At 48.9% G+C, this 124404-nt stretch overlaps 3 protein-coding genes across 3 annotated transcripts; 1 reads left to right on the top strand and 2 right to left on the bottom strand.

Moving 5' to 3' along the window:
- Window positions 1-5030: 5030 nt before the first annotated feature.
- Window positions 5031-122693, bottom strand: LOC122371145 (CAD protein-like). Its single transcript, XM_043347276.1, has 42 exons — window positions 122313-122693; window positions 119276-119414; window positions 118773-118902; window positions 118098-118241; window positions 117406-117580; window positions 116937-117087; window positions 83941-84126; window positions 82157-82334; window positions 80723-80923; window positions 80144-80264; window positions 79718-79830; window positions 79193-79343; window positions 78598-78668; window positions 76893-77096; window positions 76463-76586; window positions 76087-76181; window positions 75737-75874; window positions 75402-75534; window positions 74879-75022; window positions 74411-74542; window positions 73860-74035; window positions 73231-73430; window positions 72699-72906; window positions 71411-71527; window positions 68991-69092; window positions 67939-68140; window positions 67526-67677; window positions 62016-62120; window positions 45401-45646; window positions 22519-22639; window positions 21917-22047; window positions 21306-21488; window positions 20661-20804; window positions 19889-20057; window positions 12844-12959; window positions 10343-10464; window positions 9723-9997; window positions 9163-9437; window positions 8501-8642; window positions 8014-8219; window positions 6502-6612; window positions 5031-5792 (listed from the first exon to the last, which is right to left on the bottom strand). The coding sequence occupies exons 1-42, from the start codon at window positions 122395-122397 to the stop codon at window positions 5457-5459; spliced, it is 6654 nt and encodes a 2217-aa protein (XP_043203211.1). The 5' UTR covers window positions 122398-122693; the 3' UTR covers window positions 5031-5456.
- LOC122371146 lies at window positions 46979-59228 on the top strand. Its single transcript, XM_043347277.1, has 7 exons — window positions 46979-47205; window positions 50940-51184; window positions 51990-52095; window positions 53466-53643; window positions 53985-54412; window positions 54710-56785; window positions 57190-59228. The coding sequence occupies exons 2-7, from the start codon at window positions 50949-50951 to the stop codon at window positions 58264-58266; spliced, it is 4101 nt and encodes a 1366-aa protein (XP_043203212.1). The 5' UTR covers window positions 46979-47205; window positions 50940-50948; the 3' UTR covers window positions 58267-59228.
- LOC122371147 (flocculation protein FLO11-like) lies at window positions 107197-109330 on the bottom strand. The gene has a single exon (XM_043347279.1). It carries the CDS (start codon window positions 109328-109330, stop codon window positions 107492-107494), a length of 1839 nt encoding a protein of 612 aa, XP_043203214.1. The 3' UTR covers window positions 107197-107491.
- Window positions 122694-124404: the final 1711 nt, after the last annotated feature.

The raw sequence follows: 124404 nt of genomic DNA, 5'->3' as shown, positions 1-124404 counted from the left end.
TGAACCACCACTAATGGTGCACGGTGTCTATGAACATGAAGCTTTATGTAGGCCACATTGTAACGTCAGTTACCAGCTGTGCAATAAAACATCATCCCATAATGCTGCAAATAGGACGGAAATAAAACGTTTAAAATAGCCCTGAGTCGCTTCAAAATATTAGCGATAGACAGATAAGAGCATAAATTGAAGTCAAGCAAATAAAAAAGCGTCGCATAAAAAGAAATGTAAAATAATGACGCGTCTGACCACCACAGTGCCGGTAAAGCAGACGGACTGTGGGCGGACTGTGCCAAAATCATGACAGCTCTCAGTCAGACAACATTGCCCGAGAGTCCGACCCCGGTGAAACCATGCCGGACATTGCATTAAAGTGAGAGGGAGAGCCGAGAGACGGTTTAGCACAGGAACAAACCGACACGGACCAAACTCGTCGCCTTAGCGAGTCGTCGCAGCACGTCGCTATAACAGTCCGACCGGGCTCACCTGAAACCTAATATCCGCACCAACACTTTCTATTAGCTATGACTTATCGCAGACCGCATATTTGACTCGGTGTTGTAACGAGATCTAGGCAGAGTTTGGCACCAGCGACGGCGACGACGGAAGACGGGGGAGGGGGAGGGACAGACGACGGCTATATGTATGTGCCCAGCGCACCGCGCGGCCTACTCTTGGAGTGTGGCGCGCCTGTATGCAGGGGCGCCGCCACGGATTTTTTACTGGGGGGGGGGGGACGGACTGACCGACTGAAAACCCATGAAAGTAGGCATTCTTACCGTGGCTTTTTTGGTCCGATGCATTCAAAGTTTAAAGCAAATATGCCACTTTTACCATTGGGTTTTGAACTGAAGTAACAGTTTTGTAGCCTGAGCTGAGACGAGAACAAATCAGGAGCTTTTATGGCTCAACGATCACCCTAGCCAAATATATCTGTATCGATTTTAGGTTTGAAGACTGAAGTCATTCCCATAATTACACTTTGTCATTCCCTTACCGAGGAATCCATTCCCTTACTGAAAAATGCCAGCCAATCAGCATTCAGCTGGTTTGAACTACGTAATCTGATTGGTCAACGCGTAATCAGCTTCCGCTGCAATATAGGTAAGGCCGCTACGAAAGACGGAAATTGGTTCTTATGTAAAAATAAAAAAAAACATTTTGCAAATATTCATTATGTTATTTCCTGACCATTTTAAGCATAAAAACTCATAAACCTGTGGCAAAACAACTGGTTTGAGGAAAGTAGTTTAGGCATTTCCTTTCGGTAATGGCTGTAGACCGAATTCCCACCGAGTACCTACCTATATACACATCTGTTGTCCGATTCAATTTTTGACATGGCAAAGCCTCTAGTGCCTCATCATCAGGGTATAATTGCTGATGTATACCACTAATCTGATCGGTAATGCATATTGCATAGGTAATGCATATTGCATACCCTCGTGGGGGAGGAAGCGTTGTATAGTTACAATCTCTCTGTCTGGCTTGTGCATGAATCGGCGCGAAGCGCCGCGAAAATTGGCAAAAAACATCGGGGAATATTTGTTTCTGGTCCCTAAAAAGCTGTTTCTGGCACCTAACTGCTGATCAGCCCCAAAATGCTTATTCGACCCTAATATCTGAATCTGGCACCTAATTGCTTCCACACAGCCTAAAGTTGCCAGATCGTCTAGTTGAACTCCGTATTTGCTGTTTGCTGATTCAGCACCAAAACCAAAACATCCAGCACCTATTTTATTCCACGTTTGCCTACCACGTTCGCGTAATCTTCCTGATTTTATGTATCCTAACAACATGAACGTTGCATTCGGTGATGTCAAGTGCCATTTTCGCCAGTGGAGATAATGATTAATGCCATTTCTAGCCAAAAGAAAATCACTAGCCAGCTATGGTGCAGCATAGCAAGACGCTCCTATACCAGCCCGCTATGTAGAGACTAGAGATTTCAGATTATTGCACCTTCAGCCATTTTAACGTGAAAAGTTTGGATCCGTCACTTCCAGCCAGGCTCTCAGGTCATAAACTGGAGTAAAGCAAAATGTCAACTCTGAACAGACATGCCACGCAACCGGCCCTCTTTTCAATATTATTAGCTTTCTGCAGTCATCGTCTGACTCCATCTCGATCAAACGCAGCGGCAGCATCCGGTTTCTACAGGGGCGTTTGACTGACCGGCCACACAATAACCAAAAACAAAATCAAAGCTTCATGCACACATATGACATAAGTAAGAAACGGATGAAAAAGGCACAACCACGGCACAACTCTGCGCGGCAAACAACGGACAATGTCCCACGCAAGATCCCGCGTTTCTTCAGCGGCCTTGAACGGAATGAAAACATTACCTACATTTCTTTTTTGGAGCTATTTGATGACGTCAAAAAATACAATACCCGTTTTAATGGTCAAAATCGAGACAATTACTCACAAAAATGTTTCCCTTTAAGCATTACAAATAAATACTTTTAAATATTTAAATGACATTGTTTTTTTTCAAACAAATCAATATTATTTGCTTACTTAAACGTCATATACAATGCTGAGATCACTACGGGGCTGTCTTAGAGTGTAGCTGCACTGGCAACCTTTAGGCTAGACTCCAGGGGTCATTATACCAGAACAAGATGATTCTACCAGCCAGTAGTTCATTTTTCTACTAGATTGGTGCTACGCTCAGCATTTAGGTGCCAGATTCAGAAAAAAGAGTAAGGCGTACCGATGAATAGGTGCCAGAAACAGCTAATTAAGGTCATTTTCCATGATTGGTGCTGGTATCCACCAAATAGGTGCTGAGGACCAATTTTGGGGCGAGTCAGCTTTTAGGTGCCAGAAATAGCTTTTCTGGGACGCAATTAAATGGCGTCCAAAAACATCAGGCAAAACTGCTCTAAAATACGAATTTTGCAGCCGTTTAACAAGCTTGATACCAGAAAACCTTAGGTCAGGTCACCAAGTCAAGTAGTCAAGTCGCCTCAAAGTTTTGTGGCCCTGTCAACGGTATAGCTTATTTCCTAGAAGCTGAAAATTTAGTGTAGTGTGACTGCAGAACTGTGGGGTCTGAGCCGGAATCAGTCGGAGTTGACAGTTTTGGCCAGAGTCGGAGTCTTGAGTCGGAGTCTTCGAAATTGTTCGGATTTTGACTCCGAGGTCGGATTGGTTTAAAGTCATGCTCTTGGCTGGTTAGACGAAATATACTATGCCCGTTTTCGGCCAGTCGTGTTATACGACACACGTTGATCACGATATCAAAAATCGGCAGTTCCGCGATGACAGGTCGGATAAGAGCTGGAGATTTTGTTGGGCGAGGTGGCAGGGGTCAGACCAATGCATGCAGGCCCATACCCCACATACTGAGTGTCTAAACCTCCTGGACCCTCTCAGATTCGGCACCGTTCCATCGCTTCCATCCTCAGGACAGTCAAATCCTTCTCCTCCACGCTGCGATCCCCTGCTCCGGGCTGGACGGGCAACTCTATCCCATGCGGGAATGACTCCACTGGAGCTATAGTCCGTTGCCGGGTACAGTGAGTGCCAGTGGGCAGGGCTGCCTGTTCAATTGGTCGAGTTCAGCCCAAGTGGCTCACTGGGGTGGCTGCCCAGACCAATTTCTCCCACTAATTCTCTCATCCTTCCGGCTCTGAAATGGTCTCATTGGACCGAAGGGCCTAATCAAATTTCGAGTAGGAAAACAACCAGTAAAACGCCTTTTGGGGCGACCAACGGAGCGAGCGAGGGGGTGGGCCTTTCACGTGCGAAATTGCGAGGGGGTACCTCCGCACAACTTGTGCACTGCACCCTACTAACCGGTTTCTAACGATGTGCCAAATTTGAGCGCAATCGGCCTAGCCGTTCTCGAGATCTGTAAGCGGCACCCTGCACGTGCGCACTTGCAAAATGGGTCCCAACTGACTTGCACGGCACCCTAATAACCGGTCCCTAACCATGTGTCAACATTCAGCACAATCGGTTCAGCCGTTCTCGAGATCTGGAATCGACCCCTGCACGTGCGCACGTGCAGCAGCACCCCAACTGTGGCACATGGTCATGGATATGCATTGCCTGGTGGGTGCCTAGTGCCTACCTACCTACCTGCCAACTTTCAGCGCAATCGGCCCAGTATTGTTACCGAGATACCTATTGCAATTGTTACAAAACTGACACCTCTTCGTTTTTCAAGTGGCGGGTGCATAATGGGTCACCCACATGCATCGATAATAGTTTAATACTTGTTAGAAGGAATGAAGCTACCCTACAAAAATTACCGCATGTAAATCAGTCAAGTGGTTCCTGAGACATAAGTCTCGCAAAAGCGTGACCACGGCCGGCCGGCCGCTCGTACTCAGGAATTTCCCGAAAGACTACGCTCGCTTCGCTCGCTCCGTAATGAGTTTGGGGGGGACGTCTCCCTTCCATTCTGAGAGTGGGGGGGACGCGTCCCCCCCCCGTCCCCCCCGGTGGCGGCGCCCATGCCTGTATGTTCGCCTCGACGCAGTGCTGCGCGGAAGGAAACCGACACGTGACCGGAAGTACAGTCCTGGGGCGGAACGGCGATACCAAATGCCGATGTGAACAATATGGATTAGCGAGCCGCTCACCTAGTGTGTCTTAGTTCGAATTGATCATGGAACGCGCATATGTGTGGAACGGAGATGGTCATTGGATGATATTGAAGCTCCAAGGCCCGTGTGCTTTGGTAGTAATAAGGCATGATCCAATATCAATTAACGAAATGCGGTCGCCTTGATAGACAATGAAATATGATTCGTATATGTGCATTGTGCGTTGCATCTGTGAGCCATGGCTCATTCTCGAGGAAGGACCGAGTTGTTTGGCTGCATCTAGTAGTTCATGTGAACTGGCAATATTGATGACTTATCGCAATGACTATTACAATTATTTGGCCGCGTAAAACCGTTTAAGTTATAGTCTTATCGAAGCATAACACCACAATTACTACAAAATGTTTGAGAAAAATTATTGGTTGTATGGGCATTAATATCGCGGAAGCGAAAAGCGAAAACAAAGTAATCTTTTTAGCGTATATTTATAAACCCCAATGCCGACACCATTGTAACAAATATCGTATTAGGTATCCACCCCAGTAACTTTACGGAGTTAGTTCACTCGGTAAATGCCAACGGAATGTGTACGCCACCTTATCCCTACAGGTTGGTATAGGTAGTGGAAACAAAATGCCCTCAGTGGTTACTAAGTCATCCAAGTAAGGCACAATTCATTCAACACTTTTCAGAATACAATTCGACTCCACGTCTAGCCACGAAAAATCTTCAAAAAACACTGGCATCTCCATAATTATTGGTGTCGCCCCTTGATTTATCTTAGCTTCTACCAAGACGAGCAAACACTACACAGCTCTCACACGCTCACATCATTCTCACACCCAGATCTCTGTTCTATCCACACTACCGCTATATATGTCGCTCTAACCACTGTTAAGCCCGGCCGAGTACCGTGGTGAGTAGCGCCATGCGCACATACATACCATACTCGGCCTGTCGGAAGTACGCGGCGCGCGGATCACCGTCCAGCTCAGTGCTCACCTCATCCACACGAGGTAGAGGGTGCAGCACCACCGTACGCGGGCCAGCCAGTGTCATCAGTTGAGGGGTGAGCACCAGACGCCCGGCGCACCGCTCGTACTCGGCCGTGTCGGCGAAACGCTCCCGCTGCACGCGCGTCATGTAGATGACGTCGGAGTCGGGCAGCGCCTCCTCCAGGGAGGTACAGTGGGTCTGTTTCACCGCCTGGGCGGCCACAAAGTCAACCACCTGGAGAAACAGACGGGAGGCATGTCAGTGAGGAGAACAGCGGTGACTACATAGATCTAACATTCATCCCGTGCGTCACCTTCTCGAGCTATGTTTTTTAAAGTAACATCTACTGTCATTTCACATGCCTATCATCTCGCTATGGGTTTTCAGCAGTGGCGGATCCAGGGGGGGGGGGCTGCGGGGGCTGGCAGCCCCCACCCAAGGAAAACTGGCGCCACTGCGCCGAAGGCGCAGTGGCGCCAATTTTCAATTCGCAACTCATCGGAGTGCCGCATACTAGGACTAGGATGCAAAAATCAGTCGAATAACGTCGTTTCAGTACGCTCCGCACCGATATTTCCAATCGTGTGGTGTCACTGTACATACTGATCCTGGGCGCCTCTTGTCAGGGCCACTGGGCGCCAATATTTCAGCGCCAATACGATGCGACTATGGCGCCCATCCGGGGCGTGGCGCCCAATTATGACCTGCAGCCCCTCCCCAGTGAAAATCCTGGATCCGCCACTGGTTTTCAGATAAGGATCAGCTGCCCAAACTACTCCTTATTAACTATAACTAACGACACATTGTTTCCCAATCATGCTAATAACACATTTAACTGGTAACAAGCACCGCGCCTCTATATCTGAGCACATATTTTCCTTTTCCGAACATACCATATATGAATCGTCACACGATTTTCCACTCTAACGAGCGCCTCTCTCACCTCCTGAGGCATCTCCAGTCCCGGAGGACAGACGTACTTCAGGTGCACCTTATAGAGGGTCAGCAGGCGCGCCAGCGAGTGCACGGTGCGCCCGTTCTTCAGGTCACCCACCTGTGACACGAGGTCAGCGGTCAGAGGTTATAGACGGTCAGGTCAGTGAGAGGTTAAAGGGAGAAGGGATTTGGTGATCGAATGATCACATATGGTAGAGTCAATGACGGTTCGGCACGAAGTATGGCTGGGGAAAGGGATTTGTAGGGCATCAGTCGGTGTTGTTTCAGATGTTGGGCTGAAGGATTAAATAGTTTCTGGTTGTTTGGCTCGATGGTGAGGGCTAACAAAAGTCAGACGGAACTTAGGAATATTCTTTACTGACAAGTGACACCGGCATATTCAACGTGTTGCGAGTCGGAAATTCGATTGGCCTCCCTGAGCCCGGCCATCGCATTTGAACAATATTCCAACAGTGACAACCTTATCACCATTCATGAAGGAAATGCCGCTCAGAAAACCTAATACCACCGCAGGTCGGCACAGCATTGGCACGTGGGAAATCCCAGAGTTATATACTGGATAAACCTGCAAGCAAAGTCATCCCTCCCGAGTTGAGGCCATAAACCGTTATCGGAGAGCACTGTGCCGTTTAATCAAGACATGACGTCAAAATTCTTACATGACGTCATTATGGTTTACAATGGGGTGCCGTGGAATAGGTATAGCGATGGCTTCACTTGTCAATTTCTCTTCATTGCTGCGTTGAGTGTAGATTGCGCGACCAAAGATTCAGGGGTGCGGCTACATATCTCCCGCTGAAATTTCGATAGTGCAAAGGTCCTTACCTTAGCTACCGTTCACTATTGATTGAGTGGCTACCTGAGTGGCTGACCTAATGGCATCACGCGATCTTTTCAATGTGACTGATAGCTGTCCTGATGTCTGTTCCAAGTGCCTTAATGCACCTTATCATTGATAAAGACGTCTAGCCGGACTCAGGTAGCATTACTGCATGTCGGACGGCATACAGCCATGTCAGCTCAGGTTCTCGGAGAGGGAGCAACTTTTCCTATAATGCTCTGAAGAAACGCCTAATCAGATATGAGTAACTTTCTCTAAAGTACTGTGTGACAGCGTTACGGTAGCTGTGTGAAATCGTTAAACACATCAAATGTCGGCATGCAATAGGTACTGCGATTCGTCAGTCGGGTCTGTTGCACATAAGAGAGGAGAAGTATCATTATTGACAGATTATTTTTAAGAGGGCTTTTCATGCCATGCTATAAACTAAGGGTGCCATTATAGCACCACGTCTAACTTCTCAAGAGCAAATACCCAAAGCCTAGCATGCACAACTGGGCCCATCTCTCATTTCTTTTCCAGACATCGCATGAACCCGTAAACGATTTAGCTCAAATTTAGTAAGCCCTTATTATTTTTTTTTCACAACTCGTGACTTGGATGGTCATCGTGCTCGGTTACCATGGTGATAATTTGCGTCGCCCCGTGTCCAGTTACCATGGTGATGGTGAGTCCGTTGACGGTGCCGATCTCCTCTCGGATGGTGAACAGGTCCAGCAGTGCCTGGGTCGGGTGCTCGCCCGTGCCGCTGCCGGCGTTGATGACTGGCCGAGGGCTGACCTCCGCCGCCCGGCCGGCCGCCGTCGGCGACGGGTGACGTAACACGATGACGTCACTGTAGCCGGCCATAGTGCGCACAGAATCTGCACGAGTGACGTCAGACAGTGACGTCATACGGACAGGGAACTCGAGATCCGCGCGGTGATTCTGTGCCGGAAGATCGCGGGTTGACCTCGAGTTCATAGGACGAGTAGTTTTCACAGTCATAATGACACTTAAGGCACAACAGAGAAAGAGCAGCCCACCGAATCCCACCCACACAAACTTCTACCACAATTCCTCATATAATAAACCCGAAGCTTTTATCGTTAGCATTCTACCCCATAAAAGCGTTGACACTCGCTAGTATAAAACAATCACCCACCTTCCAGAGTCTCGCCCTTTTTGACGGAGGAGGTGCTCTCGTTGAAGTGTAGCACGCGCCCTCCGAGACGCTGCATGGCGCTGTCGAAGCTGCAGGAGGTGCGGGTGGACGCCTCATAGAACATGAGCGCCATCACCTTACCCTGAGGGAAGGAGCGGGAGGGCTCAGGGCTTATCACATAACATGCAGGGTATGAGCGCCATCACCTTACCCTGAGGGAGAAGCGGGGGCCAGGAGTTTATCACTCATCTAGAAAATCAATGCTCAAGGGTCTAGCCCTAAGGGAGAAGGAAGGGATTTAGGGCAGTCAGGGTGAGTCGCAGTCTGTTGAATTTTCAGGCAAGAAGATTCAAATCGAAGATATAATAGCATATAGGGAATATCGCACTCACATCATCGCTCACATCACTCAAATCGCTCACATCACATTCGATTTCCCGCCGTCCGTTCTTCCTAGCTTCTTCCTTCCCTCCGTCCGTCTAGAGAACCATCCAACCCTCATCCGTTCCTTCCCCGTCCGTCTGTCCGTCTGTCCGTCTGTCCGTCTGTCCGCCCGTCCGTCCGTCCGTCCGTCCGTCCGTCTGTCCGTCTTTCCGTCCGTCCGTCCGTCCGTCCGTCCGTCCATCCGTCTATCCGTCCGTCCGTCCGTCCGTCCGACCCACCTTGAGCACATGATCGAGCGGCCTGTCTTTGGCCACACTGGTACGGTACGTCCCAGCCAGGTAGAAGATCCGGTAGAGCGCGTCTCGACTGAAGTTCTCCGCTGTCAGTACGTGGCTCAGCTGTGCTGCTGAGGGCGCGGCGTGGCTGGTCGGCGGGGGACGCGGCGACGGCGCGCGCTGCCTCGAGCCGCCGGCCGTACCGGCCCGCGGACGACTGGGAGGGGTGGACGCCAGCGCGGGACGCTCCAGAGCGTGGATACCCAGACTCTCGGCGGCTGCAGGGCGGGCAGCAATGAAGCGTTGGTTAGTGGTTAGCGACTCATTGATTATCTGCTATAATTTGATGTCGTCTGAATATCATCTTATACTTTTGCTACTAATGATACAGTCCTGCTATATTATTCAATATTCCAGGCATAAAAACAATCAGTTACAGTTTTGGTATGCAAAATGCAAATCTGTCGTAAATTTCCTTTCGAATACCGTACAATTCAGTCGTATACACAGCTCGCCAGCACACATCTCTCCCATCCTGTTCCCCTTCCCTCCCCTGATCGCACCTGCAGTAAGTCGATCGTCTGTCCTGCCGGCGGTGGCGGTGGCGGCGGCGGCGGCCGGCACGTGCCAATCGCGCTCCTCCGTCCACGGCATCACCACGGTCTCCGGCTGGACGGCCGGCGGCGGCGGCAGCAGCGGCTGCAGCTCCCGCACGTCTCGTCCTGAGCCCGGCGTGGCCAGCACACGTCCATCCACCATGGCCACCTCACCTCGGAGCACCACCCGCTTGACGGCACCGGCCACCGCGCGGCCGGCGAACGGAGTCCACATGGCCTTACTGCGGGGCGGGGTGGGGAGGGGAGGTTAGCTACTGCATGGAAAAGCAGCCAGCACCGCTCGTGGAAATTATCTACCAACGACGTAGTTTGTTTGTTTGTTTGTTTGTTTGTTTGTTTGTTTACGTACGTGATAATAAATGATAGGAGCATTAAGCGTAAGCGTTTATGCAGCTGCTGTACTCTGGTCACATTTGAAGAATATCGTAAAAGATCAACGCGACCAACTTGAATTTGACGCATTATTTTCTCTGGGGAAAACTCGCATCGACTTCAAACGCACACAAATATTGAACGTTTGACAATCTAAGCATTAACCACACTTTTACTGGTATACTTCTCGGCACCTGTGCGCGGGAGCTTCTGGAATCGAGTAGGTCTCGTCCATGTCTACTTCGATGTAGGTGTTGGGCTGCTCTGGCAGCTTGAAGATGCGCCGAGGGTTGTGGTGCAGCTTGTCCTCTAGGTCCTGGAAGAGACAGAATGCCGAGGTCACGCGTCTAAAGGAGTGATACATGTTAGACACTAAACGAGGAGTATGCGTTGAAGTGGCCACTTCTTTGAATTCAAAGACATCGTATAAGAATGTATCCGTTTAAGAACTTAAGCTGCACTTGAGTTTAAGTCAAGTATAAGTGACAAATAAATGCCTATTTAAATAGAAAATAATGAAGAAGTACTGGTGCATAGTTATAAAATTGCATTATTGTACTTTAAAAATGCTTGCGCCGTGAACATCACAAATAACGCTGTGAGTTAACCCTGACTGAATCACATAGCAAACATACATGTTCAATTGTTCGCTTTATCCACTTTATTACTTCCTGTCATTCCGGAAAAAGATAGCCGGCAGGCTATAAGGCAATCAGTCAGCAACGAGAAACAACTCCACGTCTACCCACCCAGACGTTATTTCAATCGTTGGACAAACAGAGCAGAACCCACGCTCACTCAGTCGTGACCTTCCGTTTGCGTCACCCCGAGCTTCCGCGAGCCAATCAGCGTGCAATCAGTGCCTGGTGATCGGCAGGTGACATATCACGGATCAGTGAAACTGAGCCCCCCCCCCCCGCCCCTATCACCGTAGACCGGGGATAGGGGGAGGGGTGGGATGTCCCGACAGCTCGCCTCTCGAGGGACCCCACTCAACCCCACGGAGCTTGCCGAGGTGGTAGCTGTGCGTCATATGGATTACTGCGGATTACGGTGAAGGATTTCGGGTGCAGCAGAACGGCTACCGACCACGCGAGCAAGGCGTGATCTGTATACTCGGCTAGAGAGACTGGGGGTGTGATAGGGGCTCTCACTGAGGAAGCACAAACAAATCTCGGCGTTCCATCGTCGGAAGGATATATGGCGGGTCATAAAGGGTTAGTCGAGTGGGTGTTCAGCATGCCAGTTGATGCGAAGTATGTTAGTGACAGGGCATAATGACTTAACCCACGCCCGGCTGGGGGTCCTGGATTTCCACACCCTGCTGGGGGGGGGGGGGTGTTTGAACACCCCCCTTCTAACTCGGCTCCTGGGCCACGTAGCGATACGCCGAAGGCGGCGTTCGAAAGAGCGTCAAAAATAATGAGGAAATCACTTTGGTCAATTTTTTGGTCAGGTCAAAGGTCAGGTCACCAGAGGTCATTGAAGGCAAAATTTCGCCGACTTCCAGGTCGAATGTCGACAATTTCCAAGAAGCCAACGCATAACTCGGGAACCAATAGAGCTACAGCGCCGCGGAAAAGCGCATTCGATAGCCCTATTAACGCCCTTTCTGAGTAATTCTCTCAGATGTGACCTAACGTCAACGGTTTTGCCTGCAGGGGGCAAAAACTGCAAAAATAGCCGATTTTTTCGGAAACAGTTTTTCTGCAATAACTTTTGACCCAAGCCTTGTACGAGCTTACTTTTACCGGCATCGTGTTCCTCTCGTCAAGACGCATCGAATGAACTATAACTTGACCTTGAAAGGTCAACTTGACAATTTGACCTCAGGTCAAGGTCATGACCTGACCGGAAAGGGTAATGTTGCATATCAGTCGATCCGTGTCGTCGAGCTGAACACATCTGAGGCGTTTTCATCGCTCTAGCATGCCTCTATCAAAAGTTATTTGCGAAAAACTGCTAGATACCATTCGTGACCTAAGATGACCTCAGGGCATAAACAGGGGTCACGGACACCATTTTTTTCATGTTCAGTGTGTCTATACCACTTGTAATTCAGTGTTTGGGAGTGTTTATAATGTCTTTCGTCCAAAATAGGCGCATTTCAATTTTCTCCCATTGACTTATAATGGGGAGGTCGCAAAATTGACCTGACCTTAGGTCATCGATATCAAAATTCTGAGATATACATTTTGTACATGCTATTGCTCTTAGCAATCGCTAAAAGTTTCAAAGCGATCGGTCACTCGGTGTAGCTATGACAGACATTGAAACTTTTTATGAGGTGAGGTCACTTCAAGTGACCTGGTGACCTGACCTTGAACGACCTTGGTCTGAAATTTTCACAACATGTGTAGAATTGATGTATGATAAGGTGTACCAAAAACGGCGGCGCTACGCGCCGCCGTTTTTGAGATTTTCGCGAAAAACCACAAGGGGGGTGTTCAAACACCCCCCAGCAGGGCGCGGGTTAAGTTAGTGCAGCTAAGAGAAAACACGAAACTCAAACCTCCAGGTCAATATTTGTTGACCGACAAAAAAGCGTTGAGTGGACACAGACTGGATCCTCCAGTGTAAGACAGTGCAGTCTGTGCCGGTGGCGTTCACATTACACGGACAGACCACCCCAGCGGCTGGTCCGCGCCGGCTCCCTGGCGGTTCTGTCGGCCGCGTGTGTGACGATCACGGTTACCTGCATTGTGAGTCGTCCCTGGTTGACTGCAGTAAGCAGCAGCGGCAACATCGTCTCCAGGCCCGGGAAGCCCGGCGGCGGCTTCTCCGACCGCTTTTCGGCCACCGTGTGGGGCGCTGTCAAAGGAGGAAAGACACAGCTGAACATGCTACTGCTGAAATCAACCATCTCGATAGACTGCATCGTAGTGGACACTACAGTACGTACATGCAGCTCTTGTAAGACTCTACAACATACCACAGCTCTTGACAGACTGCACAGTAAACAGCGATACACTACACCTACAGCTCTCGATAGACTGCACCGTAATGGACACCGCCTACAGCCCTTCATAGTTGATTCCGTATCGCAATACACCACAGCTCTAGGTAGACTGTACCGCAGTACACAACAGCTCTAGGTAGGCTGCACCACATTACACCACAGCTCTTTGTAGGCTGTACCGCAATACACCACAGCTCTAGGTAGACTGTACCGCAATACACAAAAGCTCTAGGTAGGCTGTACCGCATTACACCACATGTCTATGTAGGCTGTACCGCAATACACCACAGCTCTAGGCAGACTGTACCGCAATACACAACAGCTCTAGGTATGCTGTACCGCATTACACTACAGCTCTTGATAGGCTGTACCGCAATACACTACAGCTCTTGATATACTGTACCGCAATACACTACAGCTCTTGATATACTGTACCGCAATACACCACAACTGACAGCTCTGAGTAGGCTGTACCGCATTACACTACAGCTCTATGTAGGCTGAAACGCAATACACTGTAGCTCTAGGTAGACTGTACCGCAATGCACTACAGCTCTAGGTAGACTGTACCCATGGGCGTCGAAACCGGGGGGGGACGGGGGGGACGCGTCCCCCCCAGTCGAGGAATCCGGGGGGGACGTCCCCCGCAAAAATATCCTCATGAATGATTTAAAAAGTGACCCACGACATTGGTGTATTGTCGTTTTGGGATGAAATTGCGGATACCTACTCGTATACAAATTGAATCTGCGAATTGCTGACACTGTACCCTTGCTTACAGGGCTGCGGAGTAGATGATTTTGGTAATTCCGACTCCGGCTTAAAAAAAAAAAACGCTCGGAGTCCCCGCTCCATCTCCGACCACGGCATCCCTCGGCCCGCATCGGAGTGAAAAAACATGTGATGTGATGCTTTTGTCTCTTTGAACGTTTCCTGGCACATAAAAGATAACATTGCCTACGAGGTGCAGCTCTGGACTGTCCGTCCCAGGTCGTCGATAGGGAGCCAAAGCTCCAGTTGTAGGGGCGACCATATCCAACAAGGGCTGAAGATCTGTCCCAAAGTCTCAGAGTGCAGTAGGACAACAGCTTGCAGAGACCACACATTTTACATAGGATATTCGTAATAGTCAAGACCTTCAGCTCACTCTCAAACGGCCCTCTTCCCGTTCGAGGCCATCCGACAGCAGAAGGTCTCACCATGGCCTTTGAACGCTTGATGCTTGAGGGTGAGAGGACCTCGTCCTGGTCTGAGAGAGCCCAGGAGGACGTAATGCTCAGTATGCCCCTATATTGGTCTTACCATGACCCCTACAATCACCACAGCCAACAGAATCTCCAGCTCTTATTCGACCCATCCTCGGGGATGACGTTGACTCTGACTTCAGAGTTGAAGTCTGTTACGATTTTGGTGACTCCAACTCCGTATCCGACCAAAACCGTCGACTACGACCGAAGTCGACTCCGACCCCGCAGTCCTGCAGCTACACTGCACAGAAGTTGGAAAAAACTGTACCTATGGTTGACAGCGGTTTACAGAGGACCACACGATTTTTTAGAGGCAGGGCTGCTGGACTTGGTGACCAGACCCTAACTGTCCTGGTATCAAACTTATTACGCGGGATGCAAAATTTATGCGTTTTGGGACTGTTTTGCCAAGAGTTTTTGCCAATTTTCGCGGCGCTTCGCGCCGCCAATTCATGCACAGGTAGAAAAGAGTGTGACTAATAACGCCTCCACGCGAGAACATGAGAACATGTGTATTGCGTATGCGTTACAAGTAGTGCATAGGCCTGAAATTGTACGCTAAACTAACTAACTTTTGGGTTTTTAGTCAGCCAATCCGTCCCCCCCCCCCCAGTCAAAAATCCGTGGCGACGCCCCTGACTGTACCGCAATGCACTACAACTCTAGGTAGACTATACCCCAATACGCAACAGCTCTATGTAGCCTGTGCCGCATTACACCACAGCTCTAGGTGTAGCGTGATGCTAATCTGTATTTCTCGCTCACTATCACACACAACACAAATAACACAGAACGTGACATATTCACGTGACACTTATCCGGCTGCCTACATCTAAGCAGCCGGCACATCCTCCGTTTTTCATTTCTGATGTGACCTACTCCTCAGCATATACGGTGACCGAGATCTCTGGTTCCCAGTGATCTGAGGTTCCGGTCCTCTCCGGGAAACCTGAGGTGGTGCTGCTGCCTCTTGGCGTGGTGGCACTCTTAGGTACAAGCTTCCGTCGCTGGTTTCTCTTCTCTTTGTCGAGTCCGTTGTGTCCTGACAGGGGCTGTACTTCCGCAGATGACGTCGATTTCTTCGGTACACTCGTCCATCCTCTGTTTTGACTGCATAGGATCGGTTGCTGTCTCGACTTACAACTACGGCGGGTCTCCATTTTTGCTGGCCGGGTCTCGGTGCCATCAGCACCGGCGTGCTGGTCTGCAGGGGAGGGAGATCTTTTGCAGTTCTGTTATAATATTTCTGCTGCTTTTCTTTTCTTTCCTGAAGGCGCCTTTCTGCAACAAGCGGTACTTCGGGATTGAGCAGTTTTCCATGGATGGGTAGCATAGTTCGAGTACGCCGTCCCATGAGTCGTTGCGCCGGGGAACTGCCGACATTTTCTGACGGTAGGTTTCGCATTTCTAGTAATGCTAGATATGGATCTGATTTTGTCTCGCATGTTCTTGTCATCATTCTCTTCATTTGCTTCACCGCGTTTTCAGCCTTTCCGTTAGACTGCGGGTGTCCGGGAGAACTCGTCGTGTGTTTGAATTCGTACATCTCAGCGAAGTCCCTGAAATCCCTTGAGTTGAAGGGAGGGCCATTGTCGCTGACGAGCTCCATTGGAATACCATAGCGTGCCATATGTCCTTTTAGCAGTCTGATGATTTCTTTCGTGGTCTTGTTGTGCACTCTGTCGCATTCTATGAAGTCGGAATAGTAATCTACAGTGACTAGATATGACCAGCCTGCAAACTCCATGAGGTCACAGCCGATCCTCTCCCATGGTCTTGCTGGTACTTTGTAGGATATGAGTGTCTCTTTCTGTTGGGCTGGCTGATAAGCCGCACATGCTGTACATTTGGAGACATAGTCTTGTATGTCTTCGTTCATGTTTGGCCAGTACAGGGCTTCTCTTGCTCTACGCATGCACGTTTGCACTCCAGCATGCGACAAGTGCACGCGTTCCAGCATGTAGCGCCTTGCGCTGACAGGTACGAAAATTCGATCACCTTTAAATATTACTCCCTTGTTGACAGATAACATGCTCCTGAGATCGAAATACCTGCGTGCTTCCATCGGTACATCACTTTTATGTTTTGGCCATCCTTTTCTGATGAGTTCTGCGAGTGTGCATGCTTCCATGTCGTTTTCTGACTCTGTTCTCAGGAAAATAGCCGTTTTGTCAGATATCGGCAGGTAGTCTTCTATCTCCAGTTGTTCTATGTTAGCTTCTTCTTGGCATCTTCCAAGTGAAGCATAGTATATTTCATCCAGACGTTCCGTGTTCGTTTCCGGGAGCTGAGCTCTGCTAAGTGTATCGGCTAGATGCATGTCAACTCCCCTCTTGTACTCTATATGGAAGTCGAATTTCTGCACCGCTAGCATCATCCGTTGCAAGCGTTTCGGTGTTTCAGCGAGGCTTTTGAGCTGTATCTGTTCCAATGGCTTGTGGTCCGACTGTATTGTCACCTCTCTTCCCAAGGTGTACCGTTCGAACTTGTTCAGTCCGTAGACAATCGCGAGCATTTCTTTTTCGATTTGGGCATGTCTCTCAGCGTTGGTGAGCGTTCGAGAGGCATAGGCGACTGGCTGACCGCATTGCATTAGACACGCACCAAGCCCCTCTTGAGAGGCGTCCACCTGGAGACTAGTCTCGTCTTTGGTACTGAAGTATTTCAGAACAGGTGCCTCGACGATCAGCTTCTTTATGGCTCGTAGAGCCTCGCCGTGGATGCAGTCGTCAAAAAGGAAAGGTGCATCATCCTTCAGAAGCTGACGGAGTGGTGCTGCTACTGTCGACAGGTTTGGGGAAAACTTTTGAAGATAGTTGACCATTCCCAGCAGCCTCTGCACACCTTTCTTATCTTTTGGGGCTGGCATGGATTGGATAGCACGCGTCTTCTCTGGGTCAACTTGTAGACCTCGATCCGTGAATAGGTGACCCATGTAGGCTACTTGTTTTTGTTTCAGCTTCATCTTGTTCATGTTCAATCTTATACCTCTTTCTCTACATCTTTCTAGCAGAGCTTTCAGTTTCCTGTCATGATCTGCGACAGCCTCTTCGTATGTGTCGCCTTCCCCGTAGATCAGAATGTCGTCGGCAATAGCCTTTATGCCATCTAGACCTTCTAGCTCTTGGTTTAGCCTTCTTTGAAATTCTTCTGATGCCACGGCTATACCAAATGGTAGGCGGTTCCATCTATACCGTCCCCAGGGTGTTCCAAATGTAGTCAAGAAGCTACTTTCTTCTTCGAGTTCGACATGCCAATATCCGTTTTTTGCGTCGCAAACAGTGAACACCTTTGCCTTCTCCAGTCGGCACGTCAGGTCATCAACTGTCGGAATCGGATACTTGTTTCTTTTCAGCTCTTTGTTCAGCGGTTTGGGATCCAAGCAGAGTCGAAGGCTGCCATTCGGCTTCTTCACTACGACTAAGGCAGACACCCAGTCAGTGGGCACTTCCACAGGTGTGATGATGCCTTCACTGGTAAGACGATCCAGCTCCTGTTTGAGGCTGTCTTCCAGTGCCACTGGAACTGACCTCGTCGCCGCCTGATGCTGTTTAGCCTCTGGAACTACTTCAAGCTTCAGTTTCTCTCGGAATCGGCCTGTCCCGGTGAAAACATCCTTGTATTCGGCGACGAGTGCCTCTTTTTCTCCGGCGGCTCCTCCCGTGGTCACGTTATTGGCTTGATGCACGGTCATGATGTTGGCGTGGTTGACATTGATGAGTTCCAAGTCCTGTACAGCACTGACCCCTAATAATGGAGTATAGTCTTGTGGTATTACAAAGAATTCCACCTGATACTCCTTCATCGTCATGGGGTTCGTCACCGTCAGTTTGCATCGCCCTTTCACCGCACTGGTCGATCCATTGTACATGACAAGCGACATCTGACATGGCTGAAGCTTCTTTAGGAGGGGGTCATCGCATGCCTTCTTGTAGACGTGCTGGGGTATCACATTGACACCGGCTCCAGTGTCGAGCTGAAACCGCTCAATATGATTGTTGCCTATCATCAAGTGAGCATGTATCTTGCCGCTCCGTGGCTGTGACATTGCACCGGTGCTCACATGCAGAATGTGACTCGTCTCTTCTAACAGATTAGTTTGCTCTCCCTGTTGAGTTGGTGTTTGAATCTCGACACCAAATGAGTTAAGGTGTGTTTCTTGTGCAGAGCTTGGTTCATCGCACTCCATACCATTCGGTACGTATGAGTCAGCCATGTCCAACATCTGTACACGGGCTCGTCTACACTTTGCGGCGACATGGTTCAGGCGACCACAGATCTGACAGGTCTTTCCCCAGGCTGGGCACTGTTCTTTTTTGAACGTGTGTTTTGTGCCACAGTATTTGCACCATCCAATGGTTGGAGTTATTCTCCGTTGTTGACCTCTTCCTCTACCATGTACTGCATGAAGGTCGGCACTTGGTGTGAAGCAAGGTTGTGTCTCTTGCTGAGTCTTCTGAGTCATCGCCTTCATCTGATCAGATGCTGTCTCATGAGCTCTTATGGTCTGCATCGCTTGGTTCAATGTCAACTCATTTTCTTGTAGAAGCCTTCGTCTGACGTTGTCGTCTTGTATACCGATAATCACCCGGTCTCGGATTAGACTTTCCTCCAGGGATCCAAAGTTGCATGTTTTTGCTAGTTGTCTCAAGCTTGTAACGTATTCGTCCACCTTCTCCTGGTTTTCTTGCTTACGTATGTTAAACTTGTACCGTTCGTAAGTTTCGTTTGGTTTGACCACGCAGTAGGCTTGGAACTTTGCTACGACCGAAGACACGGTTGCCTGTTCTTCTTCACTTGTGCACAGACCATCCAATATCAGCAGAGCCTCCGGACCGATGCACGTCAGGAATGTGGCAACCTGTACCTCATCTGGCTTCTCTTGTAAACCTGTGGCAATGGAGTAGTTTTTCCATTGTCGATACCACAGCTTCCATGTTGTGTCTAAATTATCGTGGTTTTGTCTCAGTTTTAACGGACCTGGCAGAGGCAAGTTGGCCATGACAGTGATTGCATGAAAGTATATCAGATATTTTGTTCCAATCGAAAGTTAATCATTTCAGGTCTATATGAAAAAATACAAAATATTTACAAATAAGATACCCCACTTCTGACACCATGTAGCGTGATGCTAATCTGTATTTCTCGCTCACTATCACACACAACACAAATAACACAGAACGTGACATATTCACGTGACACGTATCCGGCTGCCTACATCTAAGCAGCCGGCACACTAGGTATGCTGTACCGCAATAGTTACATGACAGCTCTAGGTAGACTGTACCGCAATACGCAACAGCTCTATTTAGCCTGTGCCGCATTGCACCATAGTTCTAGGTAGGCTTTACCGCAATACACCACAGCTCTAGGTAGACTGTACCGTAATACACTACAGCTCTTGGTAGACTGCACCGCTATACACTACAGCTCTAGGTAGACTGTACCGCAAAACACCACATTAACTGATATTCGGCCGTAGTCTCTTCCGGCCCAAACCACCTCTGCGAGGGTTGGAGACTGAAAACACTCACCATGGTCTGTAGCGAAGCAGTCGATGACGGCCATATTGTCCCAGAGTGCTCGCTGGTCGTCCTCGACCATCAGAGGCGGTTTGACCTGACCCATGGCGCCCAGCCGGTCCAGCTCGCTGGACGTGAGGAACAGATGGTGCGGCGACACCTCGCATGTCACTGGGAAACCCTGGATGAAAGAGGGGTGCGTAAAGCGAGACGCGTCGGCGATGGTTTGCACATTCCACGTTATCGAGAGACGCAGGACAGGGAGGATGTTAAGGACAGGAAGGGGCAGGACGAGAGACAGGACAGGAGAGACGGCAAAAGACGGAAAGGAAAGGACAAAAAAAAAAAACGGCCCAGACGGCTGGTGAAGAATAACCACTGGGCATGACAAATTGGGCAGATTATAATTATATGCGTCGGGTTCAAAAAGAAGCTGCTGGGTTGCTACTTGGAAGATGTGAATAGCCAATCTACAAGGTAGGCATTTTAAGCGATTAAAGAGGTGCACCAAATAAAGCAAAACGAAGACGATTAAATAGGAAAGAAACAACGGAAAGATATATAATATATAAAAGCACATATATAACCTACCCTTAATCGAAAACAACTCGTGATACATTTCAGTGTGATTTTGAACCACTCAAAAAGCAGTTAAAACATACTGTTATAACGAGTCAAACGGAAGATGCCTAGCAATTCGTAACGCTGAACGATGGGTATACTCGGCAAATGATTAGGGCCAGTAGAAAGCACATATTTCCGAACAAATTGATGTCTACATTACCTTCTGTTTGGCGGCCTTGATGAGCAGAATCTCCTCCTTTTTGGCCACGTGGCAGATGTGGATTGGTCGGTTGGCGAGCGCCGCGACCATCATGGCGGCTGCCATTGTCTGGCCTTCTGCGTGGACGCACAGTGGTAGATGTCGCTGCCCAGGGGAGCAAAGAAGACGCTGTCAGATGGAATACGGCTACTGGATTATTGTACAGTTTAATAATAAGACCACCTGTGTCGGGAGTGATAAGCAAAGTGCATTGACCAATTAAAAGAAGTGGTTCAAATTACTTGTGGAGAAAAGAACCAAGCAATAGTGGTTATAAACAAAAACGTAGAACTCTAACCAAGCTCATCGGACAGAGCTAAATCCTCCCAAATCCCGTTCTAAGGCCTCCTAAATCCCATTCTAAGGCCTCCTAATTCACACGCAAAAGCCAATTAATGAGCACACCTTTTCTTCAAATCGTCAAATCTTCCACTCATGCAAAACAAAATAGAGAAAACTCTTGAGAAGGCACCGAGCCGACGGAAACAGATCCAAGAATAATTAAGACGTTCTACTCATATTCCCTCACGCAGACATTTGAGATACCAGAAAGGGACCGATCACTCCTTCACAGCCCAGCAGCCGCGATTAAAAGGTGTCCCTCACCGGCCAATGTTCCATGTGCTGGGTCCACACGGTCAGATCGTCCAGCCTCAGGTCAGAGAACGTGTCGTTCAGGTACATCTTGAGCGCGGCGGCACGCGGTCCCAGCTCAGCCAGCTGTCTGTAGTTGTCCAGAGAGGCGCCCACGAACAGGGCGTAGTCGCAGCGGGCGCCGCGCGCCGCGCACTGAGGAGACACGCGAGTGTGAAGAGATAGGGGAGTGCAGTGACGCCGTGAACGACCGAGGAAGGTGATGATAGATGAATTGATGATAGATTGCGTTGATTGCGTTGATGATAGATGAATTCGGAATGCGTGGACAATGCCGGGTGTCGGACAGTGACATACAGTACCAAAAACTGTAAAAGCTGTGCTAAACCATAGAACTCTGTACACCATAGACCTCTGGTGTACAGAGATCTATGTTTAAACTTATTCATTTTGCCTTCAAAAGGCAATGTTTCATGTGAAACAGACTACCAATAATAAATATCAGTCGCAGAGACACGATCGCAAAGAAACGTGAACCACGCGAACAAATCATGTCCGTCTCGCTAACACCCTATGTTGTCTATGTTTCTCAGAAGTACGGTATGTATCTCTATCTGCCTAACCTCCTTGGCCATCTGGAAGCTGTCCCTGTCGATGATGGCCGGCTTCGTGTTGGGCATAGCCATCACCATGGTGACACCGCCAGCCAGCGCCGCCGCCGTTCCCGACGCAAAGTCCTCCTTGTGCGTCTGACCTGTGGAACAATCACAGCGGTACGATCAGAACGGCGCGTCAGTTCGTCACAGGGCAGCGAATAGTGGGCCCAATTACGGCCATTGAAGCTCGCTTCCCATAGCAATGACCAACACGTCTAAAAATCCGGAGCTCTCTTTCAGTAAAAGAGAGAGAGAGAGAGAGAGAGAGAGAGAGAGAGAGAGAGAGAGAGAGAGAGAGAGAGAGAATGAGAGAGAGAGAGAGAGAGAGAGAGAGAGAGAGAGAGAGAGAGAGAGAGAGAGAGAGAGAGAGAGAGAGAGAGAGAGAGAGAGAGAGAGAGAGAGAGAGAGAGAGAGAGAGAGAGAGAGAGAGAGAAGACAGCGTGTCGGTCTATCGGTCGTGAAGTTTACTCGCAACTTAAAACGCAAAATTACACAAGTACGTTTGAAAAAATAGCTCGCAATAAGATGCCATTCATTGACTGGGCTCAGAATTTTTTTCAGTCACTGACCGGGGTCCCGCAGATGCACGTGAACGTCGATCATGCCCGGCAGCCGAACGATGCGACGCGACGAGATACAGTCGATACCCGTGTTGATCACCGGGGCCTTGCCACCCAGTCGGTGTAGAGCCTGTGAGCGGTGGGCGGGTAAGGGGAAGGTTAGACCCACAGGGTAAGGGTTAGACCCACAGGGGAAGGAGAAAGGCGCGAGAGGCACAGACACTGACAGACAACACAGGAAACCGTCGGATAAACATAGGGATAGGAACGGGTCAGACCGATAGATACAAATGGCAAAAGAAATGTTTTGAGGCGAGGAGCATGCAGATAGACAGAATAGGGATGAAAAGAGGAAAAGAGAACGATGGGTGGCGGGGAAATAATACAAAATTACACATGGTTAGAATGGTAGGGACTAGGAGAAGAGGTAGACATTGGACAAAACTGATAGGGGGAGACAGCATCTTACAGTCCTACAGACGTTTAAAACGCGGGTTACTGTTGCTCTTATCAATCGCTGCACGTTTTAAACCGATTGTTCATTCTCAAAATTTTGTACTACCCAGAAAGAGAAACATGTCCGTGCGTGAAGTTAGCGTCAGCAACAGCAACGAATACAGCGTCGGATTCAGAATCGCTTAAAAAACTCATATTAGGTCAATTGGGGGACGGGGAGCAAGAATATGACCTTTATTTGGCCCTAGCTCTTACCCATTACCCCTTAATCGGCCCTTAAAGGAAGGGGCGCGTCAAAAGTGCCTCAAGGGTTCGTCTGATCGCCAAAACAAGGGTCGCAATCGATTCCTCGGGTCAATATCTAGCCGCAGCCTCGGGTTCCAGATGTGTGCAACTTACCCCTTACCCCTTAATCGGCCCTTCCCAGCCAGCAATTCGCTTGGGCTGAACTGTGGCAAGCGTCGGGCAGCTTGGGCTTAGCTTGGGTTTGCCCACTTTGATCAAAACCAATGTATTTTTTACTAGGGCTGAGCTGGGGCATGCCGCAGCTATGCCCACGTGCGGATAGCAGTAGCTCAGCCCGACATCTGCCCGCGCATCCAAAACAGGCTTAACTTGGGCGGAGCGCGGGCTGATCAAGCTGGCTGTGTCCTTCGGCTAACTGCAGTAAAGCCGGAGCTTAGCCATACTTGTTCGGCTGTTCGCGCATGCGCAGTTCTGCGCCAATCATGTGCAGCGTTTGTGACAGTCTGCGCGCTGTGCGACGAAACGACACACCGGTGTTGGGGCATTTGGTGGTTGATGTTTGGGCGCGTGTGACAGCGCGAAGAAGGGATAAGTGCTCACTGCTCTTATCAAGTGGACTGGCATGGAGTTTTACGGTAGGTAAGTGTATTGAATGGTGCGCTTGATCGTATGTAAACGTCATGATTTAGACTGAGTTTGACGCCATCAAACATGACCGGAGCAAAATTGTTGGCTGGGTTAAAGGAAGGGGCGCGTCAAAAGTGCCTCAAGGGTTCGTCTGATCGCCAAAATAAGGGTCGCAATCGATTCCTCGGGTCAATATCTAGCCGCAGCCTCGGGTTCCAGATGTGTGCAACTTACCCCTTACCCCTAAATCGGCCCTTAAAGGAAGGGGCGCGTCAAAAGTGCCTCAAGGGTTCGTCTGATCGCCAAAATAAGGGTCGCAATCGATTCCTCGGGTCAATATCTAGCCGCAGCCTCGGGTTCCAGTTGTGTGCAACTTACCCCTTACCCCTTAATCGGCCCTTAAAGGAAGGAGCGCGTCAAAAGTGCCTCAAGGGTTCGTCTGATCGCCAAAATAAGGGTCGCAATCGATTCCTCGGGTCAATATCTAGCCGCAGCCTCGGGTTCCAGATGTGTGCAACTTACCCCTTACCCCTTAATCGGCCCTTAAAGGAAGGGGCGCGTCAAAAGTGCCTCAAGGGTTCGTCTGATCGCCAAAATAAGGGTCGCAATCGATTCCTCGGGTCAATATCTAGCCGCAGCCTCGGGTTCCAAATGTGCGCAACTTACCCCTTACCCCTTAATCGGCCCTTAAAGGAAGGGGCGCGTCAAAAGTGCCTCAAGGGTTCGTCTGATCGCCAAAATAAGGGTCGTAATCGATTCTTCGGGTCAATATCTAGCCGCAGCCTCGGGTTCCAGATGTGTGCAACTTACCCATTACCCCTTAATCGGCCCTTAAAGGAAGCGGCGCGTCAAAAATGCCTCAAGGGTTCGTCTGATCGCCAAAATAAGGATCGCAATCGATTTCTCGGGTCAATATGTACGTCTGTATACTTAGCGAATTATTGACATTGACGTTCAGCGACAGATTCGCGGACCCCTAGGAATCCGCTGAAAATCCCTATATAGGGGTAAATTGGGGCGTAGAGTCGCGTGGTGCAATCCGTTAAACCCTACACCTAATACTTTTCCCGCTAGAGGGCAGCAAAGTTCCAGCGACAGGTTCACCGGACCCCTAGGATTCCGCTGAAAATCCCTACATAGGGGTAACCTGGGGCGTAGAGTCGCATGGTGCAATCCGTTAAACCCTACACCTAATACTTTTCCCGCTAGAGGGCAGCAAAGTTGAAGCGACAGATTCGTCGGACCCCTAGGATTCCGCTGAAAATCCCTAAATAGGGGTAAATTGGGGCGTAGAGTCGCGTGGTGCAATCCGTTAAACCCTACACCTAATACTTTTCCCGCTAGAGGGCAGCAAAGTTCCAGCGACAGATTCGCCGGACCCCTAGGAATCCGCTGAAAATCCCTACATAGGGGTAACTTGGGGCGTAGAGTCGCGTGGTGTAATCCCTTAAACCCTACACCTAATACTTTTCCCGCTAGAGGGCAGCAAAGTTCCAGCGACACATTCGCCGGACCCCTAGGATTCCGCTGAAAATCCCTATATAGGGGTAACTTGGGGCGTAGAGTCGCGTGGTGCAATCCGTTAAACCCCACACCTAATACTTTTCCCGCTAGAGGGCAGCAAAGTTCCAGCGACAGATTCGCCGGACCCCTAGGAATCCGCTGAAAATTCCTACATAGGGGTAACTTGGGGCGTAGAGTCGCGTGGTGTAATCCGTTAAACCCTACACCTAATACTTTTCCCGCTAGAGGGCAGCAAAGTTCCAGCGACAGATTCGCCGGACCCCTAGGATTCCGCTGAAAATCACTACACACTACACAGGGGTAACTTGGGGCGTAGAGTCGCGTGGTGCAATTTGATAAACCCTACACCTAATACTTTTCCCGCTAGAGGGCAGCAAAGTTCCAGCGACAGATTCGCCGGACCCCTAGGATTCCGCTGAAAATCCCTACATAGGGGTAACTTGGGGCGTAGAGTTGCGTGGTGCAATCCGTTAAACCCTACACCTTATACTTTTCCCGCTAGAGGGCAGCAAAGTTCCAACGACAGATTCGCCGGACCCCTAGGATTCCGCTGAAATAGGGGTAACTTGGTCGCCAGACCCCTAGGATTCCGCTGAAAATCCCTACATAGGGGTAACTTGGGGCGTAGAGTCGCGTGGTGCAATCCGTTAAACCTTACACCTAATACTTTTCCCGCTAGAGGGCAGCAAAGTTCCAGCGACAGATTCGCCGGACCCCTAGGAATCCGCTGAAAATCCCTACATAGGGGTAACTTAGGGCGTAGAGTCGCGTAGTGTAATCCGTTAAACCCTACACCTAATACTTTCCCCGCTAGAGGGCAGCAAAGTTCCAGCGAAAGATTCGCCGGACCCCTAGGATTCCGCTGAAAATCACTACACAGGGGTAACTTAGGGCGTAGAGTCACGTGGTGCAATCCGTTAAACCCAACAACTAGTACTTTTCCCCCTAGAGGGCAGCAAAGTTCAAGCGACAGATTCGCCGGAACCCTAGGATTCCGCTGAAAATCCCTACATAGGGGTAACATGGGGCGTAGAGTCGCCTGGTGCAATCCGTTAAAACCTACACCTAATACTTTTCCCGCTAGAGGGCAGCAAAGTTCCAGCGACAGATTCGCCGGACCCCTAGGAATCCGCTGAAAATCCCTACATAGGGGTAACTTGGGGCGTAGAGTCGCGTGGTGTAATCCGTTAAACCCTACACCTAATACTATTCCCGCTAGAGGGCAGCAAAGTTCCAGCGACAGATTCGCCGGACCCCTAGGATTCCGCTGAAATAGGGGTAACTTGGTCGCCGGACCCCTGGGATTCCGCTGAAAATCACTACATAGAGGTAACTTTGGGCGTAAAGTCGCTTGGTGCAATCTGTTAAACCCTACACTTAATACTTTTCCCGCTAGAGGGCAGCAAAATTCCAGCGACAGATTCGCCGGACCCCTAGGAATCCGCTGAAAATCCCTACATAGGGGTAACTTGGGGCGTAGAGTCGCGTGGTGTAATCCGTTAAACCCTACACCTAATACTTTTCCCGCTAGAGGGCAGCAAAATTCCAGCGACAGATTCGCCGGACCCCTAGGAATCCGCTGAAAATCCCTATATAGGGGTAACATGGGTCGTTGAGTCGCGTGGTGTAATCCGTTAAACCCTACACCTAATACTTTTCCCGCTAGAGGGCAGCAAAGTTCCAGCGACAGATTCGCCGGACCCCTAGGAATCCGCTGAAAATCCCTACACAGGGGTAACTTGGGGCGTAGAGTCGCGTGGTGCAATCCGTTAAACCCTACACCTAATACTTTTCCCGCTAGAGGGCAGCAAAATTCCAGCGACAGATTCGCCGGACCCCTAGGAATCCGCTGAAAATCCCTTTATAGGGGTAACATGGGTCGTTGAGTCGCGTGGTGTAATCCGTTAAACCCTACACCTAATACTTTTCCCGCTAGAGGGCAGCAAAGTTCCAGCGACAGATTCGCCGGACCCCTAGGATTGCGCTGAAAGAGGGGTAACTTGGTCGTCGGACCCCTGGGATTCCGCTGAAAATCACTACATAGGGGTAACCTGGGGCGTAGAGTCGCATGGTGCAATCCGTTAAACCCTACACCTAATACTTTTCCCGCTAGAGGGCAGCAAAGTTCAAGCGACAGATTCGTCGGACCCCTAGGATTCCGCTGAAAATCCCTAAATAGGGGTAAATTGGGGCGTAGAGTCGCGTGGTGCAATCCGTTAAACCCTACACCTAATACTTTTCCCGCTAGAGGGCAGCAAAGTTCCAGCGACAGATTCGCCGGGCCCCTAGGAATCCGCTGAAAATCCCTACATAGGGGTAACTTGGGGCGTAGAGTCGCGTGGTGTAATCCCTTAAACCCTACACCTAATACTTTTCCCGCTAGAGGGCAGCAAAGTTCCAGCAACACATTCGCCGGACCCCTAAGATTCCGCTGAAAATCACTACACAGGGGTAACTTGGGGCGTAGAGTCGCGTGGTGCAATCCGATAAACCCTACACCTAATACTTTTCCCGCTAGACGGCAGCAAGGTTCCAGCGACAGATTCGCCGGACCCCTAGGATTCCGCTGAAAATCACTACACAGGGGAAACTTCGGGCGTAGAGTCGCGTGGTGCAATCCGTTAAACCCTACACCTAATACTTTTCCCGCTAGAGGGCAGCAAAGTTCCAGCGACAGATTCGCCGGACCCCTAGGATTCCGCTGAAAATCACTACACACTACACAGGGGTAACTTGGGGCGTAGAGTCGCGTGGTGCAATCTGTTAAACCCTACACCTAAAACTTTTCCCGCTAGAGGGCAGCAAAGTTCCAGCGACAGATTCGCCGGACCCCTAGGAATCCGCTGAAAATTCCTACATAGGGGTAACTTGGGGCGTAGAGTCGCGTGGTGTAATCCGTTAAACCCTACACCTAATACTTTTCCCGCTAGAGGGCAGCAAAGTTCCAGCGACAGATTCGCCGGACCCCTAGGATTCCGCTGAAAATCACTACACACTACACAGGGGTAACTTGGGGCGTAGAGTCGCGTGGTGCAATTTGATAAACCCTACACCTAATACTTTTCCCGCTAGCGTATATTCGAATGCAGTATGAGTAGAGCATGGGTCCCGAAAAATTCTTCAGAAACTAGAGAAATTCTCGCGGGGCAGGACGTCTGTCAAACTAGCAGCGAGCTGCGAGCAGCGAGAAACGGGCCATCCCGATTTAGCTGAAAATTTGCTCACAGAGCCTTCTCAGCACGCTGATTCCGAAAATCATGGTCTCTAGGTTGAGAATCTTTACCGTTCTCGAGATAGAACCCTCTAAAGTTTTCGACGCCCATGACCGGGCCATCTCGATTTGGCTGAAAATTGGCTCACAGAGCCTTCTCAGCACGCTGATTCCGAAAATCATGGTCTCTAGGGTGGGAATCTTTACCGTTCTCGAGATAGAACCCTCTAAAGCTCTTACCACCCATGACCGGGCCATCCCGATTTGGCTAAAAATTGGCTCACAGAGCCTTCTCAGCACGCTGATTCCGAAAACCATGGTCTCTAAGGTGGGAATCTTTACCGTTCTCGAGATAGAACCCTCTAAAGTTTTCGGCACCAAAGACCGGGCCATCCCGATTTGGCTGAAATTTGGCTCACAGAGCCTTCTCAGCACGCTGATTCCGAAAATCATGGTCTCTAGGGTGGGAATCTTTACCGTTCTCGAGATAGAACCCTCTAAAGCTCTTACCACCCATGACCGGGCCATCCCGATTTGACTGGGATGGCCCGGTCGATTTGACAGACCATGATTTTCGGAATCAGCCGCAGCGTGCTGAGAAAGCTCTGTGAGAAAATTTTCAACTAAATCAGGATGGCCTGGTCATGAGTGTCGAGAACTTTAGAGGGTTCTATCTCGAGAAGGGTAAAGATTCCCACCCTAGAGACTATTATTTTCGAATCAGCGTGCTTAGAAGGCTCTGTGAGCAATATTTCAGCCAAATCAGGATGGCCCGGTCTTTGGTGTCGAAAACTTTAGAGCGTTCTATCTCGAGAACGGTGAAGATTCCCACCCTAGAAACCATGATTTTCGGAATCAGCGTGCTGAAAAGGCTCTGTGAGCAAATTTTCAGCCACATCGGGATGGCCCGGTCATGGGTGGTAAGAATTTTAGAGGGTTCTATCTCGAGAACGGTAAAGATTCCCACCCTAGAGACCATGATTTTCGGAATCAGAGTGCTGAGAAGGCTCTGTGAGCCAATTTTCAGCCAAATCGGGATGGCCCGGTCATGGGTGTCGAAAATTTTAGAGGTTTCTATCTCAAGAACGGCTAAGATTCCCACCCTAGAGACCATGATTTTCGGAATCAGCGTGCTGAGAACTGAGAAGGATCTGTGAGCAAATTTTCAGCCAAATCGGGATGGCCCGGTCATGGGTGGTAAGAAATTTAGAGGGTTCTATCCAGGGCTGCGGAGTCGGAGTCGGAGTCGGAGTCGGAGTCGGTCGGAGTCGACAGTTCTGACCGGAGTCGGAGTCGGAGTCGGAGTCGATTTTAGAAACCCCAGCCGGAGTCGGAGTCGGAGTCACCGAAAATCTGTCGACTCCGCAGCCTTGCTAGGTCTGCGGAGTCGGAGTCGGGAGTTGGAGTCGGTCGGAGTCGACAATTCTGCCCGGAGTCGGAGTCGGAGTCGGAGCTGGTTTTTGAAAGCCGGAGTCGGAGTCGGAGTCGGAGTCGCCGAAAATCCATCGACTCCGCAGCCCTGGTTCTATCTCGAGAACGGTAAAGTTCTCACCCTAGAGACCATGATTTTCGGAATCAGCTTGCTGAGAAGGCTCTGTGAGCCAATTTTCAGTCTAATCGGGATGGCCCGGTCTTTGGTGCCGAAAACTTTAGAGGGTTCTATCTCGAGAACGGTAAAGATTCCCACCCTAGAGACCACGATTTTCGGAATCAGCGTGCTGAGAAGGCTCTGTGAGCCGATTTTTAGCCAAATCGGGATGGCCCGTTCATGGTTGGTAAGAGCTTTAGAGGGTTCTATCTCGAGAACGGTAAAGATTCCCACCCTAGAGACCATGATTTACGGAATCAGCGTGCTGAGAAGGCTCTGTGAGCAAATTTTCAGCCAAATCGGGATGGCCCGGTCATGGGTGGTAAGAACTATAGAGGGTTCTATCTCGAGAACGGTAAAGATTCCCACTCTAGAGACCATGATTTTCGGAGTCAGCGTGCTGAGAAGGCTCTGTGAGCCAATTTTCAGCCAAATCGGGATGGCCCGGTCATGGGTGGTAAGAACTATAGAGGGTTCTATCTCGAGAACGGTAAAGATTCCCACTCTAGAGACCATGATTTTCGGAGTCAGCGTGCTGAGAAGGCTCTGTGAGCCAATTTTCAGCCAAATCGGGATGGCCCGGTCATGGGTGTCGAAAACTTTAGAGGGTTCTATCTCGAGAACGGTAAAGATTCCCACCCTAGAGACCATGATTTTCGGAATCAGCGTGCTGAGAAAGCTCTGTGAGCAAATTTTCAGCTAAATCGGGATGGCCCGTTTCTCGCTGCTGGGGACTCGCTGCTCGCAGCTCGCTGCTAGTTTGACAGACGTCCTGCCCCGCGAGAATTTCTCTAGTTTCTGAAGAATTTTTCGGGACCCATGCTCTACTCATACTGCATTCGAATATACGCTTCCCGCTAGAGGGCAGCAAAGTTCCAGCGACAGATTCGCCGGACCCCTAGGATTCCGCTGAAAATCCCTACATAGGGGTAACTTGGGGCGTAGAGTCGCGTGGTGCAATCCGTTAAACCCTACACCTAATACTTTTCCCGCTAGAGGGCAGCAAAGTTCCAACGACAGATTCGCCGGACCCCTAGGATTCCGCTGAAATAGGGGTAACTTGGTCGCCAGACCCCTAGGATTCCGCTGAAAATCCCTACATAGGGGTAACTTGGGGCGTAGAGTCGCGTGGTGCAATCCGTTAAACCTTACACCTAATACTTTTCCCGCTAGAGGGCAGCAAAGTTCCAGCGACAGATTCGCCGGACCCCTAGGAATCCGCTGAAAATCCCTACATAGGGGTAACTTAGGGCGTAGAGTCGCGTAGTGTAATCCGTTAAACCCTACACCTAATACTTTTCCCGCTAGAGGGCAGCAAAGTTCCAGCGAAAGATTCGCCGGACCCCTAGGATTCCGCTGAAAATCACTACACAGGGGTAACTTAGGGCGTAGAGTCACGTGGTGCAATCCGTTAAACCCAACAACTAGTACTTTTCCCCCTAGAGGGCAGCAAAGTTCAAGCGACAGATTCGCCGGAACCCTAGGATTCCGCTGAAAATCCCTACATAGGGGTAACATGGGGCGTAGAGTCGCCTGGTGCAATCCGTTAAAACCTACACCTAATACTTTTCCCGCTAGAGGGCAGCAAAGTTCCAGCGACAGATTCGCCGGACCCCTAGGAATCCGCTGAAAATCCCTACATAGGGGAAACTTGGGGCGTAGAGTCGCGTGGTGTAATCCGTTAAACCCTACACCTAATACTATTCCCACTAGAGGGCAGCAAAGTTCCAGCGACAGATTCGCCGGACCCCTAGGATTCCGCTGAAATAGGGGTAACTTGGTCGCCGGACCCCTGGGATTCCGCTGAAAATCACTACATAGAGGTAACTTTGGGCGTAAAGTCGCTTGGTGCAATCTGTTAAACCATACACTTAATACTTTTCCCGCTAGAGGGCAGCAAAGTTCCAGCGACAGATTCGCCGGACCCCTAGGAATCCGCTGAAAATCCCTACATAGGGGTAACTTGGGGCGTAGAGTCGCGTGGTGTAATCCGTTAAACCCTACACCTAATACTTTTCCCGCTAGAGGGCAGCAAAATTCCAGCGACAGATTCGCCGGACCCCTAGGAATCCGCTGAAAATCCCTATATAGGGGTAACATGGGTCGTTGAGTCGCGTGGTGTAATCCGTTAAACCCTACACCTAATACTTTTCCCGCTAGAGGGCAGCAAAGTTCCAGCGACAGATTCGCCGGACCCCTAGGATTGCGCTGAAAGAGGGGTAGCTTGGTCGTCGGACCCCTGGGATTCCGCTGAAAATCACTACATAGGGGTAACTTGGGGCGTTAAGTCGTGTGATGCAATCCGTTAAACCCTACACCTAATACTTTTCCAGCTAGAGGGCAGCAAAGTTCCAGCGACAGATTCGCCGGACCCCTAGGAATCCGCTGAAAATCCCTACATAGGGGTAACCTGGGGCGTAGAGTCGCGTGGTGCAAACCGTTAAACCCTACACCTTATACTTTTCCCGCCCCTATGTAAGGATTTTCAGCGGAATCCTAGGGGTCCGGCGAATCTGTCGCTGGAACTTTGTTGCCCTCTAGCGGGAAAAGTATTAGGTGTAAGGTTTAACGGATTGCACCACGCGACTCTACGCCCCAGGTTACCCCTATTTAGGGATTTTCAGCGGATTCCTAGGGGTCCAGCGAATCTGTCGCTGGAACTTTGCTGCCCTCTAGCGGGAAAAGTATTAGGTGTAGGGTTTAACGGATTGCACCACGAGACTTTACGCCCCAAGTTTCCCCTATATAGGGATTTTCAGCGGATTCCTAGGGGTCCGGCGAATCTGTCGCTGGAATTTTGCTGCCCTCTAGCGGGAAAAGTATTAGGTGTAGAGTTTAATGGATTGCACCACGCGACTTTGCGCCCCAAGTTTCCCCTATATAGGGATTTTCAGCGGAATCCTAGGGGTCCGGCGAATCTGTCGCTGGAACTTTGCTGCCCTCTAGCGGGAAAAGTATTAGGTGTAGGGTTTAACGGATTGCACCACGCGACTCTACGCCCCAAGTAACCTCTATGTATTGATTTTCAGCGGAATCCCAGGGGTCCGGCGACCAAGTTACCCCTATTTCAGCGGAATCCTAGGGGTCCGGCGAATCTGACGCTGCAACTTTGTTGCCCTCTAGTGGGAAAAGTATTTGGTGTAGGGTTTAAGGGATTGCACCATGCGACTCTACGCCCCAAGCTACCCCTATATAGGGATTTTCAGCGGATTCCTAGGGGTCCGGCGAATCTATCGCTGGAACTTTGCTGCCCTCTAGCGGGAAAAGTATTAGGTGTAGGGTTTAACGGATTGCACCACGCGACTCTACGCCCCAAGTTACCCCTATGTAGGGATTTTCAGCGGAATCCTAGGGGTCCGACGAATCTGTCGCTGGAACTTTGCTGCCCTCTAACGGGAAAAGTATTAGGTGTAGGGTTTAACGGATTGCACCACGCGACTCTACGCCCCAAGCTAACCCTATGTAGGGATTGTCAGCGGATTCCTAGGGGTCCGGTGAATCTGTCGCTGGAACTTTGCTGCCCTCTAGCGGGAAAAGTATTAGGTGTAGGGTTTAACGGATTGCACCACGCGACTCTACGCCCCATGTTACCCCTAAGTTGGGATTTTCAGCGGAATCCTAGGGGTCCGGCGAATCTGTCGCTGGAACTTTGCTGCCCTCTAGCGGGAAAAGTATTAGGTGTAGGGTTTAATGGATTGCACCACGCGACTCTACGCCCCAGGTTACCCCTATTTAGGGATTTTCAGCGGAATCCTAGGGGTCCGGCGAATCTGTCGCTGGAACTTTGCTGCCCTCTAGCGGGAAAAGTATTAGGTGTAGGGTTTAACGGATTGCACCACGCGACTCTACGCCCCAAGCTACCCCTATATAGGGATTTTCAGCGGATTCCTACGGGTCCGGCGAATCTGTCGCTGGAACTTTGCTGCCCTCTAGCGGGAAAAGTATTAGGTGTAGGGTTTAACGGATTGCACCACGCGACTCTACGCCCCAGGTTACCCCTATTTAGGGATTTTCAGCGGAATCCTAGGGGTCTGGCGAATCTGTCGCTTGTACTTTGCTGCCCTCTAGCGGGAAAAGTATTAGGTGTATGGTTTAACGGATTGCACCACGCGACTCTACGCCCAAAGCTACCCCTGTATAGGGATTTTCAGCGGATTCCTAGGGGTCCGGCGAATCTGTCGCTGGAACTTTGCTGCCCTCTAGCGGGAAAAGTATTAGGTGTAGGGTTTAACGGATTGCACCACGCGACTCTACGCCCCAAGTTACCCCTATGCATAGGGGTACACATAGCTATGTAGGGATTTTCAGCGGAATCCTAGGGGTCCGACGAATCTGTCGCTGGAACTTTGCTGCCCTCTAACGGGAAAAGTATTAGGTGTAGGGTTTAACGGATTGCACCACGCGACTCTACGCCCCAAGTTACCCCTATATAGGGATTTTCAGCGGATTCCTAGGGGTCCGGCGAATCTGTCGCTGGAACTTTGCTGTCCTCTAGCGGGAAAAGTATTAGGTGTAGGGTTTAACGGATTGCACCACGCGACTTTATGCCCCAAGTTACCCCTATGTAGGGATTTTCAGCGGAATCCTAGGGGTCCGGCGAATCTGTCGCTGGAACTTTGCTGCCCTCTAGCGGGAAAAGTATTAGGTGTAGGGTTTAACGGATTGCACCACGCGACTCTACGCCCCAAGTTACCCCTATGTAGGGATTTTCAGCGGAATCCTAGGGGTCCGGCGAATCTGTCGCTGGAACTTTGCTGCCCTCTGGCGGGATAAGTATTAGGTGTAGGGTTTAACGGATTGCACCACGCGACTCTACGCCCCAAGTTACCCCTATATAGGGATTTTCAGCGGATTCCTAGGGGTCCGCGAATCTGTCGCTGAACGTCAATGTCAATAATTCGCTAAGTATACAGACGTTCAATATGTAGCCGCAGGCTCGGGTTCCAGATGTGTGCAACCACAGTGTACCTATATAAATACAGTGGCGGCAAATGCGCTTGGTCACGTGACCAAATCTGCACGTGCGGTTGTGGCGAGGGCACTTCCCGAAACTCTGGTGCCAACGGCCTCGCGGCGCCCATAGAGAATACATGGGGCCTTTTCTTTTCAGACCTATCGTGTCTAAACCAAGCCATTTAGTGCAAGGATACGACTGGTTTGAGATTCAGTCGTCTTTTGGCTATAAGTCGGCATAAGAAACGTATTTTTATCGGCAAAATTCGCTAAGTACCAGGTGGTTTTCCGATACGCTGCACGCCTCCTAACCCCCGGCGGCCGACCGGAGGAGTCAGTAGCGCTCCACTTACGACTTCTGGCGATAGCTCAAAACACCTTACAGCTAGAGGGCTGCTATTTGGCACACCTTATCTTTGCTTCCATACGCATCTTTGGAAACCAATTGCATTTCCGTCTCAGGTCAGATTACTGACTTATGACGTCACACGTGAACCTCTGCAATAGTCCCAAAATACCGAAACTTCGCAATGCCCTCGGTGCCAGAGGAGCTGTCACAGCGAGATGATACTTACAGGACCTAGTATCCTCTAGAAGTCTCAAAACTTGTATATCTCGGATTTCTCCTAGCGGTCACATGAGGTCAGGCCGATCGCGTGACGTGACCATTACAAGTCAATGGGGAAAATATGGAAACTGTAATTTTGACGCCGAGAATGATCTAAACCTAGCTCAAGCACATAGAATCGCAATGTCATGCACTTCTTGCAATGCCCAATGCTTCACTTTTGCATCTTTAACCTAGCGTGACGTCATAGGTCACAACTCACAAGTTTTTTCGTCAACTCCTGATAAAATTGAACTGGTAAGTCGGAAAAGTCGCCAATGGACTCGGGAAGCCTATCGAATCGAATGATATACGATATAACCTCCTCCGACCAACTTCGTGCCCTGAGTGCCTCTGACCTGGCTTTGACCCGATGTGAACACCTTATGTTGACCCCACCCAAACAAGTGTACCATTTGACGCACCGGAGCATGACAAACATGATGGTACTAAAATCGCGACTCTGCGCCGTTTTTTGCAAAGTTATTTCTCAAAACCCGAAATCGTATTTTGGACCTCGGGACACTTGACCTGACCCTCAGAGGCCACCAGTTGACCTGAGACTTTTAAACTGTGCATCAATCGCTGCGTCCCCGGTCCCGTAACGGCACACATGCTTGTTTTTCCCGCGAAGCTATAGCTCTATTAGGGCGAGGGAGTCGTATCCGCCCACTCTCGCGGCCGGGGCGTAGGCATGTAAAAAAAAAAACTTATAAGTCTGGGGATGATTGATGCAAGATTCTTGCAGATAATGGTTGATGAAGGTAGGGTATAAGTTATTAGAGATAAGTGAAACAAATTTGCAGCCCTCAGTAGCCTTGATTTATGCATTAAGAGTTATAGAAATTAGAACAACTGTAAGCTGCAGGCTCAGCTCTACAGTTTCTACCTATACCTGCAAACACAATAAACTCAATGGAAGAGTAATAATAGTTTAATTGTATTTTATTGATGCTATTCGAGTTTCAATGGTAACTATGTCACCGATGATTCAATATTATTTGCACGGTATCATTTGCTACCACACGTCTAAATATTTAGTATCTAAAATATTGCAGTAAAATAAGCTGCGCCACATCTGTCGACAAAATCTGGTGCCAACTCAAGGTCAAACGGAAAATGTGGTCACGTGACCAATGTCCGGCAGCTGATGTGCAACTTACCCCTTACCCCTTAATCGGCCCTTAAAGGAAGGGGCGAGTCAAAAGTGCCTCAAGGGTTCGTCTGATCGCCAAAATAAGGGTCGCAATCGATTCCTCGGGTCAATATCTAGCCGTAGCCTCGGGTTCCAGATGTGTGCAACTTACCCCTTACCCCTTAATTGGCCCTTAAAGGAAGGGGCGCGTCAAAAGTGCCTCAAGGGTTCGTCTGATCGCCTATAATAAGGGTCGCAATCGATTCCCAGGGTCAATATCTAGCCGCAGCCTCGGGTTCCAGATGTGTGCAACTTACCCCTTACCCCTTAATCGGCCCTTAAAGGAAGGGGCGCGTCAAAAGTGCCTCAAGGGTTCGTCTGATCGCCAAAATAAAGGTCGCAATCGATTCCTCGGGTCAATATCTAGCCGCAGCCTCGGGTTCCAGATGTGTGCAACTTACCCCTTACCCCTTAATCAGCCCTTAAAGGAAGGGGCGCGTCAAAAGTGCCTCAAGGGTTCGTCTGATCGCCAAAATAAGGGTCGCAATCGATTCCTCGGGTCAATATCTAGCCGATTAAGGGGTAAGGGGTAAGTTGCACACATCTGGAACCCGAGGCTGCGGCTAGATATTGACCCGAGGAATCGATTGCGACCCTTATTTTGGCGATCAGACGAACCCTTGAGGCACTTTTGACGCGCCCCTTCCTTTAAGGGCCGATTAAGGGGTAAGGGGTAAGTTGCACACATCTGGAACCCGAGGCTGCGGCTAGATATTGACCAGGGGAATCGATTTCGACCCTTATTATAGGCGATCAGACGAACCCTTGAGGCACTTTTGACGCGCCCCTTCCTTTAAGGGCCGATTAAGGGGTAAGGGGTAAGTTGCACTCATCTGGAACCCGAGGCTGCGGCTAGATATTGACCCGAGGAATCGATTGCGACCCTTATTTTGGCGATCAGACGAACCCTTGAGGCACTTTTGACGCGCCCCTTCCTTTAAGGGCCAATTAAGGGGTAAGGGGTAAGTTGCACACATCTGGAACCCGAGGCTGCGGCTAGATATTGATCCGGGGAATCGATTGCGACCCTTATTTTGGCGATCAGACGAACCCTTGAGGCACTTTTGACGCGCCCCTTCCTTTAAGGGCCGATTAAGGGGTGAGGGGTAAGTTGCACACATCTGGAACCCGAGGCTGCGGCTAGATATTGACCCGAGGAATCGATTGCAACCCTTATTTTGGCGATCAGACGAACCCTTGAGGCATTTTTGACGCGCCCCTTCCTTTAAGGGCCGATTAAGGGGTAAGGGGTAAGTTGCACACATCTGGAACCCGAGGCTGCGGCTAGATATTGACCCGAGGAATCGATTGCGACCCTTATTTTGGCGATCAGACGAACCCTTGAGGCACTTTTGACGCGCCCCTTCCTTTAAGGGCCGATTAAGGGGTAAGGGGTAAGAGCTAGGGCCAAATAAAGGTCATTGTCACGCTCTGTGTAACCTATATTGGTGAAAGATCTCAAGCGGCATGTCACGTGATGTATAACCGTGTCGCGAGAGATTTAGTCCAGAGAAAATCGGGAAGGAGAGGGATGTTGGTTTTGGGGAGTTTTTGGAAGAACAGTGTTAGGTGCTTGATAATTGCCGAGTATTGGTAAAAATACATAGAAAACCCGTGACACTGGGGGCTCAGCCGGGATATGAAAGATGAGTAATTTTGCTGGGTAAGTAACGTAACGCAACCAAACTGAACGATTAGCCGACAAAGATAATTAATATGGATCTTCCTAATTTCGAACGATTGCTGGAAGCAGGACAGAAGCTCGGCTTAGAAGGAGAGAAGTTACAGCAGTTCATTCAAAAGGCGGTAGAAAGAGAAGAGAGGATGCAGGAAAGGGAAGAAGCGAGACGAAGGACAGAGATGGAAGAAGCAAGACGGAGGGAAGAGATGGAGTGGGAACGCGAAAGAGAAGAGCGTGAAAGAGAAGAACGAGAGAGAATGAGAGCACACGAATTGGAGATGAAAAACATCGAGCTGCAGGCTGCACATATAGCGGAAAATCAAAGGCAAGGGGGTGCAGCACCCAAAGTAGTGTCCGTTCCGAAACTACCGACATATGTGGACGGAAAAGACGACATCGATTGCTACCTACAGCGCTTCGAGCGATTCGCCAAGAGCTCATGTTGGCCAACAGAAAGCTGGGCCACACGGTTGAGCGCACTGCTGACTGGAAGAGCGCTGGAAGTGTATTCCAGGATATCCGATGAGGACGCTGAGGACTACGGTGCCCTGAAACAAGCGCTGTTGACACGCTATGCTATGACCGAAAATGGATTCCGGGAGAAATTCCGCTCATCAAAGCCTGAGACGGGCGAATGCCCAAAACAGTTCATCTCGAGACTGACTGGATACCTTAACAGATGGATAGAACTGTCAGACACAGCAAAGACTTTTGCTGGCATTCGAGACTTGATGATAAGAGAACAGTACTTGAACAGCTGTCCCCGTGACCTTGCCGTGCATCTCAGAGAGCGAACGCCGACGGATCTTCCCCAAGTGGTAGAAATATCGGACAAATATCTCGCTGCTCACGACCGGTCACTCGCATCTTCGCAGCCAAGGGGGGACGAGTCTACCACTCAAGCAGGAAGTGCAGGACGTAGCGGCGGACCATACGGTACCGTGTATAATCGGCGGGACCAGAGCCGTATACGATGTTACAACTGCAACCGGTTGGGGCACCGCGCTGTAGAGTGCCGCCAGCGTGATTCTCAAATGGCTCAGCGGTACAATAATGGGACCGTCCCGAGAGGTACCAATGGACCGGGCAACACAGATTCCGATCGCAGGGGCTGGGTGCCAAGGGGAGCTGCAGCTGAAGCTCTGCCGTCAGAAACAGAGAACAATGAAGGCAATCGGGGCGACGGAGCGCTCGAAGGTGGTCCGCACGAGGCGGCCGCCGCCTTAACATCATCCCCACGGTCACCCACGCCGGTCATTGCCCGTGGAAATAAGGCGACAGAAGAAGACATACTTGAGTGTTTGAGCGATAATGAGCTCAAATTAGCCAATGGAAGGTCGATTCCCATCGTGAATGGCGCAAGTTTGAGTCGTCGAACGGACGCACGTACCAATATGCCCGTTGTGAAGGGTCAGGTTGGCGACGTCATGGTGAACACCCTGCGAGACACCGGGTGTAGTACCGTAGTGGTGAAACGGGAGTTCGTCAAGGACGAGGAGCTGACGGGAGAAACATCGCTTATGCTCCTGATTGACAACACCGTGCGCCGCGTACCAGTGGCCATGATATGCGTAAACACGCCATTCCTGATAGGAAAAGTCAAGGCTCTGTGCTTGCCCGACGCCGTATACGACCTCATCATCGGCCAAGTTCCTGGAGCTCGCGCTCCGAACGACCCGGATCCCGAGTGGCGCGCGACAGAGCCGGCAAGCCAGACGGGAGGCGCCGCGATCATCCGGGCTCAGTCACAAAAGGGACGCGGGGTGCTCAGACAAAGTGACCTCATCGGCGGTACCACTGTGACCCGAGACGAGCTCATTAAACTCCAACAAGAGGACGAAACTCTGAAGAAACTCACTGATGGGTGGGAGGCAAGGAAAAGAGAGGGAAAGATGGTGAGGTACGAAAAAAGTCGGGGCATTCTCTACCGTGTCTTCGATGATTCGGGGTGCAGCGCCAAGAAAAGTACCCGACAGGTAGTTTTACCAACAGGGCTACGCGAGCACGTCATGAAAGTCGCCCATGAATCACTGCTAGCCGGCCACGTCGGCGCTAAGAAGACGGCTGAGAGAATTCTATCCAGCTTCTACTGGCCAGGTCTTGGAGCAGACGTGCGCCGATTCTGCCATTCGTGCGATGTGTGCCAGCGGACTGTACCAAAGGGATCAGTTGGTAAGGCGCCGTTGGGTAAGATGCCGCTGATCGACCGCCCGTTTCAGAGAGTGGCCCTGGACCTGATCGGACCGATTCACCCGCCCAGCGAAAAGGGACATCGGTACATCCTGACCCTCGTTGACTACGCAACTCGGTATCCAGAAGCAGTCCCTCTGAAGACCTGCACTGCCGAAGCTGTAGCTGAAGCTCTGATCGACTTGTATAGCAGGCTCGGTGTTCCCGATGAAATCCTCACCGATCTGGGACGACAGTTCGTATCCAACTGCATGGAAGAGGTCTCTGAGCTACTCAATATACGCCATTTAACAACCATTCCATACCACCCCATGTGTAATGGCTTAGTGGAAAAGTTCAACGGCACGCTACAGATGATGCTGAAACGTCTCAGTAGCGAGCAGCCAAGACTGTGGCACCGCTACATCAATGCACTGCTGTTCGCGTACAGAGAGGTCCCACAAGAATCCACTGGGTTCTCGCCTTTCGAGCTGTTGTACGGCAGAACGGTGCGCGGACCGATGAGGATATTACGAGAGCTCTGGACCAGCGAAAGCGAGACGGCTGAGGTGAAGACGAGCTACCAGTATGTATTTGAGCTCCGTGAGCGGCTAGAGGATACGATGGCACTGGCGCAAAAGGAGTTGGGGAAGGCCCAGTCACGATACAAGTACAACTACGACCGCAAAGCGAGGAACAGAAAGCTGGAAGCCGGTGATAAAGTCCTAATTCTTCTCCCATCAACCAGCAACAAGCTTCTCATGCAATGGCAAGGTCCGTACAGCGTGCAGGAAAAAACAAATGAGTGTGACTACGGAATCATTGTCAACGGAAAGGTGAAAACCTACCACATCAACATGTTGAAACGCTACATGGACCGCACCGTTCAGGAGAACAGGTCAGACGTCAGTGCCAGTGTCAGCGGGGCACTCATGGAAGTGGTGGCAGTGGCTGTGATCGAGAGAAGCGAGGCAGCCCCAGAAGAAGCCATCGAGGATGACGACCTACTGGAATTTGTGGTTCCAGGAGGCAACGAATCTTTGGCAGACGTACAAATCGGGGAGGGATTGTCAAGGAAGGAGCGACTGCAAGCGCAAGAGGTGATCAAAACCTACCATGCAGTGTTCTCAGACAAACCCGGACGCACCAAACTCATTGAGCACAGGATCGAGGTGACGTCCCCACAGCCGATCCGATGCAAGCCCTACCCCTTGCCATATAGCATGAGGGAGTCCCTCCGCGAGGACATCAGGAACATGCTCGATATGGGAGTGATACGCCAGTCTCGGTCACCTTACGCGGCCCCCGTGGTACTGGTGAGGAAAAAGGATGGCAGTAACCGCGTGTGTGTCGACTATCGTAAGCTAAATCAAGTAACGATAGTAGACCCTGAGCCGATGATCAAGATCGAAGACGTGTTCCAGGACCTAGGCAAAGATCGATACTTCAGCAAGATCGATCTCAGCCGGGGGTACTGGCAGTTCCCTGTCAGGGAAGAAGACGTGCAGAAGACAGGATTCGTCACACCTGATGGAGAATATGAGTTTCTCCGCATGCCATTTGGAATGGTCAACTCGGGAGCAACACTAGTCAGGGGGGTCAGGAAGCTGTTGGAAGGTCTACCCAACATAACTGCGTACATCGATGACATACTGGTGCATACCAAGACCTGGGAGGAACACGTGTCCACTCTGAATGTCCTACTTCACCGCATGCAAGAAGCAGAACTGACGGCGAGACCGTCAAAGTGTGTCATAGGAATGGCGTGCGTGGAGTTCGTCGGACATCGTATCGGGCGGGGGGTCGTCACTGCCATTGAAGACAACGTCTCCAGGATCCTGGAAGCGCCGAAGCCGAGGACTAAGACTGAGCTGAGGTCTTTCCTCGGGCTGGCCAACTTCTACCGCAACTACATCCCCGACTTCGCTGCAGTGGCGGTGCCATTAACAGACCTGACGCGGAAGGGGTCACCAAGGGTGCTGCAGTGGGGAGCGGCTCAGGACAAGGCCTTCGATGGTCTAAAGGGACTGCTAGCATCGAGGCCGATCCTAAGACTGCCAGAAATGGACAAGCAGTTCGTCTTACGGACGGACGCCTCTGATAAGGGCATCGGCGCCGTTCTGCTACAGAGTCATGACGGTGATCTCTTCCCGGTGTCTTACGCAAGTAAGAAGTTATCAGATCGTGAGAGGAAGTACTCTACGATGGAGCGAGAGTGTTTGGCGGTGGTCTGGGGCGTGAGGAAGTTCCAGTTATATTTGTACGGGAGGCCATTTGTCTTACAGACTGATCACCAGCCGTTGGTCTTCCTCAACAAGGCAAAACTGCTGAGCGATCGGATTATGCGGTGGGCCCTGTTCCTGCAGAGCTACCGCATGCATATCATGGCCATCAAGGGAGCGGACAACGTGGAGGCCGACTACATGAGTCGCGCCGTCTGAAGTATGGTCGAGTCGGGTAGATGAAGAAATGAAGAACGCACCGTCTTATCTCCGCGTTACGGGTCATGGCGGTGGTGGTTATGAGCATGTCGACAAAGATTGGTGATGATGGGTATAAAAAAACAAGTTTTTTTTCTGGAAAGGGGGAGTGATGTCACGCTCTGTGTAACCTATATTGGTGAAAGATCTCAAGCGGCATGTCATACTGGTGCATACCAAGACCTGGGAGGAACACGTGTCCACTCTGAATGTCCTACTTCACCGCATGCAAGAAGCAGAACTGACGGCGAGACCGTCAAAGTGTGTCATAGGAATGGCGTGCGTGGAGTTCGTCGGACATCGTATCGGGCGGGGGGTCGTCACTGCCATTGAAGACAACGTCTCCAGGATCCTGGAAGCGCCGAAGCCGAGGACTAAGACTGAGCTGAGGTCTTTCCTCGGGCTGGCCAACTTCTACCGCAACTACATCCCCGACTTCGCTGCAGTGGCGGTGCCATTAACAGACCTGACGCGGAAGGGGTCACCAAGGGTGCTGCAGTGGGGAGCGGCTCAGGACAAGGCCTTCGATGGTCTAAAGGGACTGCTAGCATCGAGGCCGATCCTAAGACTGCCAGAAATGGACAAGCAGTTCGTCTTACGGACGGACGCCTCTGATAAGGGCATCGGCGCCGTTCTGCTACAGAGTCATGACGGTGATCTCTTCCCGGTGTCTTACGCAAGTAAGAAGTTATCAGATCGTGAGAGGAAGTACTCTACGATGGAGCGAGAGTGTTTGGCGGTGGTCTGGGGCGTGAGGAAGTTCCAGTTATATTTGTACGGGAGGCCATTTGTCTTACAGACTGATCACCAGCCGTTGGTCTTCCTCAACAAGGCAAAACTGCTGAGCGATCGGATTATGCGGTGGGCCCTGTTCCTGCAGAGCTACCGCATGCATATCATGGCCATCAAGGGAGCGGACAACGTGGAGGCCGACTACATGAGTCGCGCCGTCTGAAGTATGGTCGAGTCGGGTAGATGAAGAAATGAAGAACGCACCGTCTTATCTCCGCGTTACGGGTCATGGCGGTGGTGGTTATGAGCATGTCGACAAAGATTGGTGATGATGGGTATAAAAAAACAAGTTTTTTTTCTGGAAAGGGGGAGTGATGTCACGCTCTGTGTAACCTATATTGGTGAAAGATCTCAAGCGGCATGTCACGTGATGTATAACTGTGTCGCGAGAGATTTAGTCCAGAGAAAATCGGGAAGGAGAGGGATGTTGGTTTTGGGGAGTTTTTGGAAGAACAGTGTTAGGTGCTTGATAATTGCCGAGTATTGGTAAAAATACATAGAAAACCCGTGACAGTCATATTCTTGCTCCCCGTCCCCCAATTGACCTAAAATAAGTTTTTTAAGCGATTCTGAATCCGACGCTGTATTCGTTGCTGTTGCTGACGCTAACTTCACGGACATAAGAGAAACGGCCAAGAGTATGATTGATACTGAAAACAGACACACTAAAAGAAATTTTAAAAAAATCAGAGGGACGGAAAACAGGTAACCGGCCAAGAATAGGGTGGAATGAATGGGGAGTTATGTAAGCAAACAGATGATCATTATGGCAGAACGGCAAACTGGCATGAACAATCGCGCAGAGCCGTATCTGCCAGGCCTGCACCGGTCTGCAGCCGTCAGTCCGCGGATCACCGACACGTCAGTCAGTTCCGTATGACTCAGTCCGTTATCCGACTCAGATATTATCGGCGCGGGGTGCGCACTAGGTAGATAACGGTCACAGATAGCGACCTAACGGCTGGGCAGAAGGGCACCAACACCCGGTAACAGAGAACACAGTGCGACCGCACGCTGAGCTATGTAGGAATGAAGAAAAAACATTTTAACCTAGCATGTGCGAATAACATTAGACACAAAGAGACCAGTACCCGACAAGAGAAGCCGATGTTTTTTGTTTTGTCTTTTTGCTAAGAAATATCAGGCCATTTGGTTATTCTATTCGCTTTAAAGACATTTTATCATGTAAAATTTCCTCATGTGAATTAATCATGTGCACTTAAAATTAGCATGCTCATGTAGACCTTTGCCGTCTTATGATCAGTTAACTAACTAGCTAGTAACACCTGAGACCTACACAAATACCGACGGAGAGCCCTTCACTAAGGCAGCATTACCCATCTCCCCTCCACCCAGCCTCACCTCGACCAGCAGTTTGGCGCACTTGACATCGGTGACCAGGCAGACGCCGTAGTCGACCGCCATGCGCCGGGTGCGGTAGCCCTGCGTCTGGAACGAGCTGACGCGCCGCGCCCCGCCGCTGCGCATCGGAAGGTTGATGACCAGATCGAGCTGCTGGCGGGACAGGTAGTCGGCCATGCTGTTGAGCTCCTTGTCGGTGGCACCCTGCTCGGCGATGTTTTCGTACGCCCATTCCACCGTCTCGACCTGGGAGACAAGGGGTTGCATGGTTAGAGTGAGGTCGAATTGAGGGTCATACAGGAGCCAAAACAGGGCCAGATAGAGGGCAAGATGAGAGTCCTTTGGAACTAGGGAGGTGGTGAAGCGAAGAACGAATAGAGCTCAAACTGGAATTAAACGGACACAAAATACGCGTTATTTCTCCGTTGGGAGCTACAACTTCGTCAGGCTGACCGCCATTCAGCGGGACAATTGATCGAATTCAATACCAGATGGCGTTGAGGACACGCGGCGGCGGGAGTCTGACAAACAGTTAATCGGACTGAGTCAAACTGAGACAGCTGGCAGCCGTAGGTATGTACTGAGACAAGGCCGAATCCCTCACTATAATGGCAGACTAGCGGACGAACACCACACTAGCGTATGATACATATGTAATCAGTGTTTCCGTGGGCATAACCGATATCGATTTGTTGTGTGATAAGCCCACCTATGAAATATCTAACAAATATCGAGGGCCTTGGTCAAATATCGATGACCTTGATCACAAAGTACAGTTGTTCTTAGGTCCACTTAAGTATCTTCGTTCGCTGGCGTAACCTGTTAGGGTTAGGTAGAAAGTCTGCTGTTAGGTATTTACTGATGATTGATGAATCTGTTCCACTGATAACTGAAACAAAAATGGTAACAAAAAGCGGCAAGTTGAGGTGCACAGGTCACAATATTCAAGTGTGGTACAATACGAGTCCTCCCAAGATTACTTTGAGTCCGCCCACGTGGACAGAAATTACCTAGAGGAATGTGCCAGACCTCACGAGAGACGTTATCAGAAGGAGCATTGACCATAAAACTGCTAGATAGTTCGGCATCATAAAGACGCCGTGACAGCAAGAGGGGCGTTAAAAGCAAAAAAGGTTTAACTTAATAGGTCATATATGTAATGTCAACTAGGTGCATGAAAAGCGCTCGATGATGTCAAAATGCCTTCCCTAATTGGATAATATATATTGACCTGCCAATCTGACATACTACAAACATCAGTTTCTGGCGAGGGACACTATCATCATAGTGTTTCAAGAGAAAAGCGTATCGCAAAAAAGCGTTCATGAAGGCAGCCATGGCAGTAAGAGCCATTTGCTCGGTAGTGCGCACTCTACCCTCTCCAACTCTACCACGCTCTCGGCTCCGACGCAGCGCCCACCCTACCCACGCTGTGCCCCTACCCTGCCTGGGCGACCTACCCGCGCCACTTCTAACCAACGCTCAGTATCCGAGCACCGTCAGACAGCGATATCAGCTGCAGATAGCGAGCCACCGCGCCGAGGTCGACGGCGGTAGCTGAGGGTGTCCCCGACCCACGGCAGTGCCGCGCCGACCCGGTCACCGACAGCACGTGTTTTGGCGAGGGAGCGACTCTTGCGCCGTCGACCACGCGGCGACCGGCAGTCCGCGCGAGCGGCGAGACTGGGACACGAGGTAGAGGAGAAGCCTGTTGGGAGTGACGAAGAACTGGAGAGGAGGGTGCGGCGAGGCGAGAGCACGCCAGGTTCGGATGGAGTAGTGAGGACTGGTCTGCAGTCAAACAGGTGAGAAGGCCCCCACGACGCCGGCGCACTGAGTGGCGTGGTCGTATGGAGCTGATACCTATTGGGCCATGGAGGACAAGGTTCACATTACTCAAGTTTTCACCAGAGTAAACACCTGATAGGCATTGGTCAATGCGGACAGAGCCATCATTCAGTGGATATTAGCTCGGACCTATTGTTCGTTCTATTTTCTGGCATCCACTGTTCCTGGCAACACGCACATGATAATCATAACACGAGATTTATCCCGAAATGGCTGTAGGTAATCCACTTCAGACAGTCTCACATAGTGGTGACGTCCAATGATCAGCAGAGCGAAATTGGAACTTTGGCGCACCGGTATACTTTTAATTTGCATCTCTTTTATTTGAAGCACATGGTTCATGACCGCGTTTTATAAGTAACGTACCCATAAGAAGTAAAACAGAACGCGTAAGAATCATACAAGAGTGAGACCCGACAGGTACCAGTAAATGGAGGTCAGGTGTAGACACTAGACACATAAGGCAAAAAAAGTATCCGATGGTATCGTATCGCCATTTTGTACTCTAGGTGTAATAAATAAATACACAAGAAATGAATGATGTTCTTTAACACTGAATTGCAAGTTGCAACCATCGACAAATACACAATAGATAGTTTAAAAGCTATTTTGTGAGCTGCAAAACCACCCAATGCTGGATTTTTAAAAACTATGGGCTCGGCTAGGCATCAAAATTTAGCGAATAGCCCGAAACTTTTAAATCGCCGACCTTTTCTCTTATGATGGGCAGCACGTTTAACCATGAAGCTCTGGCTCCAACAACTCGAAAGTAAGCGCAAAGGGGCAAAAAGAATGAAGCATTTGTTAATGATAACAGAATGACTGGGTCCTGAGTGTTTAGATAAAAAGTAAGTAATTAAAGAGAGTTTAACCTTCCAGGCGGTGGGGGGGGGCATTTTTTGCCCCCCCCCCTTTAGTTTTTTCGATATATCTCGAGAACCGCCGCGCCGATCGTCACCAAACTTTCAGTACCCTCCCGGAAGTAGCTAGCGCACATGGTGACCAAAAATTTTTCCAAAGGCTATGATAGGTTGGCCGCTAATGACGTCAAAGTGACGTCATTTCTGCCATTTTCGACCCAAAAAAAGGTTTCGCGGGAAGAGCTGTCAGACCTACAGCTTTAGAGATACAGAAAAATGTTTCAACATAAAAGGTGTGGAATCAAGAGGGCTACAAAACTGCTATTTCGGTTTTTCGGTTTTTTGGATTTTGACCCCCCCCCCCCAAAAAAATAGATTTTTTGAATATAATAGCCAAAAAATCCAAAAAGTTTTTAAATTTCGAAAAAACGGAATTTATGTGATAGTCCCTACCGCCTTCTATCTACATACCAAATTTGAGATCGATACCTCTTTTTTTGGCCAAGTTATAGCGAAAAAACTGTTCAAAATTGATGACGTCAAATTTTTAAACTCAATTTTTAGCAAATGTAGACCTCGCAGCGCAAAACAAAGGCCACCATTAGACTCCCCGCGACGAGCGGCATCGAATCAATACCCATTTTATGCAAAAATATCAACTTTGAAATTTGACCTTTTTTGACCTGACCTTTTTTTTAATTTGTTTTTTTTTTTAATTTAGCTCGAATGTTTGAATGGACGGATTGACAGAGCCGGAGCCCACGCTAAGCAGAGCTTGTTGCGTAGACCCTGACCCCTACCGTCCGATCGCGCAATTCCGGGACGGGAGAATTTAGATGCCAAAGTTTAACGTGCCCTTCAAAGCCGGACACGGCCTGTCCCACTCAACTGACTTCAACTGGCTGCGGCTGCTCCCACCAACCGCAGACCATCCCCGTCAGGAGTCTCAAATATCGAGCGCCGGAGCGTCTCGAACCCGGGCTGTCACTACCGGGAGTCCAATGCTCTACCAACTGAGCTACGGGACAAGCATACTTGACGGGACAAGACCTTGACCTGACCTCCACCAGAAAGTGACCTAAACCGTACCTGATGGTCCTATAACCAACACCATTGAGTTGGAAATGAAAAACTGGCCATAAAACATGCATCGCACAACCTTAGTAAAGTTGGGTTCATGTGGTGACCCTTGGTGACCTTTGGTGACCTGACCTGTGACCTGACCTGGTATGACCAGTGACCTCTAATAGCAACATATGTACTATACAACTGACGCCTTATCGCTGGTTTTCGACAAAATGCGTTTGACTCGGTGTTTTAGCGCTTTCCCTAGAAGCCCCGTGAACGGTGAAACATTTTATCTTTGACCTGACCTGTGACGTCATCGGTGACCCCGAGGTCAATGAAATTTGGTTTCCCTCGACAAATTTGACAGGGCTATCGAACGCCGTTTGAATTTTCCGGATCCGTCCAGTAGTTTCGGAGATACGGGGGGGGGGCAAAAAAATGCCCCCCCCCACCGCGCGGAAGGTGGCCGGGAGGCCCACCGCCTGCCGGGTTAACAAAGATGCTAGGCACAAGATATTTTGTTACTTACAATAGTTCGTCAGAGGTCGAGGTCAGAGAAATAGAAGTGGACTACTTCATCGGTATCATAACGTTTATTGACGCGAAAGTAATGCATTGATTTGCATGCCAATTACAAAAATTGATTTTGGGCTTATTAGCTGGTGACCGTTAGATGGTATAGTTATTCAAACATCGAACAATATGCAACAACAAAAATGGTCATCTTTAGCAGGAAACATAGCTGAACAGCGATGGGACTGAAAGCGACCAGTGTGCAATCCCTTGCACCTATGTAGATGTCACTAGTGGTAAACGCCTGAGCGTATGCTTTGCCGCAAGGGTTACCTAGATGGCACAAAACACGGGACCAAACGGAATGGGCCTGGCCAATGACGGTCCTAAAAAGTAGAAATAATTGTTATAAGAGTAGCTTCAATCAAGCGCGAGGGAGATCATATTGAACCCTTTCGCTCCTACCAACACATTTCACACGGCACAAGCAGCCGCTGTTAAAACTGTGCGCGCGTAAAGCATAGCTCTTTAGAGGACCACCTCATCAGTACAAAAGTTCGCCTGCAGGGGAAGGTTCAAGTACCAAGCGTCGAGAAGCTACTTGATGTAACGACTTGTCATCCTCACACGCGCCTTTTTTACGCAAACGGAGCAAACTGATTAGCCCTTTAGCTGCGAGACAAAACAACGGTAGGCATACCTAAGTACGAAAATAGATACAACTGGCCGTTTATGATGATAATAATAATAACGTTGAATTTATTATCATCGGACCGCAAAGGGTGAGTGCGAAATTCGCAGAACACTTGATCAACTAATGGACCACACACTCCTGGTGACTGGTTCGCCGCTGATGCAACCCCTTATCTTGAAATTATCAACCGACCATGCCTCGATCGGTGACGACCACGATATCATGAATTGCGAACGGAAAACAAGCTTTGTCCGATCTCTAATGCTACTGTCTAGCTTAAACGAAAATAGAACGTAGCGCGTGCTAGTAATGAATGACATCGAAACAATCATTCGTTATGACAGTCAACCGCATCAGATGACATTCTGAAAAAGGCGAACTGTTCAAACACAATATCTTCCCCGAGTCAGCACCATGGGGGTGGGCTGCAGCCGTTGACCGGTGACCTGACCTGACCTGACCCGCTCCCCTCTGTCCCAGGTCGCCACCATGGGGGTGGGCAGCAGCCGTTGACCGGTGACCTGACCTGACCTGACCCGCTCCCCCACTGTCCCAGGTCGCCACCATGGGGGTGGGCTGTAGCCGGTGCTGTTCCGACAGCCGGCACAGCTCACTGGCGGCGTCCACCATCCCCTCACAGCGGCCGTCGGGCAACGGCTCGGCGGGTAGCGGCGCGTCCTCCTACGAACAGGAGCGAGAGGAGGCGCTCCGGCTGCTGCGAGACGAGTTCAAACGGCGGCCCACCGTGTTCCTCATCAGCCAGATTCTGATGTCGGTGCAGTTCTTCAAGAACTTTAACAGGTGAGAGACACTGCCCGTCCGCAAGAGCGTCGTGGAAATCGGCGGGCGGCTCCTTAGTTCCACAGCGTCGAACACTTCCGAACGGGCAGGCAGCGCTGCTCTCCTCCGATCCATGTCAAACAGTTATCGTTTGCTAATACACGGCTTTTGTTAGTTGATGTCAATGTTGTTAAGTTATCAGGAAGTACTTTTCTACTGGGGAAGTGCACAAACTGCGCCTTATTCTAGATTAACTAGCACCCCTATCGCTAACAATAACAACAGAGAAAAAGTGACGCTTGGTTGGTAGTGATCAGTGGATATACACGCATGCAGAAGCAGAAAAAAGCGGTACAGCAAATATCGAATTCAGAACTGGAAATTAAATAATAACACCGAAACGGGACCAGATGAGGCAGAGATAAGCAATGTTGACCTTCGATCTGATACTTTGAGCAAACAGGTGCGATTCGACATTAAATAAAATAGGTACAGCCCACCGCTAAAGTAATGTGTGGTTTTACCAATCTCAACGGATGGCTTTGACCGACGATTTTTAAATGCGGACTGATTGAAAAGAAGACGTCAATAGATAAAGTTGTAGCTGCAAGGGTGAAGATACATGTAAGCTACATTTAAAGTCTCGTTGCAGTCTGGCTAATCGTTCCTAGGCATCAGAAGCAGAGCATACCCATGACTGAAACCACACATTACTTTTACTGTGGACTGTACGTAAAAATAGAATAAACTGATGCAAGTTCAAGTTAGACGTTTCAAGCTGCCTTCAGGGTATCAGCAATGACGGTACTTGACCATAATGTTGCAGGGACAAGTTGAGGATATTGCAGCTAAAGGAGGAAAAAGAAGAAGAGCTAAACAGGGCTTTGCAGAAAGACAAGAAATCGGCCGCCTACCTAGGATCTCCCTATGAGGTAAGTCAAAAATTAAACAGCTTGAATGCAGCAGAAACAATGCATATTAAAAAAAATCGTTGATGACGGAAAGTGAGCCTCTTCAAACAACTAGGTACATATGAACGTCTTTTACCTGCAATGAATATAAAAAAGAAAAGTCAATTTTAACTCGCATTAACGAAAACAGTAGGAATAGGTACCGCGGAAAACTGAAATAAACGACTGTTAAGACACAGTTATCAGCATTATATTATACCTACTATCGGGCATTTAAAATCATTCTTCTCCTAAAATACATACAGGGTGTTTCACTAAAAGTGTCAAAAAGTAAATGCCTATTAAAGATATATAGAATATGCGAATCACGTGTCTGCGCACGTGGCTTTGTTGCAAATTTTTGGACATTTATTATTTATCCATTTAAGATATATTTTACACTCATACGGAGCGAGGGCAGGAGGCCAAAGTTACTAGTCATTTTTTCCTTATGCAGAATAAGAACAGGTTATTTACACCGCAACAGGAGGGATGAATTACACTTATGTACATTTGGTGCCATCAGAAACATTGAACCCGTATGCCGACTTTTCAGGAAACTTTTTACTCTCTCACCTCGCTACGTTCCAGATTATAAAAGTTTCAAAGGGCTTGTTGAGAGGTTTAAAAGGGTTCCTTCGATGCCGGTTCCAGTCCAAAAAAGGCGGGGTTGCCCCCACCTCTCGGCGGAAACCGTTGAGAAGGTCAGGGTCTTTTTGAGGGCCTTTGAAGATAACAAGAAGCTAATTCCAACATCAGAAATAGCCAGGGCCTTACAAGTTATTAAAATCAACCACTGTAACGGCTGTAGCCACCAGGAACTGACTGGACCAGAAGCTCCTGGGCCGAATAATCAGCTGCCTCGCCGCCCGCCCCTGGCCAGCGCGAAGCCCCGATCTGTCACCGCTAAGCCTCTGGTTTGGTCAGTGACTTAGTAGCTCTCGCAGAGCTGAGGAAGACTCAAGTCGCATCACTTCGGGAGCTGAAGAGCACAATTCAAGGCTTTGCCGACAGTCTGGACGCTGAAGATGAAAACGGGCTGTGAGGCACCTCCGGACACGTGCCGAAACGGTGCATCAAAAGAAGGGGCAGATGTGTGGAATAGGTTTGAGTGACGGTGATATCGTTTTTATATATTCAAATGTCCAACAATTGCGGATGAAATGATATGCAAATTTCCTTAGAAAACATTGTTATTATGTGCATTATGACCTTTTACTTTTTGACACTTTTAGTGAAACACCCTGTAGTAATAACAACAAACTCAGGCAAAGACACTCGTCGCTTCTTGTTTATCAGTCCATTTTCTGTGACGTCACCGACTCTCACCCATGACGTCACTCACCCGCCAGGTGATTGGGGAGGTAATGGCGTACTGTCGCAGGGACGGTGACGAGCCGTGCCTGGGACACGACCTCGAATACCTCATCATGCACGACTCGATCGCCGTGAGAACGCCGTCGGAGGAGCTCAGTCCTGAGGAAGAGACTAGGACATACCAGTTCATCATGCAGCGCTGCAGGAGTGAGGGTGAGATTGAGGGGCAGGGCTGAGTCAATTTGGGGCTAAATATCATAGATAGTATTTAAGGTGATAAATAATTTACGCGTTTTGTTCAAGATTCTAATCCTAAGCACGCGCAGTAGTGCATTTATAGAGCAATGAGTGGGAGAGAGTTATTAATGTTTTCATCATATTTCGCTTAACAACTAAAACGTCATTAGTCTACGTGCCCAAGTGAGAGGCCGAGTTAAGCTGCCTGCTTCTTCCTGTAACCTAACACATCTCACCAGATTCCGGGCCGCTCGTCCCGTCCGCCGTCGCGCCGTGATACCAAAACTGTCAACTGACGAAACCCGGTCCGCCGGCAGGCTACACCCGACTCCGTCAGACAGGTCGGATTCCGGCACCCACCAGCCACCGTTCGCGCCGCTCCGACATAAAGAGCCGCGAGTGGTCGCACCAGTCGCCGCTCAAAGAATCTGAGACGGAGCCGGGCGCCAAGGATCGGACGTCGCCGGCCGCTACCTCCGGCCCGGAGCGCACCCCTGACGCCGAAGCCGCCCCACCAGCGAAAGAACGGCAGGGTGGGGCAGTCGAGAAATCAGGAGCGAAGGCCACCCCTGTAGGGAGCCCCAGCGGCTCCACTGACCGGGAAGGCAAGGCCAAGAGCGCGGCTGGCGCAGCCAAAGAGGCGGCGTTAGGTGACCGACGACGCTCCCGCGGAGCCGACTCGTCTGGTGACGACTCCGAGGGTACCTCATCCAGCAGCTTGGCCAGCGCCGCGGGAAAGAGACAGGTGAGGAGACATTTCAATCATCAGGAACTTCCACACAATAGGTACAGGCTTTTCAAGCATTCAATTATATTTACTAGCATCGTACATTCTGACCAAAGCAACTATTCAATCAAACCTTCTTGCTTATTGCGGAATCAGCAACGGATTGCGAAATAGAGGTAATAAGCATTACACAGGCACAAATGCTTGTTCTTTTTTGGTAGTTTGAATCACATGCGTTGTAGGTGTAACTCGTGGAAATGTGTAGCTGAAATCATATTGTGTTGTAAAATTCATCGTCATTTTTTCTACCCCTAGGTCGTTGCTGAGCCGAGCGCAAACCATCAAGGCGAGGGACAAAAGTTCCTGGAAAACCTGAAGAGAAGAATGAACGGAGATATGAAAGCTCGGGTCAACCTCAGTGACGAAGAGCCGAGTGACGAGGCTGAAAACAGCGCTGCACAAAAACCGACGCTCACTATCACAGACGAAAGTGGCGCAGATCGCAAAATGTCCTCGGAGCCTGAGTTGACATCACCCGCGCCCCAGCAGGGGGACAAGTCCCAAGGAGCCGATGGCCACCCTGCGCAAAACGGACCGGAGCCGGCTGATGGTTCCCTCTCAAACGGCAGTCATATGACCAGTCACACCGCGCCCTATGGCCAGCCCTTCCCGGGTCAGGGAGCACCCATGCCGGGACAAAGGGCTCTTAAAGATCCCAACGCCCACTTCCCGGGCCACGTGCCACCACACGTTCCTTTCGGCCACTACCCTCCACCGATGGGTGGAGCCGTACCGTATCCTATGCACGGAGTCATGCCGGGATACCCTCAGCCAACTCCGGAGAACCCTTTACCATTCATGATGCACCCGGCCGCGCCGCACTTCGCGCAGTTCCAGCCGGGGATGAACCCCTACCAGCAGTTTGTCGGGCCCTACCCGATGGCCTCACCGCCTGTCGGCTGGTCTCCGGAGCAGATGATGCTGGGCAGCCAGCAGCCCTATATGCCAGGAGTACCACTCGCCAACCAAAACCCGGCCGTCGGCTTCGGAATGCCCGGCATGCCAGGCCAGCCGGTGCCTCCAGGCTACCTTGGCGCAGGCCATCCCTACATGCATCCGGCACCTATGTCCGCGGGACATCACCTAAATACTATCTCCGAGGGCCGAGCCAACACCAAACCGCGACGGGGGGCCGCCGAGGCGAAGCGACACACGTCCGATGTCAGTTCTAGCCACTTGATGCCGCCATCACAACACCACGGTAGGCGAAAGTCGCGCTCCAAGTCGAACGCCAGTCTGCTGCCGCCGGTCGACAGCCGTCGCCAGTCTACCTCCAGCAGCACGAGCCGGCTCTCGTTCCTCGACTCCACCACCACCGACGAAGAGGGCGACACACCCGGTCTCGTGCCCCATCACTGCTTCCGGAAGTTGAAGATGCGCGTGGACACTGGCGACGACGATGACGAAGATGTGTGGCACGAGCCCCACATCGTATCGCACCGCTTCCTCTCGTCGGAGCGCTTCCTCGGGGTGTTCGCCGACCGGTTCGGCGAGCTGGTGCAGCTGATGGCACGCGACGCGTGGCTGCAGCACGGCGGCCGCGGCCTCCTCAACGGCGCGGTAGTCCAGTGTCGCGAGGTGCTTCCCTCGGGCCTGCGCACAACGGCGCGCATCACCGCCACACTGCAGGTCTCCAGCTGGCCGTCTGAGCACGCCTTCGAGTGGGCACTGCGCAAGCGAACGGAGCTGATCGACGCACGCAACCAGTGGCGCTTCGTGTGGCCGCCACAGCGCGTGGTGCAGAACGTCCTCCAAGAAGTTGGCTGCAACCTCGTGCCGCTGGCCAGCCAGAAGGGCCGCGCCGCGGAGCTCGAGTGGGAGATCGCCTTCCAGCAGGCAGAGATCAAGCTGATCAGCTCGCTCGGCCTGGTGCACGTGCACTGCTGGGCGGCGGCCAAGCTGTTCTTCACGCACTTTCTATCCGAGTTTGGCTGCCTCCAGGAGCGCCACATCCGCCATCTCATGTTCTGGCAGTTCGAGAACAACTTCCGCGACTGGCGTCTGGAGGGACTGGGCGCCACGTTTGTCGGCCTGCTCAGTGCGCTGAAGGAGAGTGTGCGCGAACGCCGCCTCGAGCACTACTTCATCCGCAAGCGCAACCTTCTGCAGAACGAGAGCACTGGGGACCTGGTGAGTGCTCAGGAGAAGATACAGCGGGTGATGGAGAACCTCCTACCGAACATCATCATCCTGATGAGCCGCCTGCAAATCAGGAACAAGGCGTTCCCGACCCTCGACTGGCAGAACCTCTACGACACGCTTCGCATGTCAACTACAGACATCATGAAGAAATTGATTCCGGAGCTGAGCATCTCACCGGATGGAGAACTGGTGAGCGAATGTCTAGTCTAAATCAATACATCTCCATGTCACTGCAACGTACTGCGATAACAAGATTTCTTTGGCATGCAGCATTGCATGCAAGTGCAATGTAGACATGCATTATTTTGATGGGTGATGTCAGTTTCAAAGTATTGGGAAACTGCAACCCAACTGATAAGACCTACCAATAGTGATGCATCCAACACAAAATTCTAGTTTTGATGTTTTGAAATAAATGCTGAATAACAACGAAATGAATATTAAATCGGGTAAAGGCATATACGTGATTACAAAGTCATACCAACTGAAAACAGCAATCGTTGTCTAGGTGTTCGGCGGTATCGTCAAAATCATGATTTTGACAAACCATCGCATATAAGAAAAGTTGACAATGGCCTTTCGTTGTTTCACAGGGCAATCCCCGCGACTCGCTCGCGTTTAACCCAGCACAGCATGTCGACGATGAGGAGGAGGATGGGTGGATCATCAGCCGCCGCCAGCAGATGGAAGAACGCTACCGCCAATGGCAGCGAGAACAACAAAAGCTCAAGAACAAAAATCGGCGGGAGAGAAGGAACAGGGCACAAGCAGCGCCAGGCAAGCCCTTGCCAGAGTTTGCTGGACCCCGTGACAAGCTCTACACGTTGGGCGATGGCTTCCAGCCTCGTGTCGAGATGGTGCTCAGTCTCTTCATCCGACACTTCAACGCTATGGCCGAGAGACTCATTGAGCACGAGAGCATCTACACGGCACTGGCGTACATCGACCACAGTCTGAACCTGTGCACCTTGCTCAGCGAAGAGGGCGGCGCCACCGAAACTGCCGAAGAGCTCCGCGAGAAGGTGCTGGAGCTCCAGGCGGCGGCGATTGCCAAACTCCCTGCACCCAGCGAGAGTGTCCCACAAATCGACCCTGATCTCCTGCAGATGGCCTCTGGAAGTGGAAGAGCTTCCCAAGATCATAGCAACTGGACCGTCGGTCCAGAGAAGGGTCCCGCCGCGCGGCGCGACTTCAATCGGGAGGCAGCTACGGCCACCGCTGGCGACATAGCCGAGTGGCAGGCGCAGGGCGGCGTGCGGCCAGAGACCGAGGGAGGCGACCAGGCCGAGCGAACCGGCAGCGGAAGCCTCTTCGACGGACCGGCGCTGTTCGGAGAGATGCGCGTCAACCCCGCCTTCGTCGAAGACCAGCCGAAGGCGGACGAGGACGGCGCAGAGTCTGACGATGCTGAGGTATCTAGGAGCGGGCTACGGACATCTCGGGGAGAGGCTGATGGGAGCGAGGACCTGGACGAAAGTCGGCGAGGAGCGGCCGTCGGTAGGAGCAGGAGCGGGTCACGAGGCAGCAGCGGTCAGGCGATCGACGAAGGGGAAGAGGAAGACGAAGACGACGAGGAGGGGGGCGATGAGGATGAGAAAGGCGGAACTGAAAACGACGAATCGACAGATGAGGATGATGATGCCGAGGACAGCGAGGACACAAAAATGTAAGTGGACCAGGCTTGCCACTGTTTTCGGCAGTGAAAGTGATGCATCAGATCCATCTCTAGTGGTTTTGGCTGATTCCCCTGCCTTGCGTTCGGGCCGAAAGCGCGGACACTGAGCTACTGTCGCCGACCTTGCTCAAGTCAGCGTCGCGCTGATAAGCTGTAACAAACCGATCAAAAGAGCTTTCCGCGCCCATGACGGGCAATCGTTATCAGTCACACACGGACAGTAGCATGGCATGCCAAGGATAGTGTGGTCGCGTCGGTGAGATGAAATATCACCCACCTAGGGCCACGGCAGGCTTTCGCCCAGTGGGAAGGCGAAACCCAGTGATACTAACTCTTTATTGGCGGCTAGTGCGACGGTCTGCCGACTTACTGGCTAGTGAAGCGTTCCACGTATATGTTTGTGCGAGTGGGTGGGGGGGGGGGGGGGGTGACGAGGGGTGAGAAGGGGTGGCGATTAGAACCGGTAGAAGGGTGATAGCGCGAACTGTCAGAGCTAGTGACTAGGTGCACTCTCGTTGACCACTCCCCCGCATGACCGGGGCTGGTGAGCAGCGGTGAACCCGGTTGTTCTTGGTGGTCGTTCAGGACGATAGTCCAATACTCATCCCGCTTACAGAGCGCTGTGATACGGTATCTGGGCGAGGATTTGGCCCGGACCGACCATGTCGGCAAGGTTTTCGAGCACGTAGTGTGTGTGTGCACGGGCAGAGCGAATGGCACCGACGGTGCCCCGGGCCACATGCAGACCAGTGTTGCTCAAGGTGAAGCACTATCACAGGATTTGGGGCGGCTGGCCTGCTCCCCAATCACGCCCAAATAGAAGCGGTGCGATATGCTATCCGTATATTTATGTTACAATGTTATGCGTTCTACCAGTTGCGTAGGAACAAACATGCATTTGTATATAACGCAATTATTTAAAGTGATGTTTACAAAATAAATGAACAATGACAAACAGCGTTTTCCGTTAAGCTCCACATTGACTGAAATTCACAATAAAGAACGACAGACCGGTTGCTGTTCACAAACCGCATTGTCGACTGGCAATACCAGTAATTAGGTACTTTGACGACACTTGTAGGTACGAGTATATCTCTAAATTTTGAAAAGGGTCAGAAGCCTTCTGGGATTGGGGTGCAAGCCTGATAAAGACAAGTAGAGGCGATCTGCAGGCCGGGTGAATCATCGCATAAAGCTGCAAGTACCATAGCTTACCCCGAAAATCTACACCAAATCTACTCTGAAAATCAAATATTAACATCCCGAAACTAATCAAATATCGCTTCTCAGTGGAGGATAAGAGGTAATGTGTGATGTAATGGGGCGTTTATGAAAAAAAATTGGGAAGTAAGTACCACTCTTGAGCACTCGCCGCACCTTGCACTGACTCATGCGGTACTGAGCTAAAAATAGCTAAAAGCAACCAAACCCCACTGCCTTTCTCGAAGCATGTCTATCTGCGTCTGAAGCAGTAAGCTATCGAAAGGATGTGATTTGGTGGCCTCGATTCTTTATCATGCTCTCAGGCTGCAAAGTCCTATCGGTCATTGAAAGACAAATCGTAAAGCCACTGAACACTTGAGCTCGAAAGAAGTCGAGGAAGGTCAAACGAGATCAAGAGCAGGGAGAGCTGCAATACGGAAGTTACTTAATTATCTGAAGTGACAGCCAATTCTTAGAAAAGGTAGGACAAGCCCGGTTAAATAGAACCGCGCGATGTCTGCTTTGCAAACAAAAGAGGTTCGTAGGTGAACAAAGTGTGTAATCACCGCAACATCCTTTGTTCCACTGCTTGCACGGTATCTGTGTGCATTTTGATTTGGCCAGAACGCAGATGTGTAGCACCTACCAAGGCCGTTCAGTCTGCGTCAAGCGAAAAATAAACGTAGCAAACATGAGTGAACGTGATTGAAAGATTCCCAATGTACGATTACAGTTGTAAAGTAAAGGTATATTTGAGCAAGTGATAAATTTTTAATGTGTGTGCCTTTGACTTTAAGCACTTCTTATTGAAAAGCATTATCACAAGTGCTCGTCACGAAATTCAAACTTAACCCGCGCCCGGCTGGGGGTCCTGGATTTCCACGCCCTGCTGGGGGGGGGGGGGTGTGTTTGAACACCCCCCCCCTTGTAGCTCGGCTCCTGGGCCACGTAGCGATACGCGGAAGGCGGCGTTCGAAAGGGCGTCAAAAATAATGACGAAATCACTTCAGTCAATTTTTTGGTCAGGTCAAAGGTCAGGTCACCTCTGGTGACCTGGTCAAAGGTCAGGTCACCAGAGGTCATTGAAGGCAAAATATCGCCGATTTCCAGGTCAAATGTCGAAAATTTCCAAGAAGCCAACGCATAACTCGGGAACCAATAGAGCTACAGCGCCGCGGAAAAGTGCATTCGATAGCCCTATAAACGCCCTTTCTGAATAATTCTCTCAGATTTGACCTAACGTCAACGGTTTTGCCTGCAGGGGGCAAAAACTGCAAAAATAGCCGATTTTTTCGGAAACAGTTTTTCTGCAATAACTTTTGACCCAAGCCTTGTACGAGCTTACTTTCACCGGCATCGTGTTCCTCTCGTCAAGACGCATCGAATGAACTATAACTTGACCTTGAAAGGTCAACTTGAAAATTTGACCTCAGGTCAAGGTCATGACCTGACCGGAAAGGGTCATGTTGCATATCAGTCGATCCGTATCGTCGAGCTGAACACATATAAGGCGTTTTCATCGCTCTAGCATGCCTCTATCAAAAGTTATTTGCGAAAAACTGTTAGATACCATTCGTGACCTAAGATGACCTCAGGTCACAAACAAGGGTCACGGACACCATTTTCATGTTCAGTGTGTCTAAACCACTTGTAATTCGGTGTTTGGGAGTGTTTATAATGTCTTTCGTCCAAAAGAGGCGCATTTCAATTTTCTCCCATTGACTTATAATGGGGAGGTCGCAAAATTGACCTGACCTTAGGTCATCGATATCAAAATTCTGAGATATACATTTTATACATGCTATTGCTCTTAGCAATCGCTGAAAGTTTCAAAGCGATCGGTCACTCGGTGTAGCTATGACAGACATTGACACTTTTTATGAGGTGAGGTCACTTCAAGTGACCTGGTGACCTGACCTTGAATGACCTTGGTCTGAAATTTTCACAACATGTGTGGAATTGATGTATGATAAGGTATACCAAAAACGGCGGCGCGGAGGCCGTTTTTGAGATATTCGCGAAAAACCACAAGGGGGGGTGTTCAAACACCCCCCCCCCAGCAGGGCGCGGGTTAAGGAGCAGCAAAATTTCAGCGTAAAATGTAGGAGCAGTTCCGAAGAAAGTAAACGATTTTCACTACCCAGTGAAAAAGAAATAAGAAAAATGCCAGACAACTAGGCGGCAGGGAAGCAACATAAAGCGCTGTTTTCATTCAGCCTTACCATACCTAGGCCTCTAGAACGGTCAGTCCCAGTCGGTCGGCTCCTCAGTTCTCTCCCTTGCGTGTTGAACATTGGTCAGTATCCGGTCATCGGGCATTGCAGAACATTCGGATCACCTGTTGGGACCGACCGTCTTGCGGCTTGGGAATTTTACTTTTAGGATTTACTTTAGCTAGGAAGGCAATACGATCGTCGAATGTTTCCAAATGACCAGATTTTCATTCACATTGTATCGCTGTTAGTGTTAAGGCAATAACATTCTTCAACGCTGAAAGTTGTATACCAAAACTATAAAAATCAAGTAAAGAGTTGTACTTGCCGGGATGCCGTGTTCCGTGTAGAAATCTGCAGTGCCGATGCTGGCAAACAGTTTGTAGTTGAGCTGGTGCAGAATCTTAGCGCTCGACAGGAACTCGCTCTTGTGCTGTAAGAGATCACAAGAAACTGCTGAACACTATGCCGAGCACCGATCACAAATAACACCGGTGTTTCTGCTCATTTCTAATAACCTTTGTTATGGGACATAATTCAGCAGCTTTACGCAGTTCAAGGAAACGTTTGGAAGGGCGCAATAATTAACGGTTTTTGGTTAACCATATACAAATTATACCAGCCGTCAGCTATTAAGAGCATAACGACGATATCTAAGTTGAAGACAAACGAACTGCGATGGTCGGTCACGAGGCCGAAATCCACGAAAAACTAGCTGGCCAAAATGGAACTTAAAGTCGCGCGTACCAACCTTCCTTTTTTATAATCAATAATCATCATATTTATCTATTAATAAATATATTTACACATTTACTTTTACACTTATTCATTCATTCATTTTTCATTCATTCTGATTCATTCATTCATTCATTCATTCATTCGCTCGTTCATTTACTTATTCATTCATTCCGGCAGCCGCTTATTCATCACTACTGCATGTTTAGAGAAGCAAAAAAACAAACCAAACAAAACAAAACAAAACGTCAAGCTATAGGTACCTACTCCAAGCAGCTGCACCCTGTTAGTAGGCTGAAGGACACAGTTAACACAACGCCAAGGATAGATCGTTACAAACGTGCACAGTACGCACACAACAGCACGGCTATTCACACTTGATAACATTACCTATCCTTTGCACCTGAAGAGAAAAGATGAAAAACTAGCACAAAAGATAACAACAAACAAACAGGGAAGAGTGATCACCTATCAGCATGCAAACGGTTCTGTGTCAATCAGAGTATATAGGTGTCAATAGCATCTCGCGGACAACATACTGCACTATAAAAACACTCACAGGCCGTTTTCACGACGGAATAGCAGGCATCTATTTAATCCCCATTTGATCCTTTGGTTCCTCAGGAATTTTAGTAGTTCTTTTTAGTAGGTTCCCCAGCTTTCGAATGAATGGTGCGTTAGTTTGCTATTTTTCTATTAAATATCACATCGATTTACTTTATCTAAGGATTTATCACTATTATCAACATAAAGCGTAAGCACAATTATAAAATTATGAAATTATTAAATACTAGTACAATAGTTAAAAAAAGATACTGAGTTGCCAGGCTACAAAGAATATATTCATTTATGGCGCACGACAGACATTTAGAAAGCAGCGCCCTGCTTTATTGCACGCTGCTAGCCGCTTCCATTGGGTTTTGCAGGCCGTCGTCATTGGTCGTTACACGTATGATGTCACGCGACTTGTGGCCTGTCACGGCTCTTTAATGATCTCCACTAAATGAATGCAACAATGGCCTTTTAAGTTGATCTCTGTGGCCATCTGTCTATGGAGCGACCAATATGAAAGTTGGGTGAATTTACCGGGGTTACATGACTATGAGCAAGCAAATGTGTATCAGGAATGGATTTAGGTGGAGAATTGCGCTGGACCATGAGTGCTCGAACGCTCCCAATTCCACGCCGGTTTGGCTTTGGAGCCGAGACAGACGATGCGGGTCAAGGTCACCGCTGGGGTAACGGTGGATTGGGTGCGCCCGAGCACCCGTAACGCGGCACAATTCTCCATCTATGGATTTTCCTATTCGCTCAGCATTGTGATAGGCGTTCGTAATAGCATTTACTCTGCTCATGTACCTATCCCCGGTTATTTAAAAGAAGTTTTTGTGGGGGAATATCACGGCTTTAGGTACTCGGTGGCCCTATTCACGACTTTCAAAGAATGCTCCGATAACTAAACACCGCACAGACCTACTGCATTAGTGAATCTGACAGAATGTCTGTGGAATTACATCCCCCCTCACCACACCCCTAAAAACTCATCCAGTGTCCAAAACTACTTTTATCGCCTCGCCAAAAAAAAAAACACACACACACACATACACACACAAAGCATGGGGCATGTCAGCTCTCAGTTCATTTATTATTGTCTTTACCATGGTTCAATTGCATTGCGCGATTTAAAGCACGTGAGTGCCTATATAGTATATATGTAGAAAATAATATCTACAGCAAAACATCCAAAATTACAAAGGCTACAATGCTTAAAAAGTAGGTTCATCAAGGAAGCCCATTTTTACTTGCGTTGTGTTCCCAACCATGCGATTCCAACGCGGGCTGTTCGCAACGTCTGTTAAGGCACGTTAACAACTGACAAGCCGCCACCGCTGCCACTTATTCATAGATGGTTGATATCGCAGCTTGGGCGTCAGCAGCGCGGCCCACAACGCGTCGGCGCCAGCGCACGCAGCTGTTGGCACTCGGCAGCCGGTGTTGCGACTTAACGGCCGGCCGGCCCCATGAAGGAGAAGCTCTTGGTGAAGCTTTGTGATCGCCTCATAGCCGCCTTGGATGTCATCTTTCTTGGCAGATCCATCCGATCAGATGGTACGGTGCAGTCTGGATAAAGGACGAAGTCCAACGCCGCTAACCCCGCGACCGCCACCCCACAACGTGGCCGCAGACCGAACGGGCGTGAGGGCCGTAAGGGCCACCCCGCCATCCGGTAGGTGGCTGAGCAGCCGGGCGCAGCGGCGCCTGGGCGGCGGCCGCGCTGAGATGAAGTCCCAAACCGCCATGTCGCCATCACCGCCATCACCATTGCTGCAGCTGTTCCCAACCGCCTCAATCGCCGCCGTTTTGCCAGCAGTCGCGCCGCGGAATGGCAGAAGCTCCAGAGTAGCCTCCAGCGCCCCTCTCCGCACGTGTGCAGGTGCACTGCGGCCGCCGGGTCCAACGTCCAGGCAGAACATGATATTTCCATGCTGCTCCGACGGTGGGCTGGTCTTGTTTGGGCGTTCCTCCACTGTGACGTCGGTCACGCCTGCCCCGGCCAGGGCGCAGAGGCCGACGTGTCACCATCCGGTTGCAGTCCTCAGTCGGGTCGCAACGTGTACCTCTTCCGCAGCGTGGAGCGCGCTCCCGCTGGGCAGCGATACAGCCAAAAGTAGCATAGCATGCGGGCGGCCAGCGCTGCGCCGGACAGCGGACCCATGCCGGGGGTATGCCGGTCTCGGCCATTAGCGGGGTCGTCGGGGCCGAGGCTGTACATACAGCTGGTGACCGCGTGAGCCGCCAATCGAAGCTCACGGCTTATAAGCTCGACGCGGGCATCACACGCCGTCCCGATGGGAGCTCCACGACGCCGCCGCGAACTCCAGCGCGGCTCGCAGCGCGAAGACCAGTACGGACGGCCGGGGCAAACGGCGTGCGGGAGTCGCAGGCGACGTTCTGCGGACAGAAAGGGTTGGGCATAAGCTGGTCGGCAGGACACTCTTGAGCCGAGCCTTTGATGTAATTACAGATGATCCAGAAGCATGCACAAAAATTCATGACACACTATTCTCATTTATGTATTTGCTACATATGATATGATATACCAGCTCATGATCAGTGACGCATTCTGGGCAATATGTTCTAAAGTGAAGTAACTGAAGTTACAGCTTAAAAGCTTAAAAAAAAACAGCTTAAAAAAAACACACACACATTCGATAGCTTATGAGAATAACATGCCTTGTGTGCTTAATGCAGGAAAATATTTTTTCACTTTTTTAGAAACAGCAAAAGAGTTGTCAACAAGCCATGTCAACTATCTAAACAATTTTTATGGAAACTGCTCTAGCTAGCTTAAAGTTCCACAACGTTTCCGGAGCACCGTACCCAAACTCAGTTCATGTTACAAGAAAAAACAGTAATAATGCCTCCTAATTTTGAATGAAATATAGGTATGAGTAATTTGATTTGGAAAGCAACAAATTTCCGCACATCATTTTAGCAAAATTACTATTTTCTTCAGCCATCAGGTTACACAAAACTATAGTAAACTTTATGATCTAGTTTACAAAAACCAAAGCCCCGATTTTAACAAATGTAGATAAAATTTAAACAATTTAAAAAAAATGTATCGTGGAGAAAATGAAAAGTGTAGATTTGTAAAGCCGGGATATTTCAATTTCACGGATTAGGCACTTAAAGAAATATCTTCACCTTTCTTTGAGCCACCAGCCTTCACCCAAGTTTTACACGAATGTAGTGAAGCAGACAATGTGGCAACTCAAAATTGTGATGGTTTGAGATAATTATGACGGTAAAAGAAAAAGCAACACAAGGTTCCTTACCCTCGTTTTTTCACATGGGTTCAGAAGTGAGGCTTCAACTGTTGCCGACCTGAGGAGCTATAGGGACTCCGGACTTGAGCTTTCCAAAACTCAATTTCTAAGGGCACTGAGCAGTGTTTGGCTTTCACACGAATGCGATAGTAAGTTATATGAAGTTGACAAAGCAAGCAAAGCAAAGCATGATGCCCCGCGCGTCCGCCCGCGACCACGCCCCGCGTCCGACTCCCGACCGCCGCGTGACCCGAGGCGCCCGGCGGTCACGTGACCTACCGGCCGGGACTGCAAACGGCTTTCACCACCATTCTTGTATGACGTCATATCCTACTGAGGTGCTGATTGGTCGGAATTAGATACCTGAAGGTAATTATCTGCCGTAGTTATTTTTGTTTCATTGTTTTGCGTGTTTTCTTATATGAAATGTAATTAAAAAATTTGTCATATTTTAATCACCATTAAAACATAACTGAATAGGTATAAAAGAGAACTCGATATATACTTTCCTTGTTTTTAAGAATTCCGGAATTAGATACCCGAGGGAGCAAAGAGGGAGCAAGTTGCCACGCTGATTTAATACCTCATAGTCGAAAGATGGGCTACTAGAACCAAAAATTGCTGTGTTTGTAAATAAATAAGTGATTTGAGGGCAAAAAATGCCCAGATTTAAACTTCTAAAATTATTTTGAACATAAAATATTTCAGTTTGAGGGATGTTAAGGCCTCTAAGGGTAGGTACTTTTTAGGTATCAAATAAGTTCCTCTGCGAAAGTTCCGTCGTGAAAACGGCCACAGTGAATCAAATGACAGCATAATCAAACGACCATAACACAGTGTGCTGTTTCAGCCATAAACATGCACCTGCAGTTGATCACAAATACTGCCGCTATTGGTCAAAGGTAACGTGCCAAAAATCGGGACAGCTCAAGTTAATGTAAATTATGAAAGCATGCAGCCATACCGAATCGATGCGAGGCGTCAGCGAGGGGATGATTTTTACGGCATGTTTAATGTGAAACTATCAACATCCTGCCGATATGCACTTCATTTATCAGCGCGTGCGTTCCACGCAAATAGGCCATTCCACACAACAACTCTTGATCACTTAGCCGGATAGCACTGTCATTAAGTACTCTCTGGAAACTGAGCCTTCCTTTCTATATTCCTTTTTCCTTCCTTACATAACTGTCACCCCTTTTCCCCTCCACGTATCACCCTTCTTTATCATTCCTTTCCTATGCCCGGGTATTCGAAGGACCCACAACCGTACCTTGAAAGTGCCGATGCTGAGCAGGATGCCCTTCCTGGGCATGCGGAAGCCGGTGCTGAGCATGGCCTTGAGGTAGGCCTCGTGCCGGTTCTCGCCGAAGCAGGCTACCTCGCCAGTGGAGGCCATCTCCACACCGAGACGAACGTCAGCTCCTGGAGACACGCAGGGATTCGTTGAGGCCAGCACAGAGAGAATGGGAATATCGTGGAACGAAGTCGAGAATAGGGCAACTTATTCAACTTATCAAACATTTTGTTATGATGGAACACTAAGCGCAGTCGTTGTTCTCGTAAAGTAGAAACACATCTCGCAAAGGTTTTGCAATCCGAGTCAGTCGCTCAAAGAGATAAAAGGAATAAGGCTCGATTCTTGTAAGTCTGAATAACCGTCGATAAGACTCCCCCGTCACCTACCAGCCAGTCTGGAGAAGGAGAACTGGGCCACCTTGACTCCCACTCTGCCTCCGGCGCCGCTGAGGACATCCACCGGCTCGACGGGCGCGCCCACCATCACACGAGTCGCCATGGCGATAAAGTCGTGGTCCAGCGTCTTGGAGACGAACGGGAACGAACGAGACACGCGCACGTTGCACTCGATCACCTTCAGAAGGTTGTCCTAAGGGTAAAAAAGGTTACTGGTTAGCGAGAGAAGTTAAGCTCGTGGACAGCTGTGAGACTCGCTTTCAGCTGAGGCATCAGTGCAATAGCGTATTTCTTGCCGAAACTATGAGACGGCTGCTGACATCGTGCTATTCAATAGAAACCAAATACGAAAATGAAGAAAGCGTTTAAGCTCACTTGCTCCATTCACAGCAAGTAAAGCGTTAGGCAAACATAACTAATTAGAAATAGCGATCAAGGTTACTATCCTCCTTCATCAAGAATCACCAAGTAACGCCTTATCCACAGTACACCCGGCGGTCCAAGCCGCGTTCGCAAACATCAAACGCTCTAAGTCGCTCGGGCGTGTGTCATGTATACGTCACCACATGAACAAGCGCCGTGTTCGCGTGTGCAGCCGTTATCGCTCGCACATCGGCGCACTGCTAATCTACTTTTACGAGCTCGACCCTTATCAAGCAGTCAGGCGGCAGGAGCCTGGATTACCGAATCAGACGTTAAAAACAAGTCATCGCTGGCTTGTAAGCCAGCCTGAAAAGCATGTTTCGATACGGAACCAAGTAGCATGTGCAACGTGACATTTTGGCAAAATAGCAATACTGCAGGCAATGCTTCACTAAATGAATCTTTAACCCGGTTTCATTTCATTGCATTTAGTCCCACCTCACCAGCGGGCATTACCAAAGTGACAGGCGAAGTCGAAACAGCAGGCGAAGTTCCAGTCCAGATAAACAGAACCCGTCCTCACTAACTTGTTAACAGTTCACCAGTTAACCCCATGTTATCAGACTGACGTGAGGTCACGACCCAGCAGGAGTCAGGTCAAGGATCACGAGGTCAGTTACCTTTGCGATGAGTTGCATATTGAACGGACCAGTGACCTCCAGCTCGCGTGCGATCGACGAGAATATCTCCCGGATGGAGGACAGAGTGGCGGCGTTCAGATCCTGGCGAGAGAAAACGATCTGTAGTTATAGTGATTATTGGGGATATTGATTAATACTGACACACAACTAGATGTGAGATTCGGGGCGCCAGTCTATTCTAATCGCGATGTCAAACGGTCTTTAAATGTGTTTTTGGTGGCATACGCAATTATTAGCACACATAAATCGACATTCATACCCTGCTTTGGGCTGTCAAACCTACGATCGCATAACGCAAACATCGCTAATGCACGAACCAAAAGGTGAGAGCATGAGAAGTCTTTAATTTCCTGCGAACAGCACATCTTGAAACGAAGTCAGTCAGACAAGACCAACCGAGTCTTCATTCGCCACATCCGCCATGTGAGCCCTACAGAGCTATGCCTCGCTGTTCGCCTGCGTTCAGATAGGCTCAGGGCACAGCGACAGACCCATAAATTCCCGGTTAATCCGCCCTTCTCGGTGATCAAAGATACGAACGGTGGAGACAGTTTGTGACGTCAGCGCGGCCTTGGTGACGCCCGTAGGGTGGCATGGTGTCAGCGAGGTGTCATAGAGGTGTCATAGAGGTGTCAGCGAGGTGTTATAGAGGTGCAAATCAGGCGCCGACAATGTGCCACCAAGTGACAGCGAGGGTGGGCATTAGGTAAACGTGGATAAGTGGGGAATTTGTGGGTGGGACCTTCGTTCTCAGAACAAGGCAGGTGAATGGGGTTATTCGCAAAATGACATTTCCCATCATCGTTTCGGACGCTTGTTGCAAAGCGCAGACGCAATTAAAGCTAAGGGTTTATTATACACCAGATGGAAAAATATAAGCAAAGTCAGCGTTAAAAGCGTTACTTGCGACATGGCGACCAAGTGTGATATAGTAACAGAAGCCGCTTACCCGAAGCGGGTTTATCAGTGTATCAGGCATAATCACCGCTTAGTGGCATAAAGACACAAGCCGCGGAGCTGTGGCAGAGTGCCCAAAGTGGTAGAGTTGGGCCAGCCGGTTACCTGCGACAGTCTAGAGCACGGGAAAACCTGCTAGTTACCTGCGGCGAGGTGACCAGGGAGATAAAGTGTCACCAGCCGCTTACCTGAGGCGGGCTAATCAGTGTGTAACTGTCAGTTACCTGCGGCAGTCTAGAGCATTGTAAACCTGCTAGTTACCTGCGGCGAGGTGACCAGGGAGATAAAGTGTCACCAGCCGCTTACCTGAGGCGGGCTAATCAGTGTGTAACTGTCAGTTACCTGCGGCAGTCTAGAGCATTGTAAACCTGCTAGTTACCTGCGGCGAGGTGACCAGGGAGATAAAGTGTCACCAGCCGCTTACCTGAGGCGGGCTAATCAGTGTGTAACTGTCAGTTACCTGCGACAGTCTAGAGCACGGGAAAACCTGCTAGTTACCTGCGGCGAGGTGACCAGGGAGATAAAGTGTCACCAGCCGCTTACCTGAGGCGGGCTAATCAGTGTGTAACTGTCAGTTACCTGCGGCAGTCTAGAGCATTGTAAACCTGCTAGTTACCTGCGGCGGGGTGACCAGGGAGATAAAGTGTCACCAGCCGCTTACCTGAGGCGGGCTAATCAGTGTGTAACTGTCAGTTACCTGCGGCAGTCTAGAGCATTGTAAACCTGCTAGTTACCTGCGGCGAGGTGACCAGGGAGATAAAGTGTCACCAGCCGCTTACCTGAGGCGGGCTAATCAGTGTGTAACTGTCAGTTACCTGCGGCAGTCTAGAGCATTGTAAACCTGCTAGTTACCTGCGGCGAGGTGACCAGGGAGATAAAGTGTCACCAGCCGCTTACCTGAGGCGGGCTAATCAGTGTGTAACTGTCAGTTACCTGCGGCAGTCTAGAGCATTGTAAACCTGCTAGTTACCTGCGGCGAGGTGACCAGGGAGATAAAGTGTCACCAGCCGCTTACCTGAGGCGGGCTAATCAGTGTGTAACTGTCAGTTACCTGCGGCAGTCTAGAGCATTGTAAACCTGCTAGTTACCTGCGGCGAGGTGACCAGGGAGATAAAGTGTCACCAGCCGCTTACCTGAGGCGGGCTAATCAGTGTGTAACTGTCAGTTACCTGCGGCAGTCTAGAGCATTGTAAACCTGCTAGTTACCTGCGGCGAGGTGACCAGGGAGATAAAGTGTCACCAGCCGCTTACCTGAGGCGGGCTAATCAGTGTGTAACTGTCAGTTACCTGCGGCAGTCTAGAGCATTGTAAACCTGCTAGTTACCTGCGGCGAGGTGACCAGGGAGATAAAGTGTCACCAGCCGCTTACCTGAGGCGGGCTAATCAGTGTGTAACTGTCAGTTACCTGCGGCAGTCTAGAGCATTGTAAACCTGCTAGTTACCTGCGGTGGGGTGACCAGGGTGGCGTCTCCGGAGTGAACGCCAGCGTTCTCGACGTGCTCGCTGACAGCCAGACAGAGAAGCTCGCCGTCCCGCGCCACGCCGTCCACGTCAATCTCCTGAGGTCACAGGTCACAGGTCACAGGTCATAGGTCACGTCCCGCGCCACGCCGTCCACGTCAATCTCCTGAGGTCACAGGTCACAGGTCACAGGTCACAGGTCACAGGTCACGTCCTGCGCCACGCCGTCCACGTCAATCTCCTGAGGTCACAGGTCACAGGTCACAGGTCACGTCCCGCGCCACACCGTCCACGTCAATCTCCTGAGGTCACAGGTCACAGGTCACAGGTCACGTCCCGCGCCACGCCGTCCACGTCAATCTCCTGAGGTCACAGGTCACAGGTCACAGGTCACGTCCTGCGCCACGCCGTCCACGTCAATCTCCTGAGGTCACAGGTCACAGGTCACAGGTCACGTCCCGCGCCACGCCGTCCACGTCAATCTCCTGAGGTCACAGGTCACAGGTCACAGGTCACAGGTCACGTCCCGCGCCACACCGTCCACGTCAATCTCCTGAGGTCACAGGTCACAGGTCACAGGTCACGTCCCGCGCCACGCCGTCCACGTCAATCTCCTGAGGTCACAGGTCACAGGTCACAGGTCACAGGTCACGTCCCGCGTCACACCGTCCACGTCAATCTCCTGAGGTCACAGGTCACAGGTACGTCAGTAACATCATACGAGCGCGTCAGTTACACCATACTGGAGCGAAAATCCACTGAGGTTACGGACAAACATGTCAGTGACATCATAGGAACGTGTCAATATACTGGCTGTGATGAGCAAATTGACAGCTTCAAAGTCCCACGACTTTAAAACCAATTACAGTTAATGATGATGTGATCGACACTTCACAGCTTGTTAAACCATAGCTATGACGCAAATGTTGTCACAAAAACGCGTTATCATAGACCTGACGACAACGGGCATCAAATTTATGATACACACGTCCGCGTGCATATCAAACGTATGATGAAATAGATAACATTGAAGTATTGCTCCACTTGAACAGCAGCGAAACATGACCATCAAAATGCCACGACTATGACAACTTAAAAGGCAGAAAAGATGTAACCAGCCGTTCTATCCCAGCTAACGCCAGCTTAACAGCGATCTACTGAATTGCCTAATCATTAACACAAAGACACATTTTCTGAGCAGTAACTCTTCAGTATTCATCCTTTCTCACAGCCTCATCTCCACAGTCCACATCTACCCAAAGCCCCCACCTTGGCTTCGAGGATGAACTTTGAGATGACGACTGGGTGCTCCTTGCTGACAGTAGCTGCCTCGCGCAGGTACACCTCCAGATCGGTGTGTGAGTGAGCCACGTTCATGGCCGCTCCGCTCAGCACGTACGAGGGCCGCACCAGGCACGGGTAGCCCACCTCCTCACAGAACCGGCGAGCCGAGTCAATGTCCGTCAGCTCCTTCCATCTGGGGACACGGAAAGGTCACTGACCAAAGATGGAAAGGAAATTAACGAGAAAAGTGAATACGTGTTAGAAACGGACAATAGTGCTAAGCGTCATACAAGTTTGCAATACACATTTACTCATGAGCTCATATATCTCATGTATGAGGTCATGTCTCTCATGTATGTACGCATGTCTCTCATGTAGAACTCATGCATCTACATTCTACAATATATTTCAATTTCTAGCCAGAGCTATTACCACCTATCTCAATGATCCCCCTCCCACTATAAGGCATTTAGCCTACCCCTTCTCTATCATCCAATATCTGCCATCTCCCGCATACCTCGGCTGCTGTATGCCGATGCGGTCCAGCATGCGGGAGAACTTGAAGCGGTTCTCGGCGCCGTCCACCGACTCCGGTGAGCTGCCCAGCACTCGGGCGTTCTGTCGGTGAAGCTGCATCGCCATGTTGTTGGGCAGCTGGCCGCCCATGCTGATAATGATGCCCTCGGGACTCTCCAGGCGGTAAATGTCCATAACGACCTGATGGTAGGAGGGAAACGGCGGTTGTGTGACACGGTCGAAAGGACGGTCGTATCTTGAGGCTTATTTTTGACACGTGCTAATTTATTTTAAACGTATCATTTTGTGAAACTTATTTAAGAAAGTATGTACAGACAATCATTGGTAAGAGCTTAAGACATCAGCTCCATCGAAACGAGGCTAAACAAAAGAAGCAAGGCAAGGGCAACCTTAATGCCAATCGTTGTTGAGGTAAAAAAATGCCAATCTACTGGATTACCTGCTAGTCAAAACTACAATACACGTTTCAATGCATGTTTTCAGGCTTGTGCTTAAGTATATGTAATAAGCACAAACCTGAAAGAATCATTGCTATGTTCGTTCAACCAACACTCACCATACGCCAAACTAACATCCCCGGGCCCCAATTTTCCAGTCCGTTCCACTCACCTCCGCCGACAGTTCGTCAAAGTAGAGTCGGTCGCACATGTCGTAGTCGGTGCTGACCGTCTCTGGGTTGCAGTTGACCATGACGGTCGACCTGCCGAGCTTCCTCAGCTCGCGGAGACAGCCGACGGCGCACCAGTCAAACTCGACGCTGCTGCCGATCCGGTACACACCCGAGCCTGGAGAGGGAGGAGACGGTGGTGAAGGCGGTGGGGTGGATGATGCTAGTCGCGGACAGTGAGAAAATGTCATAGCCAACTATCGCAGAGCTTGTGTCGATTCTCGTAGGAATGGGATGGACATATTTGTATGGCTTGATAAGCAGAAACATATTTCATCACCTTTCTTCAATTAACGGCACAACCAACTAAATTCTAAAACAATAATTTATGTCATTGGTTCGCAATCTTTCCCCACCAATCTTTTTTCGCAATCTTTTCTTATTCGAATCGACAGACAAACGGCTATATCTGCAGTATATTGTAAGGCAGCCCGACTAATAATTTTGGTCATGCCCAGAGTTCCATAACCCGTCCGTAGTCCGTAGTCCGTACCGAGGACGACGGTGGCGCCGCCTGGGAAGTCGACGTCGTGCGAGCCGCCGTTGTAGGTCAGGTAGAGGTAGTTGGTGGTAGCCGGCCACTCGGCTGCCACTGTGTCCACCTGCTTCACGTGCGGGTGCATGCCTGAGGAAAAACACGGGTAAAGACATGGCGAAGTTTTTGAGCAAAAAATGACCGCAAACTAACGGTGGGTAAAAGACTAAATGAGCTGATCTGTTGGTGAAGAAGTAGAACCTTACAAGTGTCCATAATTAAGATCAGCCTGACCTGCTGACAGCGTTACTCACACCGACACCGATGGCTATTTCTTTAACCTTTAATCTAGCAAATTGGTGGCTAGTTCGGCGTTCAGTAATATTATCATAGAATGATGTGTCCCTACCTTATAACACACTCCGTCCCTACCGTTTCCCTACTTTCACGATATAATCAATTCCACACTACACTACTGAGTCTCACCGAGTTTCCTCCTCATCTTGGAGACGACCTGTTCGGTGATGCCCACGTAGTGCGCCACCTGGGCGTCGGAGAAGCCGAGCTGTTTGGCCAGCAGCAGGTTCTCCGCACTGAGCCTCTCGTGGGCAGACAGCCGAGCCGTGTGCTCTGGGGGGGGGGGGGGGGGCGGGGGGTAGGCACAGCGGTAAGGAGCGAGCGCGATGCAGCCATATGGTCACTTGTGACTTGGGTAGTCAAGGTACCTACTGGTGTGCTTCTAGACCCGATCGACTACGGCCGATCGACCAAAGGTTGACTCTGATGGTAACGTTATTCCACCGTTGAGGATTGAAGCAGCATTGGAATAGCAGTGTCGATGAGAATCGATAGGCCCACCGGGTTTGCCTACAGCAATGCACACTGCAGAGCACGGTGAAAAACCTATGAGGCTATTTTGGTAAACCTGACATAAACTTAGCAAGGGACTCAACCGACTAAAAGCAATATAAAGTAACTGAAAATACAAATCAAATATTTATGGACCTACCGATAATGTTTTTCATCTTGTGAAGGAACCACTTGTCGATACGGGTCAGTTCGTAGAGGCGGTCTATGGTGTAACCGACCTTCAGAGCAGCAGCCAGGACAAACATTCGCTTGTCGGTGGGCTGCGCCAGCTCCTAGAAAACGACATACGTGAGTTCGTCAAACGTATGGGGAAACATCCGCCAAAAATGGCACCCAATCTAGATAGTCGCTACATCCCAACTTTTCATTTGAGACATAATCAATCGCATTGTAGATATGTGGGTACAAGTCCTGGTCAGCTGGAATGATTATTGTTTTTTTTTCTTATTAATAACAAAACAATGAAGACGGTACCTCGTCAGAGGGCGGCTGGACGTCCGGATCGAAGCCGCTCACGGCGTTGTCCACCATCCTGAACGCCTTCTGGAAGGCCTCCTCAAAACCGCGGCCGAGGGCCATCACCTCGCCAACCGACTTCATTGAGCTGCCGATCTGTGATCAAAGGTCACGGTCAAGGTCATTGACAGGGTTAGCGGTAGAGAGGACCTTTGCGGATCTGTTTAAAAAAGGTTATAATTTGAGCCCATAATGAGCTGAAACAGAAACAAGTTTTGAATATGGTCGACAATCTAGAGATATGATAGCATAAACATGGAGCATTCGTGGCAATCCTACTGTACTATCTCGCTCGATGTGATCATTACCTTAGTGCTGACTCGGGTAAACTTGCCGAGATCCCAGCGTGGCATCTTGACCACGCAGTAGTCCAGGCTGGGCTCAAAGCAGGCCGTCGTCTTGCCTGAAAAAGACACGAAAGATCAAGAAATAAATCGACAACGGGAGTCGGCCAGTTGTGGTTGCTTAATTATACGTAAAAGCGAAAAAATTGTTGTATCTCTTTCAGGAAACATTACCGGTCAAAGCCACTTCGTCGTCTTTACATCCCGTTCATTTAGCATAGCACTCCATCATTCCTTACTTACTCCTGGCTCTTTCTGGATAAATCGCGAATTCGAACATACCGACAGCAGCGTCATTTGTTCCACCACGCATTATAAAACCAATTTAGCTACAACTGACCAGTGACAGAGTTGTACAGATCGGGCAGCGGTTTGCTGAGCGCCAGCTTGGCGGCGACGTAAGCCAGCGGGTAGCCGGTAGCCTTGGAGGCCAGAGCAGAGGACCGAGAGAGCCGCGCGTTCACCTGAAAACGGCGCACGGTGTCAGAACATCACAACTTTTGCAGATTTCCCAACCATTCCGATAGTTAAATAGACCTGCAAATTGGCAAATCCACATCTCCCTTATCAGTTATAGCTAGCAAAACATTTGTCAGCTGTGCTACCGTTTGCGATATAGAAAAATCGTTGCACATTTACACCCGTAAGAACAACGCAACAAAATGAACAAAAATAGAGTGCAGCAAAATAGAGTGCAAAAGTCACAGCAATGTGTTCGCATTAAATGCTAACGGCATTCTTTCCTTTGGCTTTATCTGGATTATTCTCACCTCAATGATGTAGTACTGTTCCGAGTCCGGACTGAGTGCGTACTGGATGTTACACTCGCCCACCACTCCCAGGTGGCGGATCACTTTCAGAGCCGTGGTGCGCAGCTTGTTGTACTCGCGGTCGGACAGCGTTTGGCTGGGAGCCACCACTATGGATTCGCCCGTGTGGATGCCCAGGGGGTCCACGTTCTCCATGTTGCAGACCTAGGGGGAGAGGGAGAGAGAGAGAGAGAGAGAGAGAGAGAGAGAGAGAGAGAGAGAGAGAGAGAGAGAGGAGAGAGAGGAGAGTGGAGAGTGGAGAGAGGAGAGAGAGAGAGAGAGAGAGAGAGAGAGAGAGAGAGAGAGAGAGAGAGAGAGAGAGAGAGAGAGAGAGACGACCGTGTTAAAGCGTAAACCGTGCGGCTCATGTGCGCAGGTAACTGACGCATAAGCTGCAACGTGAGCTTAGTTACGCAAGACAAACGAAGGCGGTAGTCTTTTTGATAGGAAATGGCTTACAGACAGATCGAAGAGAATTTTGCATATTTTTCCTCCTTCAGCCAATGTATGTTCGCAGTAATCAATGATTCTTTAAATCAGTAGCAACTTAACCCTCGCCCTGGCAGGGCATTTTTCATAACACGGCCTGGCAGGGGGGGGGGTCGATGCGACCCCCCCCCCCTCGCGATTGGCTCCTATGGCACCTAGAAACACCAAATTTGGTAGGTAGGTGGGCCCCCTGGAGTTCTCGCCCCTGTGCAAATTTGGTTGCTCTAGGTCAATATTTAGGGGGGTTTTGGGGGGTATAAATGTAAAAATTTCGCTAAAAACAGGTCAAAAGTTTTTCGCTTATAACTTTTGATCTAATTAAGATAGAGCAAAAAGAAAAGCACCAGTGAACTCAGCACGTCAAGGCGCGTCGAATGATATACTTTTTAGCTTGCTTAAGTGTACTTAAAGTTTTTCTTAAATTTTAAGTAAACTTAAATTAATAAATTAAGTTAAAGTTGACCAAATTGCATCATATTGCATATCATTCGATTCGGCTGATCACCACGAACACAATGATACCATTTTTGAAGCTCTAGCGTCATTATGTGCCAAGTTATTGGCAAAAACGTCATTTGACCTCAGTTGACCTCATTTGACCTGACCCATGGATAAGTACACCAAACAAAGAAGCACCAAGTGACCTGCTGTTAAGTACTGTGGTTTCAAAGCACAAAAGTGATAAAACGAAGCGGATATCTCCAGTATTTTCCGAATTTAGTATTTTCCCATAGGCTTAACATTACGACGTAATGACCTCTAACTGACCTCAGGTCAGTGACCTCAAAAAACCCGAACTATTTGTTATACAACTTGGTGAACTTAGCACATCCTGAAAGTTTGAAGGAAATCAGTGCAAAACTGTGAGTTGGACAGGTGCAAAAAGAAAATTGAAATTTGACCATGACCTTGTACCGGTTTTTCTGACCTGGTGACCTGACCCAAGGTCACCCGGACCTGAAATTTTCAGGTCATATGTAAAAAGGTTGCCCCATAGGCTGTGCCAAATTTGGCGGCGCTGCGCGCCGCCGTTTTTACGCTATCTTCGAAAAACCTTAGGGGGGGTCGCATCGACCCCCCCCCCTGCCAGGGCGAGGGTTAAGCAGCGACTTTCTCCAGACCTGAGCACGTAGGTTTATTAACTCACGCAGGTCAGTGTGGTCATGTCAGTACTTACGGTAACACAGTTGTCGTAGGCATCTCTGACCACCTCATATTCCACCTCCTTCCAGCCCTTCAGCGACTTGTCTGAAAAAATAAATCGCCATTATTTCCACATAAATAAAAGACGGCGCCAGTCATTGTCCAATAATCCATTGTCACACAGTCTATCTAGCGACCAAACTGTTGGGATTCGGTTGACGTCTGGAATGGATTAATAATGTTCAACAAACACCATATTGTCTCTTTGTTTGTTTTGTTGGGTTAGGCCCTTTCGGTCTGACGAGACCATTTCAGGGCCGGAATGATGATAGGAATTAGGGGGAGACATTGGTCTGGGCGAGCACCCTGGTGAGTCGCCGGGACAGGCCGACCAGTCCCCCCCCCCCCCCCCCCCAGCACTCACCGCACCCGGCTACGGGCTTGCTCTTACGGGCATTTCCGCATGGGATAAAGTTGCCCGTCCAGCCCGGAACAGGGAGTTGAGACGTGGAGGATAAGGATTTGTTCTGAGGATGAAAATGACGGAACGGTGACCTTATGATGCCTTGTACTGACCTATGATGACTTGCGATACTGGCCTATGATAGTCCGTCGTGACCTTTACTCACCTATGATGACCTGCGGTGATCTTGCCAGCGCCGTGGTTACCAGGGCTCGCAGTCCCTCCGGGTTGCTGGCGAACCCTGAGCCGAGCCCTCCGAGGGCGAAGGCGGCCCGCGCCATCACGGGGTAGCCGAGAACAGCGGCGGCATCCAGCGCCTGGTGGCGGAGGCCGGAACTATTAGTAATGGTACGCGGCACCAGGTCACGACCAGCAGCCCAAAGGATGAATTGTGAGATGTTGCTTTGTCGTACTCGATGTAAATGATCACCTAAATTGAAAAAAAAAACTTTGAATGGCATGATAACATATTCCTTTGAACCATTGTTCCATTGCATTTTACATTTTACCATCTCCAGACGCATAATTAGCAAGTTACCGAATGGTGAAGGCATCAAACTCTTGCATGAGGGCTCCACCTGGCTACCAGCCGCGACCAGCTATCATTTGCCAGTGCCTATACCTCCATTTACTCTACTCTCATACCTCCCTCATCGGTACACCCTTGTCTCATTCACCACCGACCTCTCACCTGCTGAACGGTCTCGGCGCAGGCAGAGGGCGCCACCCTCTCTCCTATCTGTTCCACTTTGGCTGCGAACGCCTTTCTGTCCTCCGTCTCCATAATGGAGCGGATCGGCGTCCCTGGAAAACACACAGATGATGACTAGGAATCGGAAATAGTGACAGTGACGCATGACACAAATAGCGACTTAAGTTCAGCTTCTTCGTACTCGTTCTCGATAGAGGAAGCTGGAAAGGTCGAAGCGGATATTCACATCAACCGATGACAAATCAGAGTAGCTTACAATGTTTCCAGACATAACCGAGCTCCAAATACATCCTTTACCTGGCATACCTACATTTCTTCAGCTCGGCGACCTGTGCAATGCGCATACAACTAACTGATCGATTCCAACAGGTCCACTACCAGCCCAGGGTTCGGGAAGGGTCTTACCGAGCACTCTGACGCCGTACTTGGTGAGCACTCCGGCCCGATCGAGTGCCACGCCACAGTTCAGGGCTGTCTGTCCGCCGAACGTCAGGAGAATGCCGTCCGGATGTTCGGCGCGGATTACCTGTGGTGAGAAATAGGAAATGTTTAGTTTAACGATGGAGGTGAATGATCACCAACAGCAGCCGAAGGTCATCAATGGCTTATACAAATTCGTCTGCTGGTCATTTGTTTACTTTGGCCACCGAATATGCCGTCAAAGAAAAAAAGCTCATGCTTGAAGCCGATTTTCTAGTTCTAACTTTGCTCACGAGTGCGTTTTATTCACACCCCGCCACACAGCGAAGTCCGTTCGATCTGTCCCCAGCTGAGCATATCAACACCTTAAACCGATTTATGCAACCATAGACCTCTGTATGCCTGTATACCTGTATATCTGTCGGGTAGGTATACAGAGGTCTATGATACAACTCATCAATATATCCATCAGTCGCTACTTGACGCGTGAGGCATGAATTTAGTGGTCACTAGGATCCCCTGCCCCATCCTCCGACCCTCTGCTCGACCCTCCGATTCGCTCACCTGTTCCACATACTCGGGCGTGATCGGCAGCAGGTAGACCTTATCGGCCATGCCGCGGGACGTCTGCACGGTGGCGATGTTGGGGTTGATAAGTACCACCTGTACCTCCTCTTCTTTGAGCGCCTTGATGGCCTGGCTCCCGGAGTAATCAAACTCACCGGCCTGGCCGATCGAGAGGCCGCCCGAGCCCAGCAGCAGCACCTGGGGTGGAGGGGGGGGGGGGGGGGGGTTGAGGTACGAGAAGACGACATCGGTTCTGGCAGTATATTTGATTTGACATGGCTTGTACCATTTGGGATGGTTGGAGACGTCAATATATGGGTACCTAAACATTCTTTTAACACGCACAGTGGAAGGGTTGCGATTACTACGCCCAGTGGAAGGGGGGGGGGGCGGATGTCGCCCCCCCCTAAGATCTCAGCTCCCACTAGAGCTAGAAAGACGAAATTTGGAGGGTATGTGAAGGCCCTGGGGAACTCTGCTGTGTGTGAATTTCATGACCCTAGGTCAATATCTTCAAGGTCAAATGAGGTCAAATGTGGTCAAATCTGCCATATGAGCGACTTTTTTGCGTTTACACGCCGATAACTCAAAAAGTTACCGCCCGATTTTCTTTTTTCTTTCACTGTGCGAAAGGATATATATTTGTGAGTATGTATGGTGAATTTCTAGTCAATACAACAATAAATATGGCAGCTAGAAGCCTGCTAAGGGTAAGATGTCGCCGGCTGAAGCGGGATCGACCGACGCGGGAAACGCGGCAATCACAATTTTGTGTTTACACACTCATAACTCGAGTTGTTACCGGCCAATTTTCGAAATTCTTTGACCGTGAGATTGCCTGTACATTTCTTAGTCTTCTCACAAAATTTGACGCGAATCGAATATAATCAGCGGTAAGGAGCTCAGCGCGATGTAAAGACGAAACCGTCCCGCCCCGGCACAGTCTACAATTCAGGCGGCGCGCAACGGCTAGCTCCGGCCGCCGCGCCGCCGCGCCACCGCGGCGGCAGGATGTTTGACTTTACTCCGCTATTACAAGAAAAGTTGTGACCTGATTTTCTTATTTCTTACACAAGAAGATCCGCAGTTCAATTTTGTACAGGTAGCCAAAATTTCACATTAATATCATGTTTGCGGCGCGAGTTATTGGCGAAAAATAGGAGGGTGGGTGGAATCCGCCCTCCCCCTTCTACTGCTACTCGCAAAACATTACTGATACTTTTCCGTTAAGACTTTCGGCGATAGCATGTTGATCAATATTATGTTTGCAGTTTGCTTATCATGGTCAATTATGCTAGTTAAAAATGCTTACTCCTACCCAGGCGATGACGTACTCAAGATGAGATGAGAACGCCACGACAGACATCACTACACATTACACAAACGCAAGCCCTTTTCAATTATAATCCCCCTCACTCTCTCGCTCCCCACCTTCCTGGGACGCAGTTCGGTGACGGGCGTCTCTGGTGTAAAGGTCAGAGCACTGGAGATGAGGTCGGGCAGGTCGGCACGTTTCCCGGCCGCCGAGCGACGGACCGCCTCCAGAAACACGTCAAAGAGGCCCTCCAGGTCCTCCGGCCCGGCACTGTGCTCCGGGTGGAACTGGACGCTGCCGGTGGCGCACAGACGTGAGCAGGAATGAACGGGGGAGAACAATGGCGAAAAAACGAACATGGGAAAACAAGGTGGAATATATGAACAGCTTCATATATAAAAAGCATGGGAAAACAAGGTGGAATAAATGAAAAAAACTTCATATATAAAAAGCATGGGAAAAGAATCATAGAGTAGTGCTTACGAAGAACGCGTGAGATAAAAAAAAAACATCAGCAGAAGCGCCGATATCATGTGAGCACTGAACAGCCAGTACGGAGAGCAGGGTATTTAAAGACCACAATCAGCTGACAGGAACATTCTTACGAGCCTCTGGCACAAACAATTGTCAAACAAAGTAGACTGCTCCAGAAAAGATACACGATACATTCGAGGCATGTTTAATGTAGTTAAAAGGGACGCATAAATCCGTTGCACAGACCGTGGGAAAACTGACTAATGATGCCTTTAGCATACAGAAAATTGAACATGCAGCTTAATTACGAACATTGTTAGTCCAATCAGACAAAAATGAGTTTTCAAGCCTCTAATTGAATAGTTAAGAAGCCATTTTATCGGGAAAGCCATTACTATAATAACACTAATTTCAAATCGAGACGGGATCATAATCGGAACTTGACGCACTTCCTGAAGTATAAGTCAAAAAACGACAAAGTAAGTAATATTCCCTGCATTGTTTGAAATAAACGCGCGAGCGCTAATGTGCTACCTCACGCTATTGGCACAGAAGGAAATACTCATTAAATGGCAATGGCGCAGCAAAGCTATTCTGCACATGTCTTCACCGGAAACTTGAGTTGTTCATGTTTAAAAGCTGCAAAAAAAGAATACTGAACAAACTTTTAGAAATAACATCAAACAAAACGAGCATAATTTTTAGAGAAGGAATAATAAGTGTAAAAATCAAACATCATTTTGTACCGTTTAAGATTGCAGAAAACTATATACATATAGCAGTGCTACCTGATGTTATAGTGCGTTGTCACCCTTCCACATGGAAAGTGGTGCAGGTATCGAGTGACTTAATTAAGCTGAACTGGGCCACCGTTATACGGACGTTCTAATCTTTCACCATCAGTGACAGCGTACCCACATGCCTCGAGCCCACATCATGGGAGTGACATTGGAGCAGACTGCCTGCATATGCATTTTAGACCGAGTGAAAGTGTTGAGCGATTTGAATCGGGATCGCATAGGAAATAAGTATCGTGCTATCCCATGGAGACAGTGGATTCTGCTGCAATGTTAAAAATGGGAATTCTGAAGAGCGGTGTAAGCATTTACAGTCAACGTAAAAAGCAAAGGCGGTTATGAATAATTCAATTATTTGTGATCTTAGATAAGCGTTCACGGAAAGTTCTATGAACGACCGAAATCGAAAGCATTCCTCTCCTCCCATTCATCCACCGCTGTTTTCCTCATTACACAGACGTGCTATCACTGGCTCGCCGTCAACACGCCTGCGTCCCCCCCCCCCCCCCGCTGCCCCCTCCCCCACCCATACCGCACGGTGACGCACACTTCAAACAACAAGCCCCGTCTGAAAGTCGGCCGACGTTTCCGCCTCGGTGACCACGCAAGCAAACAAACAGCCAACCTACCTGAAGAACGGCTGCGACTTGTGCAGCAGTCCCTCGTTGGTTTTGTCGTTTGTGTTGGTGAAGAGGGGTTCCCAGTCGGCCGGTACCGAGCTGGCGTCCACAGCGTAACCATGGTTCTGCGAGGTGATGAAGCAGCGACCCGTGCCGTGGTGCGTGCACGGCTGGTTGTGACCGCGGTTGCCGTAGCTGAAAAAAAGAAAGAGTTAAAAAGAAAGAGGAATACAATATTCTAAATGGAAAATATTGACTTTATTCTACGTCTTTTACGTGACGGGAGTCTATGCACTGCTTTGAACGTTAACCCGCGCCCCGCTGGGGGGGGGGGGGCAGAATCTGCCCCCCCTCCCGTTTTTCGCCAATAACTTCTAAACGCGTTACGCCAGCGACGTCAAACTTTCAGTACCTTATTATACATCAATTTGACACGTTCCCTGAAAATTTGAGCGAAATCCGTCGGAAAATTTTTGAGAAATTGACGTTTTAGTGACGTCATGTTCGCCATTTTCGCCAAAAAAACGGCAAAATTTCAAACGCCGCTAACTTCTTCATTTTTAAAGGAATCAAGACGTAACAAAAAAGGTTATACGTGATTCTACTTTGTCTATCAAATGGCTATCTCGGTTTTTTGAAAATTTTGGATTTTGGCCAAAATTTTTCCAAAAAACTGACTTTTTTGGGAAAATATTTATAAAATCCAGAATTTTGAGTTTATCGAAAAAACCGGAATATATGTCAAAGAAGTGGTCTATGTGCACCTACATATCAATTTTTAGAAGAATCGGTTCAAAAATGTGGGAGTTATTCAAAATTTTATGACGTCACGACACACAAAAATTTTGAAAAATGAATTTTTTGGAAGTTCTAGACCTCGTACGGAAATAAAAATAGCACCTTTCGATTCGCCGTGAAAAACTGCATCGGATAGACACCTTTTTAGGCCTTAACAACCAACTTCAAAATTTGACCTCACTTGACCTGACCTTGACCTGACCTCGACCTGAAATTCATCCAGAGGTGGTCCATATCACTTATTGAGTGTGCCTATTGAATTCCATGAGTAAAATGACCCATAAAACATGTGTCGCACATGCCCTTTTCTATATTTTGTTTTTGGTGACCTGACCTGACCTGACCTGACCTTGACCTTGACCTTTGAATGACATTGTGTGCAACGAATATTGTCTTGGTAGTCTAAGAACACGTTTTGGGCAATCAGTCTCAGTCCATTCTTCGGCAACTACGGTGCAAGGCCAATACTGTAGAAACTTGCATTTTGTACCTTTGACCTGACCTTGACCTGACCTCTGACCTACTTAAGCAAAAAAAATTTGGGCTCTTAAGATCCGCCTTGTTGAGAGCTTTCGATTGCCGTTTTCCCCGTCTTTCTACGACCATCGCACAGTGGGGATTTTTCCGATCTAGCGCCTATTAATTCAAAAAATATTTTTTGGATTTTTGTTTATTTTTTGTGTCAGTAGGGCTAAGAAATGTCTGAATTTTTCATATATGGCATTGTTTTATCTGTATGTCCACAGCAAAACTAGGAAAAATGCGCCCAAAGTTCACACTCATGCGTGATTACTCAATGGGCTCAGCAAGGCCCGAAAGTATAGCTCAATTTCATTGTCCTGTCCTGTTGGTTTTAATCTTGCGAGGTCTTAAAGTTGCATATCGTCTGAAAGGCACCTTTATTAGGAATGGAATGGCAAACAGAAAGTATGCCACAACCTTACTAAGGTCACAAAAATGCCCTTTACAAAAAACCCTTACAGACACCATATTGAAGGAATTGTATTCTAAATAAATGTAGGAAATCAACAATGTTCTCCACACTTTTCCACTCCGAAATATATCCTATCGAATTCGCCACTTTCTTCTGCACAAGACAACGCCTAGTTTGGCTGCCGAAACTTGCCTGAACACGGAATATTCACATTAGAGTATCTTAACACCCCACTCGAGGAGCGCTAGGGCAAACAGCACGATATAGGTATGTTCCGGACATAGGCGAATAATTTTACTTCGTGATTTATATGATGCATATTTTCTGAGACACATTCATTAGGAATAGGATGACAAGCGTAAATTATACATACCCTAACCTTATTAACCATCGCACTTGTGGGGAGGGGGAGGGGGAAGGGGTCGGATAAAACCCCATGGTTTTCCGCAAATTACTCGCGCAAAAAGCGGCCGATCGCGCCGAAACTTTCGGTACCCTCGAGATCATCAATTTTACATCTAACCTAAAAATTTCATGACTCTGACCCAACTGACCTTTGACCTGTGGCATATTTCTCGAGACCATGTTTGGCCGGAATCGCGATTCGGCGTATGCCAGCTCACATTATCCGCGGTTTCCAGTCTTTTTGTGGTTTTAAACGTTCAAATATGTGAAATGATGTTGGTGCCATGCATAATGGTGGGAGTCAAGGTCACGTGAAGGTCAAGTCAAGGTCATTGACCTTTTGATGACCTTGGTTCACTTTTTCGAGTTTTACTTGTTTCTAGGGTAGTTTTTGGTGCTGATTTCGATTTTAGCAGCCATTGGAATATTTACGAAGTAGTTCTAGTGCCTTCGTTCCATGTTACGAAGCTATCAGTAGTAGGTGACACTTCTATGGATGGCCGGCAGGACGCCTACTAATTGATCTAACGTGACCTGACCTGACCTGGCCTAAATGCATAAAGACATCGTCTGTGATCAAAACTAACATGAAATTCGTGATCAGCACCCCAAAATACCCCGTAACACCCTAACTTTGCGAAGTTTCAAGAGGTCTCGATTTCCCAACTTTAGTTGGGTCATTAAACTGACTTGGAAAGTCAGCTTATGACCTTGGACTTTGAAATTGGATATATTCGGCCTAATTTCGTCATAGGCAGCACGCTTGACTTTTCCGCGAAGCTCTAGCTTGATCAGGGGCCAAACGGCTGAGCGGGGGGTACAATTGAACCCCCTATACTATGTTGATTATGCACATTTACAGGTAAAATTCTCACCAGGACACACCAGCCAACATCTGTGCACAATCTGGCTACAATTCTACCTATGGTTTGCCCTCTACGAATAAATAGGTGCTAGATCGGAAAAATCCCCACTGTGCATCGGTTCGGAAGTTAGACAGGGGGGGCAGAATCTGCCCCCCCCCCAGCAGGGCGCGTATGGCTGAATAGCCCAGCGGGGCGCGGGTTAACAAAAATAGATAAAAGTGGGGCGAATAAAAAGATAAACTAAAAAATAGACGAGAGCCAAGGCACTTCCTGGAACATTCCTCTTTGTCCAGCGGAAGAGATGAGATCAAGTAAACATTTGACCATATGGCAGCACACCTGCGTTTGTCAGATGAAACAGAAAGCGCCGAGGGAAAGTATTCTGCTCGAGCTCGTTTATCAGAGCCTCGGCCAGCAGTGTCACTGTGTGGGGAAAACTGTCGGTATGTCTGGCAGCGATTCACCGGCGGGAAAACGAGCACTCGGGATGGCTCACCAGATGGTGAGTTTCGGCGGATGGACAGCCAGGTGTAGAATGTGAGGAGATGAGGCGTGAGATAGCAGACAGCCGGGAAAATCGACAATGGAACAGCAGAGATAAAGGTGGCCAACGGGGAGAAACTGGGCGTGAGAGGAGATTGTGTACTTACATATTTATGCAAGGCACTGGATGACATAAAATGTATGAAATACATAATTTTCACAAAATATGGTACTGATGATGTGGAATACATCATAGGGGCATTCCATGTCAACCGGGACAGCCAAAATCGGCCACCTCTGCGATTTTGTTCAAACTTGGTATACTTATTGGCTATTGGGTGAAACCTCTGAGAGTGAAAGGATTTTGTCATATGCCCTCGGGCTACGGAGATATAAGTCTCTAAACTTCTGCTTTTTTAGCAGAATTGGACGTGTATTGCAATCTTGAAAGATCTATAGCTTCAACATTTTTGAAGTTATTAATTTCAAACAAACTGAAACGTGTACATAAGGAGTTATGCTAGTAAAATATTTGACAACTTTTACATTTTTCGGTGGTTTTGAATTTATTTTATTTTGAATTTATTTCTGAAAATGTAATTTGTGAAAAATGGGTACCCTTCGATTTTGCTCAAATTTAGATATTGTCTTCCACTACACGTAAGGCACAGGTGCTGAGAAAATTAGAGTGGGCCAACGATAACTTTGGATGATATAGCAACAAGTAGTGCAACGTAGCACGGGCGGTGGAAGGGGCCGATTTCGCTAACCCCACCAGTTTATCGCCAATAACTCACGACATAATTATTGTATTAATGTTAAACTTTCAGTATCTGTCCAGAATCGAATTGCAAATCCTCCCGTGCAAGAAATAGGTAAATCGGTCCACAACTTTTCTAGTAATAGCGGTGTAAAGTCAAACATTCCTGTCGGAGCGGCTCGGCGGCCGGCGCCGGCCGTTGCCGCCTGAATGGTAGACTGTGCCGGCGCGGGACGGTTCCATCTTTGCACCGCGCTTCTTACCGCTGATTATGATCGATTCGTGTCAAATTTTGTGTGAAGGCTTAAAAATGTACAGGCAATCTAATGTTCAAATAAATACGAAAATCAACTGGTAAAATTAAATTATTAGGGTGCAAACAGAATATGTGACTATGACGTTTCCCGCGTCGGCCGATCCCCGCCTCTGCCGGCGACATCTTACTCTTAGCAAGCCACTAACTGCCAAATTTATGGTAAGATTAACTAGAGATTCTCATAACACTACAAATGTCGTATAAAGGAAGAAATAGGAAAATCGGCCAGTATCTCTTAGAGCTATGGGCGTATAAACGCAAAATAGTCACTATAGCAAATTTGATCACGTTTAACCTCATTTGATCTTGAATATATTGATCTAGGACCATGAAATTGGCACACGATAAAGTTCCCCGCCTACAATTCAAATTCCTTTTTTTAAATACCTTTTTTGGCTAAACCGGGCTTTTCTCCCCTAGCGCTGGCCGCTGGGAGAGTCAGGCGTATTTTCTTTTTGCAACCAAAGAGAGGCGCTGCCCGGAGAATGCCCAATTTCATCATTAAAAACTGGCTTACGATGACCAGCTATCTTCGTGGCTTAGTAGTAAGTGTGCCGAGTGTACCCACCTCGAAATCTAAAGGTCGCCGGCTCGCAGCGGGTCAGCCTGAAGTGTTAAACACGGATTGTAGCATCTGGCCAGCCGGCAACTGTCGTGAGGGCTAATGTTCGTATCTCGGTAGCATTTGGCCAGTCGACAACTGCCGTGAGGGCTGTACATGTTTACGCGTGTTAGATTAGGTCAGGCTGGTCACGTCAGGTCAGGTTGGGTTTGCTTTGGTTTGGGGTAGAAAGAAGCATCTCCGGGTAGCGCCTCTCCTTGGTTGCTAAAACGAAACACGCGAGTGCCAGACATTCCGAAGTCGAAAAGGCAGTTACGTAGACGTCGGCCCATTCTGAATTTTTTATATGATGCAGCTAATGTATAGGAGAATAAAATATGTAAAAATCAGCAAAATCGAAGGGTACCCATTTTTCAGAAAATCAAAATTTATTTTTTGAATTTTAATTAAGTTCACTAATTAGTTAATAACGTCAATATTGTTATCCTCAAATTAAAGCCTGACCTATTCCCTCCATTTCACACTTTGTCTCGTGGTGATATGTCTAAAACTTCAGTGGTCATGACGCTCTAAAGATGATAATGTGCCTTGCCTAAGTCAATGTTTGATGACGTGTATCTCGGAAACGTGACGTCATATCTTGACAAAAATATGTCTCCATTCTTTTCACATATAGATGAGTAGTTTCACAAAGTTTCGCAAAAATCGGAGGAGGTGACGTTCAAAATGATCATTTTTTGTCCCACTTGACGTGGAATGCCCCCATATCCCCTTTCGACCGAGTTCTTTTTTAAGATCTAAGTCCGCTCCATCACCATGCTCGGACGAAGCTGCTCACACGGAGAGCTCATGGTGCTCATGGTACAAGTGAAGCTCATGGTGCAAGTCATCACGACTCATCGGTACAGACAACCGCAACAGAGCGAGACGGCCCTCTGTCGTACCCGGTTGAAAGGAGTCCGCAGGAAAAGAGGAGAGGAGAGGAGAGGAGAGGAGAGGAGAGGAGAGGAGAGGAGAGGAGAGGAGAGGAGAGGAAAAAACGATCAAAGGCGTTGCTAGTGATCGTCGAGCTGTGCACAATGTGCATTGAACTGATAATATTGCACAGGAAATCAGTATAATTTCAACCGTTTAACCACGACTTTTATTTGTCATTCATTTGTATTTTATGTCCATACATTGACTTCATAAAAAACCGTTTAATCGCTTGTTTGACATAGTTTTTTTTAATAGATGATTATAAAAACTATGTTGTTAACATAGTTTTCTATATAGATGATTATTATATATATATTTCTATATAGATAGTATCTAGCTGATAATACGGTTTATGCCGGCACCACCCTGCGAATCAAAGCAGAAACGCACATCTCCGATCTCCGAGATACGTAGCCACTTTCACCTTACTTGAACTTATCTAATCGTTTTATTCGCTCAGCCTAGCATACTTCCTGTGCATTTTCACCACGACACGAAGAGCTCCGATATCGTTTGACAGACAATATCCCACCACACAGCGCAATAGCTCGCCCTGCCGTGCCATTTCCCACCAAAACTGCACGCGTGTGCTCGTGCTGTGGGGTAATTCAACGACCGACACACCACCACTACAGTGCGGGCCTGTGCATGGTTTCCAGCCATTAGCGAGCGACACAATAGGCGGCAATGTCACGGTCATCGCGGTCGGTACGGGCTGAGGTGGGCTGACGAGTCCTCTGTGAAACGCCGGGCAGCCCAGCGACGCAGCCGGGCGACGGGACAGAGAGGCAGGCAGTGGTGGAAGACGTCAATAATTGGGGTATCGAGAAACATGTGTAATGGCGGGGCCTGAAACTGGGAGACCAAACTGGAAAGGCGGTAAGAGGGAGACTGACAGCGTGCAGTAGTGGGGAGATGAAGAGAAGAGAGCAGGGTTGTATACCAATCAAGTCGATTGAATTGATTGATTTGATTCAACGCGTATTTTGAGTTGATTGGATTGAGTCGATTGACTTTTCGAGATGACTGGTTGACTGACTCGTTTGACTTTAGCGACTGGTTGACTGATTTGATTCCCGAAAATTAGAGTGACTCGTATGATTGAGTCGATTGAATGGAAAGTTCAAATAAGTTTTAGTTGACGAAAAATAATGACACCAACTGATGACATCAAAGATCACAAAACTACACTGAAAACTGCTTGTCATCACAACTGCAATATGGGGTAGATGGCCAAATAAAGAACAGAGCCTAAACATTAACAGCCAACTTTGATTTTCAACTGCAATAACTGCTCCAATCCTGTGAAAGAACCTGGCGATGCACCTACCTACCTTTCTGCACTCAGCAGGAAACTTTGTTTTAATCCAGATGATGAACTCACTGAACTCTATAAATATCTGAAACCCTTATAACCATTATGAAACCAGTATAGAGTTCAGTGCTGAAACTCCTACAAAAAATAACTGAAACAAAAGCGCCGTTTTCGTCTCGCTAATTACGTTTACGTAAATTAATAGCTAATTTGCTGCATTGTTTAATTTGCAGCAGAACGTTTGTTGATCCTTTTCTCCTGAGAGCCTAAGCATAACATATTTAATATATTTCATTTTCCTTAAAATATTTTACCGAATATTATTAAGTGGTTTTATTTCAAATGAAATAATAATTAAAACGAAATTGGTGCTGTACAACCGATTTATTTTATGATGATCTACCATACTTCATGATAATCAATGACGTCATCTTACCAAAAAATCAAAAGACGTAGAATAAGGATTTATAAAAGCTTAGCATACTTATCGGCAAAACGTTTTCTTTGTTTTTTCGCAGTCGCACCGTGCCGTTTTAGCGTTTTAATTTTCCTCGTTCCTGCTTCCTTTGTCCTTAACTTATCCTGTGGTTCCAGAGTCCCTGTCCTTTCCATTTCCTTTTAAATATATTTTCAATGCTCATCCCTATCCCCCAGTCCTAACAGTTTCAAATTGTATTGCAATAAAATGTTATGAATTCTTCACATATAACGTACTAGTATCTACCTTCGTTGGCACTGTTGGTAGCCAGTGACACATCTAGGCAGGTAAGTAGGTACCTACCTGCTTTCCTGCTGTCTTCATAAAGCATACCTAATGAAGTTGTCAAATTTGTAGCACATTTTCAACACTTTCATATGGTGTCAGTGTGGCATGAAACCTAGCTAGGTTCATTATGTTCAGGGTTCAATTCAGAAGAGCTCCGCATAACTCACATAAGAGACAGACGGGGGCTTTACATGGGGTAGATGGCCTGATGACTTAGCTGGAATATGGCCAAAATTAAATTGACAACTTTTAGGTGAAAGGTGGTGATTTGGGTTAAGGGGCGTTTGTTGAAGTCAACTACTGGGTTATTTTGCACCCATTAAATGAAACTTCTGCTCCAATTCTACCCATTGAACCTCAATATCATGATCCACCTGTCCATCACTAGGTATCCTTCCTTATTACATAGAAACTTTGAATGGCATGGCAATTTATAATTTTAAATGACAATATTTTTGTTTCTTCTGTAGGTAGGTAGGTAGGTAGGTAGGTAGGTAGGTACACCAGACTGCTATGGACACTTTCCAAGTTGGTGGGGCAAAAAACCTAATGTATATCTTGGTTTGAGTCGTTTGATTGAGTTGATTGATTCCTTTCATTGTCGCGTTTGAGTCGATTGAATCAATTCCCGAAAACTGATCTGACTTGATTGATTTGATTGGTTTCCCAAATTTGTCGTGATTGAATTGATTGCTATTGATTGAGTCGTATACAACCCTGGAAGAGAGATTGCAAAAGAGCAAATGTTGGATGTTGGAAATAGAAACGGAGCTGATGAGGCAAATACAAACATAGTTGGCCGATGTTGGGATGTCGGTACACATTGCACGCACGCTGCAAGGCAGGTCTTCTGTCGGGAAGCGCTTAGATCACATCACGCTGGAAGTTTGCCAATTAAACACATTTTGCCTAGTCACGCTCATGGGTTATTCATGAGATTGCAGGGCCTATTTTAACATGTTAACTGGGGGGGGGGGGCAAATGCCCCCGCACTCAACAGAATTGCCCCCCCCCCCAGTCGTCGAGATGTGCCCACTATAAAAATGGGCATAAAGGAACACGGTGATAAACATACAACTGTGACTTGTTTTGCAATGGATGTCAAATGAGTCAGTCTGCAAGTAATGACCAGTGGCGGATCCAATGGTGGGTCATATGGGTTATGACCCCCGCCCCCTTTGGCCCGGGGACACCACAGGCCTGCCTGGGGCACCACCGGCCTGTCAGGGGCACCACAGACCTGTTGGGAGCACCATCGACCTAGGAAGAGCACCATAGGTCTGCCAGGGGCACCACAGATCTGCCAGAGGCCCCACCGGCCTTGCAGGGGCGCCACCTTGGGCCTGTCAGGGATACCACCACAGGCCCGCCAGGGGCACCACAGGCCTGCCAGAGGCACCACAGGCCTAGCAAGGGCACCACGGACCTGTCAGCGACACCACGGGCCTGTCGGGGGCACCTCAAGCTTGTCAGGGCCAAGGGACACCACAGGCCTGTCAGGGGAACCAGAGGCCTAGCAGGGACACCACATGCCTGGCAGGGGCACCACCGGCCTCGCAGGGACATCTTGGGCCTGTAAGTGGCACCACGTGCCTGTCGGGGACACTCCAGGCTTGTCAGGAGCACCACAGTCCTCTCAGGGCCCAGGGGCACCAGCGGCCTAGCAGAGGCACCACCGGCCTAGCAGGGACACCAACGGCCTCGCAAGGGCATCATGGGCCTGTCAGGGGCACCACGGGCCTGTCGTTGGAACTTCAGGCTTGTCAGGGGCACCCACAGTTCTTTCAGATGCACCGGCGGCCTAGCACCATGGCACCATGTTTGGCCGGGATTGCGATTCGGCGCATGTCGCCTCGCATTAGCCGCTCGTTTGCAGTCTTTTCGTGGTTTCAAACGTTCAAACATGGGATATGATGTTGCTCCCATGCATTAGGGTGGGTGTCAAGGTCACCGGAAGGTCAGGTCAGGTCATTTACCTTTGATGACCTCGGTTCACATTTTCGAGTTCTATAAGATTCTAGGCTAGTTTTTGGAGCTAAATTCGAATTTAGCAACCATTTGACCGTTTGCGAAGTAGTTTTGGTGCCTTCGTAACATGTTACGAGGCTGTCAGAGGCGGTTGCCACCTACTACGAACACCCGGCAAAACCCTTACTGGTTGACCTGACCTGACCTGACCCGACCTGGCCTAAATGCATGAAGACATCATCTATAATCATAACTAACATGATATTCGTGATCATCACCCCGAAAAAACATAGCAGCCACCCTTTACGATGCTCTAACAGGTCTCGATTTTCCCGACTTTTGGGTCATTGACCTGACCTGGAAGGTCAAGTGATGACGACCTAGGACCTTAACACTCGCCGGCACAGGCCATTTTGCGTCCTTCGACGGCACAAGGGGGGTTGGTACGACCCCCCCTCGCGTTTGGCCCCTGATCGAGCTAGAGCTTCGCGGAAAAAACGAGCGTGCTGCCCGTCACGAGAGGAAGCCGATGATATCCAATTATAATGTCCTAGGTCATCGGGTGACCTTCCAGGTCAGGTCAATGACCCGAAAATCGGGAAAATCGGGACCTGTTAGAACGTCGTAAAGTGTGGCTGCTATGGGGTTTTTCGGGGTGCTGATCCGAATGATATCATGTGAGTTTTGATCACAGATGATGTCTTCATGCATTTAGTCCAGGTCGGGTCAGGTCAGGTCAACCAGTAGGGGTCCTGCCGGGTATTCCTAGTAGGTGTCAACCGCCTCTGACAGCTTCGTAACATGTTACAAAGGCACTAAAACTAGGCTTCGTAAATGTTCATCGGGTTGCTAAATTCGAATTCAGCTCCAAAAACTGGCCTAGAAACATGTAAAACTCGAAAAAGTGAACCGAGGTCATCAAAGGTCACTGACCTGACCTGACCTTCAGGTGACCTTGACATCCACCCTAATGCATGGGAGCAACATCAAATCACATGTTTGAACGTTTGAAAGCACGAAAAGCTTGCAAAAGCGCGGCTAATGCGAGTCGACATACGCCGAATCGTGATTCCGGCCAAACATGGTCTCGGAAAGTAGGTCACAGGTCAAAGGTCATTTCGGTCAGGGTCATGAAATTTTCAGGGTAGGTGTAAAATTGATAAATGCGAGGGTACTGAAAGTTTCGTTGCAATCGGCAGCTTTTTACGCGAGTTATTCGCGAAAAAACCTTAGGGGGGTTGACAACCCCCCCCCCCTGTGTCGGCGAGGGTCGGCGAGGGTTAAAATTGGGTATCATCGGCTTCCTTTCATCACGGGCAGCACGGTCGTTTTTCCACGAAGCTCTAGCTCGAGCAGGGTCGAAACGGCAAGGGGGAAGGTCCAACGGACCCCCCCCCCCCATATACGTGTACGTTCGCAGCTGGAAAATACCAATACGGGCGAGGGTTGATGGATTATTAGAGACAATTTTCCAGGTTGCCCCCCCCCCAGTCAAATTCCCTTAAAATAGGCTTTGTGAGATTGTCCGATGCAAACAGCCCGCGACCTCTCAGCAGATCCTTGCGGTGAAAGATGAAAGAAAACAGTCCGCAATGGGTTAAAGGGACACTCCCACCTTAACCCTCGCCCGTAAACGGCGATCTGCCACCTTCGCCCATGCAGGGGGGGGGGGTTGGTGCGACCCCCCCCTTGGCGTTTGAAAACGGAGCGTCGTAGAGCTTAGCGGAAAAGACCAACGGATTGCTCTCGCCGAGATCTCGCGATTGGTGGTATATTTTTTGGTCCTAGGTCAACATTTGACCTACTTTTGACCGGTCAAAGGTCAAATTTTCGGAAAAATAGACTTTTTTCAACCTTCCGCGGCGATTGCGGCAAAACGGTGGGAGATATCGACTTGAAACCTTCACTATCGTGTTCCTTGATCAATTCTCTATCGTTTGGTATGTATTTCGTTTCCCTAGCTCTAAAAATGGCGCGTTGGGAGCGCCGGAAGTCGGCAAGGTCACAGTCGGCGGCAGAAATTCGAAAAATCAAAATTTGAATTTTTGAAATCTGATTGTATTTTTGGATTTGGGAGGTCCATTTGCTCCCTATAGAAGCTAATATTGCTGCATATTCCCATTGAGGTGACAAGAATTAGCAAAATAGTGGTTCGGGCGCTTTTCAAAAATAGTACCGGACGCTGTTCCTCTTGTGACGTCATAGCTCCGTGACCTGACCTGACCCGGTCAAGTTTCTTATACCATATGATAGCCAATACTTGCCCCAACATGCATGGGAAGTTTCATCACGATCCATCAACCGATGTCCGTACCACCGGCAGGAAACCTCGGGCGTTGGCACTCAGTTTGTGAAAATCCGGCCGGAGGCTGTTCCCTTTGTGACGTCATAACTCCGTGACCTGACATGACCCGGTCAAATTTTTTTTATCAAAAGATGCGCAAGGTTTGCCCCATAAGGTACCCAAAATTTGGCGGCGCGCACGTTTTTGCACTATTTCCGAAAAACCTCAGGGGGGGGGTTGCACCAACCCCCCCCCCTACATGGGCGAGGGTTAACATTAGTTTTGAGTTGAGATAGCCAAATTGGTGGCCATGGCCTGCAAATACCGGTTTGGGCACTCACAACATCGAAAAATGCTTTAATTCGAAGATATGGAATTTCAAACTTGCAGTTTTCGGATTCTAAGGGGCTAATGCATTGGAATGCCCCCTTAGAATTTGTGACGTCAGCGGAGATCTAACGATTTTTAAATCTTAGACTAAAACCATCGTTAACACGTGGTGGTATACGCTGCTTTGCGCGCAACGTCTGCCGCACTTTAAGGCTGCCAAATTATTGCTTCCAAATAAAGTCGCTAGTAACAGGGGAGATCCCAAAAAGTAAACAAAAGTAAAAGCCTAATATCTTGAAAACCAGTGAATATTTTTCGGTGAAATTTGGTAGATATTCGTTTTCGCTCTTTCTGAACCAAGGGACATCACTTTCATGCCAATTCATTAACTTTTTTGAAGGTGGGAGGGTCCCTTTAAGCCCTCAGTTATCGCGTAGTTTAATGCCTGCGGTGCCTGAATTGCTGCGGCCGCTCAATAGCCCATTGCTGAACCGCGAATGTTTGCCGCTAATAGAGGCTAAATAAATCACCCTCTTTGGATTCGATGAAGTAATGAAGTGATACAAACATTAACGGTCATATCATTAATTTCAATAATTTTAATTTACTCTTAAATCAATATTAAATTTCTGAAAAAAATCAAAAAAGTTAATTTTGTGACGGTGTATTTAATTCGAGTCGTTCTAACCCAAATAATATTATTTGCCAGCATTCACAAAACGCGCTATGCAGATAGACGGTCATGCGCCTGACGCTTCATCAAGTTCACCATAACTGAACAGTATAACTATATACCTATATTATAGTACTAACTACCAACATTTATCTGACCTCTCCTCATTTTCCCATCTTTCACGACAGGCCCCCTGGCCCGTCCTGCCCTTTACCTACCACGGGTGACCAGTGACCCCAAATCCCCACGGTCCCCATCAGCCCCTATTGAGGTCAGCGAAACTGCCCTTCCGATTGGCAGTTCCGATGTAGCGCGCCGAGTGCGACCGTCCATCCGCCGTGACCCGTTACGTGACAGAGACGTGTAGCTCAGCTACCTGCACTGAAAGCCCCACGGTACGGCGCGGTCACGGTGTCTTGGATTACCCCGTGCCAGAGCTGCCGGTTTTGGTTTGGTCTGGTTCCGGTGAGGCAGTGGGAATGACAGGCAGCCGATAATTCACCAGATAGAGTGGCATTTGGCGGTTGTACTGCACTAATCGGGGGAGGAATGCTGGCGATGATACAAAAGAAGACAAAAACATTCACCAAATGAGAGATGAACGAAAAGAGAATCCAAGACATCCGGACGATAAAAACACCGTCAATGTTCACTTGTCCAACATTGCATGCATTCTGAGCTGTCTTTCTGCTAACGTTGCCACGAGGCGAGTGCGTTGCTACTCCGTTCCCTGACACCCACTGCCTGCCACTCTGCTGTCACAGTCGACAGCTAACGCGTTGACCTCTTACAGTACCTAATCCAACACCGGAAAGGTCACGAGCCGGGCTTCACGTGTCTGAAATCCGGCCGCTCTAGAGCGCGCAGTCGGTGATAGCTACTCGCGGTCCCACGACGGAGCTGGCAGCACAGGCGACTTTCACTGCGTTCCGACTGGGCCGGCCGCGCGGAGAGGTCGGTAGGCCGCCGGCGGCGCCGGTTGTGCCCGTTCCTGACCGCTGGGTCCGCGGCCCGGCGAGGGCCAGTGAAACTTTCCGGCCTGGTCAGCCCACCGAGTACCACTACCGACCCATCCCGGTCCCGGCAGCGCGGCTCAGCCTGGCTCAGCTACAGCGCACACTGGGCCGGGGGTCCGGAAAAGTGCTAGAAATTATTTGTGATTGAGTCGTTGATCTCAGTGACAAGCAAACATGCTAAAAACGAAGTGGGGCTGCTTAACCCTCGCCGGACCTATTGTCGGACCCCCCACCCCCTCGGCCGGCCGAGGGGGGAGGGTTCGTACGACCCCTTTTTGCCGTTTCGCCCCTAATGGAGCTAGAGCCTCGCGGAAAAAACAAGCGTGTGCGCCGTGTCAAGGCGGAACGATTGATACCCGATTTTAAGGTCCCAGGTCAACCGGTAACCTCTGAGGTGAAGTCAAAAAGCCCAAGGTAGGGTTTGGTTTTTGGCAAATAATTTCGCAAAAAAAATGGCCGCAGAGCAGCGATTTTGGCACCATCGCGTTCGCCTGGCTCAGGCGCGTCGAATGGTATGCTTTTTGTTCGGGTGAGGTCAACTTAAGGTATTGACCTCGAGTCAAGGTCAGTTCAGAGCCCATCAGGCCACGAACTTAATCGAAGGAGGTCGTATCGCATATCATTCGATTCGGGAGGTCTTCCCGAGTCCATTGGTGGCTTTCCCGAGTCGCTGGCTCAATTTGATCGTGAGTTATTGAAAAGAAACTCCTATGACCGGTGTGACGTCATAAATGACGTCACGGAAGGTCAACAATGCAAAAGTAAAGCATTGGATCTTGCAAGGACTGCACAAAATCACGATTCCGTGTGCTTGAGATAGTTTGAAATCATTCCATGCGCAAAAACAACAGTTTCCTTATTTCCCCATTCACTTTTAAGGGTGAGGTCACGTGACCTCGAAGAGTAGCAGGCATTAGCAAAAATTGCGAGTAGGGCATGACAGAAAGATGATTGGTGGTTTGTATGGCATGGCCATTTTTAGCGGCTCGAAATAACATTTCGCAAAAAGTCTAACTAAAGAGCAAGTTGTTGTTGATTATCACTGACTTGTGTTTAGGGGTTAATAATGACTGAATTTTTGAGTTTGGCCCAGAAATGTTGACAGCATTGTGTGCGTTGATCAATTCGGAGCTCAGGGACATATATTTTATTTAGATTATAAGCGTTTGTTTTTCACAACTTCCAGCGTTTTAAAGAGCGCCGGGCCTTCAGTAGAGCGGCGAGGTGACAATTGCCCCTACATCATGTGGTTTACTGGCGCATACCTCGAAAAGTAGCAGGGAAAAGCAGCAAAGCACCTATATGGAACAAAAGATGAGTAATCAGAGGCTAGTATAAAATGTTCATTTTTAGCCGCTCGAAATAACGTTTTTATAAAAGTCTAATTAAAAAATTGGATATGATTTTAAATTACGTCTTGCAGCTGCTTGCAAACGGCTAGCTTATCTTGCAGAAAAGCGATGCAATATGTCAGAATGATGTTGGCACAGTGAACAACAGTGCCCTGAACTAGTCTGACAGGAAATTTCGTTCAAAACGACGATTGGTCAACTAATAAATTACCACTAAAGTTCATCATTAAAATCGGTAAATGTAGTGGCCTATAGAGAGTCTAAATTGTCTTGTGTTTGGTGACAATTGACGACCTCAATTTTGACCTTAGGGCAAAACTAGCATCGGAATCGTATTCTTCGATCAATTTGGGATTAAATGATATCTATTTTGTTCATATTGCGGACAGTCAGTTTGGGGGAATTTCTAGCGCTTTTTCAGGCTGCCGGCCTACAGTGCAGCGGGGGCCGGGCGAGACCGAACCAGGCCAGACCTGCACGGCCACGCTGCACTGTGTGGGCAGCATAAACCTGTACCGGTCCCGCCCACCCGGCCACACCCAGCTCAAACACACCAGACCGACTCTGAGAGAGCTGAGCTCGGTAACATCAGCTGACGTGTCTGATCGAGTTCACCTCTTCTTGACAACCCAACAGAACGTAATCCGCGTTCACCTTCACCTGACCCACACCATCAAAACATCAAGCCCTTCTAAACCCACCCAACTGGGCTCCAGCTCTCGATAATCAAAACTTTCACAAACTTTAAAGCCTGGCTCGTCTTATCTACCTCGAGCAAACCAGCCTGACCACCCCTTCCCCACGCACCGTCCTGATCCACGGCCACTTCTGCCCATCGTCTCGGCGTTTTCAGCAAACGCCAGGAAGCAGTGCTGAGAGTAGCGGCAGGATCCACAGCGGTGGATGCCGGGAGCGTTCTGTCGGATACCAAGACCCATCAGATGCGGAGGAGCTCGTCTGCCTCGGCAACAAAGACAGATGCGTGGTGCGAATTTGCGTTTATCCATGTTTTGTTTTATTTTTATTTCTTTTTTAATTTTTTGTCAAAAAGATCATATGATAGATTGAGTGGATTCAGTTCTTCAAGCATTCAGTGGAATGGCTCAAATGTGGCATAAATTGGAGCTGGCTTTTGATTGATCTATTTTACTGTAATCGATCAATACCGACCAATTGGGACAGGTAATAAATAGACAGCATGGACTAAACATTCGTAAGGGATAAGGGCACGTGATTTATACGGCGCCGCGCAAGACCTCCTTCAGCACACGGGAGAACTGAGGCAATGCAGCAAAAGCGCTTGCCTGCTTTTCACTAACCGTAACCACTTATGTCAGTGTCACCAGCGCAACTGATTGCGGTGAGAGTGTCCTGCGCATTTCTTACAGAAGGGAAACCATCTCTTCTTACTCCTATCTCACATCTTCCATTCAACTACGTGATAACAATGGCAGTCCTCGTAATTAGTTCCAATGTGCCGCAAACAATGGCGAAGCCGACGAAGCGAGTTTTGTAATGACTGGGCAGGGGCATGCAACGCACTTAATTAGCATGGAAGGCGGCGACACAGATCCCATGACCTCTATAACTTAAAAGTGTAGCAGGCTGGAAAAACTTTTCAGTTATGCCTCTTAGTCATTTATTTTCAATGCTTAGAGATATTATGGCAGCAGTCAGCACAAATAAGCTAGTGCGAAAATTGTAGAAGGTGATACCCTTTCCTGTGTAGAGCTGTAGAGATATCGCAACTCTTTTCGAAAGTGTAAATATGCGTGTTGCAAAACAAGTCTTAGCTGAAAGCACCATGCCGTTACTTCTAGTCAAGTCGGGTTGTTGCGTATATCGGGACAAAAACTGGAGTGTTCGTACGGCCCGGGGCACCTTTTTCAGACTCGAGCATCCACTGTTGCAAAAGCTATTAGCTCGGCTCTTGGACCGCTCACCTTGACAAAACAGACGGTCGCTAAATGTGATTGCTTTGCCATTTGAAAGAACCAACAGGAAGGCACACATGGGTGCATGTTTTGCCATGTTTACCAATGCCTAGTTAAGTTGAAACAATGGCGACAAAGACCTTAGACAAAGCTTCTGAAAGACGTAGCTCTCAAATAACACAAAAAAGACGAGTACAACCCCATTCGCATGTAAGCGAAGCGGATGAAACCAGCAGGCGGCATAACTCTGAAAGTGCTGATAAAAAGAGAGCAAGAAAGTGCTAAGCTCATGTGATTAAGCATAACCGGTCAGGCATTCAGTGTGATCCCCTAGTCACAAGTCAGGAGCGAAACTAGGCGCTAGCAGAGCTTCTTTTGAATCACACAGTTGCGGATTCATAAGACCCTCTTAACCTTTCGCACTTAAACCTCTTGAATGAGTCAAAATACGAACGGAAAACCATCCTTTTCATTGAATGAGTGCCTAGCAATTATGTCGTTAACAAATTTACAAAAAGTAGGGTCAAAGCACACGTAGTTACCAATAAAAGTTGCAAAGAGTACGACTTCAAAACGCTCGTCCTATATCTTTATAACAAAGTTGCACGTTATATGGTGCAAATTTGCAAGTGCCGGCAGTGAACCATAAAGATAGGAATTATGCTGAACTGTTTATGACAAGAGAGGACAGGAATTATGCAATAGCAATTCTGCCCTAAACAAAAAAAAAAACAGCAACGAAAATAAAGAAGTTTAACCCTCGCCGGACCTATTGGTTTTCTACATACGCGCCGGCCGAGGGGGGGGGGGGGCGGGTACGACCCCCCCCCCTCGCCGTTTCGCCCCTGGTGGAGCTAGCGCGTCGCGGAAAAAACGAGCGTGTGCGCCGTTACGAGACGCAGAGATTGGTACCCGATTTTAAGGTCCTAGGTCAACCGGTGACCTCTGAGGTCAGGTCAAGTGCCCCAGGGTACGGTTCAGTTTTTGGTGAATAACTTCGCCAAAAACGGCCGCAGAGCCGCGATTTTGGCAGCATCGTGTTCGCCTTGATCAGGCGCGTCGAATGATATACTTTTTGTCCGGGTCAGGTCAACTTGGGGTGTTGACCTCAGGTCAAGGTCAGGTCAGCACCCCCAGGTCACGAAGTTGGTCGAAAGAGGTCATGTCGCATATCATTCGATTCGGCAGGTCTTCCTGAGTCCATTGGTGGCTTTCCCGACTCGCTAGCTCAATTTGATCGGGATTTATTGACGAAAAACTAATATGACCTTGATGACGTCATAAATGACGTCACGGAAGGTCAACATTGCAAAAGTGACGCATCTAACCTTGCAAGGAGTGCATCAAATCACGATTCTGTGTGCTTGAGATAGTTGGAGATCGTTCCCGGCGCCAGAATAGCAGTTTGAATTTTTCCCCATTGACTTATAATGGTGAGGTCACGAAAATGACCTGACCTCATATGACCTTTAGGAAAAATCCGAGATATACAAGTTGTGAGACACATAATGGATACGAGATCCTGCAAGTTTCATTTCCCTGTGACATCTCCTCTGGCAGTGAGGGCGTTGCGAAGTTGCGACATCTGAAGACCGTGCAGAGGTTCACTTATGACGTCATAGGTCAGTGACCTGACCTGACCCAAAAATGCGGTTGGTGTCAAAAGATGCGGCTTGGATCAAAGGTCAGGTATGCCAAGTTTCAGCTCTCTATCGCCAGCGTGTTCGGAGCTATCGCGAAAAAACCCTATGGGGGGGGGGCGGCACCCGCCCCCCCCCCCCTCGGCCGGCGAGGGTTAAGTGTTTTGCATGATAACTACTTCCTACACAGCACATGTCTATTGTCCATGCACTTCTGACTCAAGGGGTGGCTCAGCCTCAGAGTACCAATTGACCTGATGACTTGGGTAGGGAAACGATTTTTTCATGCTCATTTAAGCCATCTTGCAAGGAAAAATAATACTTGCATCGGCCGACGTCACAAAACAATTAGTGCTTAATAAGGAAAACAAGAAAGAAAGCTGTAAAACTGAAATAAACGTCCAATATGATGTGTCGCATCTCTGGACTGAGGTAGATAATGGCATGCTACCGCACAACAGAACAGTATGATAACGGGTAAACATGGCAGAATGGCACCGGTACCAACGGCCGTGGCCTTATTAGGTATTGACATAAAGGGTAATGATTGACGTATACCTAATTACGTGCAAATAAATACTTCCATGACTGATGAGTGAACTTGTGCAGCTTCTTATTTACCTGGGTATACGTTCCGACAAGAATGTTATCAGAACAAGTCGACATTTGCCCATGGAATTAAATGTACACGGCACAGCGCACAGGTAATTGGGACCAAAGCAGCCCATTTATGATAGATATTTGGCCATAATTATAAACATTTCATCCATGTGATGTTTTGTTCACCCATGTGAAAAATAAAATGTGATGTTTACTTTTTATTTTTCAATCACCGAAGTATACATATTCCAGCCTGGCAAACAAACATATGCTTGGGTTGACGTGTCACAATAGAGCACACTTATTTACATCACAATCACCTTTTATATACCTACAAACGGCTAAGTGTATCAACTGGTTGAAATAGCGATCGCCCTCAATCTTTGCGACATTGTCCAGTTTATAGGCACCACAGCTATTCACCGTCTGATAAGCATACAAGATAAAAAACGCACAGTCACTTCCAGAGTTTGACACCGTTTGGTAAGTTTGTAGGACAGCCCTTCTGATGTCTGTCATACCTTATCTTACCTTAGGCAATGCTACTTAGGCACCTTTCAGGCTTTCTACCATAATATGAAGGTGCCAGCATGGAACAGCCATGGATTTAGAGCGGAATCAGGAACGGCAAATGCACGCATTTAAGTCAATAACTACGGTGTCGAAACGGCTCAAGTGTAAACGGAAAAATGTATAGAAATAGTGTGTCCTAAATCGCCCAACTGTGTGACACGCAACTACAGATGCCACATATCACGTCCATGGGAACAAGTTTTATATCAAGTCATCGACCTATTTCACGAGAGTTTGCGTAAGACATTTTCTTTGGATCCCAAATGCGGTAAAAACAGTGCAATTCTGAGACTTGTGTTATCGCTACAAAGAGTCAGAGTGATACCTCAGAATGCAGAACTAATAATGCATGGGAGCCTCAGGTAAAATGCACAACTGTGGTATGCTCTTAATGATATAGGACACCCTGGTGTGCGTCTGTTCTCACAGGTTCACTCAGTGAGAATACACCCTGATTTGCTCCTGGCTTGCTACTGACAAAGCAGGTACTTCCAAAAACGCATGGTCATAATTTAGTCATGCAATTGACAATAGCAAAACCATCAATCTCCCCATGGAAAAAAAAATCGGACCACAGAACGGTGACAAAATTTACCGTGTCGATTGAACGAGGAACATTGCATTTCAAAGGCTATTCACAATCGTAACATGTGCACAGTGCATGAAAAAGTAGCGTCCAGGCACGATGATTCGACGATCTTGTGCAAATACAAATGTCCCTGCTCATGGATACAATGCTAGCAATTATTGGAATAATATGCCCGGTCCATGATTCACACATTCAGACAGAACGCCTTTCGTGACCAGCCGACCACAGCAACACTTCCAGGTAGTAAGGAGCACGGAAAAGTTCCCGGCCTTTCAGGCATCGACGCCTCCATCAGTTGGTAAATCACTTCCGAACAACCCATCCTCGGCACGCACAATCGTTATGTCGTGTCCGAAGAAACGCTTGGTCCAGCCAAGAGCGCTTCATTTCCACTGTGGCTTCAGAGTTCAGTCGCGCCCAACAACTCTGTTCCAGTATACCCTATTCCCTGAGTTTCTGTTCATCTCTCAGCTCCTCCGGAGCACCCCCACCACTGCAGTGGTGACCGCCGCCAGAGCTGCTGTGACACCGGGCACGACAGCCGCCGCCGCGCCTCTGGCAGAGCCGTAGTAGTTGAGCCTGCCGAACTCATCCACGGCTTCCAGCACGGCCGGCTGCTGCATGCTGTCTACACAGAGGCCGCGGAACACCACCTCGCGCAGCGCGTCCGTGGCAACGTCCCGCATCACGGGCGAGCAATGCGCCAGCGCCGGAGGCAGGCACTGCGCCAGCCGCACCAGCGCCGGGCAGCTCTCGGTTACATTCTCGACAGCGCTGAGAGAGTCGGCCAGCAGCGCCGACTGCTGCGGCCCGACCAGCTGGCGCACCTGCTGCTCCTCCATCAGCTGCTGGAAGTGCTGCATGCAGTCGGCCATGGCGCCGCTGTAGCGCTGGAACGGCTCGGCGGCGCACGTCTGCAGCTGCCGCAGGCCGCGGCCGAACAGCTCGCCAGAGTCGCGGCAGAGGTGACGCGCCGCGCGCGCCGCCGCCGCGATCGTGCGCGCCTCGTTGGCGATGATGTTGTCGTGCGTGCAGGCGAGTTTGCCGCTGTTCTGCAGCTCCTCGGCGCAGCTGACCACGCCGTCCAGGTGGACGAGCTGGCAGATCAGCGTGGCCGGGTTACCGCTCTGCAGAGCCTGGAGCTGACCAGTACCCAGAGAGGCGATCCTCTCCAGGTCTAGCTGCTCCTTCACACACCGGATCGTGTTCCGCATCGTCAGTAGCACACGCTTCGAGCAATCGGGACCGTACTTTTTGTACATCACCGCCTCGAACGTGCTTCCCGCCCGGTCGAAGCTGATGCCGAGCTTGTCGAGTGTTTGTACGACGATATACTCCTGCATGGGCACCTTGCCCGGCTTGGCGTGTCCTCCTTCCACCAGCTGGTAGTGGACGTTGCTCCAGTCGGTCTGAGGCAGCGGATCGGCCGCCGCTGCCGCCAGAGTCACCGCAATCATAGCGTACCACAGCATCGCTACCACGACAAACACACCTTTGCACACTCCTCAGGTACTCGACCACGCTGCGCGGCGTCTCAACTCCCACCGATCTATCCTCCTCTCACCCTGCCAGTGCCCAGCCCACTGCGGCCGCCTCCTCCCGACCGCTGAGCTCCAGCGTTCCAGCGCCACCAGATGTCGCGCAGGCTCTGCCGCTACTGCGCATGCGCGATGGCAGCCCACCGAGCCGCAACTGTCCCAGATGCACCGAAATCGTCGGCTGGCGGGCGCCTCTGAGCACAGCCGGGCGTCACATGCCACACAAAAGTGAAATCTCACTGACGGCCTGACGCGAGCGTAGGACCTGCTTCTTGTGCCGTGGTCAGGACCGCAGCACAGTACTGGGTCACAAATCCGAGCAGCTTTGAGTTACGACATGTCACGCAGCGCAGGCCGCACAGCGACCGTTTGTGGTTTGGGCTTCGAATTCCATCTCAGAATCTGTCACTGTGGGGGGGGGGGGCAGCGCGACTGTATTTCCTCTGGAAACATGTTGTGAGGTGAGGCCATGACCTTACCCGAGATCACATCATGATTCATGTGTCAAACCCATCATTGAGAAGAAAAATACTCAATACGCAAATGCCTGATAATTATACCTCGGATAACAAATTTTTGTCAATCTTTGTCAAGTGTCAATCTGTTTTCTTTATTGCAGCATATCCTAGGAAACAAGTCTGAAATCCATCAAAAGAGAGACACAATAAAACGTATCTTATAGAAACAAAGAATTAAACTGCATTGTTTCGATAACACATGGCTGTGATTCGTGCGCACTCGTCAAGCATACCTAAACAATTTATCGGACTGGTATCACACTAGACCGAACTTTGCAGTCAGGAGAACCGATCAAAGAAATATTTCGCTCAATAACTAGAAGTGAAATAAGACAGAGACAACCTCTAAGGGTGCGCGCCATTTATAGCAACCCTCTATAGTTCACTCTACCCTCCGGTTTGAAGGCAATTGGTCCATCCGGGATCTTGTTAAATATGTCAAAGTAGTCTTCAGCTAGATCGCTTTCGTTATCTTCGTCGATGTATTTACTGCAAAACCTCAAACACTCTTTCTTGCTGTCAAACCTGTTGAAGTTACCGCCACAGCCACCGTAAATAAATTTTACACACTTCTGATCCTTGTAGCTGAAGTACCAGTTGCGGGCAGAGGCGTCACAGGTGTAATTATGCCTGGGGTTTCCCGGCTGCAGGCAGGCGGGGCACTCGACAAAACCGGGCTCCTGACAGTTCTCTGGATGGGGACTATCGGTCACCTCTTCAGCAGATGTCGTTAAGTTATCCTCAGTTGAAGTGAACTCGTCTAGGTGAAGTGCACCTTCGGCATCCTCATCTTCAGTGTTTTCCGCTTCACTGTCTTCATGTTCTACATTCTCGGTACCGCTGTCCTCGGCTCCTGTGCCAGGCTCCGTGCTATCATTGGCGCTTATGTAGTCGTTCTCATCCTCACCCTCGGCCTTGGTGCTAACATCAGAGCTGGCTGTGGTACTGAACTCGACGTGACCATCCTCACCTCCAGTCTCAGTGTCGTCTTCAACACTCAGCGTAATGTTCTCAAACTCGTTTTCAGTCTCAAGGTCACGCCCGATATCCTCTATGGTAACCTCGCCCTCTGTACTGGCTTCGTCGCTAGGCTTGGTGCTAGCCTCGGTGCTGATCTCTAAACTGATCTCAGCGCTCTCAGCCTCCGTGCTACTGCTGACTTCGGTGCCAGCTTCTGTGCTGAGCTCAGTGACAGCCTCAGCACTCTCAGCCTCACTCTCGGCCTCTGTGCTCCTGCTGACCTCGGTGTTGGCTCCAATACTGAGCTCGGCGATAGTATCAGCGCTCTCAGCTTCATTCTCGGCCTCTGCGCTCACATGGCTGCTAGTTTCTGTGATGACATGTGTGCTAGTTTCTATGCCAGGCTGGCTGCTAGTCTCTGTGCTTATCTTCAAACTATCCTTGCCGCTAGCTTCGGAAATCTCATCTACATACTCAGCCTCTGTGCTGACCTCAAAACTAGCATCTGTGCTAGCCTCGGTGGTCTCAGCCTCACTCACCGCTTCTGTGGTGACCTGGATGCTGGATTCTGTGCCGGTCGCGGCTCCCTCATCCTTACTCTCAGTTTCGATTCTGGCTTCAGCCTCAGCACTCTCATCCTCTGCCTCAGTACTCTCATCCTCTGCCTCAGTCTCTGTACTGTGCTCGAAGGTAGCACTGGTGCTGGTTTCAGCAAACTCAACCTCATTTCTAGCCGCTAAGTTGGCCTCTTCGCTAGCATTGTTGCTAGTTTCCGTGTCGGTCTTGAAGCTAGTCTCGTCGTTCTCAGCTTGACTTTTGGTTGTCTCAGGGCTGCCTTCGTCGCTGGGTTTGGTGCCTGCTTCTGCACTATCATCAAAGCTATCACCAGTGTTAGTGTCAGAGCCCTCAGCCTGACTCTTAGCCTCCATGCTGATGTGGATGCTAGAATCGGTGCTGGCTTCGGTGCTAACCCCGTCGTTGATAGCCTCACCCTCGGCTTCTGTGCTGATCTCAGGGCTAGGTTCAATGCTGGCCTCGGTACTCTCCGTCTCACTGACAGCTTTGATGTCCTCCGGGCCAGTGATTGTCTCGTTGTGGATGACAGTACTGTTTGAAGACCGGGAGAGGTCCTCGAGAGTGACAGTGATCTGGCCATGTCCAACTAGACTTCTTCCCTGAACAAGAGAAGGCCCTAGCGTGCACAGAGCAAGGGCAACTGTGAAAGTGAGTCTGGCCGTCATTATTTCTACAGAAAATTCATTGAGAAGTAATGCTTGAAATTAATTGATATGCTTCTCAAAACAAGGTAGAAAATGACAAAACTAACAAAGAACACACAATTTTATAAAAAAGGGAAAAAAGAAAATTAGCGCCGGTGTATATCAGGAATTGGCGCCCTGGCTCGAAAGAAAAATTATGGGGATTTGAAATAAAATAGTGATCCACTTTCCACCACGTGGCGAAGTTTGTGAAATGAATCCCAGGAAATAATCACGGTCTCAAAAGCAATGCCCCTTTCGAAGGTAAATAAGACACGAATATGTCAATGCCGACGGGTTGTAGGTATTGTTCGAAAACGTATTGTGACTGCTCGACTTTCCGAGTTTTACATTGCGTAAAACATTTTGTTCGTGACTTCGACACTTTTTAAGATGAGAAGCAAAACGATGGCGAAATAAGCATGTCTGTTATCTACCTATAATCACTACATTAATTCAACAAAAATGTTTACCTCCGACGACGTCCGGTGACCTAACCTTTGAGAAGTGACTTGTCTTAAAAATACTAGAACATCCTGAAATTGACCTGTCATGCCCATGCCACCTGATGCATGCTTGCAGTCTCTGGTACCAATTATTTCTTGTGCCAAAGGATGTGAAAGCTTGTCCAAGATTATTGTCTTGTCCGTATACGAGAGTCGCCTGAAGTGACAAAGGATTATTAAATGAAATGGTTCATGGCCAACGATGAAATTGTTACGTTAACGTTCCGATTTTTTAGCTTACCGTTTATTTCACGAACAATGAATAATAAAATAAGTGTATCGCACGTCATAAAGCAGATGTCCGGTGTCCACTTAATTAATTGCACGTTGAAACATCTTTTAACTATACCACTGCGGCAGCAGTGCGGTGACGATTCGGCCCTCATAGATGACACTGAAGCCCGGGCTGTGAAATGCCCCTGAACTTTAAGCGTGACGGAGCTTTCGATAAGCAGCGTTCTTCGAAAGTCGCAGTCAGTTTGATAATGAAATTTCTGTTAAATAAATGACGGAGCATATAATGATGAAAAGTTAGGTGGAAACGGACATTTCTATACTTCGATTTAGGCTCAAACAAAGTTCGCTTGGCATCAATTGCCACTACGACGATATAAACGATTACTATGCATTTCAGACCCTATGAGACCCTGTTTTTCGGCGATAATTTCTTCAATCTTTGTCCAATTAGCTTGAAATTTTGGCAGATGATGTTTCAGCTCAAGCGCCAATTTTTGTCAATATGGTCTTTTAACAAAATATAAAAATTTAGAGCACTTGTCGTTGCCTCGTAATGTTAAAATCGGCTCCGTAAATCCGGCAGTGGAGTAGAGGCTATCCGTACGTAGGCGTGACGTCACAAACACGTGACCATTAAGCTCCGCCCTCCCGGCGGACGGGGTGGTGACCTTGGCCGGTCAGTCGGCTGCGTGGAGCGGGCGGGGCAGTAGCTGTCGCACCGGGGCGGCTCGCATGGAACGTGGCTGCCGTGCAGTTGTCGTTGCAGCCGCAACTTCATCGAAGGAGCTAAATAGCGCGCATAAGTAACGCACTAGCTGAAGCCCTCGACTTTGTATTTATCACAAATGTACGTACACCTTGTTCAGCCACAAAAAAATATCTATTTCCACACAAGATTCGGGCTTGTGAAAAAAAAAACGCTAATAAAAGACGCTGTTGATTTCAAATGCTTGCATAAAATTACGTATCGCGTCAGACTACGTCGGACGTCCTAATTGCAAAATATAATCACCATTAACAGGATGCAGTTATGTGTTTGATATATGAAATTTGATTAGGAATGTATGCCGGCGTGATCGATTTATATCATCCCGGTGCAGCATAAGCATTGAACAATGAACACCTTCAGGACTAATTCATTTTATCATCGACTTAGGTTGAGGAGGTCGCCGGACTAACTTGACCCCCAGATCTTGTGTGTTGAAATGCAAACATGAAAAGTAAAAGCCTAGAGATAGTTACCTCACCACTGAGGACATACCTACTGTTACATAAGTTTTACAAAAAGATACGTGTTTCTTGATGATCGTTCTCATGTAGTGCACAACGTCCGCCTGCCACAATTCTATTTATTTCTGTGCACGTCTTAACCCGCGAGTTGCTGGGGGGGGGGGGCGTTAAACGCCCCCATTTTTTTGCCGGGCCATAGCACAAAAACCGCGCGCCGCAGGCGCGCCAAATTTTGGGAACCTGTAGGAAATTGATTGAAGTTTATTGTGACAAAGTTTCAAAAAAATCGGTCGGAATTTTTTTTTTAGATATCGAGGTTTTAGTGATGTCATGATTTCTGAGTTTTCGACCAAAAATGGCACATGTTCAAAAAATCATATAAAATCACAAAATAGACATACAGACATGCCGTAAACGCCATTAGACTGCCAATACCTTGAGCAATCAAATGGTTATCTTCGATTATTGATTATCGTTCCGCATTTTTCAAAATCTTGAACTGAATCTTGGCAATTTCTCGTGACTACTTCACGACCATGATACAGGCATTTCTTAAATGAAATTTTTTGAGCCAACACGTACACATATGAAAAAATGAATGTCACCATCGTGTTCTACGCCCCAAATTGCCCATAAAACATGTGTCACAGGTTGTGAATATCAGTTTTGATTTTCGGGGATATGTGCCTACCCGGTTGACCTGACCTTGACCCTGACCTATGCTTGACTGACCCCTACATGGAGCTGACACTCTTGTAGACCTCATATGATGGATTGTGCACCGTTTTGACAGAGTTTATGACGAGAGGCGCCCATTGCGAAGTCCTGAAGTCCATGCTACTGAAAGCCCGATGTCAGGTGTTTGAACTGACCTTGACCCGACCTGTGACCTCAAAATTCAACTTTGAAGTACTCATCTGATGCGTCTCGTCGCGTTTTTTTCGTTTGCCGCCTCGTGCGTTTCGCTGCGCTTATTGGTTCTCGAGTTATCGGCTGGGGGCGTTTAACGCCCCCCCCCCCCCCCCAGCAAACGGTGGTTGGCGAAATACCCTAGCAACTGCCGGGTTAACAATATTACTCACACATGACATTCTACCATATGACACATTACGCTTCTGCCCCACCCGGCGCCCCGCACCGCTTCACGAATTACGAATACGGTCGTCTCGCTGGAGCGATGCCCCAGGCAATCGGCCGTGCCCGAGACTCTTCATCCTACTTTGTTGCTTTCTGCGCCTTCCTCAGAAACATTTATTGACACTGCCCAATATATCAATATTTTTGGGTCATGCAGAGGCTTACGCATGATCTTATAGGTAATCGCGTAGTGACCTGACCCAACCTGACGATGAGATAGGTGCAACTCCGGCTTAAATAAATGTTCAGAGTCCAAGAGTTCATCATCATCCATCTTTCCTTCTACGGCCGGTTCCGTTCCAATAGATCCTACCTTGATTCTGATCATTCTGAATATTCTGAGCTGGTTCGACGTTTAAATACCAAAATAAGGAAAAGAGGACATCAAATGCCCTCGAACGGATAATCTTTTGGCTTTCGTCCCGAAACAACTTTGCCAGCTTCACTTGTCTCCAGTACGTGGTCCCGCTGCGACCTCTCCGCGGTGCTGACACCGACTGAAGCGGCATAGACCCATCACGGTCACGGCCAGTGGGCGGAGTCAAGCTGAGCTCGGCGTAACGTGATTGGCCAGCGCTCCTATCCAATCTGGTGCGGTAGCGAGCGAGCCTCTATCCGGGTGCAAAAACTGATTAACATTACGAGCCAACGACAAGTGCTCTAAATTTTGATATTTTGTTAAGAGACCAAATTGACAAAAATTGGCGCTTGAGCTGAAACATCGTCTGCCAAAATTTCGAGCTAATTGGACAAAAATTGAAGAAATTATCGCCGAAAAACGGGGTCTCATGGGGTCTGAAATGCATAGTAGGTACCTACAAGGGTTACCCGCGTGCTCCGCAACGCGAAGGGGGGATTTTTTGACCCGTGGGTATTGGGTTGGTCTGTGTCGATTTGGTTGGTAGATATCCATTTCGTTCGATTGCTTTTTGACGGCCAAGCATTTTATCGCATCGAGGTGCCCGTGTCGTATTATCATGCGTTCTACTTTAGAATGATTCGAAAACTGGCGTGAAGTCTTTTGAGGGCAATCGATGAATTTCGCTAAAAATGACAATGTAATGGTTTGGAACATTTACATTTTTAAGGATACTGTTGCTAATCATGCAAAAATGAAGAGTGAATATTGGACAGAATTGAATGCTCTATCCAATGGTACCATATTCAATTGCCAAAGGTATCAGGTTATGCAGCAAACCCCGTGTGATTAATAAAGTGGCACAAAATTGACAAACACCATTTTCTCCTGTGATTTGCACCACCTTGATTTGGATCAATCAGCTTTTCACAATGTTTATATGAGAGGCGGTACCTTTCTCTTGCAAATAGGCGTTGATTCAACTCGCTCCATTTAACGGTCACCTAAAAATAAAATTAATTCCAAAATCCCTCAAAAACCGCAATTTTTCAAATAAAAGTGCCCTCTCCGGTGCACGTGGCGCGTGCTATCCTCTGCATTGCACACCATTCAATAGCCCGTTCAATTCTGTACACTATGCTGTTTTCCCCGTGCCGATCGGGCGCACGGTTACCGAGATATTGCACGGGGATCGGACCCGTGTCGGGCAAATTTAGCCATTTTCGCCCGATTTTGCAAGCCGATTTATACATGTAAAGTCTATGACGCGAATTTGCACTTTTTGAGCACACGTCACGCGCTCCCTACCAATCCGATCGAGCTGAGACCCATCAAAGGCACGTCGCGCATCCTTGATCTATGAGTTGTGCAAATTTCACCGGGCTAGGTGCAACGGTCTGGCCTGTAGTCCACGCAAAGCACGACCAAGTCGGGACCTCGGTAACGGACAGACGCACCCTCCTCAAATAGTAATATAGATAGTCCGTTTTTCTTAAGTTTGCCCCTCACTGTAAACGTCTCTTTGAACACAGCACGAGAATTGCTCGCTGAATTACTGAGAAAACTGGTTAGCGCACATTGTATTGTAGATATGAATAATATTTTCAAAAATAAGTTTTGAACACCGACAATTTAACGTTATGTTAAGCGCCGTGCAATTTATTTATTAGTTCAGACATAATTCCTGAGAAGTCGTCTATCCCTGTGGGGCTGTAGGTATTGACAGATACGATTTACGAGTCTGTGAAATAGTAAATAAATTTGATGAAATTGATCGTCTGTGAAATCTGGTTAAATCAGTGTGCGCCAACCAGTTTTCTCAGTAATTCAGCTAGCAATTCTCGTGCTATGTTCAAAAAGACGTTTACAGTGAGGGGCAAACTTAAAAAAAAACGAACTATAATACATATCAACGATTGCAGCAGAAAAGCTTCGGCATACCAGTTTAGCATTGCCTCGTTGAAAATTCAACTCATAACTCGAAGTCCTGTAAAAATTAAGTCTTGCAGTCATGAGTCAATTGATATGTTTTACTCCCCTAAGTAAAGGGCCACCGCACACACTAAGAAATGTATGTACTGCCTCCCCCCCCCTACCCCCAGCCAGCCCTCTGACTGACCAAAATTACGACTCAGTTGATAAGATTTAAACAAAAGATACACATTCTACGACTGAGTATTACCAATGGTGCTTTAACCAATAGTCAGTGCTGTGTAATGGGTTCAAAATTTCTTAGCACGATGAGCGATAAAAGACTGTTGCAAAGGCCAATGCGTCATCAAAGAATCAGTGTTTTGTTTACTGAAGAGCAAAGAATGTTGCAAAGGGCAAGCGTAATTAAAGAGTCCGTTTTTTTCTGGAGAGCAACATAAAACCCACATGAAATAAAACAACACATACAATTCCCACAAAAAACGGTTACGAAGAAGAGAGCATTTATTTATCTAGTACATTATGCTTATATTTGTGTGTACACTACCTATGCATCTAAAATGTATGTAAAGTATATCCCGGATCAAGGAATCCAAAATGAAGACGGTTAAAATTACATCCAGTCGCGGAACAGCATATCATTTGCTTCTGTATAACGCAGCTCTCAGCGACTGAAGTTAGGTTGCAGAAGTCACGACAGTTTGCATCGTTCACGGCAGATGCTTCCAGTGGTAGTCCCGTCGGCTTGTCGTTCAGTTTATCCCTTGCGCGGGAAAATGAACCTTCTGCAGGCGTTGAGACACTCCTTCTCTGACGAGAATCGGTTGGCGTTGCCTCCGCAGCCGCCGAAGATGAAGCGCACACAGCGCTGCTGGCTGAAGTCAAAGTACCAGCTGGGAAAAAAAGCAGTACAGACGACCGGCTCGAACGGGTTACCGGGCAGCAGGCAGCGCGGGCACCACTTCGTGCAGATCTGGCAAGTGGGCAGCCGCAGGCCCGGGTACGGCTTCAGCGGCAGCTTGGGCTTCACCAGCGGCGGGTTCACCGTCTTTGGCGGCGTGGGGGTGACGCCGGATACGGAGAGAACCGCCAGAGAGACCAGCACGGTCAGGAGCAGACGCGAGGCAGAGGACGCCATCGCTGCGGTGGGCTTCAACGCTGTAGGCCGGACGAGGTTCCAACTCCAACTGAGCTAGTGACGGGGTGGCGTCGAGTCGCTTTATACCGTGCAGGCGTGACGTGACAATTGATAAGTTCACAGCTTTCAAATGTCAAAAATGCACGCTGTGAGAATCATTCGCAATCGCCATTCGAACAGTGAATTCATTTTAATATCGTTTTATGCAGTCTAATCGCTTTTAAGTGTTTTCATATACTTAAGCCACGCCATGGTAGATAGATTAAATCACGTGTATTTGCCGAGAGCTGCAAATTGTCAAAAGGAAGAGTTTTCATAGTCCCATGTAAATTGCGATAAAGATGTATTGTGCACTGTGAAGAGTGCACACCACGCATTTCGTCGTGAACAGTGAACACGCCTTACACAATCAATAGAGTACCGTTCGAGTGTTGGTCAAATGAGATGGAGTCGGCTGTCACAAACCCGTCAGCCTAAACGTTGGCCTGCGTCGCACGTTAGCCTCAGCGAGGTGCCATCTTGCACTACGACGCACTTCCGCTCCGCCGCAGGCATAATGGCATCGATTCCCGCTAGCGCTAAATGACAGAACCAATGACAGTTTGACAGCGAACGAAGGCGGAGTGGATACATGCGGTGCAGCCCGGTCTCAACTAGCTTTGTATAAATCATTTTCCGAAACGCATTATAATCAGCAAGAAACACTATACATATGGGGACGATTGCTATCAGAGTTTCCGAAAACCTTGAGTCGAGCTTGTAGAAAACATGCATTCCACATTTATTGCCCTAAAAAAACGTACACGCAGTTTGAAGAGAATCCATATCTGCCCTTCATAATCACTTTCCGATTATCCACCACCATAGTGGTCCATATATGTATTCACCGTCCACCCCATCGCTATATCACATGAATGCGATGGTTATCGGAGCTGTAGCCTTTGCATCGGCACCTAATCCTGCTCCACTGACATTAGCCGTCCCCCTGTCGAAATGCACTCAGACATATTGGTCTAAAGGTAAACAGCGAGCTGAATCAGCTGAACTGACCTCATTTTGAAGGTGTGCCCGCCAGCAGCGGTGGCCAGTAGCTGGTGGCCCAAGCAGATCCCGAAGATGGGCTTGGCGTGCTTGGAGCCGGCCTGGGACGCCATCAGGTCACGCAGGTTTGACACGGTGGTGGCGCATTTCACGGGGTCGCCTGGAGGTGGGATGTAATGTGTCAAAAACCAACGAACTTTGAGCTGCATGGGACACAATTCCTTCAGAATTCATGTTACGAATTTTAGAAAATGAATCCCGATATCCGTAAAAATGGACCAATGTCCACATTCACATCGGTTATCCATATAAATTCCGAAAAGTGTATTCAATCCAGGAAATAAATGCAAGAAAGACTTAATATATCGTCTGCGAATGTCCGGCCTGATTTAGAAATATCAGTATTTCAGCACCCTCTGCCCTGCCAGCTGGCCACTCATGCGACCAGCAGTTAGTCCGACATCCCTAGCCAACTTGCCTGGTCCGTTGCTGACGAAGAAGCCGTCGTACTTGTTGAGGTCGAGCGGCTGATCCCAAGGCACCAGGTCCACCCTGGCCCCTCGCTTCAGCAGACAGCGCAGTTGGTTGTACTTGAGGCCGCAGTCGACGGCACAGATGTAGGGGGTGCCACCAGCGTTATACGAAACAGGCTCCTGGGGACAGGAGGACCGGGTGAGGTCAGGTGACAGGGTGGTGTATTCACGCTTCTCTAGAGGGCGCCGCAGCTTACAAAATGAATGTCGGGCCCAGTCTTACAGCAAAGAGGAAAGTTGTCGGTTCAGTATAGAATAGAACGTAGCGATTAGTTATGTGCCGCCACATTTGGTCGATATCAAATACAAGTAAATGGCGAAGTACTTGTATGAACAGCATTATAACATATATATGTTTTCAAATATAACCTTATGTTCAATGATTGCGAAATGCAAAAGGTTCCAAAATTAATTACATTTTCGTTTGTAATTAATTTTGGAACCTTTTGCATTTCGCAATCATTGAACATAAGGTTATATTTGAAAACATATAGATATCAAATACAATATTAACAGAATAACTTAAACGTAGGTATTCTTAATCAGCATTTACATCCAAAGTCCCTCTCACTTACAAAAAAGATCCAAGCGGAAACACTAGTTAGCAGACAGACGAACTGCCTGAACTTTTACCAACCTTGACAGAGACTTCGGCCACCAGGTTACGAGTGCTGGGGTCATCCTGGGGCACAGAAGCCGGTTCCGTGCCCTCGGGAACGATCTTTCCCAGCATCGTTCCCTTCTCGCGCAGTTGTTTGGTTAGCTGACGCGTGTCGATTCCCTGTGGAAAGGGACGAGAGATCATGAGAGCGAGAGAATGGCGACATTATGGAAGATCGGTGGTGAAGAGATGTTACACTGGAAACTCACGTAAGGGGATACACTGACAAATTAACGCAGAACTAGGCGTGGAGGTCGCCTCTACACTTCCAGCATCTTCTAATCGTTAGTAACACACATGATACTATATTATTTAGCATACATTTCAGGCGAAATCTTATGGCTCCACTAGCCGTTGCTCCAGTGATCAGCATCCAGTGACCGCAGCCTCCGACTCCAGTTCTCTCACGGATCACTGACCATTTGCAGTGACCCGTGAACACTGAGCTGTGTCATATGTGACCAGCCACCTCGTAATTACGGGAATCGCGACCCGTGATGCTGGGGCACATGTACCCATGATCCCACGACAAACCCTTGATAAAATGACCCACGATCCGTGATCCCGTGACCCATGACCAATGACCCATGACCCACGACTCATGACTAGCGACACTGTGACCCATGACCCTGCCACTCCACGATCCCATACCGTGATTCCGGTGACACCCTGTTCCTTCATCCACTGGTCGAGTGTCTGTCGGCTGTTCCAGTGACTTGGAGAGGTGCACAGTTCACCAACCACCAGACCAGACGGCCAGATCCGGTGCGACTCAAAAAACCTGTCCACGACACATAGACGATTATCAGCTGAGCACAGTTCAACATGAAGGGTTGATAACATAAACAGTTGGAAATGATGTATAGCAAAAAGTTTTTGCCCAATTTTCATTCTGTATGATTGATAGCATTTAAATATGTTACACAAAGATCCATCATACAATTATCACTAAGTTTTCAATGTCAACCTATCAGTTCACTCCCTGCTGATCATTGCTTCACACACTTAATTGATACTTAAAACGTTTATCTGTTTAACGTTTTGTGAGACGGGATGCGCATATTATGTCTAAAATTATGCTATGCACCTGTGAAGATATCGTCTACCACGCAGCCGTGGGTGTGACGAAATGACCACCGCTGCCGAGCTCTCACCTGGGAATGCCATGCTCGTCCGTGTCGCCGCCGGGAACGCCGTAGTTGCCGATCAGGGGGTAGGTGAGCAGCAGAATTTGGGAGCGGTACGACGGGTCGGTCAGCGACTCCGGATAGCCCACCATGCCCGTCTGGAACACTGACAACAACAGATCGCGTTAGATTACTGGCGGTTGATTTACTTCAATGTTCAAAAAAAAAAGCCTGGTGATAGCCGGTCTGATTTAATTCAAACAATCTGTTTCTGTAAGCAAGCCATTTGTTTCCTTTTAAAAAGCGACTGCCATTGTGTACTTGTAGCATACCGAGGGCAGTTAGGAGTTCAGCTTGGTTCTGAACCTTGATCCTCAACGTAACACAAGCGGGACAAAAAAAAAAACGACCTCGCGCTTTATGAGGGTTAATGTCACATAAACCTGATAAACGGAGGGTCCAGATAAATGACCTTCACAATTCCCGGATACAGGACCAGTTGTTCCGTAAAAGGGACGATGTCTCCTGATTAGTGAACCGTGTTTAACGACCGGTTTTTGACCCGAGAATAATGACCTCAGAAAGGGCAACACCGACAATAAGCGCAGAGTGCGGACCGTTTAATCGTATAGCTACTCGTTTGAGGGACAGAAGGAAATGTGTTATCGGAACATTAGGTGTATTTGAAATGTAGTCGTGTCACTACGACGCCCGAGGCCTGGCAACAGCCCGGGCTGTGCCCTGCTCGACTGACGAGTTGATCACCGGAAACCATCGTCTGGAGTATCGCGTGGCTCAACCGTCAGCCCGGGACTTCATTCATTGTCATACAGCGACATAGGCCCGATACCGATGCAATCATGACGTGGGCTCAGGACCGATTTTGCCCGACGATGAGCGAAATATCTGGAAACCATGGTTAGGAACATTTTTTCAGATCCCCCTACCGGGCCCAGACCGGACCAGTTGGCCATATAAAGAAGAAACACCAGTATTGGCAGTCTAGCCTTGGCAGTACCAGACCTATACGTCTCCGTCACAGCCACGGCGCATATAGTGCGCTGTGCGCCGCAATACTGCGCCTATAGTATACGGCCATAGCTGTGAAGTGATGCAGCGCAGCTATGTAAATATTACACAACGCCAGCAGAGAATACCGAGTGCGTCCTCGAGGAGTGTCGAAACCACTAACTCCAGTCCAGACTCCAGAGCCTATACGGAAGTGTGGACGCCGCTAGCTTAGAAGCAAGCACACCTACATAAATAAATAGATGGCAGCTAAACGTTTTCAACAAGAAGTAGTAACGACAGATAACAGGAATTACGAGTAACCTTAACATTTTCCGAAAACATTTATGTCTGCGGAAGTTAACTATAGGAATTAGGACGCACTTACGCATCATTATTTCATAGACGTATTGATACCTATAAATGGGAAAGGTAATGTGAACGTGTTGCTTTTTTATTCAAAGTGGTTACACGTGTGTTTCGGGAATAATTCCTTGATCACACCATATAAAAATAACAACATCCAAATACAATCGAGGTCGAAGGGGTGGCCACAGCCATCTCGAAAAGATTGCGGAGCGAGCGAAGTCTCACGTAGAATAGCAAAAATTTATGAGTATGCGCGGCCGACCGTGGTCACCAAAAACGGCCGGGCGAATATGATGTGATCAGGGGATTATTCCCGAAACACATGTGTAACTAATTTTAATATAAGAACAAGAAGTTCCCCTTGCCTTTCCCCCTTAGGTTTCATGAAACATAAGCTCTAGACAAAGTCTGGCCGAATTTGTCCTGACTTTGACCTGAAGTCAACACTCGAGGTGACATGTCTGAACAAAATATGTACATAGGTGGCATTCGACGCACCTGGGTAGGTATAACAAGCGAGTTCGTACATACAACCAAACAAACATTGTCCAGTCCCCGCTGCCGAGGTACGTTATAAAAAATATGCCGATCAACTTTCAGGTCTTCGACCTGACCTCATGCCACCGACTGACCCGGGTCTTTAAAATAAGGTACCAAACACTGAATCTGCATCCACATTTTTCCCGCAAATCGTAAACTAAACGAGGGGAAAACAACGAGGGAGACCAGGTAGCTGTCCCCTCCGATAACCCGCGCCGGGCCGGGCAATTTTCAGACCCGTCCTGCAGTTTTTGGCTCATCTTTTCCTGCTCATGGGAACATTTGCACCTTATTCTGCACAAGGGAACATTCCAGACCCGTGTCGTTCAAGGTCAGGTCACCAAGTCATGTCAACTGACCCAGCTTCACGAAAGGTTTTCATGCTCGCCACACCCACCGACACGGGATAACTGATTGCTTTGAAACGCTCAGCGACTGATATGAGTGACAGGATGTACAAAACGTTTACCCAGATTTTCGACGAAGGTGGCCTAAGGGCAAATCAATTTTATTACCGCTCCATCAGTCAATGCGGCGAAAATTGAGCTGCGACGTTTTTGGACGAAAGTCATTCTAAACACGCTAAAACATCGGTAATACCTATGACAGATTGCATATTGACTCGGAATATTGCACCCTGCGGCCTGCACCCTTGACGCCTGTTATGCCCCTGAGGTCACCTTACGGTCGTCATGAAAGGCCTCCACAAGTTTTTGACAATAACCTTTGATAATGTCATGCTAGGGCGATGAAAACACTTCGGATGCGTTCAGCTCAATGATACGGATCGATTGATAAGCAGCATGACCTTTTCCGGTCCGGCAATGACCTTGACCGTAGGTCAAATTTTAACATGACCTTTTAAGGTCGAAATATAGATCGCTCGAGGCATCTCGACGAGAAGAATACGAGAGGAGCGATTTAACGTTAGCATAAATAATACTTACTCAGATTCTCGAGTCATCTGCTTGTGAGTTGTGCACCGGATTACAGAGCAACGTCGTGTGTTGATGTCGATTGTCGAGTCCACTGGCACACAGTGTCGTATCTAGCACCGGTCAGGTAGTCTTGGACCGGTCTAAAACGTTTTGGTTTCAGTTTACGCTGACACACGCGGCACAATAGGCAGACATCACAATTTACTCACCGATTTCGCCGGAGGTTGGCTCCAGGGAGCCGAACAGCTCCCCCTCGAATCGGCTGCCATCCTCCAGCAGTACGGCACCCTTCATCGTGACAGCTTCCGTCACGAAAAGTGACAGGTTACGTCACGGACCAGGACGGCGTCTGTCCGTCACACGCTCGGACAGGCGACGACGCCGTGCGCAGACCCCGATCGTTGGTACTCCTGGAGTTGACGGTTTGTCACAGTCTTCCTCGAGTTTGCAGACCACTGAATCACCTGTAGATAACACCTAACTCACACACTCTCCCACACTCCCCACTCCCTCACTCCCGCCTCTGCACCCGCGCGCTTTTCGCAGAGCGCGCGCGCCCTCGCTCCGCCGAGGCAGCTCGCGGACAGAGTGACCACGTGGCTCCGGCAGGGAGGCCCTCTGTCCAGGCAGCTGAGCGGCCGGTCGCCGGGGAGAGGGGGTGCGGGGGTGAGCCTGGATGGGCTGGATCCCCGCCCCGCCCCGCCCCTCCCCGCTCGACGGCAGGGGCCCCGCGGAGGTAAGGAGCTCGGGGTCAAATGACATGGCTCATGTGCGTTCAACCACGACAGACCAAGCGGACGGGTGTGCTTCATCCGTAACCTATGTTCCTACGGTTCTAGTCTCGCGACTTTCGAGGATGGAGGATATTCGAGTTGGATTACGAGTCTACGACGATGAGTTTCGTCTTGTTTTCACGAGCTATGAAAGGAGAGTAAAAAGAAAAGATACAAAATGTTTCATCCACCTCGCCCCGCAGACGTTACGTTGTGTATTTTTTATACACCGTATCTAATACAAGATACACAGCAAAATAGTCTTTTTCACGGGTTACTCGAGCCTCAAGATATCTCGGCTTGATAAAATGCCATGATTCATCGTGTTTCGGAAAAAAAACGCTTTTGATTAAAAAAAAAACTTCTCAATTAATCCACAGATGGGGCTCTTCAATTGTAGGAGAGAACAAAAGAATTACGTAGGTTCTGGGATCAGATTGGCCAAAAACTTATTACAAATGCCCAGGTAACGGGGAATAAAGGTCGCCCATTCCACACACGAAGTCGCCCATTCAAAAACAGTACCCATCAAGCCCACGCGTCGCCGTGTCACCGGTCACGCGTCCATGGAACATTCCAGAGATGGGCGGGTCGATATGAGGCCCGGTCATCTCAGCTGACTGACCCTCCCCCCCCCCCACCCCCCAGCGCGTCTGTTACCAAGGGCCGCCGGGCGGGCGACGCGTGGCGACTGCCCTGTGCCCTGTCTCAGCCGGGCTAGGTTCCGACGGTTCCGACCCCTAGCCAGCGCCCCCACCGCCACCCTGCGCCGTGGCGGTGCCGGGGTCGGTAGCCGTTCATCTGATGGCGATCGTAAACCTCAAGGACAGCAGGGATGCACGCTCGTCGCTCATTTACATATAGGGTGGGGATTTGGATGCGGAAAACACCAAGCGGCACGCATTGGGAGATAGCAGTCGGTCGGTGCTGGAGAAACGGTGGCTCCGAAGGCTGCCGCCTGCTTCTGACTTGTAATCGTTGTGGATAGATGGGCCTGGGGCTCCAGGGTGTGTACCGTCCAGTCTAGCAGACGCCCGAGTTAGTACGCCGAATGTTGGCCTGCAGAATGGGGTATGCGTGTAATCACCCACCCTTCCGACATAGATGTTCATTTAAAGTGGGCATCGGGTAGCGATGATTTGGAGGTTTTCACTATGCCAGTTGCCACTACCCGCTACCGTACCCTGTTGTTATCCGAGATGATCAGCTAGTCAGCACAGGCACGCACACGACTTGAGAAATGGTCAATACTATGTACATACTATCCGATAACAGACTGCTGATTACTGAAGAAAGTCGACAAGACATGCATATTGCATGCGGCCGTTACTCGATGACATAATTCTGTTATGTCTTTATGGTAGTGTTTACCTGGGATTTCTGAACTGTGATTTAATAGCTTTTCGTGTACATTTGATCAGACTCGGTGACGTTCATTGCCCTGAGAAAATCCCGCCCGCGTAAGTGCTGCTGCCGATGCCGATGGAAAACGATCGTGGTATCCACCGTGCGCCGCAGTGTTATCAGT

The sequence above is a fragment of the Amphibalanus amphitrite genome, unplaced genomic scaffold (genome assembly GCF_019059575.1).
Source record: "Amphibalanus amphitrite isolate SeventyFive unplaced genomic scaffold, NRLGWU_Aamphi_draft 001210F_arrow, whole genome shotgun sequence".
Lineage (NCBI taxonomy): Eukaryota > Metazoa > Arthropoda > Thecostraca > Balanomorpha > Balanidae > Amphibalanus > Amphibalanus amphitrite.
Note: the sequence above shows the minus strand (reverse complement) of the source record. Positions and strands in the feature narration are given on the sequence as shown.

What these genes read in the sequence shown, in the direction of transcription:
- LOC122371145 (XM_043347276.1), bottom strand. Translation starts at nt 122,397, where the DNA reads ATGAAGGGTGCCGTACTGCTGGAGGATGGCAGCCGATTCGAGGGGGAG. An exon ending in ATCACCGCAGGTCATCATAG is followed by an intron (nt 78,669 to 79,192) that starts GTGAGTAAAGGT and finishes TTATTTTTTCAG; the next exon opens with ACAAGTCGCTGAAGGGCTGG. An exon ending in TTGACGAACTGTCGGCGGAG is followed by an intron (nt 73,431 to 73,859) that starts GTGAGTGGAACG and finishes TCCTACCATCAG; the next exon opens with GTCGTTATGGACATTTACCG.
- LOC122371146 (XM_043347277.1), top strand. Translation starts at nt 50,949, where the DNA reads ATGGGGGTGGGCTGTAGCCGGTGCTGTTCCGACAGCCGGCACAGCTCA. An exon ending in GCGCCGCGGGAAAGAGACAG is followed by an intron (nt 54,413 to 54,709) that starts GTGAGGAGACAT and finishes TTCTACCCCTAG; the next exon opens with GTCGTTGCTGAGCCGAGCGC. An exon ending in TCTCACCGGATGGAGAACTG is followed by an intron (nt 56,786 to 57,189) that starts GTGAGCGAATGT and finishes GTTGTTTCACAG; the next exon opens with GGCAATCCCCGCGACTCGCT.
- LOC122371147 (XM_043347279.1), bottom strand. Translation starts at nt 109,330, where the DNA reads ATGACGGCCAGACTCACTTTCACAGTTGCCCTTGCTCTGTGCACGCTA.